General features: G+C 33.7%; 1 protein-coding gene across 1 annotated transcript; it reads left to right on the top strand.

Annotated features, from left to right (window-relative positions):
• Positions 1 to 28,208: 28,208 nt before the first annotated feature.
• LOC131805726 (uncharacterized) lies at positions 28,209 to 31,932 on the top strand. The gene is made up of 2 exons (XM_059129279.1): positions 28,209 to 29,614; positions 29,670 to 31,932. The coding sequence occupies exons 1-2, from the start codon at positions 28,209 to 28,211 to the stop codon at positions 31,930 to 31,932; spliced, it is 3,669 nt and encodes a 1,222-aa protein (XP_058985262.1).
• The last annotated feature ends 112,247 nt before the right edge of the window (positions 31,933 to 144,179 follow it).

Below are 144,179 nucleotides of genomic sequence, written 5' to 3' on the forward strand. Positions count from 1 at the left end.
TATTATTTGTGATCACTTTTTCAAGAGTAAAATATTGGACACTTTAAAATGGCCATAACTTCTTAAATATTGAGTTTTCGGCGTTTTTAGCTATTATTTGTGATCACTTTTTTAAGAGTGAATTATTGGACCTTTAAAATGGCCATAACTCCTTAAATATTGAGTTTTCGGCGTTTTTGGCTATTATTTGTGATCACTTTTTTAAGAGTGAATTTATAAAAACTTTAAAATGGCCATAACTCCTTAAATATTGAGTTTTCGGCGTTTTTGGCTATTATTTGTGATCACTTTTTGAAGCATGTATTAATAGACACTTTAAAATGGCCATAACTCCTTAAATATTGGGTTTTCGGCGTTTTTGGCTATTATTTGTGATCACTATTTCAAGAGTGAATTTATAAAAACTTTAAAATGGCCATAACTCCTTAAATATTGAGTTTTCGGCGTTTTTAGCTATTATTTGTGATCAATTTTTTAAGAGTGAATTTATAAAAACTTAAAAATGGCCATAACTCCTTAAATATTGAATTTTCGGCCTTTTTGGCTATTATTTGTGATCACTCTTTCAAGAGTGAATTATTGGACACTTTAAAATGGCCATAACTCCTTAAATATTGAGTTTTCGGCGTTTTTAGCTATTATTTCCGATCACTTTTTCAAGAGTGAATTTATAAAAACTTTAAAATGGCCATAACTCCTTAAATATTGAGTTTTCGGCGTTTTTAGCTATTATTTGTGATCATTTTTTTAAGAGTGAATTTATAAAAAATTTAAAATGGCCATAACTCCTTAAATATTGAGTTTTCGGCGTTTTTAGCTATTATTTGTGAGTGAATTTATAAAAACTTTAAAATGGCCATAACTCCTTATATATTGAGTTTTCGGCGTTTTTAACGACTGATTGTGATCACTTTTTGAAGCATGAATTATTGGATACTTTAAAATGGCCGCAACTCCTTAAATATTGAGTTTTCGGCGTTTTTAGCTATTATTTGTGATCACTTTTTTAAGAGTGAATTTATAAAAACTTTAAAATGGCCATAACTCCTTAAATATTGAGTTTTCGGCGTTTTTAGCCATTATTTGTTACCACTTTTTGAAGCATGAATTATTGGACACTTTAAAATGGCCATAACTCCTTAAATATTGAGTTTTCGGCGTTTTTAACGATTGACTGTGATCATTTTTTGCTATTATTTTAGCTATTTTTAGCTATTATTTGTGATCACTTTTCAAGAGTTAAATATTGGACACTTTAAAATGGCCATAACTTCTTAAATATTGAGCTTTCGGCGTTTTTAGCTATTATTTGTGATCACTTTTTTAAGAGTGAATTATTGGACACTTTAAAAATAAATATTGAGTTTTCGGCGTTTTTGGCTATTATTTGTGATCACTTCTTCAAAAGTGAATTTATAAAAACTTTAAAATGGCCATAACTCCTTAAATATTGAGTTTTCGGCGTTTTTGGCTATTATTTGTGATCACTTTTTTAAGAGTGAATTTATAAAAACTTTAAAATGGCCATAACTCCTTAAATATTGAGTTTTCGGCGTTTTTGGCTATTATTTGTGATCACTTTTTGAAGCATGTATTATTGGACACTTTAAAATGGCCATAACTCCTTAAATATTGGGTTTTCGGCGTTTTTGGCTATTATTTGTGATCACTATTTCAAGAGTGAATTTATAAAAACTTTAAAATGGCCATAACACCTTAAATATTGAGTTTTCGGGCGTTTTTGGCTATTATTTGTGATCACATTTTCAAGAGTGAATTTATAAAAACTTTAAAATGGCCATAACTCCTTAAATATTGACTTTTCGGCGTTTTTAGCTATTATTTGTGATCACTTTTTTAAGAGTGAATTTATAAAAACTTTAAAATGGACATAACTCCTTAAATATTGAGTTTTCGGCGTTTTTAGCTATTATTTGTGATCACTGTTTTAAGAGTGAATTTATAAAAACTTTAAAATGGCCATAACTCCTTAAATATTGAGTTTTCGACGTTTTTAGCTATTATTTGTGATTATTTTTTTAAGAGTGAATTTATAAAAACTTTAAAATGGCCATAACTCCTTAAATATTGAGTTTTCGGCGTTTTTGGCTATTATTTGTGATCACTTTTTGAAGCATGTATTATTGGACACTTTAAAATGGCCATAACTTCTTAAATATTGAGTTTTCGGCGTTTTTAGCTATTATTTGTGATCACTTTTTCAAGAGTGAATTTATAAAAACTTTAAAATGGCCATAACTCCTTAAATATTGAGTTTTCGGCGTTTTTGGCTATTATTTGTGATCACTTTTTCAAGAGTGAAATATTGGAAACTTTAAAATGGCCATAACTCCTTAAATATTGGGTTTTCGGCGTTTTTGGCTATTATTTGTGATCACTATTTCAAGAGTGAATTTATAAAAACTTTAAAATGGCCATAGCACCTTAAATATTGAGTTCTCGGGCGTTTTTGGCTATTATTTGCGATCACATTTTCAAGAGTGAATTTATAAAAACTTTAAAATGGCCATAACTCCTTAAATATTGAGTTTTCGGCGTTTTTAGCTATTATTTGTGATCACTTTTTTAAGAGTGAATTTATAAAAACTTTAAAATGGCCATAACTCCTTAAATATTGAGTTTTCGGCGTTTTTAGCTATTATTTGTGATCACTGTTTTAAGAGTGAATTTATAAAAACTTTAAAATGGCCATAACTCCTTAAATATTGAGTTTTCGGCGTTTTTAGCTATTATTTGTGATAATTTTTTTAAGAGTGAATTTATAAAAACTTTAAAATGGCCATAACTCCTTAAATATTGAGTTTTCGGCGTTTTTAGCTATTTTTTGTGATCACTGTTTTAAGAGTGAATTTATAAAGACTTTAAATGGCCATAACTCCTTAAATATTGAGTTTTCGGCGTTTTTAGCTATTATTTGTGATTATTTTTCTAAGAGTGAATTTATAAAAACTTTAAAATGGCCATAACTCCTTAAATATTGAGTTTTCGGCGTTTTTAGTTATTATTTGTGACCACTTTTTGAAGCATGAATTATTGGACACTTTAAAATGGCCATAACTCCTTAAATATTGAATTTTCGGCGTTTTTGGCTATTATTTGTGATCACCTTTTCAAGAGTGAATTTATAAAAACTTAAAAATGGCAATAACTCCTTAAATATTGAATTTTCGGCCTTTTTGGCTATTATTTGTGATCACTTTTTCAAGAGTGAATTATTGGACACTTTAAAATGGCCATAACTCCTTAAATATTGAGTTTTCGGCGTTTTTAGCTATTATTTGTGATCACTTTTTTAAGAGTGAATTTATAAAAACTTTAAAATGGCCATAACTCCTTAAATATTGAGTTTTTGGCGTTTTTAGCTATTATTTGTGACCACTTTTTGAAGCATGAATTATTGGACACTTTAAAATGGTCATAACTCCTTAAATATTGAGTTTTTGGCGTTATTGGCTATTATTTGTGATCACTTTTTCAAGAGTGAATTTATAAATACTTTAAAATGGCCATAACTCCTTAAATATTGAGTTTTCGGCGTTTTTGGCTATTATTTGTGATCACTTTTTCAAGAGTGAAATATTGGAAACTTTAAAATGGCCATAACTCTTTAAATATTGGGTTTTCGGCGTTTTTAGCTATTATTTGTGATCACTTTTTTAAGAGTAAATTTTTAAAAACTTTAAAATGGCCATAGCTCCTTAAATATTGAGTTTTCGGCGTTTTTAGCTATTATTTGTGATCACTTTTTCAAGAGTGAATTTATAAAAACTTTAAAATGGCCATAACTCCTTAAATATTGAGCTTTCGGCATTTTTGGCTATTATTTGTGATCACTTTTTCAAGAGTGAAATATTGGAAACTTTAAAATGGCCATAACTCTTTAAATATTGAGTTTTCGGCGTTTTTGGCTATTATTTGTGATCACTTTTTCAAGAGTGAAATATTGGAAACTTTAAAATGGCCATAACTCTTAAATATTGAGTTTTCGGCGTTTTTAGCTATTATTTGTGATCACTTTTTCAAGAGTGAATTAATAAAAAATTAAAAATGGCCATAACTCCTTAAATATTGAGTTTTCGGCGTATTTAGCGATTATTTTTATCACTTTTTGAAGCATGAATTATTGGACACTTTAAAATTGCCATAACTTCTTAAATATTGAGTTTTCGGCCTTTTTAGCTATTATTTGTGATCACTTTTTTATGAGTGAATTTATAAAAACTTTAAAATGGCCATAACTCCTTAAATATTGAGTTTTCTGCGTTTTTAGCTATTATTTGTGATCACTTTTTTAAGAGTGAATTAAAAAAAAACTTTAAAATGGCCATAACTCCTTAAATATTGAGTTTTCGGCGTTTTTGGCTATTATTTGTGATCACTTTTTCAAGAGTGAATTAATAAAAATTAAAAATGACCATAACTCCTTAAATATTGAGTATTCAGCGTTTTTAGCTATTATTTGTGATCACTTTTTCAAGAGTGAATTATTGGACACTTTAAAATGGCCATAACTCCTTAAATATTGAGTTTTCGGCGTTTTTAGCGATTATTTGTGATCACTTTTTGAATCATGAATTATTGGATACTTTGAAATGGCCTTAACTCCTTAAATATTGAGTTTTCGGCGTTTTTAGCTATTATTTGTGATCACTTTTTCAAGAGTGAAATATTGGAAACTTTAAAATGGCCATAACTCTTTAAATATTGAGTTTTCGGCGTTTTTAGCTATTATTTGTGATCACTTTTTCAAGAGTGAATTAATAAAAAATTAAAAATGGCCATAACTCCTTAAATATTGAGTTTTCGGCGTTTTTAGCGATTATTTTTATCACTTTTGAAGCATGAATTATTGGACACTTTAAAATGGCCATAACTTCTTAAATATTGAGTTTTCGGCCTTTTTAGCTATTATTTGTGATCACTTTTTTATGAGTGAATTTATAAAAACTTTAAAATGGCCATAACTCCTTAAATATTGAGTTTTCTGCGTTTTTAGCTATTATTTGTGATCACTTTTTTAAGAGTGAATTAAAAAAAACTTTAAAATGGCCATAACTCCTTAAATATTGAGTTTTCGGCGTTTTTGGCTATTATTTGTGATCACTTTTTCAAGAGTGAATTAATAAAAAATTAAAAATGACCATAACTCCTTAAATATTGAGTATTCAGCGTTTTTAGCTATTATTTGTGATCACTTTTTTAAGAGTTAATTTTTAAAAACTTTAAAATGGCCATAACTCCTTAAATATTGAGTTTTCGGCGTTTTTGGCTATTATTTGTGATCACTTTTTTAAGAGTGAATTTATAAAAACTTTAAAATGGCCATAACTCCTTAAATATTGAGTTTTTGGCGTTTTTAGCTATTATTTGTGACCACTTTTTGAAGCATGAATTATTGGACACTTTAAAATGGTCATAACTCCTTAAATATTGAGTTTTTGGCGTTATTGGCTATTATTTGTGATCACTTTTTCAAGAGTGAATTTATAAATACTTTAAAATGGCCATAACTCCTTAAATATTGAGTTTTCGGCGTTTTTGGCTATTATTTGTGATCACTTTTTCAAGAGTGAAATATTGGAAACTTTAAAATGGCCATAACTCTTTAAATATTGGGTTTTCGGCGTTTTTAGCTATTATTTGTGATCACTTTTTTAAGAGTAAATTTTTAAAAACTTTTAAAATGGCCATAGCTCCTTAAATATTGAGTTTTCGGCGTTTTTAGCTATTATTTGTGATCACTTTTTCAAGAGTGAATTTATAAAACTTTAAAATGGCCATAACTCCTTAAATATTGAGCTTTCGGCATTTTTGGCTATTATTTGTGATCACTTTTTCAAGAGTGAAATATTGGAAACTTTAAAATGGCCATAACTCTTTAAATATTGAGTTTTCGGCGTTTTTGGCTATTATTTGTGATCACTTTTTCAAGAGTGAAATATTGGAAACTTTAAAATGGCCATAACTCTTTAAATATTGAGTTTTCGGCGTTTTTAGCTATTATTTGTGATCACTTTTTCAAGAGTGAATTAATAAAAAATTAAAAATGGCCATAACTCCTTAAATATTGAGTTTTCGGCGTTTTTAGCGATCATTTTTTATCACTTTTTGAAGCATGAATTATTGGACACTTTAAAATTGCCATAACTTCTTAAATATTGAGTTTTCGGCCTTTTTAGCTATTATTTGTGATCACTTTTTTATGAGTGAATTTATAAAACTTTAAAATGGCCATAACTCCTTAAATATTGAGTTTTCTGCGTTTTTAGCTATTATTTGTGATCACTTTTTTAAGAGTGAATTAAAAAAAAACTTTAAAATGGCCATAACTCCTTAAATATTGAGTTTTCGGCGTTTTTTGGCTATTATTTGTGATCACTTTTTCAAGAGTGAATTAATAAAAAATTAAAAATGACCATATCTCCTTAAATATTGAGTATTCAGCGTTTTTAGCTATATTTGTGATCACTTTTTCAAGAGTGAATTATTGGACACTTTAAAATGGCCATAACTCCTTAAATATTGAGTTTTCGGCGTTTTTAGCGATTATTTGTGATCACTTTTTGAATCATGAATTATTGGATACTTTGAAATGGCCTTAACTCCTTAAATATTGAGTTTTCGGCGTTTTTAGCTATTATTTGTGATCACTTTTTCAAGAGTGAAATATTGGAAACTTTAAAATGGCCATAACTCTTTAAATATTGAGTTTTCGGCGTTTTTAGCTATTATTTGTGATCACTTTTTCAAGAGTGAATTAATAAAAAATTAAAAATGGCCATAACTCCTTAAATATTGAGTTTTCGGCGTTTTTAGCGATTATTTTTTATCACTTTTTGAAGCATGAATTATTGGACACTTTAAAATGGCCATAACTTCTTAAATATTGAGTTTTCGGCCTTTTTAGCTATTATTTGTGATCACTTTTTTATGAGTGAATTTATAAAAACTTTAAAATGGCCATAACTCCTTAAATATTGAGTTTTCTGCGTTTTTAGCTATTATTTGTGATCACTTTTTTAAGAGTGAATTAAAAAAAACTTTAAAATGGCCATAACTCCTTAAATATTGAGTTTTCGGCGTTTTTGGCTATTATTTGTGATCACTTTTTCAAGAGTGAATTAATAAAAAATTAAAAATGACCATAACTCCTTAAATATTGAGTATTCAGCGTTTTTAGCTATTATTTGTGATCACTTTTTTAAGAGTTAATTTTTAAAAACTTTAAAATGGCCATAACTCCTTAAATATTGAGTTTTCGGCGTTTTTGGCTATTATTTATGATCACTTTTTCAAGTTTTCGGCGTTTTTAGCTATTATTTGTGATCGCTTTTTCAAGAGTGAAATATTGGACACTTTAAAATGGCCATAACTTCTTAAATATTGAGTTTTCGGCGTTTTTAGCTATTATTTGTGATCACTTTTTTAAGAGTGAATTTATAAAAACTTTAAAATGGCCATAACTCCTTTAATATTGAGTTTTCGACGTTTTTATATATTATTTGTGATCACTTTTTCAAGAGTGAATTTATAAAAACTTTAAAATGGCCATAACTCCTTAAATATTGAGTTTTCGGCGTTTTTGACTATTATTTGTGATCACTTTTTCAAAAGTGAAATATTGGAAACTTTAAAATGGCCATAACTCCTTAAATATTGAGTTTTCGGCGTTTTTAGCTATTATTTGTGATCACTTTTTTAAGAGTGATTTTTTAAAAACTTTATAATGGCCATTACTCCTTAAATATTGAGTTTTCGACCTTTTTATCTATTATTTGTGATCACTTTTTCAAGAGTGAATTTATAAAAACTTTAAAATGGCCATAACTCCTTAACTATTGAGTTTTCGGCGTTTTTAGCTATTATTTGTGATCGATTTTTCAAGAGTGAAATATTCGACACTTTAAAATGGCCATAACTTCTTAAATATTGAGTTTTCGGCGTTTTTAGCTATTATTTGTGATCACTTTTTTAAGAGTGAATTTATAAAAACTTTAAAATGGCCATAACTCCTTAAATATTGAGTTTTCTGCGTTTTTAGTTATTATTTGTGATCACTTTTTTAAGAGTGAATTTTTAAAAACTTTATAATGGCCATTACTCCTTAAATATTGAGTTTTCGACGTTTTTATCTATTATTTGTGATCACTTTTTCAAGAGTGAATTTATAAAAACTTTAAAATGGCCATAACTCCTTAAATATTGAGTTTTCGGCGTTTTTTAGTTATTATTTGTGACCACTTTTTGAAGCATGAATTATTGGACACTTTAAAATGGCCATAACTCCTTAAATATTGAATTTTCGGCGTTTTTGGCTATTATTTGTGATCACCTTTTCAAGAGTGAATTTATAAAAACTTAAAAATGGCAATAACTCCTTAAATATTGAATTTTCGGCCTTTTTGGCTATTATTTGTGATCACTTTTTCAAGAGTGAATTATTGGACACTTTAAAATGGCCATAACTCCTTAAATATTGAGTTTTCGACCTTTTTATCTATTATTTGTGATCACTTTTTCAAGAGTGAATTTATAAAAACTTTAAAATGGCCATAACTCCTTAAATATTGAGTTTTCGGGCGTTTTTGGCTATTATGTGTGATCACTTTTTTAAGAGTGAATTTTTAAAAACTTTATAATGGCCATTACTCCTTAAATATTGAGTTTTCGACGTTTTTATCTATTATTTGTGATCACTTTTTCAAGAGTGAATTTATAAAAACTTTAAAATGGCCATAACTCCTTAAATATTGAGTTTTCGGCGTTTTTAGCTATTATTTGTGATCACTTTTTTAAGAGTGAATTTAAAAAAAAAAAACTTTAAAATTGCCATAACTCCTTTAATATTGAGTTTTCGACGTTTTTATCTATTATTTGTGATCTCTTTTTCAAGAGTGAATTTATAAAAACTTTAAAATGGCCATAACTCCTTAAATATTGATTTTTTCGGGCGTTTTTGGCTATTATGTGTGATCACTTTTTTAAGAGTGAATTTATAAAAACTTTAAAATGGCCATAACTCTTTAAATATTGAGTTTTCGGCGTTTTTGGCTATTATTTGTGATCACTTTTTCAAGAGTGAAATATTGGAAACTTTAAAATGCCATAACTCCTTAAATACTGAGTTTTCGGCGTTTTTAGCTATTATTTGTGATCACTTTTTTAAGAGTGAATTTAAAAAAAAAACTTTAAAATTGCCATAACTCCTTTAATATTGAGTTTTCGACGTTTTTATCTATTATTTGTGATCACTTTTTCAAGAGTGAATTTATAAAAACTTTAAAATGGCCATAACTCCTTAAATATTGATTTTTTCGGGCGTTTTTGGCTATTATGTGTGATCACTTTTTTAAGAGTGAATTTATAAAAACTTTAAAATGGCCATAACTCTTTAAATATTGAGTTTTCGGCGTTTTTGGCTATTATTTGTGATCACTTTTTCAAGAGTGAAATATTGGAAACTTTAAAATGCCATAACTCCTTAAATACTGAGTTTTCGGCGTTTTTAGCTATTATTTGTGATCACTTTTTTAAGAGTGAATTTAAAAAAAAAAACTTTAAAATTGCCATAACTCCTTTAATATTGAGTTTTCGACGTTTTTATCTATTATTTGTGATCACTTTTTCAAGAGTGAATTTATAAAAACTTTAAAATGGCCATAACTCCTTAAATATTGATTTTTCGGGCGTTTTTGGCTATTATGTGTGATCACTTTTTTAAGAGTGAATTTATAAAAACTTTAAAATGGCCATAACTCCTTAAATATTGAGTTTTCGGCGTTTTTGGCTATTATTTGTGATCACTTTTTCAAGAGTGAATTATTGGACACTTTAAAATGGCCATAACTCCTTAAATATTGAGTTTTCGGGGTTTTTAGCTATTATTTGTGATCACTTTTTCAACAGAGAAATAATAAAAAATTAAAAATGGCCATAACTCCTTAAATATTGAGTTTTCGGCGTTTTTAGCGATTATTTTTGATCACTTTTTGAAGCATGAATTGTTGGATGCTTTAAAATGGCCTTAACTCCTTAAATATTGAGTTTTCGGCGTTTTTAGCTATTATTTGTGATCACTTTTTCAAGAGTGAAATATTGGAAACTTTAAAATGGCCATAACTCTTTAAATATTGAGTTTTCGGCGTTTTTAGCTATTATTTGTGATCACTTTTTCAAGAGTGAATTAATAAAAAATTAAAAATGGCCATAACTCCTTAAATATTGAGTTTTTAGCGATTATTTTTGATCACTTTTTGAAGCATGAATTATTGGATGCTTTAAAATGGCCTTAACTCCTTAAATATTGAGTTTTCGGCGTTTTTAGCTATTATTTGTGATCACTTTTTCAAGAGTGAAATATTGGAAACTTTAAAATGGCCATAACTCTTTAAATATTGAGTTTTCGGCGTTTTTAGCTATTATTTGTGATCACTTTTTTATGAGTGAATTTATCAAAACTTTAAAATGGCCATAACTCCTTAAATATTGAGTTTTCGGCGTTTTTATATATTATTTGCGATCACTTTTTTAAGAGTGAATTAAAAAAACTTTAAAATGGCCATAACTCCTTAAATATTGAGTTTTCGGCGTTTTTGGCTATTATTTGTGATCACTTTTTTAAGAGTGAATTTATAAAAACTTTAAAATGGCCATAACTCCTTAAATATTGAGTTTTCGACGTTTTTATCTATTATTTGTGATCACTTTTTCAAGATTGAATTTATAAAAACTTTAAAATGGCCATAACTCCTTAACTATTGAGTTTTCGGCGTTTTTAGCTATAATTTGTGATCGCTTTTTCAAGAGTGAAATATTGGACACTTTAAAATGGCCATAACTCCTTAACTATTGAGTTTTCGGCGTTTTTAGCTATTATTTGTGATCGCTTTTTCAAGAGTGAAATATTGGACACTTTAAAATGGCCATAACTCCTTAAATATTGAGTTTTCGGCGTTTTTAGCTATTATTTGTGATCACTTTTTTAAGAGTGAATTTTTAAAAACTTTATAATGGCCATTACTCCTTAAATATTGAGTTTTCGACGTTTTTATCTATTATTTGTGATCACTTTTTCAAGAGTGAATTTATAAAAACTTTAAAATGGCCATAACTCCTTAACTATTGAGTTTTCGGCGTTTTTAGCTATTATTTGTGATCGCTTTTTCAAGAGTGAAATATTGGACACTTTAAAATGGCCATAACTTCTTAAATATTGAGTTTTCGGGGTTTTTAGCTATTATTTGTGATCACTTTTTTAAGAGTGAATTTATAAAAACTTTAAAATGGCCATAACTCCTTAAATATTGAGTTTTCGGTGTTTTTAGCTATTATTTGTGATCACTTTTTTAAGAGTGAATTAAAAAAAAAACTTTAAAATTGACATAACTCCTTTAATATTGATTTTTCGACGTTTTTATCTATTATTTGTGATCACTTTTTCAAGAGTGAATTTATAAAAACTTTAAAATGGCCATAACTCCTTAAATATTGAGTTTTCGGCGTTTTTGGCTATTATTTGTGATCACTTTTTCAAGAGTGAAATATTGGAAACTTTAAAATGGCCATAACTCCTTAAATATTGAATTTTCGGCGTTTTTGGCTATTATTTGTGATCACTTTTTCAAGAGTGAATTATTGGACACTTTAAAATGGCCATAACTCCTTAAATATTGAGTTTTCAGCGTTTTTAGCTATTATTTGTGATCACTTTTTTATGAGTGAATTAATAAAAAATTAAAAATGGCCATAACTCCTTAAATATTGAGTTTTCGGCGTTTTTAGCGATTATTTTTTTATCACTTTTTGAAGCATGAATTATTGGACACTTTAAAATGGCCATAACTTCTTAAATATTGAGTTTTCGGCGTTTTTAGCTATTATTTGTGATCACTTTTTCAAGAGTGAATTATTGGACACTTTAAAATGGCCATAACTCCTTAAATGTTGAGTTTTCGGCGTTTTTAGCTATTATTTGTGATCACTTTTTTAAGAGTGAATTTAAAAAAAAAAACTTTAAAATGGCCATAACTCCTTTAATATTGAGTTTTCGACGTTTTTATCTATTATTTGTGATCACTATTTCAAGAGTGAATTTATAAAAACTTTAAATTGGCCATAACTCCTTAAATATTGAGTTTTCGGCGTTTTTGGCTATTATTTGTGATCACTTTTTCAAGAGTGAAATATTGGAAACTTTAAAATGGCCATAACTCCTTAAATATTGAGTTTTCGGCGTTTTTGGCTATTATTTGTGATCACTTTTTCAAGAGTGAATTAATAAAAAATTAAAAATGGCCATAACTCACTTTTTCAAGAGTGAATTAATAAAAAATTAAAAATGGCCATAACTCCTTAAATATTGAGTTTTCGGCGTTTTTAGCGATTATTTTTGATCACTTTTTGAAGCATGAATTATTGGACACTTTAAAATGGCCATAACTTCTTAAATATTGAGTTTTCGGCGTTTTTAGCTATTATTTGTGATCATTTTTTTGTGAGTGAATTTATAAAAACTTTAAAATGGCCATAACTCCTTAAATATTGAGTTTTCGGCGTTTTTAGCTATTATTTGTGATCACTTTTTCAAGAGTGAATTTAAAAAAACTTTAAAATGGCCATAACTCCTTAAATATTGAGTTTTCGGCGTTTTTGGCTATTATTAGTGATCACTTTTTCAAGAGTGAATTTATAAAAACTTTAAAATGGCCATAACTCCTTAAATATTGAGTTTTCGGCGTTTTTGACTATTATTTGTGATCACTTTTTCAAGGGTGAAATATTGGAAAGTTTAAAATGGCCATAACTCCTTAAATATTGAGTTTTGGCGTTTTAGCTATTATTTGTGATCACTTTTTTAAGAGTGAATTTTTAAAAACTTTAAAATGGCCATAACTCCTTAAATATTGAGTTTTCGGAGTTTTTGGCTATTATTTGTGATCACTTTTTAAAGAGTGAATTATTGGAAACTTTAAAATGGCCATAACTCCTTAAATATTTAGTTTTCCGCGTTTTTAGCTATTATTTGTGGCCATAACTCCTTAAATATTGAGTTTTCGGCGTTTTTGGCTATTATTTGTGATCACTTTTTCAAGAGTGAAATATTGGAAACTTTAAAATGGCCATAACTCCTTTAATATTGAGTTTTCGGCGTTTTTAGTTATTATTTGTGATCACTTTTTTAAGAGTTAATTTTTAAAAACTTTAAAATGGCCATAACTCCTTAAATATTGAGTTTTCGGCGTTTTTGGCTATTATTTGTGATCACTTTTTCAAGAGTGAATTATTGGACAATTTAAAATGGCCTTAACTCCTTAAATATTGAGTTTTCGGCGTTTTTAGCTATTATTTGTGATCACTTTTTCAAGAGTGAATTAATAAAAAATTAAAAATGACCATAACTCCTTAAATATTGAGTTTTCGGCGTTTTTAGCGATTATTTTTGATCACTTTTTGAAGCATGAATTATTGGATACTTTAAAATGGCCTTAACTCCTTAAATATTGAGTTTTCGGCGTTTTTAGCTATTATTTGTGATCACTTTTTCAAGAGTGAATTAATAAAAAATTAAAAATGGCCATAACTCCTTAAATATTGAGTTTTCGGCGTCTTTAGCGATTATTTTTTATCACTTTTTGAAGCATGAATTATTGGACACTTTAAAATGGCCATAACTCCTTAAATATTGAGTTTTCGGCGTTTTTAGTTATTATTTGTGATCACTTTTTTAAGAGTGAATTTTTAAAAACTTTAAAATGGCCATAACTCCTTAAATATTGAGTTTTCGGCGTTTTTAGCTATTATTTGTGATCACTTTTTTAAGAGTGAATTATTGGACGCTTTAAAATGGCCATAACTCCTTAAATATTGAGTTTTCGGCGTTTTTAGCTACTATTTGTGATCACTTTTTCAAGAGTGAATTAATAAAAAATTAAAAATGGCCATAACTCCTTCAATATTGAGTTTTCGGCGTTTTTAGCTATTATTTGTGATCACTTTTTCAAGAGTGAATTAATAAAAAATTAAAAATGACCATAACTCCTTAAATATTGAGTTTTCGGCGTTTTTAGCGATTATTTTTGATCACTTTTTGAAGCATGAATTATTGGATACTTTAAAATGGCCTTAACTCCTTAAATATTGAGTTTTCGGCGTTTTTAGCTATTATTTGTGATCACTTTTTCAAGAGTGAATTAATAAAAAATTAAAAATGGCCATAACTCCTTAAATATTGAGTTTTCGGCGTCTTTAGCGATTATTTTTTATCACTTTTTGAAGCATGAATTATTGGACACTTTAAAATGGCCATAACTCCTTAAATATTGAGTTTTCGGCGTTTTTAGTTATTATTTGTGATCACTTTTTTAAGAGTGAATTTTTAAAAACTTTAAAATGGCCATAACTCCTTAAATATTGAGTTTTCGGCGTTTTTAGCTATTATTTGTGATCACTTTTTTAAGAGTGAATTATTGGACGCTTTAAAATGGCCATAACTCCTTAAATATTGAGTTTTCGGCGTTTTTAGCTACTATTTGTGATCACTTTTTCAAGAGTGAATTAATAAAAAATTAAAAATGGCCATAACTCCTTCAATATTGAGTTTTCGGCGTTTTTAGCGATTATTTTTGATCACTTTTTGAAGCATGAATTATTGGATACTTTAAAATGGCCTTAACTCCTTAAATATTGAGTTTTCGGCGTTTTTAGCTATTATTTGTGATCACTTTTTCAAGAGTGAAATATTGGAAACTTTAAAATGGCCATAACTTCTTAAATATTGAGTTTTCGGCGTTTTTAGCTATTATTTGTGATCACTTTTTTATGAGTGAATTTATAAAAACTTTAAAATGGCCATAACTCCTTAAATATTGAGTTTTCTGCGTTTTTAGCTATTATTTGTGATCACTTTTTTAAGAGTGAATTAAAAAAAACTTTAAAATGGCCATAACTCCTTAAATATTGAGTTTTCGGCGTTTTTGGCTATTATTTGTGATCACTTTTTCAAGAGTGAATTAATAAAAAATTAAAAATGACCATAACTCCTTAAATATTGAGTTTTCGGCGTTTTAAGCGATTATTTTTGATCACTTTTTGAAGCATGAATTATTGGATACTTTAAAATGGCCTTAACTCCTTAAATATTGAGTTTTCGGCGTTTTTAGCTATTATTTGTGATCACTTTTTCAAGAGTGTATTAATAAAAAATTAAAAATGACCATAACTCATTAAATATTGAGTTTTCGGCGTTTTTAGCGATTATTTTTGATCACTTTTTGAATCATGAATTATTGGATACTTTAAAATGGCCTTAACTCCTTAAATATTGAGTTTTCGGCGTTTTTAGCTATTATTTGTGATCACTTTTTCAAGAGTGAAATATTGGAAACTTTAAAATGGCCATAACTCTTTAAATATTGAGTTTTCGGCGTTTTTAGCTATTATTTGTGATCACTTTTTCAAGAGTGAATTAATAAAAAATTAAAAATGGCCATAACTCCTTAAATATTGAGTTTTCGGCGTTTTTTAGCTATTATTTGTGATCACTTTTTTAAGAGTGAATTAAAAAAAACTTTAAAATGGCCATAACTCCTTAAATATTGAGTTTTCGGCGTTTTTGGCTATTATTAGTGATCACTTTTTCAAGAGTGAAATATTGGAAAGTTTAAAATGGCCATAACTCCTTAAATATTGAGTTTTGGCGTTTTAGCTATTATTTGTGATCACTTTTTTAAGAGTGAATTTTTAAAAACTTTAAAATGGCCATAACTCCTTAAATATTGAGTTTTCGGAGTTTTTGGCTATTATTTGTGATCACTTTTTAAAGAGTGAATTATTGGAAACTTTAAAATGGCCATAACTCCTTAAATATTTAGTTTTCCGCGTTTTTAGCTATTATTTGTGATCACTTTTTGAAGCATGAATTATTGGATACTTTAAAATGGCCTTAACTCCTTAAATATTGAGTTTTCGGCGTTTTTAGCTATTATTTGTGATCACTTTTTCAAGAGTGAAATATTGGAAACTTTAAAATGGCCATTACTCTTTAAATCTTAAGTTTTCGGCGTTTTTAGCTATTATTTGTGATCACTTTTTCAAGAGTGAATTAATAAAAAATTAAAAATGGCCATAACTCCTTAAATATTGAGTTTTCGGCGTCTTTAGCGATTATTTTTTATCACTTTTTGAAGCATGAATTATTGGACACTTTAAAATGGCCATAACTCCTTAAATATTGAGTTTTCGGCGTTTTTAGTTATTATTTGTGATCACTTTTTTAAGAGTGAATTTTTAAAAACTTTAAAATGGCCATAACTCCTTAAATATTGAGTTTTCGGCGTTTTTAGCTATTATTTGTGATCACTTTTTTAAGAGTGAATTATTGGACGCTTTAAAATGGCCATAACTCCTTAAATATTGAGTTTTCGGCGTTTTTGGATATTATTTGTGATCACTTTTTCAAGAGTGAATTAATAAAAAATTAAAAATGGCCATAACTCCTTCAATATTGAGTTTTCGGCGTTTTTAGCTATTATTTGTGATCACTTTTTCAAGAGTGAATTAATAAAAAATTAAAAATGACCATAACTCCTTAAATATTGAGTTTTCGGCGTTTTTAGCGATTATTTTTGATCACTTTTTGAAGCATGAATTATTGGATACTTTAAAATGGCCTTAACTCCTTAAATATTGAGTTTTCGGCGTTTTTAGCTATTATTTGTGATCACTTTTTCAAGAGTGAATTAATAAAAAATTAAAAATGGCCATAACTCCTTAAATATTGAGTTTTCGGCGTCTTTAGCGATTATTTTTTATCACTTTTTGAAGCATGAATTATTGGACACTTTAAAATGGCCATAACTCCTTAAATATTGAGTTTTCGGCGTTTTTAGTTATTATTTGTGATCACTTTTTTAAGAGTGAATTTTTAAAAACTTTAAAATGGCCATAACTCCTTAAATATTGAGTTTTCGGCGTTTTTAGCTATTATTTGTGATCACTTTTTTAAGAGTGAATTATTGGACGCTTTAAAATGGCCATAACTCCTTAAATATTGAGTTTTCGGCGTTTTTAGCTACTATTTGTGATCACTTTTTCAAGAGTGAATTAATAAAAAATTAAAAATGGCCATAACTCCTTCAATATTGAGTTTTCGGCGTTTTTAGCGATTATTTTTGATCACTTTTTGAAGCATGAATTATTGGATAAAATGGCCTTAACTCCTTAAATATTGAGTTTTCGGCGTTTTTAGCTATTATTTGTGATCACTTTTTCAAGAGTGAAATATTGGAAACTTTAAAATGGCCATAACTTCTTAAATATTGAGTTTTCGGCGTTTTTAGCTATTATTTGTGATCACTTTTTTATGAGTGAATTTATAAAAACTTTAAAATGGCCATAACTCCTTAAATATTGAGTTTTCTGCGTTTTTAGCTATTATTTGTGATCACTTTTTTAAGAGTGAATTAAAAAAAACTTTAAAATGGCCATAACTCCTTAAATATTGAGTTTTCGGCGTTTTTGGCTATTATTTGTGATCACTTTTTCAAGAGTGAATTAATAAAAAATTAAAAATGACCATAACTCCTTAAATATTGAGTTTTCGGCGTTTTAAGCGATTATTTTTGATCACTTTTTGAAGCATGAATTATTGGATACTTTAAAATGGCCTTAACTCCTTAAATATTGAGTTTTCGGCGTTTTTAGCTATTATTTGTGATCACTTTTTCAAGAGTGTATTAATAAAAAATTAAAAATGACCATAACTCATTAAATATTGAGTTTTCGGCGTTTTTAGCGATTATTTTTGATCACTTTTTGAATCATGAATTATTGGATACTTTAAAATGGCCTTAACTCCTTAAATATTGAGTTTTCGGCGTTTTTAGCTATTATTTGTGATCACTTTTTCAAGAGTGAAATATTGGAAACTTTAAAATGGCCATAACTCTTTAAATATTGAGTTTTCGGCGTTTTTAGCTATTATTTGTGATCACTTTTTCAAGAGTGAATTAATAAAAAATTAAAAATGGCCATAACTCCTTAAATATTGAGTTTTCGGCGTTTTTAGCTATTATTTGTGATCACTTTTTTAAGAGTGAATTAAAAAAAACTTTAAAATGGCCATAACTCCTTAAATATTGAGTTTTCGGCGTTTTTGGCTATTATTAGTGATCACTTTTTCAAGAGTGAAATATTGGAAAGTTTAAAATGGCCATAACTCCTTAAATATTGAGTTTTGGCGTTTTAGCTATTATTTGTGATCACTTTTTTAAGAGTGAATTTTTAAAAACTTTAAAATGGCCATAACTCCTTAAATATTGAGTTTTCGGAGTTTTTGGCTATTATTTGTGATCACTTTTTAAAGAGTGAATTATTGGAAACTTTAAAATGGCCATAACTCCTTAAATATTTAGTTTTCCGCGTTTTTAGCTATTATTTGTGATCACTTTTTGAAGCATGAATTATTGGATACTTTAAAATGGCCTTAACTCCTTAAATATTGAGTTTTCGGCGTTTTTAGCTATTATTTGTGATCACTTTTTCAAGAGTGAAATATTGGAAACTTTAAAATGGCCATTACTCTTTAAATCTTAAGTTTTCGGCGTTTTTAGCTATTATTTGTGATCACTTTTTCAAGAGTGAATTAATAAAAAATTAAAAATGGCCATAACTCCTTAAATATTGAGTTTTCGGCGTCTTTAGCGATTATTTTTTATCACTTTTTGAAGCATGAATTATTGGACACTTTAAAATGGCCATAACTCCTTAAATATTGAGTTTTCGGCGTTTTTAGTTATTATTTGTGATCACTTTTTTAAGAGTGAATTTTTAAAAACTTTAAAATGGCCATAACTCCTTAAATATTGAGTTTTCGGCGTTTTTAGCTATTATTTGTGATCACTTTTTTAAGAGTGAATTATTGGACGCTTTAAAATGGCCATAACTCCTTAAATATTGAGTTTTCGGCGTTTTTGGATATTATTTGTGATCACTTTTTCAAGAGTGAAATATTGGAAAATTTAAAATGGCCATAACTCCTGAAATATGGAGTTTTCGGCGTTTTTGGCTATTATTTGTGATCACTTTTTCAAGAGTGAATTATTGGACACTTTAAAATGGCCATAACTCCTTAAATATTGAGTTTTCGGCGTTTTTAGCTACTATTTGTGATCACTTTTTCAAGAGTGAATTAATAAAAAATTAAAAATGGCCATAACTCCTTCAATATTGAGTGTTCGGCGTTTTTAGCGATTATTTTTGATCACTTTTTGAAGCATGAATTATTGGATACTTTAAAATGGCCTTAACTCCTTAAATATTGAGTTTTCGGCGTTTTTAGCTATTATTTGTGATCACTTTTTCAAGAGTGAAATATTGGAAACTTTAAAATGGCCATAACTTCTTAAATATTGAGTTTTCGGCGTTTTTAGCTATTATTTGTGATCACTTTTTTATGAGTGAATTTATAAAAACTTTAAAATGGCCATAACTCCTTAAATATTGAGTTTTCTGCGTTTTTAGCTATTATTTGTGATCACTTTTTTAAGAGTGAATTAAAAAAAACTTTAAAATGGCCATAACTCCTTAAATATTGAGTTTTCGGCGTTTTTAGCTATTATTTGTGATCACTTTTTCAAGAGTGAATTAATAAAAAATTAAAAATGGCCATAACTCCTTAAATATTGAGTTTTCGGCGTTTTTAGCGATTATTTTTGATCACTTTTTGAAGCATGAATTATTGGATACTTTAAAATGGCCATAGGTTCTTAAATATTGAGTTTTCGGCGTTTTTAGCTATTATTTGTGATCACTTTTTTATGAGTGAATTTATAAAAACTTTAAAATGGCCATAACTCCTTAAATATTGAGTTTTCGGCGTTTTTAGCTATTATTTGTGATCACTTTTTTAAGAGCGAATTTAAAAAAACTTTAAAATGGCCATAACTCCTTAAATATTGAGTTTTCGGCGTTGTTGGCTATTATTTGTGATCACTTTTTCAAGAGTGAATTAAAAAAAAAAAAAACTTTAAAATGGCCATAACTCGTTTAATATTGAGTTTTCGACGTTTTTATCTATTATTTGTGATCACTTTTTCAAGAGAGAATTTATAAAAACTTTAAAATGGCCATAACTCCTTAAATATTGATTTTTCGGGCGTTTTTGGCTATTATGTGTGATCACTTTTTTAAGAGTGAATTTATAAAAACTTTAAAATGGCCATAACTCCTTAAATATTGAGTTTTCGGCGTTTTTGGCTATTATTTGTGATCACTTTTTCAAGAGTGAAATATTGGAAACTTTAAAATAGCAATAACTCCTTAGATATTGAGTTTTCGGCGTTTTTAGTTATTATTTGTGATCACTTTTTTAAGAGTGAATTTTTAAAAACTTTAAAATTGCCATAACTCCTTAACTCCTGTTTTTGGCTATTATTTGTGATCACTTTTTCAAGGGTGAAATATTGGAAACTTTAAAATTGCCATAACTCCTTAAATATTGAGTTTTCGGCGTTTTTGGCTATTATTTGTGATCACTTTTTCAAGAGTGAAATATTGGAAACTTTAAAATGGCCACAACTCTTTCAATATTGAGTTTTCGGCGTTTTTAGCTATTATTTGTGATCACTTTTTTAAGAGTGAATTTTTAAAAACTTTAAAATGGCCATAACTCCTTATATTTTGAGTTTTCGGCGTTTTTAGCTATTATTTGTGATCATTTTTTTAAGAGTGAAATTATAAAAACTTTAAAGTGGCCATAACTCCTTAAATATTGAGTTTTCGACGTTTTTATCTATTATTTGTGATCATTTTTTCAAGAGTGAATTTAAAAAAACTTTAAAATGGCCATAACTCCTTAAATATTGAGTTTTCGGTGTTTTTAGCTATTATTTGTGCCCACTTTTTGAAGCATGAATTATTGGACACTTTAAAATGGTCATAACTCCTTAAATATTCAGTTTTCGGCGTTATTGGCTATTATGTGTGATCACTTTTTCAAGAGTGAATTTATAAAAACTTTAAAATGGCCATAACTCCTTAAATATTGAGTTTTCGGCGTTTTTGGCTATTATTTGTGATCACTTTTTAAGAGTGAATTTATAAAAATTTTAAAATGGCCATAACTCCTTAAATATTGAGTTTTCGGCGTTTTTAGCTATTATTTGTGATCACTTTTTCAAGAGTGAATTTTCGGACACTTTAAAATGGCCATAACTCCTTAAATTTTGAGTTTTCCGCGTTTTTAGCTATTATTTGTGATCATTTTTTTAAGAGTGAAATTATAAAAACTTTAAAATGGCCATAACTCCTTAAATATTGAGTTTTCGGCGTTTTTAGCTATTATTTGTGCCCACTTTTTGAAGCATGAATTATTGGACACTTTAAAATGGCCATAACTCCTTAAATATTGAGTTTTCGGCGTTTTTAGCTATTATTTGTGATCACTTTTTTAAGAGTGAATTAAAAAAAAACTTTAAAATGGCCATAACTCCTTAAATATTGAGTTTTCGGCGTTTTTGGCTATTATTTGTGATCACTTTTTCAAGAGTGAATTAATAAACAATTAAAAATGACCATAACTCCTTAAATATTGAGTTTTCGGCGTTTTTAGCGATTATTTTTGATCACTTTTTGAAGCATGAATTATTGGATACTTTAAAATGGCCTTAACTCCTTAAATATTGAGTTTTCGGCGTTTTTAGCTATTATTTGTGATCATTTTTTCAAGAGTGAATTAATAAAAAATTAAAAATGACCATAACTCCTTAAATATTGAGTTTTCGGCGTTTTTAGCTATTATTTGTGATCACTTTTTCAAGAGTGAATTATTGGATACTTTAAAATGGCCTTAACTCCTTAAATATTGAGTTTTCGGCGTTTTTAGCTATTATTTGTGATCACTTTTTCAAGAGTGAAATATTGGAAACTTTAAAATGGCCATAACTCTTTAAATCTTGAGTTTTCGGCGTTTTTAGCTATTATTTGTGATCACTTTTTCAAGAGTGAATTAATAAAAAATTAAAAATGGCCATAACTCCTTAAATATTGAGTTTTCGGCGTTTTTAGCGATTATTTTTTATCACTTTTTGAAGCATGAATTATTGGACACTTTAAAATGGCCATAGCTTTTTAAATATTGAGTTTTCGGCGTTTTTAGCTATTATTTGTGATCACTTTTTTATGAGTGAATTTATAAAAACTTTAAAATGGCCATAACTCCTTAAATATTGAGTTTTCGGCGTTTTTAGCTATTATTTGTGATCACTTTTTCAAGAGTGAATTAATAAAAAATTAAATATGGCCATAACTCCTTAAATATTGAGTTTTCGGCGTTTTTAGCGATTATTTTTTATCACTTTTTGAAGCATGAATTATTGGACACTTTAAAATGGCCATGACTTCTTAATTATTGAGTTTTCGGCGTTTTTAGCTATTATTTGTGATCACTTTTTTATGAGTGAATTTATAAAAGCTTTAAAATGGCCATAACTCCTTAAATATTGAGTTTTCGACGTTTTTAGCTATTATTTGTGATCACTTTTTTAAGAGTGAATTAAAAAGAACTTTAAAATGGCCATAACTCCTTAAATATTGAGTTTTCGTCGTTTTTGGCTATTATTTGTGATCACTTTTTCAAGAGTGAATTAATAAACAATTAAAAATGACCATAACTCCTTAAATATTGAGTTTTCGGCGTTTTTAGCGATTATTTTTGATCACTTTTTGAAGCATGAATTATTGGATACTTTAAAATGGCCTTAACTCCTTAAATATTGAGTTTTCGGCGTTTTTAGCTATTATTTGTGATCATTTTTTCAAGAGTGAATTAATAAAAAATTAAAAATGACCATAACTCCTTAAATATTGAGTTTTCGGCGTTTTTAGCGATTATTTTTTATCACTTTTTGAATCATGAATTATTGGATACTTTAAAATGGCCTTAACTCCTTAAATATTGAGTTTTCGGCGTTTTTAGCTATTATTTGTGATCACTTTTTCAAGAGTGAAATATTGGAAACTTTAAAATGGCCATAACTCTTTAAATCTTGAGTTTTCGGCGTTTTTAGCTATTATTTGTGATCACTTTTTCAAGAGTGAATTAATAAAAAATTAAATATGGCCATAACTCCTTAAATATTGAGTTTTCGGCGTTTTTAGCGATTATTTTTTATCACTTTTTGAAGCATGAATTATTGGACACTTTAAAATGGCCATGACTTCTTAATTATTGAGTTTTCGGCGTTTTTAGCTATTATTTGTGATCACTTTTTTATGAGTGAATTTATAAAAGCTTTAAAATGGCCATAACTCCTTAAATATTGAGTTTTCGGCGTTTTTAGCTATTATTTGTGATCACTTTTTTAAGAGTGAATTAAAAAAAAACTTTAAAATGGCCATAACTCCTTAAATATTGAGTTTTCGGCGTTTTTGGCTATTATTTGTGATCACTTTTTCAAGAGTGAATTAATAAACAATTAAAAATGACCATAACTCCTTAAATATTGAGTTTTCGGCGTTTTTAGCGATTATTTTTGATCACTTTTTGAAGCATGAATTATTGGATACTTTAAAATGGCCTTAACTCCTTAAATATTGAGTTTTCGGCGTTTTTAGCTATTATTTGTGATCATTTTTTCAAGAGTGAATTAATAAAAAATTAAAAATGACCATAACTCCTTAAATATTGAGTTTTCGGCGTTTTTAGCTATTATTTGTGATCACTTTTTCAAGAGTGAATTATTGGATACTTTAAAATGGCCTTAACTCCTTAAATATTGAGTTTTCGGCGTTTTTAGCTATTATTTGTGATCACTTTTTCAAGAGTGAAATATTGGAAACTTTAAAATGGCCATAACTCTTTAAATCTTGAGTTTTCGGCGTTTTTAGCTATTATTTGTGATCACTTTTTCAAGAGTGAATTAATAAAAAATTAAAAATGGCCATAACTCCTTAAATATTGAGTTTTCGGCGTTTTTAGCGATTATTTTTTATCACTTTTTGAAGCATGAATTATTGGACACTTTAAAATGGCCATAGCTTTTTAAATATTGAGTTTTCGGCGTTTTTAGCTATTATTTGTGATCACTTTTTTATGAGTGAATTTATAAAAACTTTAAAATGGCCATAACTCCTTAAATATTGAGTTTTCGGCGTTTTTAGCTATTATTTGTGATCACTTTTTCAAGAGTGAATTAATAAAAAATTAAATATGGCCATAACTCCTTAAATATTGAGTTTTCGGCGTTTTTAGCGATTATTTTTTATCACTTTTTGAAGCATGAATTATTGGACACTTTAAAATGGCCATGACTTCTTAATTATTGAGTTTTCGGCGTTTTTAGCTATTATTTGTGATCACTTTTTTATGAGTGAATTTATAAAAGCTTTAAAATGGCCATAACTCCTTAAATATTGAGTTTTCGGCGTTTTTAGCTATTATTTGTGATCACTTTTTTAAGAGTGAATTAAAAAAAACTTTAAAATGGCCATAACTCCTTAAATATTGAGTTTTCGGCGTTTTTGGCTATTATTTGTGATCACTTTTTCAAGAGTGAATTAATAAACAATTAAAAATGACCATAACTCCTTAAATATTGAGTTTTCGGCGTTTTTAGCGATTATTTTTGATCACTTTTTGAAGCATGAATTATTGGATACTTTAAAATGGCCTTAACTCCTTAAATATTGAGTTTTCGGCGTTTTTAGCTATTATTTGTGATCATTTTTTCAAGAGTGAATTAATAAAAAATTAAAAATGACCATAACTCCTTAAATATTGAGTTTTCGGCGTTTTTAGCGATTATTTTTTATCACTTTTGAATCATGAATTATTGGATACTTTAAAATGGCCTTAACTCCTTAAATATTGAGTTTTCGGCGTTTTTAGCTATTATTTGTGATCACTTTTTCAAGAGTGAATTATTGGATACTTTAAAATGGCCTTAACTCCTTAAATATTGAGTTTTCGGCGTTTTTAGCTATTATTTGTGATCACTTTTTCAAGAGTGAAATATTGGAAACTTTAAAATGGCCATAACTCTTTAAATCTTGAGTTTTCGGCGTTTTTAGCTATTATTTGTGATCACTTTTTCAAGAGTGAATTAATAAAAAATTAAATATGGCCATAACTCCTTAAATATTGAGTTTTCGGCGTTTTTAGCGATTATTTTTTATCACTTTTTGAAGCATGAATTATTGGACACTTTAAAATGGCCATGACTTCTTAATTATTGAGTTTTCGGCGTTTTTAGCTATTATTTGTGATCACTTTTTTATGAGTGATTTTATAAAAGCTTTAAAATGGCCATAACTCCTTAAATATTGAGTTTTCGGCGTTTTTAGCTATTATTTGTGATCACTTTTTTAAGAGTGAATTAAAAAAAACTTTAAAATGGCCATAACTCCTTAAATATTGAGTTTTCGGCGTTTTTGGCTATTATTTGTGATCACTTCTTCAAGAGTGAATTAATAAACAATTAAAAATGACCATAACTCCTTAAATATTGAGTTTTCGGCGTTTTTAGCGATTATTTTTGATCACTTTTTGAAGCATGAATTATTGGATACTTTAAAATGGCCTTAACTCCTTAAATATTGAGTTTTCGGCGTTTTTAGCTATTATTTGTGATCATTTTTTCAAGAGTGAATTAATAAAAAATTAAAAATGACCATAACTCCTTAAATATTGAGTTTTCGGCGTTTTTAGCGATTATTTTTTATCACTTTTTGAATCATGAATTATTGGATACTTTAAAATGGCCTTAACTCCTTAAATATTGAGTTTTCGGCGTTTTTAGCTATTATTTGTGATCACTTTTTCAAGAGTGAAATATTGGAAACTTTAAAATGGCCATAACTCTTTAAATCTTGAGTTTTCGGCGTTTTTAGCTATTATTTGTGATCACTTTTTCAAGAGTGAATTAATAAAAAATTAAAAATGGCCATAACTCCTTAAATATTGAGTTTTCGGCGTTTTTAGCGATTATTTTTTATCACTTTTTGAAGCATGAATTATTGGACACTTTAAAATGGCCATAGCTTTTTAAATATTGAGTTTTCGGCGTTTTTAGCTATTATTTGTGATCACTTTTTTATGAGTGAATTTATAAAAACTTTAAAATGGCCATAACTCCTTAAATATTGAGTTTTCGGCGTTTTTAGCTATTATTTGTGATCACTTTTTCAAGAGTGAATTTTCGGACACTTTAAAATGGCCATAACTCCTTAAATTTTGAGTTTTCCGCGTTTTTAGCTATTATTTGTGATCATTTTTTTAAGAGTGAAATTATAAAAACTTTAAAATGGCCATAACTCCTTAAATATTGAGTTTTCGGCGTTTTTAGCTATTATTTGTGCCCACTTTTTGAAGCATGAATTATTGGACACTTTAAAATGGCCATAACTCTTTAAATATTGAGTTTTCGGCGTTTTTAGCTATTATTTGTGATCACTTTTTCAAGAGTGAAATATTGGAAACTTTAAGATGGCCATAACTCCTTAAATCTTGAGTTTTCGGCGTTTCTAGCTATTATTTGTGATCACTTTTTCAAGAGTGAATTAATAAAAAATTAAATATGGCCATAACTCCTTAAATATTGAGTTTTCGGCGTTTTTAGCGATTATTTTTTATCACTTTTTGAAGCATGAATTATTGGACACTTTAAAATGGCCATGACTTCTTAATTATTGAGTTTTCGGCGTTTTTAGCTATTATTTGTGATCACTTTTTTATCAGTGAATTTATAAAAACTTTAAAATGGCCATAACTCCTTAAATATTGAGTTTTCGGCGTTTTTAGCTATTATTTGTGATCACTTTTTTAAGAGTGAATTAAAAAAACTTTAAAATGGCCATAACTCCTTAAATATTGAGTTTTCGGCGTTTTTGGCTATTATTTGTGATCACTTTTTTAAGAGTGCATTTATAAACAATTAAAAATGACCATAACTCCTTAAATATTGAGTTTTCGGCGTTTTTAGCGATTATTTTTTATCACTTTTTGAATCATGAATTATTGGATACTTTAAAATGGCCATAACTCCTTAAATATTGAGTTTTCGGCGTTTTTAGCTATTATTTGTGTTCACTTTTTCAAGAGTGAAATATTGGAAACTTTAAAATGGCCATAACTCTTTAAATCTTGAGTTTTCGGCGTTTTTAGCTATTATTTGTGATCACTTTTTCAAGAGTGAATTAATAAAAAATTAAAAATGGCCATAACTCCTTAAATATTGAGTTTTCGGCGTTTTTAGCGATTATTTTTTGTATCACTTTTTGAAGCATGAATTATTGGACACTAAAATGGCCATAGCTTCTTAAATATTGAGTTTTCGGCGTTTTTAGCTATTATTTGTGATCACTTTTTTATGAGTGAATTTATAAAAACTTTAAAATGGCCATAACTCCTTAAATATTGAGTTTTCGGCGTTGTTTGAAAGACTCAAACATGTGTGTGGAAATGGAATTGGTGTTTCACACGCTTATCTAAATATTATTTAGTTTTAGTTTACTTTATGCTAAGTACTTACATTCTTCTCAACATAGAATTTACTCTTCAGTTTAGTGATAATTTTGTATTGAACTATTTACGTACGACTATGTTTAATAGTTTTTGTAAATTATAATCTACCCAACGCTGTGTTTGCCTGCTGCATAAGATAATGAGCATGTAATAAAGATTTTATGACCCCCACAAGAGATATGCAGGCAAGACAATGTACGCAAGATGAGTCGCGTTGGTCTATCACCAATTCATATGTATTCTTGAATAGAAAGTAAGGGTTGCTAGATAGTGTGTAAGGTTATGAATTATTTTGTAAACTAGCACTTAAGATGGAATTATGAAAAAATAAATTCAGTGTCGAATCAAGCATCATACGAGCATTTTCATTCTCCTCCCAAACATTTGGTCCATCGAGCGCTCACTTTAGCGAAAGTGAAGGAACTAGCAAACATCAAAAATCGAATCAACAACAATCAAAAACTATTCAACATTAGGAACAAACAACTTTAACAACATCAACATCAAGTGTGGTAACAGCAGTTAAACAACTCACCAACCACAATATAACAATCTACAAAACTCAACAACAACATTGATCAACAATCGCAAACAAAAAAAAATATCTACAAAAAAAAAATTAATTAAACATCGATCAACTACAACAACATTTTTAAAAGGACTTATCAAAATGCCTAGTTGCCAAGAAATGTACTCTCAACAATACACAATCTTCAAAGTGTTAGATGCTATGTTGCAGACGGCGCGAGGTAGGAAATATCGCAGTAATACCATACCAGACATGCGTAAGAAGGTGCTAGAACAATGGGAAACATTCTGCAGAAATGATGAGGCACTCAAAAAAAGGGACGATAAGAATGAAAATGACCCGTATTATAAGGAGAAAGCGTATGAAATTGCACAAAAGATGAAAGAGGACATATGGAAGATTTTAAATGATGCAGAAGCAGAAGAATCCCACACCGTTAAAATAAGTCCACAACAAGGAGATTCAAGTCCACAAGAACATAGTTTAAATGCACCGCAGTTATCATTCAAATTAATGGAAATTGGTGAAGTGACAAATGAAAATCACAACAAACTAGCAAGATCATTAGAAAATCAATTTAATTCTAACGTAGCAGAATTAAATTCTATGATAAAACTGGTCGAAACCAAGAAAGACAAGATATATTTAACAAAACTGCTTGAGAGACTGGAAGTCCAGATGAACAGACTGCTCGACATTCGATCAGAAATGGCGAGAGAAGGTGCAGGAAATGACTTTACGGAAGATCAGTGGGAACAGTCCGGAGAAGATTTCAACAAAGCTCAGATGCAAATAACAGAATTGTTGACATCTTTAGAAGCGGCACAAAGAAAATCCGTAATGGTCGAAAAAATAAAAATTCCAGAGTTTAGTGGACGTCGTGAAGATTGGAACTCATTTTATGAATTATTCCGCACATTAGTGCACGAAGATAAAAATGACTCAGATCAAGAGAAGCTGTTTCGTCTACGGTCAGCTTTGAAGGGGGATGCACTGCAGATTATTCAAAACATGCCGTTAACCAGTTCAGCATATGAAGGGGCTTTGGAAGCATTACGTAAAAGGTACGACAATAAAAGGACTCTATTCACACATTATGTGGACAGCCTATTAGATGTGCCAAAAATTAATGGATCATCAGTGCACAGTATCAAGAAGTTATTGGATACAGCTATAGAGAGCATTGAGGGAATCAAATCCATGAATTTGAAACTGGGAGATGCATACCCAATTCTGGCACACATAATAGTGCGCAAATTGGATAAAGAGACTCTTTTACAATATGAACAGACAATACAAAAGTGTACGGAAATTCAAGATATCAACGACGTTCTAAAATTCTTGGAGCAAAGATATCAAACTTTGAATTCAGTTTGGTCTATAGATGATGGAGATAAGCAGAGATTCAAGCGACAATACAGTTTTGAAGTGGCAGCAACAAACAGCGAAGAAAATCAAATAAAATGCGGTTATTGCAAAAGTTTTGGGCACAAGATTCACCAATGTCAGCAGTATAAAACATTAACAGTGAAGGAGAGGGTTCACGAGTAAGCTAAACTCACTGATTTCGATTCGAATACCTCGATGGTTGCACGTATCCAGCTCAACTGAAGCACAACTGCATGGATTCGCGGATGCATCGGAAAAGGCTTATGCAGCCGTAGTTTATGTTAAAGTGAATGGAGTTGTTCAGCTAGTAGCAGCTAAAAGCAAAGTCAATCCCATTAAAAATAGGAAGACGTTACCAAAACTAGAGTTGTGTGCGGCGAATTTATTAGCGAAACTTATGACAAAGGTTATGAAAATTTTGTCAATAGAAGCAAATGTATTTATGTGGAGTGATTCGTCGATAGCGCTGTCATGGATACGTAATAGTTCTAGTAAAGATCGATTTATAAGGACAAGAGTGAAGGAGATTCAACAATGGGTACCAGCAGCCAAATGGCAATATGTAAAATCAAAGGAAAATCCGGCAGACATGGGATCCAGAGGGATATCAGCAGACAAGTTACCAGAGAATAATCTCTGGTGGAATGGTCCGTCGTGGTTAATGCGAGATGAAGAGAGCTGGGATACAAAGGAACCTGTGTATGTCAATGTGGCCGTCACAAATGCGAACAGCGGTCCCAACTATTTCAATCATATGGTAAAAGATTATTCATCGTTTACACGACTTAAGCGAGTGATAGCGTATGTGCTCAGATATATCGCAAAGCTACGCGGAAAAAACTTTCCAGATTACTTGACTGTGGAAGAATTACGAGCTGCAGAAATGTTTTTAATAAAAGGCCATCAACAACAAGAATTTCCAGAAATTGTCACGAGACTAAAAAATAATACGCCGATTGATCACAAACACAAGCTGGCTTCATTAAATCCCTTTTTAGACGAGAATGGCGTGTTGAGAGTTGGAGGTCGATTACAGTTAGCTTCGCTGGCGTATAATCGTAAACATCCCATAATACTCAATAAATCAGAGCTGAGTGATCTAATTATCAAGGACGCACATGTGAAAACGCTCCATGGTGGAAATCGGATAGTGGAACATTTGCTAAAAAGAAAATTTTGGATTATTGGGTTGAAAAACAACGTAAAACGGCTGAATCGGGGTTGCGTCAAATGTATACGATATAAACGAGAAAAACAATGCCAGCTAATGGGAATGTTACCAGAATATAGAGTTAATGTATCTGCACCGTTTACACATTGTGGTGTAGACTATGCAGGACCAATATACATGAAGTGTTCAAATGGCAGAGGCCAGAAAACATATAAAGGATACATTGCGGTATTTATTTGCATGACAACAAAGGCAATTCATTTGGAACCGGTTAGCAGTTTGACGTCAGAAGCATTTCTGGCGGCCCTAAAGCGCTTGTTTGCCAGAAGAGGTAAAAGTAGTCATATATATTCTGACAACGGCACAAATTTTGTTGGAACAGTTAAACATTTGGATAGAGATTTAAAGGCCGCCATGAAGGAGAATAACGCACTAGCACCTATATTAGCGACAGAAGGAGTGCAGTGGCATTTTATCCCCCCGGCAAGTCCCCACTTCGGAGGAATATGGGAAGCGGCTGTTAAATCAATGAAATATCATTTACGAAGAGTTATTGGTGAGAGTAAATTGACATTTGAAGAAATGTCTACGCTTTTATATCAGATCGAGGCCGTGTTAAATTCGAGGCCGCTTTATAACATGGATGATAATGCTGGCGAGGTGGAAGTCCTCACACCTGGACATTTTCTAATCGGAAGGCCCTTGATAAGCTATCCAGAAACGAGCGACGAACACAAGATTACAGCCCTAGATCGTTGGAAGCAAGTGCAGAAAATGAAAAATTGTTTTTGGAAGCAATGGAAATCAAACTATCTAGAAACACTCCAACAACGGTACAAGTGGAAAACCGAAAAGAAGAATATACAGAGGGGACAAGTGGTGATAGTTAAGAATGAGGAAACACATCCTGGACGATGGCCGTTAGGTAAAGTCGAAGATGTCCATCCAGGACCGGATGGGTTAGTAAGAGTCGCCACTTTAAAAACCCAAGCAGGGTTGATAAAGAGATCCGTGAACAAGTTGTGCCCATTAGAAGGCGTAAAAACTGATGAAAAACGTGACAGCTCCAATGGAAAGAGAACCGGCAATCTGGCAGGCTACTTAGTGCTTTTGCTTCTTGCTTTAACTCAAGTAAAACCTACGGTCGCTGACAGCTTAACCAATATCACGGAGCTGCAGGAGTCAACCGCACTATATTTGGACCAGGTTGGATCAGTGAATGTTGTAGCCTCGAAATGGAACATGATCATAGTTTTTAATATGCTTCCATTTTTGAATCCATGGAGAAATGCGAGACCGTGTTAAAAACGATGATGCCACTATGCGTAAAGTTGCAGATATTCGAGCCGCAGTGCGACAATATTCTAAGAACTATGGAGAGGCAGGTTCGGAGTCTACAAGACACTAACGAGTTCTTGTTCTCGAGCACTAGTAGGAGGCCCAAACGAGCGCCATTAGAGTTCATCGGGTCACTCCAGCACGTCCTATTCGGAACTATGGATGCGGAAGATCGGAAAAAAATAGAAGAAAGCTTGCAAAACTTATTGGAAAATCAATATAACCTGAAGTTTATGATGCAAAAACAAACCTCGGTCGTGGAATCTACGATTAATATTCTGCGCACTACTATGGAAGATGTAAATACCAACTTCAAGAAGATACAGGATCAGATGAACAACATAACGGCGGCTATGGAAGAGTCATACTTCGTTTATAGAGAGTCGATTCGGTTTTTCATGGTAACCAAAGATTTGGACGCAATAATTCGCGAGAACGAAAGAGTACAGTCGAGTATGATAAACCTGCTTATTGACATTAACCATGGGAAGCTCAATCCAGCCTTGATTACGCCGTTACAACTTCAGGAAGAAATGACCAAGATAAGAGAGCACATGCCTGAACACCTCAAATTTCCTGGAAAAAAGTATGATCAAATTAGAGCGGTATACAAACTTCTTACTGCTAAGGCAGCATTAATTGAGGACCGACTGATGGTTTCAGCTAATATTCCATTGTTCACGCAACACACGTCTCAGCTGCATCGGATCATCCCCCTACCTATTAGGCTGAACGGTGGGAAAGTTGTAGCACAGCCATCGGGACATTATCTGATATATAATTTCCACAGGGATGCCTACCATATAATGACGCAAGCTGAGTTAAACATGTGCCAGCTGTACATTGACGATGAATATGTTTGCGAAGGTAATTGGCCATGGGTCGACGCAAATGACCATTCGTGTGAGGTGTACTCTCTTAAGCCCCTAAATGCACCGAGATGCCAGTTCTCTGAGACAAAGATGGAATCGCTATGGACGAAGCTGCAAGCCAACAACCGCTGGTTGTTCAAAGTTTTTCAACCAACAACAGCTCACGTATCCTGCAGTCGAGATTCACAGCAAATAGTCCAGCTACCGAGTCAAGGCATCATTACGATGAAGCCAGGATGTACATTAAGGGTAAAAGGAGCAACAATTTCCACACCTTTCAATATTGCATCGAAGAAGGTCGTGGAAGACAAATCATCTTTCGTAGCAGACATAAACCGGCTGTCTAATTTCTCGGTCATGCCTTTAGGGCCGATGGTGGTAAATCACTCAGCAAGGCTAGCGGAAATAGAGTCTCAGTTGAAAACGATCGATGTCTCACAGCTTAATCTAAAAGGGTTGAATTTTCATCACATCTCCGGGCACTTATCTCTAATGGTCATGGTAGCCGCCTGCATAATAGCTCTAATATGTTCAATCAGAAGATGCATAAAACCGACAAGAGTAGCATCTATTCACTTTGCCCCCCCGCAGAATGTTTGAAAGACTCAAACATGTGTGTGGAAATGGAATTGGTGTTTCACACGCTTATCTAAATATTATTTAGTTTTAGTTTACTTTATGCTAAGTACTTACATTCTTCTCAACATAGAATTTACTCTTCAGTTTAGTGATAATTTTGTATTGAACTATTTACGTACGACTATGTTTAATAGTTTTTGTAAATTATAATCTACCCAACGCTGTGTTTGCCTGCTGCATAAGATAATGAGCATGTAATAAAGATTTTATGACCCCCACAAGAGATATGCAGGCAAGACAATGTACGCAAGATGAGTCGCGTTGGTCTATCACCAATTCATATGTATTCTTGAATAGAAAGTAAGGGTTGCTAGATAGTGTGTAAGGTTATGAATTATTTTGTAAACTAGCACTTAAGATGGAATTATGAAAAAATAAATTCAGTGTCGAATCAAGCATCATACGAGCATTTTCATTCTCCTCCCAAACAGGCGTTTTCAGCTATTATTTGTGATCACTTTTTTAAGAGTGAATTTAAAAAAAAACCATGACTCCTTAAATATTGATTTTTCGGGCGTTTTTCGCTATTATGTGTGATCACTTTTTTAAGAGTGAATTTAAAAAAAAAAACTTTAAAATGGCCATAACTCCTTTAATATTGAGTTTTCGACGTTTTTATCTATTATTTGTGATCACTTTTTTAAGAGTGAATTTATAAAAACTTTAAAATGGCCATAACTCCTTAAATATTGAGTTTTCGGCGTTTTTGGCTATTATTTGTGATCACTTTTTCAAGAGTGAAATATTGGAAACTTTAAAATAGCCATAACTCCGTAGATATTGAGTTTTCGGCGTTTTTAGTTATTATTTGTGATCACTTTTTTAAGAGTGAATTTATAAAAACTTTAAAATTGCCATAACTCCTTAAATATTGAGTTTTCGGCGTTTTTGGCTATTATTTGTGACTACTTTTTAAGAGTGAATTAATAAAAAATTAAAAATGGCCATAACTCCTTAAATATTGAGTTTTCGGCGTTTCTGGCTATTATTTGTGATCACTTTTTCTAGAGTGAATTATTGGACACTTTAAAATGGCCATAACTCCTTAAATATTGAGTTTTCGGCGTTTTTAGCTGTTATTTGTGATCACTTTTTCAAGAGTGAATTCATAAAAAATTAAAAATGGCCATAACTTCTTAAATATTGAGTTTTCGGCGTTTTTGACTATTATTTGTGATCACTTTTTCAAAAGTGTAATATTGGAAACTTTAAAATGGCCATAACTCCTTAAATATTGAGTTTTCAGCGTTTTTAGTTATTATTTGTGATCACTTTTTTAAGAGTGAATTTTTAAAAACTTTAAAATGGCCATAACTCCTTAAATATTGAGTTTTCGGCGTTTTTGGCTATTATTTGTGATCACTTTTTAAGAGTGAATTAATAAAAAATTAAAAATGGCCATAACTCCTTAAATATTGAGTTTTCGGCGTTTCTGGCTATTATTTGTGATCACTTTTTCTAGAGTGAATTATTGGACACTTTAAAATGGCCATAACTCCTTAAATATTGAGTTTTCGGCGTTTTTAGCTGTTATTTGTGATCACTTTTTCAAGAGTGAATTCATAAAAAATTAAAAATGGCCATAACTCCTTAAATATTGAGTTTTCGGCGTTTCTGGCTATTATTTGTGATCACTTTTTCTAGAGTGAATTATTGGACACTTTAAAATGGCCATAACTCCTTAAATATTGAGTTTTCGGCGTTTTTAGTTATTATTTGTGATCACTTTTTTAAGAGTGAAATTAAAAAAACTTTAAAATGGCCATAACTCCTTTAATATTGAGTTTTCAACGTTTTTATATATTATTTGTGATCACTTTTTCAAGAGTGAATTTATAAAAACTTTAAAATGGCCATAACTCCTTAACTATTGAGTTTTCGGCGTTTTTAGCTATTATTTGTGATCGCTTTTTCAAGAGTGAAATATTGGACACTTTAAATTGGACACTTCTTAAATATTGAGTTTTCGGCGTTTTTAGCTATTATTTGTGATCACTTTTTTAAGAGTGAATTTATAAAAACTTTAAAATGGCCATAACTCCTTAAATATTGAGTTTTCGGCGTTTTTAGCTATTATTTGTGATCACTTTTTCAAGAGTGAATTTATAAAAACTTTAAAATGGCCATAACTCCTTAAATATTGATTTTTCGGGCGTTTTTGGCTATTATGTGTGATCACTTTTTTAAGAGTGAATTTATAAAAACTTTAAAATAAAAAACTCCTTAAATATTGAGTTTTCGGCGTTTTTAGCGATTATTTTTGATCACTTTTTCAAGAGTGAAATATTGGAAACTTTAAAATGGCCATAACTCTTTAAATATTGAGTTTTCGACGTTTTTAGCTATTATTTGTGATCACTTTTTCAAGAGTGAATTAATAAAAAATTAAAAATGGCCATAACTCCTTAAATATTGAGTTTTCGGCGTTTTTAGCGATTATTTTTTATCACTTTTTGAAGCATGAATTATTGGACACTTTAAAATGGCCATAACTTCTTAAATATTGAGTTTTCGGCGTTTTTAGCTATTATTTGTGATCACTTTTTTATGAATGAATGTATAAAAACTTTAAAATGGCCATAACTCCTTAAATATTGAGTTTTCGGCGTTTTTAGCTATTATTTGTGATCACTTTTTTAAGAGTGAATTTATAAAAACTTTAAAATGGCCATAACTCCTTAAATATTGAGTTTTCCGCGTTTTTGGCTATTATTTGTGATCACTTTTTCAAGAGTGAAATATTGGAAACTTTAAAATGGCTATAACTCCTTAAATATTGAGTTTTCGGCGTTTTTGGCTATTATTTGTGATCACTTTTTCAAGAGTGAATTATTGGACACTTTAAAATAGCCATAACTCCTTAAATATTGAGTTTTCAGCGTTTTTAGCTATTATTTGTGATCACTTTTTCAAGAGAGAATTAATAAAAAATTAAAAATGGGCATAACTCCTTAAATATTGAGTTTTCGGCGTTTTTAGCTATTATTTGTGAGTGAATTTATAAAAACTTTAAAATGGCCATAACTCCTTAAATATTGAGTTTTCGGCGTTTTTAGCTATTATTTGTGACCACTTTTTGAAGCATGAATTATTGGACACTTTAAAATGGCCATAACTCCTTAAATATTGAGTTTTCGGCGTTTTTAGCTATTATTTGTGATCACTTTTTTAAGAGTGAATTTAAAAAAACTTTAAAATGGCCATAACTCCTTTAATATTGAGTTTTCGACGTTTTTATATATTATTTGCGATCACTTTTTCAAGAGTGAATTTATAAAAATTTTAAAATGACCATAACTCCTTAAATATTGAGTTTTCGGCGTTTTTGACTATTATTTGTGATCACTTTTTCAAAAGTTAAATATTGGAAACTTTAAAATGGCCCTAACTCCTTAAATATTGAGTTTTCGGCGTTTTTAGCTATTATTTGTGATCACTTTTTTAAGAGTGAATTTATAAAAACTTTAAAATGGCCATAACTCCTTAACTATTGAGTTTTCGGCGTTTTTAGCTATTATTTGTGATCACTTTTTCAAGAGTGAATTTATAAAAACTTTAAAATGGCCATAACTCCTTAACTATTGAGTTTTCGGCGTTTTTAGCTATTATTTGTGATCGCTTTTTCAAGAGTGAAATATTGGACACTTTAAAATGGCCATAACTTCTTAAATATTGAGTTTTCGGCGTTTTTAGCTATTATTTGTGATCACTTTTTTAAGAGTGAATTTATAAAAACTTTAAAATGGCCATAACTCCTTAAATATTGAGTTTTCGGCGTTTTTAGCTATTATTTGTGCCCACTTTTTGAAGCATGAATTATTGGACACTTTAAAATGGCCATAACTCCTTAAATATTGAGTTTTCGGCGTTTTTAGCTATTATTTGTGATCACTTTTTCAAGAGTGAAATATTGGACACTTTAAAATGGCCATAAATCCTTAAATATTGAGTTTTCGGCGTTTTTAACTATTATTTGTGATCACTTTTTTAAGAGTGAATTTAAAAAAACTTTTAAATGGTCACAACTCCTTAAATATTGAGTTTTCGGCGTTTTTAGCTATTATTTGTGCCCACTTTTTGAAGCATGAATTATTGGACACTTTAAAGTGGCCATAACTCCTTAAATATTGAGTTTTCGGCGTTTTTAGCTATTATTTGTGATCACTTTTTTAAGAGTGAATTTATAAAAACTTTAAAATGGCCATAACTCCTTAAATATTGAGTTTTCGGCGTTTTTAGCTATTATTTGTGATCACTTTTTCAAGAGTGAATTTTCGGACACTTTAAAATGGCCATAACTCCTTAAATATTGAGTTTTCGGCGTTTTTAGCTATTATTTGTGATCATTTTTTTAAGAGTGAATTTATAAAAACTTTAAAATGGCCATAACTCCTTAAATATTGAGTTTTCGGAGTTTTTAGCTATTATATGTGTTCACTTTTTTAAGAGTGAATTTATAAAAACTTTAAAATGGTCATAACTCCTTAAATATTGGGTTTTCGGCGTTTTTGGCTATTATTTGTGATCACTTTTTCAAGAGTGAATTTATAAAAACTTTAAAATGGCCATAACTCCTTAAATATTGAGTTTTCGGCGTTTTTGGCTATTATTTGTGATCACTTTTTCAAGAGTGAAATATTGGAAACTCTTTAAATATTGAGTTTTCGGCGTTTTTAGCTATTATTTGTGATCAATTTTTTAAGAGTGAATTTTTAAAAACTTTAAAATGGCCATAACTCCTTAAATATTGAGTTTTCGGCGTTTTTGGCTATTATTTGTGATCACTATTTCAAGAGTGAATTTATAAAAACTTTAAAATGGCCATAACTCCTTAAATATTGAGTTTTCGGCGTTTTTGGCTATTATTTGTGATCACTTTTTCAAGAGTGAAATATTGGAAACTCTTTAAATATTGAGTTTTCGGCGTTTTTAGCTATTATTTGTGATCACTTTTTCAAGAGTGAATTAATAAAAAATTAAAAATGGCCATAACTCCTTTAATATTGAGTGTTCGGCGTTTTTAGCGATTATTTTTGATCACTTTTTGAAACATGAATTATTGGATACTTTAAAATGGCCATAACTCCTTAGATATTGAGTTTTCGGCGTTTTTAGCTATTATTTGTGATCACTTTTTCAAGAGTGAAATATTGGACACTTTAAAGTGGCCATAACTTCTTAAATATTGAGTTTTCGCGTTTTTAGCTATTATTTGTGATCACTTTTTTAAGAGTGAATTAAAAAAAAAAAACTTTAAAATGGCCATAACTCCTTAAATATTGATTTTTCGGGCGTTTTTGGCTATTATGTGTGATCACTTTTTTACGAGTGAATTTATAAAAACTTTAAAATGGCCATAACTCCTTAAATATTGAGTTTTCGACGTTTTTAGCTATTATTTGTGATCATTTTTATAAGAGTGAATTTTTAAAATCTTTAAAATGGCCATAACTCCTTAAATATTGAGTTTTCGGCGTTTTTGGCTATTATTTGTGATCACTTTTTCAAGGGTGAAATATTGGAAACTTTAAAATGGCCATAACTTTTTTAAATATTGAGTTTTCGGCGTTTTTAGCTATTATTTGTGATCACTTTTTTAAGAGTGAATTAAAAAAAAAAAAACTTTAAAATGGCCATAACTCCTTAAATATTGATTTTTCGGGCGTTTTTGGCTATTATGTGTGATCACTTTTTTAAGAGTGAATTTATAAAAACTTTAAAATGGCCATAACTCCTTAAATATTGAGTTTTCGACGTTTTTAGCTATTATTTGTGATCATTTTTTTAAGAGTGAATTTATAAAAACTTTAAAATGGCCATAACTCCTTAAATATTGAGTTTTCGGCGTTTTTAGTTATTATTTGTGATCACTTTTTGAAGCATGTATTATTGGACACTTTAAAAAGGCCATAACTCCTTAAATATTGGATTTTCGGCGTTTTTGGCTATTATTTGTGATCACTTTTCAAGAGTGAATTTATAAAAACTATTATCTATTATTTGTGATCACTTTTTCAATATGAAATATTGGAAACTTTAAAATGGCCATAACTCCTTAAATATTGAGTTTTCGACGTTTTTATCTATTATTTGTGATCACTTTTTGAAGTGTGAATTTATAAAAACTTTAAAATGGCCATAACTTTTTAAATATTGAGTTTTCGGCGTTTTTGGCTATTATTTGTGATCACTTTTTCAAGAGTGAATTTATAAAAACTTTAAAATAGCCATAACTCCTTAAATATTGAGTTTTCGGCGTTTTTGACTATTATTTGTGATCACTTTTTCAAAAGTGTAACATTTGAAACTTTAAAATTGCCATAACTCCTTAAATATTGAGTTTTCGGCGTTTTTGGCTATTATTTGTGATCACATTTTCAAGAGTGAAATATTGGAAACTTTAAAAAGGCCATAACTTTTTAAATATTGAGTTTTCGGCGTTTTTAGCTATTATTTGTGATCACTTTTTTAAGAGTGAATGTATAAAAACTTTAAAATGGCCATTACTCCTTAAATATTGAGTTTTCGGCGTTTTTAGCTATTATTTGTGCCCACTTTTTGAAGCATGAATTATTGGACACTTTAAAGTGGCCATAACTCCTTAAATATTGAGTTTTCGGCGTTTTTGGCTGTTATTTGTGACACTTTTTTAAGAGTGAATTTATAAAAACTTTAAAATGGCCATAACTCCTTAAATATTGAGTTTTCGGCGTTTTTAGCTATTATTTGTGATCACTTTTTCAAGAGTGAATTTTCGGACACTTTAAAATGGACATAACTCCTTAAATATTGAGTTTTCCGCGTTTTTAGCTATTATTTGTGATCATTTTTTTAAGAGTGAATTTATAAAAAATTTAAAATGGCCATAACTCCTTAAATATTGAGTTTTCGGCGTTTTTAGCTATTATTTGTGCCCACTTTTTGAAGCATGAATTATTGGACACTTTAAAGTGGCCATAACTCCTTAAATATTGAGTTTTCGGCGTTTTTGGCTATTATTTGTGATCACTTTTTCAAGAGTGAATTAAAAAAAAAAAAAAAACTTTAAAATGGCCATAACTCCTTAAATATTGAGTTTTCGGCGTTTTTAGCTATTATTTGTGATCACTTTTTCAAGAGTGAATTTTCGGACACTTTAAAATGGCCATAACTCCTTAAATATTGAGTTTTCGGCGTTTTTAGCTATTATATGTGATCACTTTTTTAAGAGTGGATTTATAAAAACTTTAAAATGGTCATAACTCCTTAAATATTGGGTTTCCGGCGTTTTTGGCTATTATTTGTGATCACTTTTTCAAGAGTGAATTTATAAAAACTTTAAAATGGCCATAACTCCTTAAATATTGAGTTTTCGGCGTTTTTGGCTATTATTTGTGATCACTTTTTCAAGGGTGAAATATTGGAAGCTTTAAAGTGGCCATAACTCCTTAAATATTTGGAGTTTTCGACGTTTTTATCTATTATTTGTGATCACTTCTTCAAAAGTGAATTTATAAAAACTTTAAAATGGCCATAACTCCTTAAATATTGAGTTTTCGGCGTTTTTGGCTATTATTTGTGATCACTTTTTCAAGAGTGAAATATTGGAAACTCTTTAAATATTGAGTTTTCGGCGTTTTTAGCTATTATTTGTGATCAATTTTTTAAGAGTGAATTTTTAAAAACTTTAAAATGGCCATAACTCCTTAAATATTGAGTTTTCGGCGTTTTTGGCTATTATTTGTGATCACTTTTTCAAGAGTGAAATATTGGAAACTCTTTAAATATTGAGTTTTCGGCGTTTTTAGCTATTATTTGTGATCACTTTTTCAAGAGTGAATTAATAAAAAATTAAAAATGGCCATAACTCCTTTAATATTGAGTGTTCGGCGTTTTTAGCGATTATTTTTGATCACTTTTTGAAACATGAATTATTGGATACTTTAAAATGGCCATAACTCCTTAGATATTGAGTTTTCGGCGTTTTTAGCTATTATTTGTGATCACTTTTTCAAGAGTGAAATATTGGACACTTTAAAGTGGCCATAACTTCTTAAATATTGAGTTTTCGCGTTTTTAGCTATTATTAGTGATCACTTTTTTAAGAGTGAATTAAAAAAAAAAAAAACTTTAAAATGGCCATAACTCCTTAAATATTGATTTTTCGGGCGTTTTTGGCTATAATGTGTGATCACTTTTTTAAGAGTGAATTTATAAAAACTTTAAAATGGCCATAACTCCTTAAATATTGAGTTTTCGACGTTTTTAGCTATTATTTGTGATCATTTTTTTAAGAGTGAATTTATAAAAACTTTAAAATGGCCATAACTCCTTAAATATTGAGTTTTCGGCGTTTTTAGTTATTATTTGTGATCACTTTTATAAGAGTGAATTTTTAAAATCTTTAAAATGGCCATAACTCCTTAAATATTGAGTTTTCGGCGTTTTTGGCTATTATTTGTGATCACTTTTTCAAGAGTGAAATATTGGAAACTTTAAAATGGCCATAACTTTTTTAAATATTGAGTTTTCGGCGTTTTTAGCTATTATTTGTGATCACTTTTTTAAGAGTGAATTAAAAAAAAAAAAACTTTAAAATGGCCATAACTCCTTAAATATTGATTTTTCGGGCGTTTTTGGCTATTATGTGTGATCACTTTTTTAAGAGTGAATTTATAAAAACTTTAAAATGGCCATAACTCCTTAAATATTGAGTTTTCGACGTTTTTAGCTATTATTTGTGATCATTTTTTAAGAGTGAATTTATAAAAACTTTAAAATGGCCATAACTCCTTAAATATTGAGTTTTCGGCGTTTTTAGTTATTATTTGTGATCACTTTTTGAAGCATGTATTATTGGACACTTTAAAAAGGCCATAACTCCTTAAATATTGGGTTTTCGGCGTTTTTGGCTATTATTTGTGATCACTTTTTCAAGAGTGAATTTATAAAAACTATTATCTATTATTTGTGATCACTTTTTCAATATGAAATATTGGAAACTTTAAAATGGCCATAACTCCTTAAATATTGAGTTTTCGACGTTTTTATCTATTATTTGTGATCACTTTTTGAAGTGTGAATTTATAAAAACTTTAAAATGGCCATAACTTTTTAAATGTTGAGTTTTCGGCGTTTTTGTGAATTTCTAAAAACTATTATCTATTATTTGTTATCACTTTTTCAATATGAAATATTGGAAACTTTAAAATGGCCATAACTCCTTAAATATTGAGTTTTCGACGTTTTTATCTATTATTTGTGATCACTTTTTGAAGTGTGAATTTATAAAAACTTTAAAATGGCCATAACTTTTTAAATATTGAGTTTTCGGCGTTTTTGACTATTATTTGTGATCACTTTTTCAAGAGTGAATTTATAAAAACTTTAAAATGGCCATAACTCCTTAAGTATTGAGTTTTCGGCGTTTTTGACTATTATTTGTGATCACTTTTTCAAAAGTGTAACATTGGAAACTTTAAAATGGCCATAACTCCTTAAATATTGAGTTTTCGGCGTTTTTGGCTATTATTTGTGATCACTTTTTCAAGAGTGAAATATTGGAAACTTTAAAAAGGGCATAACTTTTTAAATATTGAGTTTTCGGCGTTTTTAGCTATTATTTGTGATCACTTTTTTAAGAGTGAATTATTGGACACTTTAAAATGGCCATAACTCCTTAAATATTGAGTTTTCGGCGTTTTTGGCTATTATTTGTGATCACTTCTTCAAAAGTGAATTTATAAAAACTTTAAAATGGCCATAACTCCTTAAATATTGAGTTTTCGGCGTTTTTGACTATTATTTGTGATCACTTTTTCAAAAGTGTAACATTGGAAACTTTAAAATGGCCATAACTCCTTAAATATTGAGTTTTCGACGTTTTTAGTTATTATTAGTGATCACTTTTATAAGAGTGAATTTTTAAAAACTTTAAAATGGCCATAACTCCTTAAATATTGAGTTTTCGGCGTTTTTGGCTATTATTTGTGATCACTTTTTCAAGAGTGAAATATTGGAAACTTTAAAATGGCCATAACTTTTTAAATATTGAGTTTTCGGCGTTTTTAGCTATTATTTGTGATCACTTTTTTAAGAGTGAATTATTGGACACTTTAAAATGGCCATAACTCCTTAAATATTGAGTTTTCGGCGTTTTTGGCTATTATTTGTGATCACTTCTTCAAAAGTGAATTTATAAAAACTTTAAAATGGCCATAACTCCTTAAATATTGAGTTTTCGGCGTTTTTGGCTATTATTTGTGATCACTTTTTGAAGCATGTATTATTGGACACTTTAAAAAGGCCATAACTCCTTAAATATTGGGTTTTCGGCGTTTTTGGCTATTATTTGTGATCACTTTTTCAAGAGTGAATTTATAAAAACTATTATCTATTATTTGTGATCACTTTTTCAATATGAAATATTGGAAACTTTAAAATGGCCATAACTCCTTAAATATTGAGTTTTCGGCGTTTTTAGCTATTATTTGTGATCACTTTTTGAAGTGTGAATTTATAAAAACTTTAAAATGGCCATAACTTTTTAAATATTGAGTTTTCGGCGTTTTTGGCTATTATTTGTGATCACTTTTTCAAGAGTGAATTTATAAAAACTTTAAAATGGCCATAACTCCTTAAATATTGAGTTTTCGGGGTTTTTGACTATTATTTGTGATCACTTTTTCAAAAGTGTAACATTGGAAACTTTAAAATGGCCATAACTCCTTAAATATTGAGTTTTCGGCGTTTTTAGCTATTATTTGTGATCACTTTTTCAAGAGTGAAATATTGGACACTTTAAAATGGCCATAACTTCTTAAATATTGAGTTTTCGGCGTTTTTAGCTATTATTTGTGATCACTTTTTTAAGAGTGAATTAATAAAAAATTAAAAATGGCCATAACTCCTTAAATATTGAGTGTTCGGCGTTTTTAGTTATTATTTGTGATCACTTTTATAAGAGTGAATTATTGGACACTTTAAAATTGCCATAACTCCTTAAATATTGAGTTTTCGGCGTTTTTAGCTATTATTTGTGATCACTTTTTCAAGAGTGAATTAATAAAAAATTAAAAATGGCCATAACTCCTTAAATATTGAGTGTTCGGCGTTTTTAGCGATTATTTTTGATCACTTTTTGAAGCATGAATTATTGGATACTTTAAAATGGCCTTAACTCCTTAAATATTGAGTTTTCGGCGTTTTTAGCTATTATTTGTGATCACTTTTTCAAGAGTGAAATATTGGACACTTTAAAATGGCCATAACTTCTTAAATATTGAGTTTTCGGCGTTTTTAGCTATTATTTGTGATCACTTTTTGAAGTGTGAATTTATAAAAACTTTAAAATGGCCATAACTTTTTAAATATTGAGTTTTCGGCGTTTTTGGCTATTATTTGTGATCACTTTTTCAAGAGTGAATTTATAAAAACTTTAAAATGGCCATAACTCCTTAAATATTGAGTTTTCGGCGTTTTTGGCTATTATTTGTGATCACTTCTTCAAAAGTGAATTTATAAAAACTTTAAAATGGCCATAACTCCTTAAATATTGAGTTTTCGGCGTTTTTGGCTATTATTTGTGATCACTTCTTCAAAAGTGAATTAAAAAAAAACGTTAAAATGGCCATAACTCCTTAAATATTGAGTTTTCGGCGTTTTTGGCTATTATTTGTGATCACTTTTTCAAGAGTGAATTATTGGACACTTTAAAATTGCCATAACTCCTTAAATATTGAGTTTTAGGCGTTTTTAGCTATTATTTGTGATCACTTTTTCAAGAGTGAATTAATAAAAAATTAAAAATGGCCATAACTCCTTAAATATTGAGTGTTCGGCGTTTTTAGCGATTATTTTTGATCACTTTTTGAAGCATGAATTATTGGATACTTTAAAATGGCCTTAACTCCTTAAATATTGAGTTTTCGGCGTTTTTAGCTATTATTTGTGATCACTTTTTCAAGAGTGAAATATTGGACACTTTAAAATGGCCATAACTCCTTAAATATTGAGTTTTCGGCGTTTTTAGCTATTATTTGTGATCACTTTTTATGAGTAAATTTATAAAAACTTTAAAATGGTCATAACTCCTTAAATATTGAGTTTTCGGCGTTTTTAACTATCATTTGTGATCACTTTTTTAAAAGTGAATTAAAAAAGCTTTAAAATGGCCATAACTCCTTAAATATTGAGTTTTCGGCGTTTTTGGCTATTATTTGTGATCACTTTTTCAAGAGTGAATTTATAAAAACTTTAAAATGGCCATAACTCCTTAAATATTGAGTTTTCGGCGTTTTTGGCTATTATTTGTGATCACTTTTTCAAGAGTGAATTTATAAAAACTTTAAAATGGCCATAACTCCTTAAATATTGAGTTTTCGGCGTTTTTGACTATTATATGTGATCACTTTTTCAAAAGTGAAATATTGGAAACTTTAAAATGGCCATAACTCCTTAAATATTTAGTTTTCCGCGTTTTTAGCTATTATTTGTGATCACTTTTTTAAGAGTGAATTTAAAAAAACTTTAAAATGGCTGTTGCGGAGCAGTGTAAATAAAACCAAAAAGAAAATAAAACACAAGAAATTAATATTAAAAAAAAAAAAAAATTGGCGGTTTTATTATGTTATTATATTAGTCGAATAACTAATATAATTTTACCTTTTTGTACAATTGGTGTTGCAGCGATGTTGTTAGGACGAAGATCCGTAAAACAAGTGCCGAAAAAGCAACGAGAAAGCCAAGATGTCTCAAGAGCCGCGCAAATTGACAGATAATACTCGTTAGAATTTGCCATCGCTAACTTTGAACGAAAGTTCAAAGTTGAATAAAATGGTATGATGGCAAATTATTAGAAATAATGACGAGTTGCATTTTAGGCTTAGATTTAATTGTAAATTAAACATTACCGCCGCCCTTGAAACATCTAGGTATGTTTAAACAATAATGCTTAGATCTAAAGATTAAAATACAAATACATGAAAGGTATAACCGTCAATTTTTTTGAGCATTCTTTATTCAGTTTATTTATTTTTTTTTTTTTTTTCATTTTTTTCAAAAACAAGTGATGGTCGATGAACCATCAAGGCAATAGAAGATTGCCTTCAACAAATTTTAGACCATGGGTCTCGATTTAGGCCGATCATCTCGGGCAACTTCACAGTGGGCAAGGACCGGATACCACCCAACCAAAGATAGTAAGTTGAGCCCAAGGGAACCCTGGGCTCGAATGGGTTTGAGATTTAATAACCTTCGGGTACACTCGATTTAGGCCGATCATCTCGGGCAACTTCACAGTGGGCAAGGACCGGATACCACCCAACCAAAGATAGTAAGTTGAGCCCAAGGGAACCCTGGGCTCGAATGGGTTTGAGATTTAATAACCTTCGGGTACACATCGGGACCAAGAATTAGTGCGATGTGATCGGACTTGTAGAATTCGGGATCTGCTAGTTGCATCCCAGCATAGTGGTCCTTTATTATGTCTGGAGCAGATTGCGCAGGAGTGACCACATGTCTCAAGGGCATGCTAAGTGCGGACACACGAAGCAGCTGCGTCTGGTCGTGAAAAGACTGTAAAGTCAGTTGGCAGAACAAATCCTGGCCAACGTTTAAGGAGCTGAGCTGGAGTTTACTAGTCTGCGTTGAGCAAATTCGACTATGTCCAGCACAAGGATCCAATAGCGCTCGAACTGGTACTTTTCGGTCCGGAAGAACAATTTGTACCACCATTGTAGGCCCCAGAGTCACAATGGGCTGTATGGACTGAACTATCGGACGGACGGCGCCCGAAGGGGCGAACGATATCGGATGAGAGCGAACAGACGGATGTTTAGCAGAGGCCTTTATTTTAGCGGACGAAATTGATTTGGACGAGGGCGACGAATTAAATGCACGAGACGTATAGTCTCTACTACCCGAAGGGCGGACTTTTCCATGTAATATTTGGTTGGAGTGAAGAAGTGTGTGGTGGTTACTGCCACACTTCTTGCATCGTCGAATACTGAAGCAATCTCTGAGAATGTGGGACCGAGTCAAGCAATTCGAACAGAAGTTATTCTGGACCACAAAACGAATCTTTTTCTCACAAGGAAGCTTGTGAAAATCAGGACAATCCTTCAAGAAATGCCTCTGCATGCACATTAGGCATTTCGGACCCTGAGGACGATTAGGTCCTGCCACTGGTCGATTACAACAAGGAATTATGGCCGTACTATTTGTAGGTTGTTCATCCATGGCGTGTGCAAGCTCCCGATGGGGAGACGCCGAAGGAATAGTCCAAGTTGAAGCAGAACGAGCTCGTGCAATCTCCTGATGAGGAGAAGCGGGTCCTACTTCTTCGATATTGGGCAGAAGTACCGGAAGGGTATCAACCGCCATTTGGGACGAAAATCCCGGATTGGACACAACAGTTGCCGTGCAATTCTCCTGATGAGGAGAGACAACCGATGCGGTGCTGGGGAGAGCCACAGTTGCTGTGCTATTCTCCCGATGAGGAGAAGCAACTATCTTCTTGTCAGCCGATGAGCTGGTTTGGCAGGCTTGAAGACCCGGAGCAGACTCCTGATTAGGAGCTTCAGTGATTTTTCTTATGTCAGAATCTTGTGATCCTAATGGAGCCACATTACTATCTTCAAACTCTCTTTCTTCATCTGACATAGGGATGTTGTCATCCACAATTGGGAGAGAAGCGGCCATCGTGCTTTAAAATTTAAAATGGCCATAACTCCTTAAATATTGAGTTTTCGGCGTTTTTGACTATTATATGTGATCACTTTTTCAAAAGTGAAATATTGGAAACTTTAAAATGGCCATAACTCCTTAAATATTTAGTTTTCCGCGTTTTTAGCTATTATTTGTGATCACTTTTTTAAGAGTGAATTTAAAAAAACTTTAAAATGGCTGTTGCGGAGCAGTGTAAATAAAACCAAAAAGAAAATAAAACACAAGAAATTAATATTTAAAAAAAAAAAAATTGGCGGTTTTATTATGTTATTATATTAGTCGAATAACTAATATAATTTTACCTTTTTGTACAATTGGTGTTGCAGCGATGTTGTTAGGACGAAGATCCGTAAAACAAGTGCCGAAAAAGCAACGAGAAAGCCAAGATGTCTCAAGAGCCGCGCAAATTGACAGATAATACTCGTTAGAATTTGCCATCGCTAACTTTGAACGAAAGTTCAAAGTTGAATAAAATGGTATGATGGCAAATTATTAGAAATAATGACGAGTTGCATTTTAGGCTTAGATTTAATTGTAAATTAAACATTACCGCCGCCCTTGAAACATCTAGGTATGTTTAAACAATAATGCTTAGATCTAAAGATTAAAATACAAATACATGAAAGGTATAACCGTCAATTTTTTGAGCATTCTTTATTCAGTTTATTTATTTTTTTTTTTTCATTTTTTTCAAAAACAAGTGATGGTCGATGAACCATCAAGGCAATAGAAGATTGCCTTCAACAAATTTTAGACCATGGGTCTCGATTTAGGCCGATCATCTCGGGCAACTTCACAGTGGGCAAGGACCGGATACCACCCAACCAAAGATAGTAAGTTGAGCCCAAGGGAACCCTGGGCTCGAATGGGTTTGAGATTTAATAACCTTCGGGTACACATCGGGACCAAGAATTAGTGCGATGTGATCGGACTTGTAGAATTCGGGATCTGCTAGTTGCATCCCAGCATAGTGGTCCTTTATTATGTCTGGAGCAGATTGCGCAGGAGTGACCACATATCTCAAGGGCATGCTAAGTGCGGACACACGAAGCAGCTGCGTCTGGTCGTGAAAAGACTGTAAAGTCAGTTGGCAGAACAAATCCTGGCCAACGTTTAAGGAGCTGAGCTGGAGTTTACTAGTCTGCGTTGAGCAAATTCGACTATGTCCAGCACAAGGATCCAATAGCGCTCGAACTGGTACTTTTCGGTCCGGAAGAACAATTTGTACCACCATTGTAGGCCCCAGAGTCACAATGGGCTGTATGGACTGAACTATCGGACGTACGGCGCCCGAAGGGGCGAACGATATCGGATGAGAGCGAACAGACGGATGTTTAGCAGAGGCCTTTATTTTAGCGGACGAAATTGATTTGGACGAGGGCGACGAATTAAATGCACGAGACGTATAGTCTCTACTACCCGAAGGGCGGACTTTTCCATGTAATATTTGGTTGGAGTGAAGAAGTGTGTGGTGGTTACTGCCACACTTCTTGCATCGTCGAATACTGAAGCAATCTCTGAGAATGTGGGACCGAGTCAAGCAATTCGAACAGAAGTTATTCTGGACCACAAAACGAATCTTTTTCTCACAAGGAAGCTTGTGAAAATCAGGACAATCCTTCAAGAAATGCCTCTGCATGCACATTAGGCATTTCGGACCCTGAGGACGATTAGGTCCTGCCACTGGTCGATTACAACAAGGAATTATGGCCGCACTATTTGTAGGTTGTTCATCCATGGCGTGTGCAAGCTCCCGATGGGGAGACGCCGAAGGAATAGTCCAAGTTGAAGCAGAACGAGCTCGTGCAATCTCCTGATGAGGAGAAGCGGGTCCTACTTCTTCGATATTGGGCAGAAGTACCGGAAGGGTATCAACCGCCATTTGGGACGAAAATCCCGGATTGGACACAACAGTTGCCGTGCAATTCTCCTGATGAGGAGAGACAACCGATGCGGCGCTGGGGAGAGCCACAGTTGCTGTGCTATTCTCCCGATGAGGAGAAGCAACTATCTTCTTGTCAGCCGATGAGCTGGTTTGGCAGGCTTGAAGACCCGGAGCAGACTCCTGATTAGGAGCTTCAGTGATTTTTCTTATGTCAGAATCTTGTGATCCTAATGGAGCCACATTACTATCTTCAAACTCTCTTTCTTCATCTGACATAGGGATGTTGTCATCCACAATTGGGAGAGAAGCGGCCATCGTGCTTTAAAATTTAAAATGGCCATAACTCCTTAAATATTGAGTTTTCGGCGTTTTTGACTATTATATGTGATCACTTTTTCAAAAGTGAAATATTGGAAACTTTAAAATGGCCATAACTCCTTAAATATTTAGTTTTCCGCGTTTTTAGCTATTATTTGTGATCACTTTTTTAAGAGTGAATTTAAAAAAACTTTAAAATGGCTGTTGCGGAGCAGTGTAAATAAAACCAAAAAGAAAATAAAACACAAGAAATTAATATTTAAAAAAAAAAAAATTGGCGGTTTTATTATGTTATTATATTAGTCGAATAACTAATATAATTTTACCTTTTTGTACAATTGGTGTTGCAGCGATGTTGTTAGGACGAAGATCCGTAAAACAAGTGCCGAAAAAGCAACGAGAAAGCCAAGATGTCTCAAGAGCCGCGCAAATTGACAGATAATACTCGTTAGAATTTGCCATCGCTAACTTTGAACGAAAGTTCAAAGTTGAATAAAATGGTATGATGGCAAATTATTAGAAATAATGACGAGTTGCATTTTAGGCTTAGATTTAATTGTAAATTAAACATTACCGCCGCCCTTGAAACATCTAGGTATGTTTAAACAATAATGCTTAGATCTAAAGATTAAAATACAAATACATGAAAGGTATAACCGTCAATTTTTTTGAGCATTCTTTATTCAGTTTATTTATTTTTTTTTTTTCATTTTTTTCAAAAACAAGTGATGGTCGATGAACCATCAAGGCAATAGAAGATTGCCTTCAACAAATTTTAGACCATGGGTCTCGATTTAGGCCGATCATCTCGGGCAACTTCACAGTGGGCAAGGACCGGATACCACCCAACCAAAGATAGTAAGTTGAGCCCAAGGGAACCCTGGGCTCGAATGGGTTTGAGATTTAATAACCTTCGGGTACACATCGGGACCAAGAATTAGTGCGATGTGATCGGACTTGTAGAATTCGGGATCTGCTAGTTGCATCCCAGCATAGTGGTCCTTTATTATGTCTGGAGCAGATTGCGCAGGAGTGACCACATGTCTCAAGGGCATGCTAAGTGCGGACACACGAAGCAGCTGCGTCTGGTCGTGAAAAGACTGTAAAGTCAGTTGGCAGAACAAATCCTGGCCAACGTTTAAGGAGCTGAGCTGGAGTTTACTAGTCTGCGTTGAGCAAATTCGACTATGTCCAGCACAAGGATCCAATAGCGCTCGAACTGGTACTTTTCGGTCCGGAAGAACAATTTGTACCACCATTGTAGGCCCCAGAGTCACAATGGGCTGTATGGACTGAACTATCGGACGGACGGCGCCCGAAGGGGCGAACGATATCGGATGAGAGCGAACAGACGGATGTTTAGCAGAGGCCTTTATTTTAGCGGACGAAATTGATTTGGACGAGGGCGACGAATTAAATGCACGAGACGTATAGTCTCTACTACCCGAAGGGCGGACTTTTCCATGTAATATTTGGTTGGAGTGAAGAAGTGTGTGGTGGTTACTGCCACACTTCTTGCATCGTCGAATACTGAAGCAATCTCTGAGAATGTGGGACCGAGTCAAGCAATTCGAACAGAAGTTATTCTGGACCACAAAACGAATCTTTTTCTCACAAGGAAGCTTGTGAAAATCAGGACAATCCTTCAAGAAATGCCTCTGCATGCACATTAGGCATTTCGGACCCTGAGGACGATTAGGTCCTGCCACTGGTCGATTACAACAAGGAATTATGGCCGTTCTATTTGTAGGTTGTTCATCCATGGCGTGTGCAAGCTCCCGATGGGGAGACGCCGAAGGAATAGTCCAAGTTGAAGCAGAACGAGCTCGTGCAATCTCCTGATGAGGAGAAGCGGGTCCTACTTCTTCGATATTGGGCAGAAGTACCGGAAGGGTATCAACCGCCATTTGGGACGAAAATCCCGGATTGGACACAACAGTTGCCGTGCAATTCTCCTGATGAGGAGAGACAACCGATGCGGCGCTGGGGAGAGCCACAGTTGCTGTGCTATTCTCCCGATGAGGAGAAGCAACTATCTTCTTGTCAGCCGATGAGCTGGTTTGGCAGGCTTGAAGACCCGGAGCAGACTCCTGATTAGGAGCTTCAGTGATTTTTCTTATGTCAGAATCTTGTGATCCTAATGGAGCCACATTACTATCTTCAAACTCTCTTTCCTCATCTGACATAGGGATGTTGTCATCCACAATTGGGAGAGAAGCGGCCATCGTGCTCAAATTTTCCATATCTGCGAAAAAATGGAGATGGCTCGGTAAAGAGAGAACAACTGTCTATTCATGATCGGTCAGAATGACAAGCTTAACTACGGGTCGTTTTACGATACCGTTTTCCGTTTTCACGTCCGCGACTCTAACATGACCGTCGATTCCCGGATAGACTTTAACGACGCGACCGAGTTTCCACGAAGTGGGAGGTAGTTGTTCATGTCGAAGAACTACTAAATCATCCGTTTGAATATCGCGTTGCGGAAATTTCCACTTATAGCGATGGTGGAGGCTCTTTAAATATTCATCTTTCCACCGAAGGCAGAATTGTTGAGAGAGCGCTTTCAGTTTTCGATACCGGTTCACGATATCCAAAGGAGATTCGTTTAAGATAGGCTCTGGGGGAGCAAGGATTGGAGACCCGACAAGAAAATGTCCAGGCGTAAGCGCCACCATATCATCAAGACTATCATTCATAGGACAGAGAGGACGAGAATTTAAACAAGCTTCTATTCTCGTTAGTATTGTCGAAAACTCTTCAAATGTAAATTTAAGATTTTTAGTAATTTTTCTAAAATGAGTTTTGAAGCTTTTGACAGCAGCTTCCCAGAGTCCACCCATATGTGGAGCTCCGGCAGGGTTAAACTTCCAGGAAAGCTCCTGGTATTGAAATTTACAACGAAGTTTATTACGGATGTCATTTAATGCAAGTTTGAATTCTCGTTCTAACTCTCGAGATGCACCAACGAAATTGGTACCATTATCCGAGAAGATAGTCTTGGGACATCCACGGCGTGAAATAAACCTATAAAAGGCTGCTAAAAATGTTTCCGTGGATAAATCAGAAGATGGTTCTAAATGAATTGCTTTCGTAGAAAAGCACACAAAAACGCAAACATAACCTTTTGTAATTTTGCAATATCTTCCTGTAAAGGATTTGATATCAAACGGTCCAGCGAAATCGATACCTGTAGTAGAAAAAGGTCTGGACAATATAGTTCTCTCCGGAGGAAGAGATGCCATGATTTGTGTACATGTACGTTTTTTCGCTAAAATGCATATTTTACAATGCCTTATGGTTTTTCTAATCAACGAAGTAGCACGAGGAATCCAATATTCCAGACGAAGAATGCGAAGCATTAATTGGTTTCCTCCGTGCATAGACTCTATGTGAATTTGTTCCAACAAAAGTTCTGCGAATCTACTATGGTATGGTAACAAAATTGGATGACGTTCAGAAGTGGAAAGAGTTGGACACTGTGCAAGGCGTCCATTTAAGCGCATTACCCCTGTTTCATCCAGAAATGGATTTAAGGATAAAATTGAACTCTTCGAATTGAGTGGCTTTTTGTGTAGTAACGCATAGTATTCCTCAGCATAAAATGATTTTTGAGCTAAAGCAGCCAGACGGAATTTGACTGCTTGGATTTCACAATTAGTGGGGGTGGAACCTTCAAACTGATATTTGCCACGATGAGCAGAATGGGTATTATAGAAAAACCTTAGAATACATGCAATGGCGCGAAGCGCCGTATCTATGGAAGAGAATCGATTTAAGATATCTTCATAGTCTTGTATAAAAGTTACATGACTTTTAACTGGGCGAAGTTCGACAACAGTATCAAGCGAAACGTTTTGAATATTCCAATTTGAACTATCAAGACCTAGCCATTGTGGCCCATGCCACCAAATTTTTGATGAAGCCAACTCCGAAAGAGAAAGCCCCCGACTGCCTAAGTCTGCAGGATTGTCCTCAGACCGAACGTGGAACCACTTATTTTGCCCAACATTCTCCTGAATACGACAGACCCTATTTGCTACGAAGGTAGACCATATCGATGGCGTTTTTTGAAGCCAAGAAAGCACAATTGTTGAATCTGTCCAGCAATAAATTTTGTTAAAAGAAATATCAATCTCGTTTAGAATGCCTTTTAGAAGTTCGGATGCCAGCACTGCACCGCATAATTCTAAACGAGGTAAAGAAATAGATTTGAGCGGAGCTACTTTTGTTTTACATGATAGAAGATTTGTGAAAATGGTGCCATTTGAATCTATAACACGAATGTAAGCTACCCCCGCGTATGCCTTTTCTGAGGCATCAGAAAAGACATGAAGTTCGACTTGGGAATTCGGAGAATATTGGACCCAACGAGGAATAGAAATCGAATTGACGTCAAGATAGGATTCAACGAATTTCTGCCATTCACGTTCCGTCGAAGACGGTAGCGAATCATCCCACCCAATGTTGTCGAGCCAGATACGTTGCATAATTATTTTTGCGACCACTATAACTGGTCCTAGCCATCCAACTGGATCAAATAATTTTGCGATAGTTGACAAAACTTCCCGTTTAGTATATTTGGACCGATGTTCCAGCGCGTTTACACTGAAATAAAAATGGTCCAGCTGTGCATTCCAACGAATACCCAGCGGTTTTGAACTGCTAGCTTCTACGAAAGTTAGAAGCTGAGCGTTGTAAAGATGATCTGAAGGAAGTGGTTGTAAAATACTGCGATCATTGGCTGTCCATTTACGTAATTCAAATTTTGCGGAAGATAGAGCACCAATTAGTTGGTCTCTAGATTTGTGCGCTGTCTCCAAATCGTGATAGCCGGTTAAGACGTCATCTACGTACATGCACTTCCGAAGGATATGTGCAGCTAATGGAAATTCATTTTCTGTGTCATCGGCCAATTGCAGTAAGGTCCGAATGGCAAGATATGGAGCACAATTTACTCCGAATGTTACGGTTTGAAGTTCAAAATCTTGAACCGGCTTGTTGGGAGAATCCCGAAAAACAATTCTTTGGAGGGGGGTGTGAGCAGGATCTACTCTAATTTGTCTGTACATTTGTGTTATGTCGCAGTTAAAAACAAATTTGAAAAGTCTCCATCTTAGAATAAGGAGGACTAAATCCAACTGAAGAGTTGGGCCGACATAAAGAATATCATTTAGACTATTCCCATTAGAAGTCTTGTTTGAGGCATTGAAAACCACACGCAATTTAGTTGTTTGTTTATCCGGATTAATAACCGGATGGTGAGGTAGGTAGCAAACCGTAGAGCTTGCTGACGAAGTCGAAACCAGTCTCATGTGGTCTAATTCTAAATATTCCCGGACCACCCCATCGTACATGGTTTTAATTTGTGGTTTTCTAATGAGGGAAGCCTCATTACGGAAAAATTGACGTAAACAATTGGTCCTGGAATGACCAAGCTGACCTGAGAATTCTGGTATAATGGGAAGTTTGACAATATATCTGCCATCTGAGTCCCGACACGTTGTATTTTTGTAATTTTCCTCACAAAACTTGTCCGAAGGAGACAGAATTGCGCGCTTTGGGGGTTCATCCAATTCCCAGAATCGAAGAAGTGTCTTGTTAAGATTATCTTCGGAATAATTTATTGTGGTAGTTAATACCGTTATGTTGGAAGAGGGAATTGGACCAGTAATGATCCAGCCAAAAACAGTATTTTGAGCCATTAATGACCCTAAAATGTTGGATTGAATTCCTCGAAGAAGAATTCTAGGATATAAATCAGCGCCTAGGAGTAGATCAACTGATCTAGATTCATAGAAATTTCTATCAGCCAAACGAATATTTGGCAAACGGGAAATTAAGTCACCACCAAGTGAAAAAGATGGTAAATTGCCAGAAATAGCGGGAACCACTAATGCTGACAATTCCATGAATATTGATGTATCGATAGGAGAACCTATGCATAACGAACACAATTTGCTTGATGTAGTGAATAAGGTTGGTTAATGCCAGAAATAGTAGCTTGTGTCGACGTAGTAGAAATACCAAGACGACGTTGTAAGTTTTCAGTAATGAAGGAAGCTTCAGAAGCTGGGTCAATTAAGGCACGAGCAGGGTATGTTATACCTTGATGAATTAAATGAACCATTGCTGTACCTAAAATAACATTTTTGTTGTGCGAAATATGATACACTTGCCTATTGGCAGAGTGCGATACACCTGACGAAGTCGAGGGAAGATTTGGATTCGCATTGCTAGATTGGGAAGAAGGTTGGTTTGAAATCGACCTCGGAGAAGTCGTTGATGGAACGGGAAATGCAGAATTGGACATCGCACGATGTAAAAGAGTGTGATGCCGCTTGTTGCATTTGCCGCAGTTATGTTTACTTACACATTTTTTGACCTCATGACCAATCGTAAGACAATTAATACAACAATTGAACCGTTTGAGTACTGAAAAGCGACCTTCTACTGATAATTTGTTGAATTCTGGACACAAACGCAAAGGATGAACAGATTTCGGACAAAGAACGCACACTCTACCTGAAGGACCATGAGAAGAATTAACAGAAGGAGCTGTCTTCGTAAAATGAGCTCGCACCTTCTTTTCAGATTTTCTAGAGGAATCTATGCCACGAATATCTCGGAGACACGTAAGGGTTTGAATCCGTTCCGTAAGGAAATGATCCAAATCCTTCCAAGATGACAATGCCGATTTGTTTTTGACCGTCTGTTCCCACAATGAGACGGTGTTTTTAGGTAATCTTTGTATGCATAAAAAGACTAATATGGGATCCCAATCGTTCGTAGAAACGTCGTAGATCGCCATAGCCGATATGCATCCATTGATTGCCCGCTGAAGATTTTTTAAACCCGAAGATGACTCATTGTCAAGAACCGGAAGATCAAAAAGTAATTTAAGTTGATTGTTAACTAATATACGGACATTGTCATATGCCTCCTTCAATGCTTGCCACGCTAAATCAAAACTTCTATGCGTCAAAGGGAACTTTGAAATAACATCTTTCGCTTCACCACTAGTTTTTTTCAACAAGTAACATAGTTTTTCAATATTACTAAGGCGGCTGTTGTTGATATAAACCGCCGAAAAAAAATCCCTGAATGTAGGCCACGAAAGAAAATCACCATTAAAAACATCAATATCGCAAGGCGGAAGATTTAAACTATGCATAACATTGTCATTTGAAGCGAAAACTTCCGTTTGGTGTGAAACACCTGACAACGAGAGAATATCATCAGGATGGGAGGCATCTCTTCTAGGAGTACTAGAAAAGTTGGAATTCATATTCGATGGAGGATTTGTTTGGGATAAATGATCAGAGTTTGAACGTAGAGATTGGATTGAAGAAGAATTGGAGGGCTTTTGCGAAGCACGAAGCTGATCCAATTTTCTATTGGTTGATGCAATTACGTTGACATATGCCTTAAATGCAGCATTATATTTACTTTGTGCTGATTCGAGGTCCGTTTCTTGGTCCTCGCCAGCAAGTTTGATTGACGTAAGGCATTTGTCATACGTATCTTTCACTTTATCCCAAAGCGACTTAGCTTCAGAAGATTGAACTTCAAGAATGTAAATATCTTCATCTTCATCTCGAAGAGCATTGAAGCTGCTTTCGAATTGAATGATAGCATCAGTTGATCTGATAAAATAATCAAGTGTAGAAAGTGACATCTTGTATAATCAAAAAAGTTTTACTGGATGAAAATCAAGTAAAATGGATACAAAATGTTTTTCAATTTTATAGAAACTTCAAAATTTCAAGTAAATGATTTTATTTGTTAGCGAATACTAACAATTGCAACACCAAAACAAAGAATATTACTTTTTAAGCGAAGCTTTAAAAAGAAAACAATTGATATAAATGAGAAAAAATATAAAATACTCTTTCTCGATGTAGTGAAAATCGTATATATTTTCACTGTGTATCGAATAATACACGTTGTTTTGTTTATATGTATCGAAGAATACTGCAAATTAAGTTATGTGTATTGAATAATACACGAGAAAATTATTTCCGAAAAGAAATAATTTAAAAACCAAGAAAAAATGACCAAAAATCGCAGAAAAATCTATAAAATTTTGATTTTTTCTTGAATTTATGACCAAATGTAGGGTGCACGGACTGTAAAATGCACGCTACAAACCAAAATCGCAATCAAGAATTAATAAAAAACAGAAATAAATGTTTAAAATATTCAAAAATTTAAATAAAATATCGTTTTAATATATATAATAACGAATATTATTAGGATTATATTCGAAACGACCGAATGTAGGGTGAATTCAATAACGATATAACTAATTTCCAACAGAGCCGTTAAAACTTTTAAGAAAAATTAAAATTTTTGAAAAAAAAAAATATTTTTTAATTTTGGCCCGAACAGACCTAATAAACAATTTTCACTTATTGTAATGAACACACCTATTACACGGTGTGGTGGTTACTGACTACCTAACACAAGTCAGTCAACCACAAGCACACAGCACTGATATGTGATCGTATTGTTGTTGTTATATTTACCACTAGTATGTTGTTATTGTTATTTGAATTCTCTTTTGTGTTGAAAAACACAAAAGCACAAATCACAACAACAAAGTAAATCACAGATCACTGCTATTTATTTGCACCACACTTTTTATTTCGTTTTACGCGTATATCGTAAATACGAGCGAATATGTGTAAATATGTTATGAGTGTAATATTCTTGAAGAGAATTATTACACACAATGAGAAACCGGCACTGTTGGAAATTACGAAAAAGCGAATTACCGACGGACGGACACTTAAGCAAATGAAACGAACGACCGTAGTTAAGCACTTTTTTGTTTTTGTATTGAATTGAATATATTTTTTAGAGAATATTTTTATTCAAACACTCGCGTTTATGCTTACTAAAAATGACGGTACGTACCTTTTAGTGATGAGTGGATGAATTTATTTAAATAAATGATGATGAGATGATTGGCGAGAGTTGATTTTTGGTTGGCTGTGTTGACGATGTCAAACCTTGAATAAGAAATGAACCAGATTAGTTGTTGTTGCTGGAAAGCCCGTATCTCGGTTCGAAGTGACCAAAATGTTGCGGAGCAGTGTAAATAAAACCAAAAAGAAAATAAAACACAAGAAATTAATATTTTAAAATAAAAAAATTGGCGGTTTTATTATATTATTATATTAGTCGAATAACTAATATAATTTTACCTTTTTGTACAATTGGTGTTGCAGCGATGTTGTTAGGACGAAGATCCGTAAAACAAGTGCCGAAAAAGCAACGAGAAAGCCAAGATGTCTCAAGAGCCGCGCAAATTGACAGATAATACTCGTTAGAATTTGCCATCGCTAACTTTGAACGAAAGTTCAAAGTTGAATAAAATGGTATGATGGCAAATTATTAGAAATAATGACGAGTTGCATTTTAGGCTTAGATTTAATTGTAAATTAAACAATGGCCATAACTCCTTAAATATTGAGTTTTCGGAGTTTTTGGCTATTATTTGTGATCACTTTTTTAAGAGTGAATTTAAAAAAAAACTTTAAAATGGCCATAACTCCTTTAATATTGAGTTTTCGACGTTTTTATCTATTATTTGTGATCACTTTTTCAAGAGTGAAATATTGGAAACTTTAAAATGGCCATAACTCCTTAAATATTGAGTTTTCGACGTTTTTATCTATTATTTGTGATCACTTTTTGAAGAGTGAATTTATAAAAACTTTAAAATGGCCATAACTCTTTAAATATTGAGTTTTCGGCGTTTTTAGCTATTATTTGTGATCACTTTTTCAAGAGTGAATTTATAAAAACTTTAAAATGGCCATAACTCCTTAAATATTGAGTTTTCGGCGTTTTTGACTATTATTAGTGATCACTTTTTCAAAAGTGTAATATTGGAAACTTTAAAATGGCCATAACTCCTTAAATATTGAGTTTTCGGCGTTTTTGGCTATTATTTCTGATCACTTTTCCAAGAGTGAATTTATAAAAACTTTAAAATGGCCATAACTCCTTAAATATTGAGTTTTCGGCGTTTTTAGCTATTATTTGTGATCACTTTTTCAAGAGTGAAATATTGGACACTTTAGAATGGCCATAACTTCTTAAATATTGAGTTTTCGGCGTTTTTAGCTATTATTTGTGATCACTTTTTTAAGAGTGAATTTATAAAAACTTTAAAATGGCCATAACTCCTTAAATGTTGAGTTTTCGGCGTTTTTAGCTATTATTTGTGATCACTTTTTTAAGAGTGAATTTAAAAAAAAAACTTTAAAATGGCCATAACTCCTTAAATATTGAGTTTTCGGCGTTTTTAGCTATTATTTGTGATCACTTTTTGAAGCATGAATTATTGGACACTTTAAAATGGCCATAACTTCTTAAATATTGAGTTTTCGGCGTTTTTAGCTATTATTTGTGATCACTTTTTTAAGAGTGAATTTATAAAAACTTTAAAATGGCCATAACTCCTTAAATATTGATTTTTCGGGCGTTTTTGGCTATTATGTGTGATCAATTTTTTAAGAGTGAATTTATAAAAACTTTAAAATGGCCATAACTCCTTAAATATTGAGTTTTCGACGTTTTTAGCTATTATTTGTAATCATTTTTTTAAGAGTGAATTTATAAAAACTTTAAAATGGCCATAACTCCTTAAATATTGAGTTTTCGGCGTTTTTAGTTATTATTTGTGATCACTTTTATAAGAGTGAATGTTTAAAAACTTTAAAATGGCCATAACTCCTTAAATATTGAGTTTTCGGCGTTTTTGGCTATTATTTGTGATCACTTTTTCAAGAGTGAAATATTGGAAACTTTAAAATGGCCATAACTTTTTAAATATTGAGTTTTCGGCGTTTTTAGCTATTATTTGTGATCACTTTTTTAAGAGTGAATTTAAAAAAATCTTTAAAATGGCCATAACTCCTTTAATATTGAGTTTTCGACGTTTTTATCTATTATTTGTGATCACTTTTTCAAGAGTGAAATATTGGAAACTTTAAAATGGCCATAACTCCTTAAATATTGAGTTTTCGACGTTTTTATCTATTATTTGTGATCACTTTTCCAAGAGTGAATTTATAAAAACTTTAAAATGGCCATAACTCCTTAAATATTGAGTTTTCGGCGTTTTTAGCTATTATTTGTGATCACTTTTTCAAGAGTGAAATATTGGACACTTTAGAATGGCCATAACTTCTTAAATATTGAGTTTTCGGCGTTTTTAGCTATTATTTGTGAGCACTTTTTTAAGAGTGAATTTATAAAAACTTTAAAATGGCCATAACTCCTTAAATATTGAGTTTTCGGCGTTTTTAGCTATTATTTGTGATCACTTTTTTAAGAGTGAATTTAAAAAAAAACTTTAAAATGGCCATAACTCCTTAAATATTGAGTTTTCGGCGTTTTTAGCTATTATTTGTGATCACTTTTTGAAGCATGAATTATTGGACACTTTAAAATGGCCATAACTTCTTAAATATTGAGTTTTCGGCGTTTTTAGCTATTATTTGTGATCACTTTTTTAAGAGTGAATTTATAAAAACTTTAAAATGGCCATAACTCCTTAAATATTGATTTTTCGGGCGTTTTTGGCTATTATGTGTGATCAATTTTTTAAGAGTGAATTTATAAAAACTTTAAAATGGCCATAACTCCTTAAATATTGAGTTTTCGACGTTTTTAGCTATTATTTGTGATCATTTTTTTAAGAGTGAATTTATAAAAACTTTAAAATGGCCATAACTCCTTAAATATTGAGTTTTCGGCGTTTTTAGTTATTATTTGTGATCACTTTTATAAGAGTGAATTTTTAAAAACTTTAAAATGGCCATAACTCCTTAAATATTGAGTTTTCGGCGTTTTTGGCTATTATTTGTGATCACTTTTTCAAGAGTGAAATATTGGAAACTTTAAAATGGCCATAACTTTTTAAATATTGAGTTTTCGGCGTTTTTAGCTATTATTTGTGATCACTTTTTTAAGAGTGAATTATTGGACACTTTAAAATGGCCATAACTCCTTAAATATTGAGTTTTCGGCGTTTTTGGCTATTATTTGTGATCACTTCTTCAAAAGTGAATTTATAAAAACTTTAAAATGGCCAAAACTCCTTAAATATTGAGTTTTCGGCGTTTTTGACTATTATTAGTGATCACTTTTTCAAAAGTGTAATATTGGAAACTTTAAAATGGCCATAACTCCTTAAATATTGAGTTTTCGGCGTTTTTGGCTATTATTTCTGATCACTTTTCCAAGAGTGAATTTATAAAAACTTTAAAATGGCCATAACTCCTTAAATATTGAGTTTTCGGCGTTTTTAGCTATTATTTGTGATCACTTTTTCAAGAGTGAAATATTGGACACTTTAGAATGGCCATAACTTCTTAAATATTGAGTTTTCGGCGTTTTTAGCTATTATTTGTGATCACTTTTTTAAGAGTGAATTTATAAAAACTTTAAAATGGCCATAACTCCTTAAATGTTGAGTTTTCGGCGTTTTTAGCTATTATTTGTGATCACTTTTTTAAGAGTGAATTTAAAAAAAAAACTTTAAAATGGCCATAACTCCTTAAATATTGAGTTTTCGGCGTTTTTAGCTATTATTTGTGATCACTTTTTGAAGCATGAATTATTGGACACTTTAAAATGGCCATAACTTCTTAAATATTGAGTTTTCGGCGTTTTTAGCTATTATTTGTGATCACTTTTTTAAGAGTGAATTTATAAAAACTTTAAAATGGCCATAACTCCTTAAATATTGATTTTTCGGGCGTTTTTGGCTATTATGTGTGATCAATTTTTTAAGAGTGAATTTATAAAAACTTTAAAATGGCCATAACTCCTTAAATATTGAGTTTTCGACGTTTTTAGCTATTATTTGTAATCATTTTTTTAAGAGTGAATTTATAAAAACTTTAAAATGGCCATAACTCCTTAAATATTGAGTTTTCGGCGTTTTTAGTTATTATTTGTGATCACTTTTATAAGAGTGAATTTTTAAAAACTTTAAAATGGCCATAACTCCTTAAATATTGAGTTTTCGGCGTTTTTGGCTATTATTTGTGATCACTTTTTCAAGAGTGAAATATTGGAAACTTTAAAATGGCCATAACTTTTTAAATATTGAGTTTTCGGCGTTTTTAGCTATTATTTGTGATCACTTTTTTAAGAGTGAATTTAAAAAAATCTTTAAAATGGCCATAACTCCTTTAATATTGAGTTTTCGACGTTTTTATCTATTATTTGTGATCACTTTTTCAAGAGTGAAATATTGGAAACTTTAAAATGGCCATAACTCCTTAAATATTGAGTTTTCGACGTTTTTATCTATTATTTGTGATCACTTTTCCAAGAGTGAATTTATAAAAACTTTAAAATGGCCATAACTCCTTAAATATTGAGTTTTCGGCGTTTTTAGCTATTATTTGTGATCACTTTTTCAAGAGTGAAATATTGGACACTTTAGAATGGCCATAACTTCTTAAATATTGAGTTTTCGGCGTTTTTAGCTATTATTTGTGAGCACTTTTTTAAGAGTGAATTTATAAAAACTTTAAAATGGCCATAACTCCTTAAATATTGAGTTTTCGGCGTTTTTAGCTATTATTTGTGATCACTTTTTTAAGAGTGAATTTAAAAAAAAACTTTAAAATGGCCATAACTCCTTAAATATTGAGTTTTCGGCGTTTTTAGCTATTATTTGTGATCACTTTTTGAAGCATGAATTATTGGACACTTTAAAATGGCCATAACTTCTTAAATATTGAGTTTTCGGCGTTTTTAGCTATTATTTGTGATCACTTTTTTAAGAGTGAATTTATAAAAACTTTAAAATGGCCATAACTCCTTAAATATTGATTTTTCGGGCGTTTTTGGCTATTATGTGTGATCAATTTTTTAAGAGTGAATTTATAAAAACTTTAAAATGGCCATAACTCCTTAAATATTGAGTTTTCGACGTTTTTAGCTATTATTTGTGATCATTTTTTTAAGAGTGAATTTATAAAAACTTTAAAATGGCCATAACTCCTTAAATATTGAGTTTTCGGCGTTTTTAGTTATTATTTGTGATCACTTTTATAAGAGTGAATTTTTAAAAACTTTAAAATGGCCATAACTCCTTAAATATTGAGTTTTCGGCGTTTTTGGCTATTATTTGTGATCACTTTTTCAAGAGTGAAATATTGGAAACTTTAAAATGGCCATAACTTTTTAAATATTGAGTTTTCGGCGTTTTTAGCTATTATTTGTGATCACTTTTTTAAGAGTGAATTATTGGACACTTTAAAATGGCCATAACTCCTTAAATATTGAGTTTTCGGCGTTTTTGGCTATTATTTGTGATCACTTCTTCAAAAGTGAATTTATAAAAACTTTAAAATGGCCAAAACTCCTTAAATATTGAGTTTTCGGCGTTTTTGGCTATTATTTGTGATCACTTTTTGAAGCATGTATTATTGGACACTTTAAAATGGCCATAACTCCTTAAATATTGGGTTTTCGGCGTTTTTGGCTATTATTTGTGATCACTATTTCATGAGTGAATTTATAAAAACTTTAAAATGGCCATAACTCCTTAAATATTGAGTTTTCGGCGTTTTTAGCTATTATTTGTGATCAATTTTTTAAGAGTGAATTTTTAAAAACTTTAAAATGGCCATAACTCCTTAATTATTGAGTTTTCGGCGTTTTTGGCTATTATTTGTGATCACTTTTTCAAGAGTGAAATATTGGAAACTTTAAAATGGCCATAACTTTTTAAATATTGAGTTTTCGGCGTTTTTAGCTATTATTTGTGATCACTTTTTTAAGAGTGAATTTTTAAAAACTTTAAAATGGCCATAACTCCTTAAATATTGAGTTTTCGGCGTTTTTGGCTATTATTTGTGATCACTTTTTCAAGAGTGAATTATTGGACACTTTAAAATGGTCATAACTCCTTAAATATTGAGTTTTCGGCGTTTTTAGCTATTATTTGTGATCACTTTTTCAAGAGTGAATTAATAAAAAATTAAAAATGGTCATAACTCCTTAAACATTGAGTGTTCGGCGTTTTAGCTATTATTTGTGATCACTTTTTTAAGAGTGAATTTATAAAAACTTTCAAATGGCCATAACTCCTTAAATATTGAGTTTTCGGCGTTTTTAACTATTATTTGTGATCACTTTTTTAAGAGTGAATTTAAAAAAACTTTAAAATGGCCATAACTCCCTAAATATTGAGTTTTCGGCGTTTTTGGCTATTATTTGTGATCACTTTTTCAAGAGTGAATTTATAAAAACTTTAAAATGGCCATAACTCCTTAAATATTGAGTTTTCGGCGTTTATAGCTATTATTTGTGATCACTTTTTTAAGAGTGAATTTTTAAAAACTTTAAAATGGCCATAACTCCTTAAATATTGAGTTTTCGGCGTTTTTGACTATTATTTGTGATCACTTTTTCAAGAGTGAATTATTGGACACTTTAAAACGGCCATAACTCCTTAAATATTGAGTTTTCGGCGTTTTTGGCCATTATTTGTGATCACTTTTTCAAGAGTGAATTTATAAAAACTTTAAAATGGCCATAACTCCTTAAATATTGAATTTTCGGAGTTTTTGGCTATTATTTGTGATCACTTTTTCAAGAGCGAAATATTGGAAACATTAAACTGGCCATAACTCCTTAAATATTTAGTTTTCCGCGTTTTTAGCTATTATTTGTGATCACTTTTTTAAGAGCGAATTTATAAAAACGTTAAAATGGCCATAACTCCTTAAATATTGAGTTTTCGGCGTTTTTAGTTATAATTTGTGATCACTTTTTTAAGAGTGAATTTTTAAAAACTTTAAAATGGCCATAACTCCTTAAATATTGAGTTTTCGGCGTTTTTGGCTATTATTTTGTGATCACTTTTTCAAGAGTGAAATATTGGAACCTTTAAACTGGCCATAACTCCTTAAATATTGAGTTTTCGGCGTTTTTCGCTATTATTTCTGATCACTTTTTCAAGAGTGAATTTATAAAAACTTTAAAATGGCCATAACTCCTTAAATATTGAATTTTCGGCGTTTTTGGCTATTATTTGTGATCACTTTTTTCAAAAGTGAAATATTGGAAACTTTAAAATGGCCATAACTCCTTAAATATTGAGTTTTCGGCGTTTTTAGCTATTATTTTTGATCATTTTTTTAAGAGTGAATTTTTAAAAACTTTAAAATGGCCATAACTCCTTAAATATTGAGTTTTCGGCGTTTTTGGCTATTATTTGTGATCACTTTTTTAAGAGTGAAATATTGGAAACTTTAAAATGGCCATAACTCCTTAAATATTGAGTTTTCGGCGTTTTTAGCTATTATTTGTGATCACTTTTTATACCCTACACCACATAGTGGTAAGGGTATTATGTCTTTGTGCATTTGTTTGTAACATGGAGAAGGAAACGAGATAGACCCATAGTTACTTTTGAGAACCTTCATAGAATCACTTTCTGAGTCGATTTATGCATGTCCGTCGGTCTGTCCGTCCGTCCGTCCGTCCGTCCGTCCGTCTGTCCATGTATTCTTGTGAACAAAATGCAGGTCGCATTTATTATCCGATTGAGATGAAATTTTCCAAACAATATTTTTTTGGCCCAAGGACAAACCCTATTGAAATTGGTGAGAATCGGATCAAATTTAGATATAGCTCCCATATATATCTTCATCCGATTTCGGGTTAAATGAGCACCAAATGTCCACTATCAGTCCAAATTACCTGAATTTTGGCACACCCAACCGGGTTCGGCCTAGAAGCAAGTATATCAAATTTGGAGAAAATCGGTTCAGATATAGCTATAGCTCCCATATATATCTTTCATCCGATTTGATCTTTAAGTCCCTCACATTCCTACTATGCACTCCACAACCGTGATATTTGGTACCAGGTATTAGGTGGAGCACAGAAATAGATGTTTTAAATTTTATCGAAATCGGTTCAGATTTGGATATAGCTCCCATATATATCTTCATCCGATTTCGGGTTAATTGACCACCAAATGGCCAATATCAGATATTCAAATGGCCCGAATTTTGGCACATGTGACCGAGATTAGCCTTAAAGTAAATACAACAAATTTGGAGAAAATCGGTTCAGATTTGGATATAGCTCCCATATATATCTTCATCCGATTTCGGGTTAATTGTGCTCCAAATGGCCGATATAAGCCCAAATGGACTGAATTTTAGTACATCGGACCAAATTCAGCCTAGAAGCAAGTATATCAAATTTAGTGAAAATCGGTTCAGATATAGATATAGCAAGCATATATATGTTTCATCCGATTTAGTGTTTTAGTCCCTTACATTCGTAATGTTCACTCCACAACCGTGATATTTGGTACCAGATATAAGGTACAGCCCAGAAATAGCTGTTTGTAATGTTATCGAAATCGGTTCAGATTTGGATATAGCTCCCATATATATCTTCATCCGATTTCGGGTTAATTGTGCATCAAATGGCCGATATAAGTCCAAATGGACTGAATTTTAGTACATCGGACCAAATTCAGCCTAGAAGCAAGTATATCAAATTTAGTGAAAATCGGTTCAAATACAGATATAGCAAGCATATATATGTTTCATCCGATTTAGTGTTTTAGTCCCTTACATTCGTAATGTTCACTCCACAACCGTGATATTTGGTACCAGGTATTAGATGGAGCACAGGAATGGCTGTTTTAAATTTTATCGAAATCGGTTCAGATTTGGATATAGCTCCCATATATATCTTCATCCGATTTCGGGTTATTGACCACCAAATGGCCGTAATAGCATCAATTTTGGCAAATCCGACCGAAACCAGCATAGAAGCAAGTACACCAATTTTAGTAAAAATCGGTTCAGATATAGCTATAGCTCCCATATATATGTTTCATCCGATTTCGTCTTTAAATCCCTCACATTCGTAATATGCACTCCACAGAAATGATATGTGGTACCAGTTATCAGATAAAGCCCAAAAATAGTTGATTTTAATTTTATTAAAATCTGTTCCGATTTGGATATGCCTCCCATATATATCTTCATCCGATTTCGTGTTAATTGTGCATCAAATGGCCAATATCAGCCCAAATGGCATGAATTTTGGCAAATCCGACCGAAACCAGAATATAAGCAAGTACACACATTTTAGTAAAAATCGGTTCAGATATAGATCTAGCTCCGTATATATGTTTCATCCGATTTGCTCTTTAAGTCCCTTACATTCGTAATATACTCTTCACAGGAATGATATTTGGTACCAGATATCAGATAAAGCCCAAAAATAGTCGATTTTGATTTTATAAAAATCTGTTCAGATTTGGATATAGTATAGCATAGCATACTCTTCACAGGAATGATATTTGGTACCAGATATCAGATAAAGCCCAAAAGTAGTCGCTTTTAATTTTCTCAAAATCTGTTCAGATTTGGATATAGCACCCATATGTATCTTCAATCGATTTCGAGTTAATTGTGCAACAAATGGCCAATATCAACCGAAATGGCATGAATTTTGGCATATCTGGCCAAATTCAGCCTAGAAGCAAGGACACCAATTTTAGTAAAAGTCGTTTCAGATATAGCTATAGCTCCCAAATATATCTTCATCCGATTTCGGATTAAATGTGCAGCAAATGGCTAATATTGGTACATCAAATTTAGTGAAAATCGGTCGGATACAGCTATAGCTCCTATATATACCTTTCATCCGATTTGTACTTTAAGTCCCTCAAATTCGAAAAATGTACGATACAAGAATAATATTTGGTATCAGATGCAGCCAAGAAATATCTTCTTTTTCCGTTTTACAAATATCAGTTCAGATTTGGATATACCTCTTATATATATATTCATCCAATTTCGTGTTGATTTCGCACCAAATGTCCAATATCAGCCCAAATGTCCTGGGTTTTGGCAAATCTGACCGAATTCAGCCTAGAATCAAATACATCAAACTTGGTGAAAATCGTTTCAGATATAGCTATAGTTCGTAAAATGCACGATGGAATTAGATAGATTTTGATTTTGTACCAAATATCTCATAGAGCTCTGAAATGCCCTGTATAAACCTTTTTACGAGAGCTCTACTAAATATGCATAGTGGTGTAGGGTATCATATAGTCGGCCCCGCCCGACTTTTGAGCTTTCCTTACTGGTTTAAGAGTGAATTTTTAAAAACTTTAAAATGGCCATAACTCCTTAAATATTGAGTTTTCGGCGTTTTTGGCTATTATTTGTGATCACTTTTTTTAAAGTGAAATATTGGAAACTTTAAAATGGCCATAACTCCTTAAATATTGAGTTTTCGGCGTTTTTAGCTATTATTTGTGATCACTTTTTCAAGAGTGAATTTATAAAAACATTAAAATGACCATAACTTCTTAAATATTGAGTTTTCGGCGTTTTTGGCTATTATTTGTGATCACTTTCTTAAGAGTGAAATATTGGAAACTTTAAAATGGCCATAACTCCTTAAATATTGAGTTTTCGGCGTTTTTAGCTATTATTTGTGATCACTTTTTTAAGAGTGAATTTTTAAAAACTTTAAAATGGCCATAACTCCTTAAATATTGAGTTTTCGTCGTTTTTGGCTATTATTTGTGATCACTTTTTGAAGCATATATTATTGGACACTTTAAAATGGCCATAACTCCTTAAATGTTGAGTTTTCGTAGTTTTTGGCTATTATTTGTGATCACTTTTTCAAGAGTGAAATATTGGAAACTTTAAAATGGCCATAACTCCTTAAATATTTAGTTTTCCGCGTTTTTAGCTATTATTTGTGATCACTTTTTTAAGAGCGAATTTATAAAAACTTTAAAATGGCCATAACTCCTTAAATATTGAGTTTTCGGCGTTTTTAGCTATTATTTGTGATCACTTTTTCTAGAGTGAATTTATGAAAACTTTAAAATGACCATAACTCCTTAAATATTGAGTTTTCGGCGTTTTTGGCTATTATTTGTGATCACTTTTTGTGAGTGAGTTTTTAAAAACTTTAAAATGGCCATAACTCCTTAAATATTGAGTTTTCGGAGTTTTTGGCTATTATTTGTGATCACTTTTTCAAGAGTGAAATATTGGAAACTTTAAAAAGGCCATAACTCCTTAAATATTTAGTTTCCCGCGTTTTTAGCTATTATTTGTGATCACTTTTTAAGAACGAATTTATAAAAACTTTAAAATGGCCATAACTCCTTAAATATTGAGTTTTCGGCGTTTTTAGTTATTATTTGTGATCACTTTTTCAAGAGTGAATTTTTAAAAACTTTAAAATGGCCATAACTCCTTAAATATTGAGTTTTCGGCGTTTTTGGCTATTATTTTGTGATCAGTTTTTCAAGAGTGAAATATTGGAACCTTTAAAATGGCCATAACTCCTTAAATATTGAGTTTTCGGCGTTTTTGGCTACTATTTCTGATCACTTTTTCAAGAGTGAATTTATAAAAACTTTAAAAAGGCCATAACTCCTAAAATATTTAGTTTTCGGCGTTTTTGGTTATTATTTGTGATCACTTTTTTCAAAAGTGAAATATTGGAAACTTTAAAATGGCCATAACTCCTTAGATATTGAGTTTTCGGCGTTTTTAGCTATTATTTGTGATCATTTTTTTAAGAGTGAATTTTTAAAAACTTTAAAATGGCCATAACTCCTTAAATATTGAGTTTTCGGCGTTTTTGGCTATTATTTGTGATCACTTTTTTAAGAGTGAAATATTGGAAATTTTAAAATGGCCATAACTCCTTAAATATTGAGTTTTCGGCGTTTTTAGCTATTATTTGTGATCACTTTTTGAAGCATGAATTATTGGACACTTTAAAATAGCAATAACTCCTTAAATATTGAGTTTTCGGCGTTTTTAGTTATTATTTGTGATCACTTTTTCAACTTTAAAATGACCATAACTCCTTAAATATTGAGTTTTCGGCGTTTTTATCTATTATTTGTGATCACTTTTTTAAGAGTGAATTTATAAAAACTTTAAAATGGCCCTAACTCCTTAAATATTGAGTTTTCGGCGTTTTTAGCTATTATTTGTGATCACTTTTTCAATAGTGAATAATTTTACACTTTAAATGGCCATAACTCCTTAAATATTGAGTCTTCGGCGTTTTTAGCAATTATTTGTAATCACTTTTTTAAGAGTGAATTTATAAAAACTTTAAAATGGCCATAACTCCTTAAATATTGAGTTTTCGGCGTGTTTAGCGATTATTTGTGATCACTTTTTTAAGAGTGAATTATTGGACACTTTAAATGGCCATAACTCCTTAAATATTGAGTTTTCGGCGTTTTTAGCTATTATTTGTGATCATGAATATTTGTGATCATGTATATTTGTGATCATGTATATTGGACACATATGATTTGAAGCATGTATTATTGGACACTTTAAAATGGCCATAACTCCTTAAATATTGAGTTTTCGGCGTTTTTAGCTATTATTTGAGATCACTTTTTGAACCATGAATCATTGGACACTTTAAAATGGCCATAAATCCTTAAATATTGAGTTTTCGGTGATCTAAGCTATTATTTGTGATCACTTTTTCAAGAGTGAATTAATAAAAACTTTAAAATGGCCATAACTCCCTAAATATTGAGTTTTTGGCGTTTTTAGCTATTATTTGTGATCATCTTTTGAAGCATGAATTATGGGACACTTTAAAATGGCCATAACTCCTAAAATATTGAGTTTTCGGCGTTTTTAGCTATTATTTGTGATCACTTTTTCAAGAGTGAATTAATAAAAGCTTTAAAATGGCCATTACTCCATAAATATTGAGTTTTCGGCGTTTTTAGCTTTTATTTGTGATCACTCTTTTAAGAGTGAATTTATAAAAACTTTAAAATGACCATAACTCCTTAAATAATGAGTTTTCTGCGTTTTTAGCGATTATTTGTGATCACTTTTTGAAGCATGAATTATTGGACACTTTAAAATGGCCATAACTCCTTAAATATTGAGTTTTCGGCGTTTTTAGCAATTATTTGTGATCACTTTTTGATGCATGAATTATTGGACACTTTAAAATGGCCATAACTCCTTAAATATTGAGTTTTCAGCGTTTTATCATTTCAGCTATTATTTGTGATCACTTTTTGAATCTTGATTTATTGGATACTTTAAAATGGCCATAACTTCTTAAATATTGAAATATTAAAGAGTGATTTTATAAGAACTTTTAAGAGGCCATAACTCCTTAAATATTGAGTTTTCGGCGTTTTTAGCTATTTTTGTACCCTCCACAAAAAATGGTATGGAGGGTATATTAACTTTGTCATTCCGTTTGTAACTCATCGAAATAATCATTTTAGACCCAACAAAGTATATATATTCTTGATCAGCGTGAAATTCTAAGACGATTTAGCCCTGTCCGTCCGTCTGTCCGTCTGTTGTAATCACGCTACAGTCTAAACGAATTAAGATAGGAAGCTAAAATTTTGCACAGATCTCTCTTTTGTCTGCAGGCAGGTCAAGTTCGAAGATTGGCTATATCGGTCCACGATATCGTATAGCCCCCATATAACGGTACCTCCCGATATTCGGTATTTTGAAGATTTTACCCACATTTTTGAACGGAATTGTCTGAAAATCCACACTAGGACTTCCTTGTGGGTACTTTATACCTCGGCAGAGAATTGTCCATATAAGTCCACGATATCGTATAGCCCCCATGTAACGGTACCCCCCGATATTCGGTATTTTGATGATTTTACCCACATTTTTCAACGGAATTGTCTGAAAATCCACACAAGGAGTTCTTTGCGGGTACTTTATACCTCGGCAGAGAATTATCTATATAGGTCCACAATATCGTATAGCCCCCATATAACGGTACCCCCCGATATTCGGTATTTTGATGATTTTACCCACATTTTTCAACGGAATTGTCTGAAAATCCACACAAGGAGTTCCTTGTGGGTACTTTATACCTCGGCAGAGAATTATCTATATAGGTCGACAATATCGCATAGCCCCCATATAACGGTACCCCCCGATATTCGGTATTTTGCTGATTTTACATACATTTTTCAACGGAATTGTCTGAAAATCCACACAAGGAGTTCCTTGTGGGTACTTTATACCTCGGCAGAGAATTATTTATATAGGTCCACAATATCGTATAGCCCCCATATAACGGTACCCCCCGATATTCGGTATTTTGAAGATTTTACCCACATTTTTGAACGGAATTGTCTGAAAATCCACACTAGGAGTTCCTTGTGGGTACTTTATACCTCGGCAGAGAATTATTTATATAGGTCCACAATATCGTATAGCCCCCATATAACGGTACCCCCCGATATTCGGTATTTTGCTGTTTTTACATACATTTTTCAACGGAATTGTCTGAAAATTCACACAAGGAGTTCCTTGTGGGTACTTTATACCTCGGCAGAGAATTATTTATATAGGTCCACAAAATCGTATAGCCCCCATATAACGGTACCCCCCGATATTCGGTATTTTGAAGATTTTACCCACATTTTTGAACGGAATTGTCTGAAAATCCACACAAAGAGTTCCTTGTGGGTACTTTATACCTCGGCAGAGAATTATCTATATAGGTCCACAATATCGTATAGCCCCATATAACGGTACCCCCCGATATTTGGTTTTTGATGATTTTACCCACATTTTTCAACGGAATTGTCTGAAAATCCACAAAAGGAGTCCCTTGTGGGCATTTTACCTCGTCAAAATCAAATTTTTAGAATTAGTTTAGATTTGTTCGAATTGGTCACCTTTGGCACGAATTATGACCCTTAAACGGCCAAGGAAACCGTAACACGCTGTTCGAATGTTGCTCTGCGGTATTTTGGTTCATTCCCAGCGAAGCGCTTACTTGAGGTGATCGACACTTTGGTATTTTCTAGCGCCAACCTTGCTTTCCAAAATACTCCAGATATAATAGTCCAAAGGATTGGTATCCTGAGGTTTTGGTGGCCATTGTGCGCTGGAAATGAAGCGAGGAACCTCATTTTGTAACTATTCTTGAGTGGCGCGTGCTGAGTGCGATGCTGCTGATTCCTGTTGGAATGTCCAAGGTCTGCGGCCAAAATGTTTGCGTGCTCAAGGCTTCAATACATCCACCAAAACATTTTCGGGATAATCCTCCAGTATATTTTGGCTTTAATCTGATGCCACGGTCGATTAATACGAGTGGAGATCGACCATCGGCTGTTATGGCGGCCCACATCATCACCATGACCGGGGCTTGAGTTCTGGTGGCCAAACGAAGGTGCACATTTTCAGCTGTCTTCTTTGGCAAGTAAACACTATCATTTAGTTTGTTTACAAACTGCTGGACAACGAATATTTTCTCATCGGAGAAAACCAAATTCGGTAGTTCAACACTTTTGGCCAAGCGAACAAACTCTTTAGCTCTTTTGAGTCTATTTTCTTTCTGTTGCGGTATAAGTCCTTGCACTTTTTGGAATTTCAATGGCTTTACCCCGAGCTCATTTTTCAATATTTGCCGAATGGAATATTGCGATATGTTCAGCTCACGAGCCACTTTTTGGCCACTGCGATGCGGGTTTCGATCAAGTCGCTTCTTTACTTTTCGAACCATTTCAGCTGATGTTGATGTTTTCTTCCGCCCACTTCCTTGACGTCAGGCTACGCTACCAGTATCACGGTAACGAGCGATGGTACAAGACACAAAAGATTTATTCACATTTAAATGCTGGAGTGTTCTAACGATTGCCACTTTTTATTTCCAAAGTTACGACTTTTTCACTTGTTAATGTATGTGTTTTATTTAAATTTTAAATATTGCGTTCTGCGATACGTTGAAACTGGCTGATATGATCTCATCCATAAGGTCGAGAAATTCCCTACTGTGTACGTCCAGTCTGTATTAGCCATTAGAATGTCCTGATCGTCATTTTGTTGAGTATTACTTGTACTTGTAGCTGGAGTGACAAGTGGTGCCAAGAGAAACCTAAACGGAGGTCGATTGAACACAATCGCTGGATATCGACGGCACATGGCTTGCGAACACACCAACTCTTGCCGCCGGCACTGCCCCGTAACGTGACTATGTTTTTACCCTACACCACCAAGGTGGTCAGGGTATTATGTGTATGTGCATTTGTTTGTAATAGGCAAAAGGAAACGAAAAACGAGTTACTTTTGATTATCTGCATAGAATCACATTCTGAGTCGATTTATGCATGTCCGTCTGTCTGTCCATCTATTTTTGTAAACAACGTACAGGTCGCATTTATTGTCCGATCCTGATGAAATATTGCACAAATCATTTGTTAGACACAAGGACGAACCCTATTGAAATTGGAGATAATCGATCAAAATTAGATATAGCTCCCATATATATCTTCTTCTGATTTGCCCTTTACTGCGCACCAATTTTGCACACACTACTAAATTAGGCCTGAAAATACGTGTGCCAAATTTGATCGAAATCGGTTTAGATATGGCTATAGCTTCCATATATACTGTCATCCGATTTATTATTTTTGTCCTCCGCGGCCGTAATACACCTTCGGTAACAACGATATTTGGGGAAATATATCAAATACAGCTCAGAAATACCTTTGCTAAATTTTTGTCGAGATCGATCCCAAATGGGATGGAATTTGACACTTACGACCAAATTGAGTTTAGAAACAAGTATGTCAAATTTGTTGAAAATCTGTTCAGATATAGCTATAGCTTCTATACATAATGTTCATTCGATTTGTTATATGTGTTCTCTACAGCCGTAATATGCACTCCGTAACAAAGACATTCGGGGAAATATATTAAATACAGCTCAGAAATATCTTTCCCAAATTTTTTAAAGATCGGTTCAGATTTGGGTATAGCTCTCATATATATCTTTATCCGATTTTAAGTTAATTGTGAAGCAAATGGGTAATACATGCTCGTATTGGAAAGGCACAAATGCCTCGTCAAATTTAGTAGAAATCGATTCAGGGGATATTATCCCTCTCATATATTAGTTCATTTGGACTTTAAATTCTCCATAAAAACTTTTATTTGTTATGTGAAGCTCTACTAAATATGCAAAATGGTATAGTGTATCATAATGACGGCCCCGCCCGACTTTAAGACTTTCTTTACTGGTTTTAACTTACCTCATACTTGAAAATCTTGGTTAATTATTTATGGGAATCACTCTGATCCGCTGCAACTCCATTAGACAGGGCATTTTAAGGGCGCCAGTCATTCGCCTCTTCGGTCAGGACATCATTGGCACTCGATCATTTACATCGAGATCCTCCCACCAGACCTGCTGACTGTTAGCGATCAAATATATCCATTAGGCGTTCTACTATCCACAACCTGAGGACGCATCTGTCAGCAACCAGCTATGCTCCCGGAAGTCGGAAATAAAAACGCCGAAAACTCAATATTTAAAGAGTTATTGTCATTTTAAAGTTTTTATAACTTCACTCTTGAAAAAGTGATCACAAATAATAGATAAAACGCCGAAAACTCAATATTTAAGGAGTTATGGCCATTTTAAAGTGTCCAATTTTTCACTCTTCAAAAAGTGATTACAAATAATAGCTAAAAACGCCGAAAACTCAATATTTAAGGAGTTATGGCCATTTCAATATATAAGGAGTTATGGTCATTTTAAAGTGTCCAATAATTCATGCTTCAAAAAGTGATCACAAATAATCGCTAAAAACGCCGAAAACTCAATATTTAAGGAGTTATTGGCCATTTTAAAGTTTTTATAAATTCACTATTAAAAAAGTGATCACAAATAATAGCTAAAACGCCGAAAACTCAATATTTATGGAGTTATGGCCATTTTAAAGTGTCCAATAATTCATGCCTCAAAAAGTGATCACAAATAATCACTAAAAACGCCGAAAACTCAATATTTAAGGAGTTATGGCAATTTTAAAATTTTATTATTATTCTGACCCCTAGAAGTTTTAAGTTCCCTTGTCATGCCCTAGCATCCATACATATGCATACAATGATTAATATGTGTGAATTTATGTATGTATTCAAAAGTGCCTGCAAAACACGCTTGCAGTTCTAAACATTGAACTTCAATACAATTCCTGAGTATTTATTCAATATGTAAATGAAAACCTTTAAATGTACTCGTATGGCTATGCACTGAACGGCAGAGAACGTAAGGGCAAGCCATTGGTAATTGTATGACTGCCTTTAGCCTTGCTCAACAGCGTGAAGCTGCCCCCGCTGCCACTTCCACCTTTTGTTACTTACGTTCATGGTTAAATCCTTTCAACTACATTTGCATGAAGACTCAATTTTACCCTTTTAATCTATTATCCTGATAACCCCTTTTACACTAACAGTATTATTGCATTGGCTTCTATGCACTTTTCGCTCTCTGTTTCTGTACTGTACGTACAGTTTGTGTTACGTTTCGCGGTTTGTTATTTCCCTATTCCCTTGACTATGGGGCGGTGGGGGATGCACATCAACATAAGCGCGCAAACACTAACACATGAAAATCGTCATACCTTTGTAAGCTACGCAATTCATTGGCATTGAAGTTTAACACATAAATACAGCATTACAACTATCGCTGCAATGTGGGGGCTATAATTAGATGTAAAGTATTTCTCGTACCACGGAACGAGATATGAGGGAGGTACATGCAGCTACTAGTTTGAGTATTCTATTTCTATAGCTATTGTCTCCAAAATTGTCAATCAGCCCTATCCAGATATTATTTTACCCATACGATTATTTCCAAAGACATACGATCTCTTCCAACGCTTATCCAATCACCCTCGTTGAGACACAACAACAAACAACATTTCATTGCATCTTCTAACGCATGGATGCGGGTGCAATATTCTGTGAATGTGTTCAACATTCACATTCCGCCATGTAGGGATGTGAGCGTTAAAGTTCTTAATAGCTGTTGCGGTCAATTTTAATTGATTTTCACATGGTCGAATTTAAATCATTTTGAATCTTTTCAGTGGTTTCTCCGATACAACAACCCAACGCCGCTTAATGTTCACCTTTCCATTTTCAACATCAAATATTGAAAGAGAGGGAGGGAGAAAGAGAAAGAGTGCGTACAATGCAACATGAAAGGTTAAAATTGCACACAAGTGGGAAATAAACGAACGTTTAGTAGACTATTTAACGCTCTTTAAGTGCAGGCATTGAATTACAAGGCAATCGTTGAACATTGAAGAGATTGGCGAGTATTAGAAATGCATGACCTTACATGGGAGTGGTCAAAATGCAAGTAGATGCTTTTAAGTTTTCTATGTTTGCAGGTATTCGATGGACAACTTAGAAAATCGGATTTTTGCTATTTTAGTATTTGCCAGTCATCATCTCAACTTTCTTTAGGCTGCCCTTATGGTAAAGGCCTTGGTGAGGGTGGTACCGGAAAGAGTGGAAAAATACTTTAGCACATCAACCAACCTTTTCGATATGTGGCGATACAGCGGGGCCACAAGGATTTAATCGATATATGTCTTCTTCATTTTGACAGATATTATTAAAGAGAATTTTTATACCCAACAACACTATGTGTTGAGGGTATTATACGTTTGATTTGGCCAAAAATTATGTAACACCATGAAATATTGGTTCCCACATAGGAAAGTATATATGAAGGGCTCACAGCTATACCGAACTAAGTCATAAAAACCTAATTCGAAGATATTTAGAGGTAAAGTAAATGCACTGGCATTAATTTCTGGAAGGAATATTTCAGTATACCAAAAGAAAATGTAAAAGTCTATATTCAAAATTAACTAATGATATTGATTTAAAATAAAAATAATTTAAATATATTACTAAAAAAATATTCAAAAACAAATAAAAAACTACTTTGGTTCATTATTGCTCTGAATAAAATTTCAAGGTTTCACAGTTAAAGCGAACCAAGTCAAAAAAACAAAATAAAGTGTTCGTTATATGACTAAATATAGTTAACTTTAGCGATTAATTTCCCACTAGTTTCGAAGTTTTATTTTAAGTCATGTCTCGGTTTGGCGGCTGGCAGCTGCGGGTGCTTCTATTGTAATTGACAATCATTGTGATTTTTAGGAAAATAAAATAAATTCATTATTTTTTTTAAAAATAAATTAATATTAATAAGGACAAAGGAAAATTAAAGGTTTCAACTATGGTAGAAGTAAGAGGGTAAATTCATGCAATTATATGTTTGCATTTTTATACCCTTCACCATAGTATGGAGGGTATATGACGTTTGTAATTCCGTTTGTAACACCTCGAAATATACATTTTAGAACCCATAATATATTCTTGATCAGCATAAAATTCTATGTCGATTTAGCGAGGTACGTCCGGCTGTCCGTCTGTGAAAATCACTCTAGCATCCGAACGAAATGAAGTAAGTTGATAAAAATTTACTCAAATGTGTATTATGTCTGCAGGACTTTTGGTATTGAAAGTGGGCCATGCAGGTCCTCGTCTTTCTATAGCCCCATATAACGGTACCTCCCGATATGCGGTACTATTACCGGAACTATTTCAAATTTAGTATTTGAAGTTCGTAATGAATACTACAGCCTATGACTGCAAATTGTCTGTGCAGGTCCACGTCTTCGTATGGCCCTAATATACAGCTACATTCGGTATTTTTAAGATTTTAACAGAATTTTTAATGGATTTTAATTTTTTGAAAATTGCCAAATTTGTACCAAATGGTGGAGGGTATTCAAAGTTCGGCCCGGTCGAACTTACAGCTTTTTTACTTGTTTTTTTTTTTTTTTTTTCAAAGTTATGTATATTTATAAATCCATTGTACATACAAATCAGAGATGGGAACCTGCTTTCTAGGCGGGGAAATTTGACAGAGTAAATTACACAAAATGCAGAGATGGATATGCTTATTTGAAATGACTTTACCTTCTTAATTTTACCATGGTTTCAAAAAATATTTACACATAAAAAATTCGTCATTTCCGTCTTCATCATTTTTGGGGCTGGCAAATATTCGTCATCTTCATTACTGGAAAGTCACTAGCACTGCTGTTATTACTATCCATTTATAGAAAACACTGATTTTTTTAATATTGCTGAAAACTGAACGACAATAAACACGTGCTCACTAATAGTACTGATTTAAAGTGAAACACACTGACTTGGTTCATTTTTGCTTTGAAAAAAGTCAAAAATGACAGTCGTTGACTTAGGTTTTTTACCGTCATCTTTTGAACGAAACACTTTTTGACATGGTGCTTTACAGGTAAACAGAGTTTCCATATACGGGGACATTGGCACTAATTTCGGCATATTTTATTTTTCATGACTTGGTTCGGTATAGCAGTGAGCCCTCCATATGGATCTTCCTATCTCACCAAGCTGAGTCGATCTAGCTATGTCCGTTCGTACGTCCGTTTGTCCATGTTAATTTTTAATCACGGTACAGGTCACAACTGTGTCCAGATTCTCACAAAATTTAAAATAGAGGTGAGGTTAGGGTGAGAATATAACCCTATAGTTTATGGAGATGATCGCGCAATATTTAGGGGTTGAAATGAAAATTTTCTTGATTTTGCACTTGCTCTATAGGCCGCAATTATGAACCCATATACGTGGAAATTTATATGGAGTTAGAGTTCAGAGCGGGACAGAAGCTAACCAATTTCGATGGTAATCGGACAATATGTACTGGATAAACTAAGCAATAACTTTTATGTCAAAAAATTACGAAAATTTCCACTACACCACGAATATTTTTAACCCCGGCCAAGTTACAAATTAATTAAAAGGTCAATTCTGAACATTAAAGAGATGCTAATAGCCAATATATCGGATATACAGGGTAAGATAAAAAAACTACAACAAAGTCAAACGCCATAACTTTTACATTTTTTTTTAATTTTATTGAAAGAAATCAAAAAATGTCGGAAATAGCAAATTCTAGAATAAGTTGAAAATTATTCGAATTGGTCATTTTTGGCACGAATTATGGCCTTTAAACACCTAATGAAACCGTCACAAAGTTCCCGAATTTTGCTCTGCGGTATTTTGGTCCATTCCCGGCGAAGCGCTTGCCTGAGGTGATCGACACTTTGTTATTTTTTAGTGCAAACCTTACTTCCCAAAATTATCTAGACACAATAGTCCAACGGAATGGTATCCGGAAATTTTGGTGGCCATTGTGCGCTGGAAATTAAGCAAGAAACCTCATTTTTTAACCATTCTTGGGTGGCGCGTGCTGGTTGCGATTGTGCTGAGTTCTGTTGGAGTGTCCAAGGTCTTCGGAATATTTTAGCGATAATATTCGGCATTTATTCAGGTGCAACGGTCGATTAATACGAGCGGAGAGCGACCATCGGCTGTTATGACATCACCATCTCCATCACGGCCAAGCGAAGCATTCAAGTCGCTTCTTTACTTTTCGAACCATTTCTGCTGATGTTGCTGTTTTCTTCCGTCCACTTTTTTGACGTCGGGCTACGCTACCAGTATCACGGTAACGAGCGATTGTACGAGACACAAAAGATTTATTCGCATTTAAATGCTGGAGTTCTCTGACGATAGCAACTTGTGGTTTTCCAGACAAATATAAGGAAATCACACTGCCACGCTAGAATTACATCACGATTACCTTTTTTTTTTTTGAAAATTCTGACCAAAATGCTGTCACTCGAATAAGTTTAACAGCTGTCGGACGAGTGGATTGGAAATGGCAGCAGTCTGAAGTTGGTTTCGGTTTTTTTCATCTCACCAGTATATCCTTGATCAGCATATAATAGCTTATGACAAAAGTTGCCTGTGCAGGTCCAAGTTGTCGTATAGCTCTAATATAACGGCCACATTCGGTATTTCTAAGATTTTAACAGGTCTTTTGCGGATTTTTTTGAAAATCGTTCCAAATGGTGGATTGTATTCAAAGTTCGGTCCTGTAAAACTTACAGCTTTTTTACTTCTTTGTCATAGGCTGTAGTACCCATTACGAACTATAAATACGAAATTTGGAACAATTTCGGAAAAATGTCGTTAAAATCTAAAAACTAAAAAGCTTTCTATGGGGGCTATTCGATATAATGGACCTATATAGAAAATTCTCTTCCAGGGAGTAAAGTACACAGAACGAACACCTTGTGTAGAATTTCTGATAATTTCATTAAAAAATTTGGCTAAAATCATCAAAATGCTGTATATAGGGAGGTACCTTTATATGGGGGCTATACGATATAGTGGACCGACATTGCCCATCTTCGAACTTAACGTGCCTGTAGACGAAAGACGGATCGGTGCACAATTTTAGCTTCCTATCTTAATTCATTTTGATTACAACAGACAGCCAGGCTGTCAGGCGGACAGGGTTATATCATCTTAGAATTTTACTCTGATCAAGAAAATGTATATTTTGTTAGGTCCAAAATAATTATTTCGATGAGTTATGAATGGAATGATGAACTTAATATACCCTCCATACTATGTATGGTATAATAAATTAAAAATGCATCTTGTATATTTACCAATATTTTATTTACGCAGCTAGTCTGATATTAACGCCGTTCGTCCTGATATTTAATAACAATCACACTGCCCTGATATTTCACAAAAATTAACTTATGCTTACATTTTCAAAGAAAAAAATCTACAACACATTCATACAAGTATACATAAGTATACAATTTAGCCTTATTTGGTTAGCAAAAGTGAATAATAAACATAAAATTTGTGGCATGCACGTCACCCAAAAGAAAACAGTTTGGCGAACAATTACAATTGCTAAGGAGCGAGATTGGAAGACTAGAATGCATGTATGTGGGTGTTTTATAAAAATTCTTAGCTCAAAATCTTGTCAATTTAAGTCACTAAACTATTGCGACCTACATAATTTACACACACACGAAAAAATACAAGTAGAGTCCTTAACGTGTTCCTGGTATTGTGGCCTTATACAGACATCCCGACATGCTTAACATTCCTAGCCCAGTTGTATACCGGATATATTACATATGCATGTGGTTTAGTTGGATTTTTCTTTCCAAAGTATGTGGGCCACAGATACACATACCAGCCACCAAGCAACCAACACCCACATACTTAGTTTATGTATAAGTGTTACCCAAACAAAAATTATATTTGGTATAAGGATTTAGAGTTTTGTGTAAAAGTTCGTTTTGTGTAATTAAGGGATTTTTTGGGGATAACTAAGTCGGAGCATGCTGCTACACATGAAAGTGTTGGCAATGTGACTTAACTTGTGTAACTTGGCTAAACGACATGTTGGCTTGACATAAACTTTAAACGTGTAATGTCATTTAAAGGCAAGTAAATATATTGACGAGAAAATTGGTACTCTTTTAGCAGCTATTGGTTGCTGTGGTATCGAATCGATATAAAGCTCGAAGAGTTGAGACCGCCGTCTATAATTTCTTATAACAGTTTGCCCTTTTAATACGATGCATATTTTCTGAAGAAATTCAAGAAAAAGTATGGAGCTGGGCCAGTCTTCAACTTCACAAGTTAAAAAATCTTGAAACAAAGGATCTCCTTATTTTTGTAGGGTACAAAGAGGCTCAAAATAGTGCGATAGGTACCAGTAATTGCTACAGCTTTGGAATTTTGCAACATGGTTGTCCTCATAAAAAGAGTTTTTTTTTTTTGGAAATGCGTATTTCAGAAGTATTAACAATAACAAAAAAAGCTAGAATTTTGATTTTTTCCAAAAGGGTCACTCTATAGGATCGGATAGGATATATGACGGAATGCTAGCTAATGATGCAAAAAATTAAAAGGAGAAGAAATGAAAAAGAAAATAAGAAGAAATGTTTGCTTCATGGGTAAGAAAAGTGTTAAAGTTCGCACCTTTAATGTTGTTCTAGAGCAATCAGCTAGAGTTGGTATACAAGGTTCCGATCATATCTGAATTATTGATACATCAAGTATACGAAAGTACTACAGGGACGCATATGGCTATTGATATAGAATCATAAAATTTTGGATGAGGGTAAGTCTTGCTACACGAGGATGAAATGAGCCTAGATTTTAATACCCTCCACCATACATAGTATGGAGGATATATTAAGTTCGTCATTCCGTATGTTACTCATCGAAATAATAATTTTAGATGTAACAAAGTATATATATTCTTGATCAGCGTAAAATTTTAACACGATTTAGCTCTGTCCGTCCGTTCGTCTGACCGTATGTTGCAATCACGCTAGGGTCAATACGAATTAAGATAGGAAGCTAAAAATTTTCGCAGATCAGTTTTTTTTTCTGCAGACATGTTAAATTCGAAAATTGGCTATATCGGTCCACAATAAGATGTAGCCCCAATATAACGGAACCCCTAGATATTCGGTTTTTTGACGATCAGCACAAATAGTTCCTTCTGAGTACTTTGCCCCCTGGAAGAGAATTGTCTATCTAGGTTCACCATACAATGGTACCTCCCGATATTTGGTAATTTGACGATTGTGGCCAAATTTTCCAGTGGAGTTGTCTGAAAATCATCTGAAGGCACAAGTAATTCCTTCTGAGTACATTGCCCCCTGGAAAAAAACTGTTTATAGAGGTCCCCGATATCGTAAAGCCAACGTACAGGGTGAGATGAAAAAACTGCAACCAACTTCAGACTGCTGTCATTTCTAAGCCACTCGTCCGACAGCTGTTAAAATTATTCCAAAGACCGCTCATTATATTGTTTACAAGCATATAAAAGCATTTTGGTGAGAATTTTCCAGAAAAAAAAGTTATTCATGATGGAATTCAAGCGTGACATTGTGATTTCTTTATATTTGGCTGGAAAACCACATGTGGCTATCGTTAGAGCACTCCAACATTTAAATGTGAATAAGTCTTTTGTGTCACGTACCATCGCTCGTTACGGTGATACTGGTAGTGTAGCCCGAGGTCAAGGAAGTGGACGGAAAAAACAGCAACGTCAGCAGAAATGGTTTGAAAAATAAAGAAGCGACTTGATCGAAACCCGCGTCGCAGTGGACGAAAAATGGCTCGTGAGCGGAAAATATAGCAATATTCTGAAAATATTGAAAAATGAGCAATTGAAATTCCAAAATGCGCAAGAACTAACACTGCAACAGAAAGAAAATAGACTCAAAAGACCTAAAGAGTTGCTTCGCTTGGCCGAAAGTGGTGAACTGCCGAATTTGGTATTCTTCGATGAGAAAACATTCGTTGTCCAGCAGTTTGTAAACGAAAAAAATGATCGTGCTTACTTTCCACCACCTACTTGGCCACCAGAACTCAAGAGTCGGTCATGGGGATGGTGTGGGCAGCCATAACAGCCGATGGTCGCTCACCGCTCGTGTCATCAGAATAAATGCCGAATATTATCGCGAAAATATTCTGGAGGGTGTATTAAAGCCTTGGGCATGCAAACATTTTGGCCACGGACCTTGGAAATTCCAACAAGTTTCAGCACCATCGCACTCAGCACGCGCCACCCAAGAATGGTAACAAAATGAGGTTCCTCGCTTCATTTCCAGCCCACAATGTCTACCAAAATCTCCGGATACCACAATGACGACCAAAATTTCTGGAGTATTTTGGAAAGCAAGGTTGACACTAATAAATACCAAAGTGTTGATCACCTCAAGCAAGCGCTTCGCAGGAAATGGGCCAAAATACCGCAGAGCAACATTCGGACAGCGTGTGACGGTTTCATTGGCTGTTTAAAGGCCATAATTCGTGCCAAGGTGACCAATTCGAACAAATCTAAACTTATTCTAAAATTTGATGCTATTTCCGACATGTTTTGCCTTCATTCAATAAAATTTAAAAAATTATGGTGTTTGACTTTGTTGCAGTTTCATCTCACCCCATATTGGCATTTTTTTACAAATAGAGTGACAAATTTAATAAACCCCCATACTGTGGTGGAGGCTATAAAAATAGTCGTACTTGTTGGTACACCCTGGGTTGAAAATTTTCCTCTCAAAATTTATATTGTATTTAGTGGGTCCAAATCTTCTCCGTTAGATCGATCATCCGCGAATACTTCACTTTGTATAGAGTAATATATATGTAGTACTTTGCTAGGTATCGCAAAGTCGCTGTTCATCTGTATACTTAAAATAGCTCTTCACTACTTCGTCATTGCCATTTGGAATAAAAACTCTTCGCATTTTAAAATTATAAACACACACACACAGTGAATAAACTTCTTTGATCCATTGAAGTTGTCTCGCAACAATCTACACACTAGTTACCCCAACCCCAGGGACCCACGGACGCCGACTTGGCATAACTTTTCCGGACATTCGTTGGTGACACTTTTCAGTGCAAAAAAAGGGACCGAGAAAACGGACGAGTGTCTACCATTGCTCAAACACTTTAGCCAACCGACACTTGGGTTTCGTTTATTTTCATTTCATTCTCTATCTTGTTATGGGCGAGCAAAGACATTTTGCAAAAAGTAGGGGAAGTTTCGTTTTACATCCTTTTCTACGTTTTGGTGGGCCACCCAGTGTAAATACACTCGAGAAACGAAAGGATACAAACTATTCTGCTCGTGTGAATAAATACATACATATAAGCAGCATATAAGTCCGCAACAATTTTTTATGTGCAGACAAATAGACCAGAGGAACTACAAAAATATATAATACACCGCCACTCCCAGCAGCCAAACGAAACGAAAGTGAGAAATGGACAAACACACACACACACATACACCAACTCACACTTTGAAATCCTTTGTGACTTTTGAATTGAAATGACTTTTGCGAGTGCGGTTACAGTAGCATGGATAATGGCTGAGTTTACGTTTGAAATTATTTCAACTTAAATTACTTAATTTTCTGTATAACCTCATAATGCTTTGAAAATCTAAATATAAAACAATGTCAAATAATAACAATAAAACTAACGTTTTAAAAGAATTTCCCACCAGCAAAGTAATGCCAATGGCATAAAATGGTCACAACAACGGGCAAACGTACTTTTCGACCTACCAACCGAGATTACAAAGCCCAACAAACACAATGACATTTATAACAATAAAATTACGTAGGACACAATGTGCTTAGGTAAATCTTTTATGGGATTATTTCACAGTATGTGAGATTCCAGGAAATACATACACGTTTTTGTGTATGTGTGATATATAGAGGCATGTATCTACGTATATAATTTGAAAAATATATGTCTTAATTAAAATAAAAAGGTACTCAACACGACAACTTTACATTCTTTAGTTGAAGGGCAAATGGATAGCTTTGAGAAAATATTTTATTGAAAACATATTAAATGCGAAATCATGCTAAACATTCTAAATTGTTGGCGGTAAATAAAAAGTATGAACTGCGTTCAGAGAAATAAAAGCCATACAATTAAAGTGGCAAAAAACTTAATTATTTTGATTTAAAGTTGCCTTGATTTTTCAGAAAAACAAGTAAAAAAGCTGTAAGTTCACCCGGGCCGATCTTTAAATACCCATTCACCATTTGGAATGATTTTGGCAATTTTCAAAAAAATACCGTTAAAAATTATGTCAAAATCTTAAAAATGCCGAATGTACCCGTTATATAAGGGTCGACGACGTGGACGTGGACTTGCATAGGCAACTTTTGTCATAAACCATTACAGTAATCAAATGCGAAACTTTAAAACAAATCGGTGAACAATGTAGCTAACATCATCAAAATACCGAATATAGGGAGTTAACGTTATGTGGGGGGCTATACGAAGACGTGGCCCTGCACAGACAATTTTATGTCATAGGCTTTAGTATTCGTTATGAACTTCAAATGCGAAATTTGAAACAATTCCGGTAAATAATGTCGCTAAAATCATCAAAATACCGAAAAAAGGGACAGACGGATAGGCGGGCAGACGGACGGACATCGCTAAATCGACATAGAATTTTATGCTGATCAAGAATATATATATTTTGTGTGATCTAGAATATATATTTCGAGGTGTTACAAATTGAATGACAAACTTTATATACCCTCCATGCTATGGTGGAGGGTATAGAACGGTCAAAATTTGGCGGGCTCCCTATAACACCATGCATATTTAGTAGAGGACTTTCTGAGCTGTATTTGATATCTTTCCCGAGTAGCGTTGTTATGAAGTTCATATTATGACTATGGGGGTCTAAAATAACAAATCGAATGAACAATTTATAGGTAGGGCTATAGCTAAATCTTAACCGATTTTCACCAAATTCTACACACTTACTTCAAAGCTCAATTTTGTTACATGTGCCAAACTCCATTCTATCTGGACTACGCCTTGGGTCAATCAAATGACCTCTGTAAAATTGTATCCAAATCGGACTTTAATGTGATCTGCATTTTATTCACAAAAGTATATGAGCAGACAGACGGACGGACATGTATAAATCAACTCAGAATGTAATTCTATACAGAAACCTACCAATTTGGGCGGCCATCGGACAATATTTAGCGGGTAAAATAGCCCCTTGCTCTTATGTAAGAAAATACGAAAATTTTCCATTAAACTGGTACAATATCTATGTAAAAGAAATAGATCTGCTTATAAGTCGAGATCCGCTGGACGGACTTTCACAGTTCTCATCAATTTGGAATGGTCTCTTGCCAGAAAAGGATAAAATCTAAGAAAAACGGTTAAAAATATGCCAATAAAAATGTGAATATTTTTTCAATATTTCATACTTTTTATCACATGCGATTTTTTTTAATTTGACTTACAATTTACAAGTTTCTCTAAACCCCTAACACTGTGTGTTGAAGGTATTATATACAGGTCGCAGTTATCGTCCGATCCTCACGAAATTTTGCATGGGGGCAGCGTTAGGGTCAGAATTAAGGCCTTCTGTTATGGAGATGTAAATTTAGGTGTTTAAATGGACCAAAAAAAAAAAAAAAAAAACATTTTCCTGATTTTGCAGTCGCTCTACATGAGTTTGGGACAGGTAAGAAGTTGAGCATTTTCTAAAATGGACCAAGAATTTTGTGAATTTTTTTCGAATGCATAACACCTCGGCGTAAGGGTAACATCTGGACAGGGCTCTATGCCAATTATTTCAAAATCGAAATCTTCCAAAATGATTTTGGACATAAGGGGGCTTCTGACATAATGTAGTGTTGTAGGGATATGATACCCTGCTACACTACATTACGTCGGACTATAGCCATTGCATACTTGTTTAAATATTGGAATGTGCTAAGTTTAAAGATAATATCACATACATTTCACATTTAATAAAAGTTGAAATTATTCAAAATGTGGATTTTTTATTAGGAAGGTACAAGAAGGACTGGTCCGATATTGCATATCTTCTAACTTGATTTATGTTTGTTCGAAAGAAATTGAATATTCTCTAGAGAATACGACTTGGAATGGCCCGAAAAGGGTTTGGTTCAAAGTGGCATAGGATTTAAAATCATTACTTTGATGAGGCAGATTTAGACATATCAAATGATATATTCCCTTTTTATACGAGTTGCTCATCTTTACATTCGAATATAATTTGCCTCATTTCCACTCTCTCAAAATAAAATCACTTCCCTCAAATTTAGAGACTACATCAAAACTTAATCTTCCAAATATAAATCTTTTGAATACTTCTTTTAATAGAATCATATATTCGAAACTGGTGGAACTAGACAAAAGTTTGTAAGATATATGTAAAATGTATCAAAAATGTCTATTTCGTCATCAGAATGCTAAGATATGTCCTGGAACTACATTATTATACAATACACCACTTAGTGGTAAGGGTACTATGTATTTGTGCATTTGTTTGTAACATGGTGAAGGAAATGAGATAGACCCATAGTTATTTTAAAGGATCTCCATAGAACCACTTTCTGAGTCGATTAATGCATGTCAGTCCGTCTACCCATGTATTTCTCCGAACAAAATGCAGGTTGCATTTATTAACCGTTTGAGATGAAGTTTTCCAAATATTATTTGTTTAGCCCAACAACGAATTCAGATGTAGGTCTATATGTAATATCAGCCCAAATTGAATAGATTATTTCATATTTAACAGAATTTTTCCATTTGGTGAATCTCGGTCCGGTATATCTATTGCTCCAATATATATTTTTATACCCTCCACCAAAAAAGGTATGGAGGGTATATTAAGTTCGTCATTCCGTTTGTAACTCATCGAAATAATCATTTTAGCATTTAGCATTTAGCATTTTACCTCCTCAAAAAGAATTGTCTATATAGGACCACCATATCGTATATCCCCCATATAACTGTAACTCCCGATATTCGGTATTTTGATGATGTTAGCCACGCTTTTCAATGGAATTGTCTTAAAATCAACACAAGTAGTTCCTTGTGAGTACTTAGCCCCCTGAGAGACAATTGTCTATACAGGTCCACGATATCGTGTATCCCCCATATAACGGTACCTCCCGATATTCGATATTTTGATGATTTTAGCCACATTTTCCAATCGTATTGTCTGAAAATCCACACACGGAGTTCTTTGTGAGCACTTTACACCTGTCTATATAGGTCCACAATATCGTATATCCCCCATATAACGGTACTCCCCTATATTCGGTATTTTGATGATTTTAGCCACATTTTCCAATGGAATTATCTGAAAATCCATACAAGGTGTTCCTTGTGAGTACTTTACACGCAGACATAGATTTGTCTTTATAGGTCCACAATATCGTATATCCCCCCATATATCGGCACCTTCCTATATTAGATATTTTAACGATTTTAAAATAATTTTTATTGGATTTTATTTTTTTTGAAAATTTTCTAATTCGTTCCAAATGGTGGAGGGTATTCAAAGTTCGGCCCGGCCGAACTTACTGCTTTTTTACTTGTTTCAATATAATCTTATCGAAGTCATATCATGCACTGTACAGCAAAGTTATTTCGTACTAGAGGTAAAAAAGTCAAATTTTAAATTTTGTCAAATTTGCTGAAAATCTATATGAGATATAGGTCCCAAAATGTGACTTCTCTAAGGCCATGATACACATTCAAATAAGGTTTATAGTTGGTATGATCTACAGTACATAAATCCCCAATATAAACTTTTTTCTTACGGGTAGAGCTCCCGTAACAAAAATACGCATGTTTTGTTTTTAATACATTCCTGAGCCATAAATATTTGCCGATCTTTAACTAATTCAATACAACCGTTTTTGGTTAACAACTAAATTTATACAAATAATAAGTTTACATTATCAACATTGCGACCATAAGGGTGACTTAACGGCTAAGACTAACATTGGACGGACAGACAGTGCTTAATCGTCCCAGACCCACTTTAATAATAATTCTGGTATGTTACCCAATTTTAGGCACAAATAAACTTATACTAACCCCTCCCCCCCACAAAGTTGGGGTATAAAATTGAAGCCAGTAGATCTAAAACATTTTATTAAATTTGTCTATTTAATATACACTATAGTTTTTTTATTATTTGCCTTTTTTGTGTGTCATCTCTGCACGGAAAAAAAGTCAACGAAATGTTATCACCCTTATTACGACCATCATCATCTTCCACAGCCGCCATCAACTTTATACTAAATTAATTTAACACAAAAGATAAACAATCTTAGTGCCTCATTCAGTTCAATTCGGTTTGGTTCAGCCAGCCGACCATTCGTTTATTCATCCAAAGGTCCCAACATCTGTCTCTCCGTCCATTTGTCGCGCAACCAAACAAATGAGCACCGACGTCGTCTATTCATCTATCCATTCATCCACCCACAACACTCCATTGCGCGCTATTCATTCATTCAATGACAGTTGAATGCCGGTCCGTCTGTACGTTCTATCTACTATCTCTCCATCTAATGTCTCTTCGTGCGAAACAGGAGTGCTGAATGTTTTTGGGGTGCATTGCTCCTTTGTTGGGGGAAATTCGAGTAAGTGAACGGAACGGTCGTCGTTGTATTGACTAAAATTAATGATACGCAAATCCGGCATGAAAAACAGATTTTTTTTATCCTTGCACTTAAAAAGCCTTACAAATGATGAAGTGATGACAGCCAGGAAGTAAATTGAAATGAAAAAGGACAAGCAATTTGAAATGTGGTTTTATTGTGGGCACACAAGGCTGGGAGATGTGTGAAGTGGGGTTTAAAGCTAGCGCTAGGTCTTTCTCGTGTTTCATAAGTCCACTGCTTGTAGTAAAAGAATAACAACTTTAATTAAATCTCACTCACTCTGGATATAATAAGAACAAAAAATATTGAGTAATGACAAGTTTTCTGATAATAAATTTTCATTTTATACGACACTTTATTATTCAATTTTTTGGAGCGAGAATCAAACTTAGTATAATGTAGTATTTGATTGTTTTGAAAATTTGGAATTATTGAACCGATTATTATACAATGGACCCACATCCAATTTTTCTTTCCGAAACTGTTCCAACATCTTCATATGTAAACCCGAGAAACAAACAGTGACCTCAACATCAAATTTCGGAATCTTAGCTGTATCCCTTTATCTTAACCAATTTTTTTAACATTTAGTTCGCATATCCAAAACAATCTAAATCTCTCCATCCTAGACACCAGCCGTAACTCACATTTAGTAATTTTCGTACAATTATAGCACACATTTCGAAAACCAGCTCCAAACCTCAATTCTAGATACCAATAGAGACCGCAATATCAAATTTCAAGATTTCAGACCTATCCCTTCTCCAAATTGAAAATTGAGTACTATTGAGTACTTTTAGTACAATTATATCCAAACCCACCCCCATATCTCAATTCTAGATACCAACAAAGTCCTCAAAATTAATTTTGATAATCCCTCCACCCAATACCATATTAAGTACCATTCAGTACTTTTCGTACAATTATAGTAGACATTTCCGAAACCACCTCTATATGTCCTGGCTATAAATGAACAGGGACCCTAATACCAAATTTTATATTTCAAGCACTAGCTGTTACCCTAATACCAAATTTTAAGAAATATAGTACTATTTAGTACTTTTCGTGCACTTGTAGTACACATGTCCAAAACCACAAACAGGAACCCCAATACCAACATTAAAAAATAACCAGACTCCAACTGTGATCCAAATTTAGTACAATTATAGTAAATATTTTCAAACACACCTCTATATTTGATTCTAGATACCAACAGAGACCTCAAAAGCAAATTTCAGGAATTCAGCTCTACTCCTTCACCCAATACCAAATTTGGTACAATTTTGTTCTTTTTGTACAAATATAAGACGCATTTCCGAAACCACTTCTATGTGCCCAGGCTACACATGAACAGGGACCCTATCCTAAGAGACTGCTCACCCTATACCAAATTATAACAAACTAGCTGGCCCGGTCCGCGTTGCCGGCCCGTAGTTTTTGTCTATTATGCATATTTTCCCAAGCATAATTATTCACAGATATGACTGATATAAGTGTTCACGTACTGGTCGATTAAAAGTGTTTTGAAATACCTGTGCCCATTTTTAAGCCGTGGGCTTTCATATTTAAACCGAGGGCTTCAAATGTGTGGATGTACAAATCTATTAAAAAGTATATATTAATCGTATCCCCATGTAAGGGATTAAATTAATTTTTAGTGTGGTAAAAATCGTAGCAAAATTTTCCAGTCAAATGAGCAGTAATTTGGAATTTGCTGTATTTTCTACACCTCATAACTGAGGGCCGAACGATTTAAGAATAGCCAAAGTTAATTACTTTTTTAAACCCAGTAACACCTTACATTGTGCATTAGAGTCCTCATAAGTCCCACTAACTATGTCTGTCTGTTTTTCCGCCAAAAGGTGAACTTTAGGGGGTACTATTACATGGAGAAAATTCTAAAATTTTGTAGATATCTTGAAATTTTTGTGTAAGATTTTCACCCCGCAAATACACATTTTTAGCCAAATTCTTAGAAATATGGTAAAATCAGGAGGTACCTTTATATGGGCACTACTCCGACCTACATTGAAAACTTTCTTCTACCTCTTATAATCCAAGATGACAAATAGAGGCCAAATCAAAAACATAGCGGAACAGCATAGCATGTCAAACTGAAAAATTCGAGTGATTTAAATAAGTAAAAATAGTTTTATCCACCTCATAAATGAGGACAGAATGATTTCAGAATAGTCAAATATAATTACTATTTTACACCCATTACCGTAAGATGGGAATTAATTTTATTTGCCATTTAAATTGTAAGTTGGAGACCCCATAAAGACCATATTTTTCATCATAGTATAATTCAGTGACGACTCAACAAATATTTGGTCCCGTGCTACTTTCTTATATTTGTAATTTGTTCATGTTTTCACAAATTATTTCATATAGATCTACATCCCAAATCTACGTTCCCAACCAATATTCTCTTGGGGGTTACAAATTCAATAGAATACAATATTTTCTTTTCTGACCACACATTAGATGTGAAAGTGGACTTGGGGATACTCCAATATAGGGACTTTACTTAAATAAATTCCTATGTGGCACTCTGTATGATGGTTCCCCACCCCAGGGTAATATAAGTACAATTTTTTAGCCAAATCAATTGATGAATGTGGTCAAGACAAATATGGGCCTTATTCTAAAAATTTCAAATTTTATGCGGAGAGGTTCTCCACCCCCTTAGAAACAAAGATGCCAAATGAGGGCCAAACAAAGAAAAAAGTGGCCAAGTCCGCAAAAATATCTTAAATCATACGGAGGTTATATAAATATGGGTTAAATAGGGTTGTACCCTTATCCGAGAATTATGATCGATATCATGACCTGCAAAGCGATTTAAGGTATCTTGAATGTTTGGAAAGGATAGAAATCCTTTTCTTACTAAAAGTCCCATTCGCTCTACTATTTTGCACCCTTTGTATTTAGTATTTTACTGATTGCACTCCCAAAGAATTTTGCATTTTGAGCTCTCATTGGACGGATTATTGTCACATGAAAGAAGTAGGTCCAGGCTGTGAAATGAGCCCCATTAGGTTTTTTGGTAATTTTTGTTTGTTTAAATGTGTTCGCATCTTCCAGCTGAAAAACGGTGTAGGCCCTGGAGTTGAAAGGTAGATGTCAGTTTACATAGTATTTCGCACTTATTTCATTTTTTTGGTAAAAATTATATATATTGAAAAATTATTCTTTATTTTGTTCACAAAAAATTCCATTGAATTCAATATGATAATACAAAGTGAAAAAATCGTCAACTTGTTCGCTGATTTTTTACAGCAAATGTTTAAAGATCCTTGTAAAGTTTGTCAATAGAATGTACAATTATTTTTAAATTCGATTCCATTGATTTTTTTAGATTTTTTCCCGATTTGAGAATTTTTGCAATGAGATCTCTTTTTTGTGATTTTTTAGCGATTTTGAAAAAGTAATTATCTTTTAACTTTGGTGTGAAAGCGTTAAATTATTTCGATATTCCATTTCGCCACCACATAATTCGGCACTACACTTCCATGTAACCCGCCATCAATATCAGTTCTCAAGAAATCAAGTCAATTTAAATTAATATTCGATTTCAAAAATAAAATATAAAAAACACTACAAATGTACATTAGAAAAAAGTAAGTCAAAATGGAAAAAAATCATGCAAAATAAAACATTACTATTGTACATTTCAAAAGTCAAAATGAAAATGTTAATATATCTCATTTTTACGCGATTTTTTTGGATATTATCCTTTTCGGAGAGGAGACAATTCCGAATTTGTGTGAATCGTTAAAATCAGTCCAGCGGTTCTTTAGTTATAAGCGTAGTAACTAACACAACTTTCTTTTATATATATAGATACTGTAATATTCAGTACGTTTCGTGCACTTGTAGTACACATGTCCAAAGCCACCACCAGGGACTCCACTACCAACATTTCAAATTGCCAGGCTCCAACTGTGATCCCAATTTAGTACTTTTAGTACAATTATAGTACATATTACTAAAGCTCAATTTTAGATACCAACGGTGAAATTTTTTTAGAATTTCGTAATACCCTTTAGTTTGTCTTTCCTTATTACAGATTTTCTCAAATACTATTTACTCATACTATTTTGACGTAATTTTTAGTACGTATGTATTTTCAAATCCCCCTATGTATCACCAACCGCACAAATGTTTACCAAAAGCTTATGATGAAGATATTTAGTCTTCCATCTAATCCCAAATTTAGTACTTTTTAGTACGCATTTCCAAACCCACCTCTAAATTTCAACCCTATACATTTACAGTAATCCTAATGTCATATTTCAGATTTCAAGCCGTATCCGCTCAGGCAATACCAAATTAAGTAAAATTTACCATTTTCGTACAATTGCATAAATCATTTTCTTTATCTTAGCCCTACCCACCAAAAGAGACCTCAATACCAACCAAACCCAGCCTTATCTCACCCTACCCACCAACTTTGAGGCACATGAAAATTTTAAGATTCTAGCTTCAGACGTTTCATCTTTTTATTGTTTTATATTTTTTTACTATTTATATGACGAGTTGTTGACATACGATTTTAGAAGAAGCGGCCCGATATGTGCCATTTTTTTATAATTCTGGTGTTTATATCGAACTCGATCTTGACAGACAGTCGGGCGGACACTATTTGATTGACTCTTAAATGTCCTGAACCGGGCTTTGTCTAAAGAGATATGGGGCTCATTTTGTATGAACAAACTTGGTCAAAATCCGGCTTTAGTAACTAAATTTCCAATTAGAATATTCGGATATGATGCTGTAAATATCTCCCGATGTAGAATAGTAAATACATATATGTATTCCATATGTATGATAGAATTCGGCATAAAATTAAACAAGCAAGCAAAGGCTATAATCGTGCGGGGCCGACCATGTGATACCCTACAACACTGCAATATTTTAGAAGCCCTCTTACGTCCAAATCTATTTTGGAAAAAAATCTGTGTTTGGTTCATTTGAACCCCTAAATATTTTGCGATCATCTCAAATTCAAAAAAATGCAATAGGCCCCTCTGTATCTCAAATTTAGACTCATCTATATGATTTGCTTGTATACGATATGCTGCTATATTCGTACTTAAATAAAGCCAGAAGTTCGCCTTTTGTTTATTTCGGATATCGTCTGTAAGTAATGTTAGTATTTTTTCACACAAAAGTAGTGGTCCATTCTACCCGCTGTCCTAAGCTCTAACTTCATGTGAGATTTCGTGTCCTTTGGTTTTTACTTGTGACCTTTATAACGGCTGAAAAATCAGGAAAATTTTTAGTTGTTGGCCAATTTCAACCCCTAATATATTGGGACATCTTTGAAAAAATACGCCTAGCCCTACTGAGCCTAACCCTACCCTTGTGAAAATTTTCGTGAGGATCGGACGATAATTGCAATCTGTATATAATAACCCCAACCTGTGTTGTAAGGTGAAAAAATATAATATCTTTTTTTGTAATATTTATATTTCAAATTAAAAAATCGCTTGCGATAAAAATATGAAATAATAAAAAAATGTCACAAAATATTACAAAATCTATATTAACATAATTATTGATACCTTTTTATGCGATTTTTTTAGATTTTATTCCTTTATGTCAAGAGGACATTCTGAATTGACAAAATTTGTCAAAATCGGTCCAGATATTCTTAAGACATAAGCATTCTAACTAGCATCCCCTTCCTTTGTATATACACATTGCATATATTTCGCTATATATAACCGATATATTTACTATCGGCATCTACGTAACGGTTCGTCTATTTGTGATTTCGCCGGGATTAAAAATATTCGCGGTTTAATGGAAAATTTGACTTTTATTTAACACAAATGTTGTGGCCTATTTCAACCACTAAATATTACCCGATGACCAAAATTGGAAGGCTTCTGCTCTGCCCTAAGCTCTAGCCGCATGCTAACTTCCACGTCGATTGGTCTATAATTGCGACCTGTAGAGCAACTGCAAAATTAGGATTTTTTCAGTTTTTGGTCCATTTCAACCCCTAAATAATATGCGATTATCTCCAAAAGAAATAGGGTTGTATTCTTGCTCTATTCCCACCTCCGTTCTAAATTTCATGAAGATCGGGCCATAATTGCGACCTGTAGAGTGATTACAAATTAACATGGACAGACGGACGGACGGACGAACGGACATACATAGCTAGATCGACTCAGCTCGGCGAGCTAGGAAGATCCATATATACTTTCCTATGTGGGAAACCAATATTTCGTGGTGTTACGTAATTTTTGGCCCAATCAAACTTATAATACCCCAACACATAGTGTTGTAGGGTATAAATATCCACAAACAAAATAATAATCGGTTCAGCAATATTTTGTATAACATTTTATTTGCGAACAAATAAAAAAGCAGCTTAGTTTGGCCGGGCCTAAGTTTTAATACCCTCCACCATTTGGAAGGAACTAGAAATTTAGAAAAAAAATAATTCGTAGAAAAATACAGTTTAATATAAACCCATTATTTGGGAGCTACACAAAGACGTATCCGATTCCGAACTTCGAATGTCGAATAAATGGAGGTACTGTCATATGTGGGCTATACGAAGTCCTGGACCTGCATAAATATTTTTTGTCATAGATTTTAGTTCCAATTAAGATTTTTAAATACGAAATTTAAAACAATTCCGTTAAATAATGTCGCTAAAACCGTTATATGGTGCTATATGAAAATGTGGACCAATATGGCCCATTTACGAACTTAATTCGTTCAAAAAATGCGTAATTACAACAGACAAACAGACGGACATCGCTGTATCGACTTTTATGCTGATCCAGATTATATATACTTTGGAGAGTCGAACATGAGTATTTCGAGAAGTTACAAACGAAATGACATGATATTCGATTCGACTCAAACTGACATGTTCTCAAAAATGAAAGCCGATTTCATGATGCACTTAGGCATCAAAAGTCCAGAATTCGGAGAGGAGTTCATCCCCAATTAGAACTCTCCATGCATTAAATTTTGTGAGGCGCTGAAACTACATTCTCCTCGGTTGTATCCATTTTAATACTCATTGAAAAGTTTTTGTAGTGAAAACATTTTCAATTCAAGTCATAAATGGACCTATAAATTTAACCAATTTATGATAACAGATGGACAAACATACCAACACACATTGCTATATCAACTCAGCTCCTCGATCTGATTTGGGCAATATTTCAAGAATTTCTCGATCAAAACGAGCTTGATTTACCCCTTCCACAGGAAAATCTAAATGTATTTATTCACGAGATTGTTTTCAAATCGAGTTTAAAGATATATACCACTAATTCACGTAATGTACCTTGAGACCATACATTTAAATTTTTTTATAGCCTATAGAGTATTATGTCTTTGTGCATTTGTTTGTAACAGGCAAAAGGAAACCAGATAGACCCATCACATTCTGAGTCGATTTATGCATGTCCGTCTGTCTGTCCGTCCGTTCGCCTGTCTGTCCATGTATATTTGTGAACAAAGTACAGTTCGCATTTATTACCCGATCCAAATGACATTTTGCACAAATCATTTGTTTGGCCCAAAGACGAATTGAAATTGGAGATAATCGGTAAAAAGTTATACCTAAAACTCCCATATATATCTTCGCCCGAATATTGTGGAATTTTGCACAGACAACCAAATTAGGCCTGATATGCTAAATTTGATCGAAGACGGTTCGGATATAGCTATAGCTCCAATATATAATATCCAATAATATGCACTCTGTAACAACAATATTTGGGGAAATATATCAAATACAGCTTAGAAATACCTTTGCTAAATTTTATCGAGATCGGTTCGGATTTGGATATATCTCCCATATATAACTTAGTCCGATTTACATTTTATTGTGCACCAAACGTCTCATATTTGCCCAAATGGGATGAAATTTGGCACTTATGACCGAATTGAGTGTAGAAGCTACTATGTCAAATTTGATGAAGATCGGTTCAGATATAGCTATAGCTCCCATATATATTGTTCATCCGATTTGATATATTTGTTACACATAGCCGTAATATGCACTAGGTAACAACGATATTCAGGGAAATATATGAAATACAGCTCAGAAATGTCTTTGCCAAATTTTATCAAGATAGATTCAGATTTGAATATAGCTTAGTCTATTGAACTTTAAATTATCTCCCATATATAACCTCGCCTTATTTACCTTTTATTGTGCACCAAACGTCTCATATTTGCCCAAATGGGATGAAATTTGGCACTTATGACCGAATTGAGTGTAGAAGCTACTATGTCAAATTTGATGAAGATCGGTTCAGATATAGCTATAGCTCCGATATATATTGTTCATCCGATTTGATATATTTGTTACACATAGCCGTAATATGCACTCCGTAAAAAACAATATTCAAGGAAATATATGAAATACAGCTCAAAAATGTCTTTGCCAAATTTTATCAAGATAGGTTCAGATTTGGATATAGCTCCCATATATAACTTCGTCCGATTTACTAGCCCCCATTTATATCTTTATCTGATTTCAAATTAATTTTGCACCAATTGGACAATACAAGTCCGAATTTAAAAGATACAAATGCTTCGGCGTATTTCGTCTTTTGAACTTTAAATTATAATTCATAGCGTATATAATTGAATTCTCCCATGAAAACTTTTAATTGTTATGTGGAGCTCTACTAAATTAGCAAAGTGGTGTAGGGTATCATACAGTCGGCCCCGACCGACTTTAAGACTTTCTTTACTGATTTTGAATTAAATTGTGACCGCAAAGTTGATGATTTAGTACATTTTTAACAAATATAAATCTTTATGTCTTTCATTGGGTTTGATTAAAATCCATCGTCCTTTAGGCATCTGTAATTATCAATGCTCTTCGACGCTATTTTCATGTTTTTACAGGCGTTACATACCAAAGTGGTGCGATTATTATGTTTAGATTTTTGCATTGCTCTTTTTTCCTGGAAATATAATTTCCTTTGTTGTTGTGAATCTTGAGAGCACATCTATTCACCGCACAAAGAACCCATGAAAAAAGGAGTCCCTTTTCAACACCAAATTGAGCCAAATAACAACTAGGAGATACCACAAAACGACCAGCCCGACTAAATGGAATCACATCATCTGCCGTTCGTTCAGGCTTTCATTTTTAATGAGGATAGGTAAGAACTCCGAGACTGGCTGAGTAAATGAACGAATGAATAGATGAATGGCGTGATTGCTGGCTGGCTGGTTGATTCTTTTAAGCAGCATCATAACTGTCATAATAAAGTATGTAAGAAGTAACGCCGGAGCCATTGCACTTTGACGGCAAAACCTTTTCAAGCCATCCCAAACTGCTTTAATTGGTTAATGGAGTTGGCTGAATGGCAGAGATATTTTTTTTTGTCGGCGGTTCTTGGTCATTATAATTTTTTACATCTAATGGATTTTGGTTATGAAATTTGTTTTTTTTTGCATTTTGACGACAAATTGATTGGAACGAGGTTTTGTATTAAAATGTTAAAGATATTTGAAAATAATTTTTAAGTACGAATTTATGGGAAGTAGCCAATGACTTTACGTATAACAAGTTGGAAAGTATAAGTCGGTGTGTCCCATATATCTATATAAGAGCTCGATTATAATTAAAATTGGTACAAAATCTCCTATACGGCCTTGCTACATTTGATTGAAATCGGTTCAGATTTATAATTCCCAATTATATTTCCCTCTAATTTGATATGATTGGTGAACCAACCCCAACAACAACAAATGCTGCCCACTTTAGTTTTCAGAGGAAAGGGTGCAATACAACCCCTTTTGAAGAGTATATGCAGCCACTCCATCAAAGGCAGGTGGAATAGATTTATTACACCATCTTTAGTGGGCTGATCCCAAAACCATCGTTGGTCTGACATCGTGACCACTTTGTATATTTCAAACTGCAATCCCACTGCTTTGTACCGGATTGACTCGAAGGAACAAACCTTCGACCAGGGGGCGTCAACCCAGAAATACATGTTTGTCCATTTTTCTGATGTGGGAGCAACATTACCCGAAGTGTTTGCTACGTATTCTCTTGGTTCGAGTCGAGATCGAGACCAACACCGGACAATGGTTCTGTACTGTATGCCATAATCGCATCCAACACAGATCGGTCTCGGTGAGATGCAACGAATGCATGAAGTGGGTGCAATTTCCGGTATTATTCCGGCTTAAACCAGATACAGGAGTATAGCGATAGGGACTACATTGCTTCCTGCTGCTCCAATGTAGACCACAGTGAGTCATCATATGAGAAAAATAATAGTTCCACGTTTTGCACAGAGAAAGAGGACGCACCCACCACAAGAAGGCTGTGGAAGTCACAGCTCACCGGTCATATCCATCGTATCCTAGGTCTGACAAATGTCGTAACCTGGCTAACATTCATATCTTTAGGCTCAGACTTTATAGACTCTGACCATGGGAAAGCCAATTGTCAAGAATTCAGAGAATTACCAATCGCCGATTCAGAAAAATGACCATCCCATCTGATGTCCAGCTAGCAGATAGGTGTTTCCGGGACATCATCAAAGCTGCAGCCGCTCGCTAAATTCTTGCTGGTCGAATATCTGAAATTTCCCAGAAGAGGCTTCGTCGTTCTAACCCTAATAATTACTCCGGAGGTAAACAGCTTTTTTGCCGAGCATGAGCAAAAAAATTGGCTAGAACATCTGAAGCATTGCAACATCAGTATCGGATCGAGTAAATTGTGAGCAGCGGTTAAGTCGCTCTCGAAGGATGATCGGACATTTGTCTCATTTATTGGCATAGAAGTGACAGATCCGCAGATGTACGCGTGTTATTTCAACCTACAATTAATAGAGCAATCCGAGAGTGATAGGAATAAGATAAGGATCCTACACCGTGTACGATCTCGCCCACCCGAGGAATTACCACGATTTACGTTGGAAGATGTTGCACAAGTCATCCTGATCGCTTGGTCCTGATGGAATTTCTATGGTGATGTTGAAGCAACTGTATGAACCAGGAGTTGAGTATCTCACCAAACTACTTATCCTAATACTTCCCCATGCCTGGAAAATGGTCAGGATGGTCCAACTACTGATACCAGGAAGGATTTCAGCAAAAGAGATTCATACAATCCGATATCACTTTTGATTCCGACTATCAACTACCCAAGGTCTTAGAGGTCATAGTATCTTTAAGTCGTCAGCGCCTACCACAGATATCTGCGACAAAATCATGAGAAGCAACAAGGTTTTCAAGTATTTGGGCGGTAGCACTTGGGGAGATGATAAGGAAACAGAGTGATAGACCGGTCTGTGGTTAGCTATGAGGTTCCGTTGTGGTTCGACAACGTTAGTCCTACGCAGTGGAAAATTATTCAGTCCTGCCAAAACGCCGCCCTGAATGCCATGCTAAGATACCATCCCCCTCCCATCGTAGTTGAAGAGCGAGAGTTGTTCCGATATATTATTATATATATTACAAGCCCATCGGACCTATTTCGTTGCCCCACGACTGAAATAACCTAGTGTCGTTGTGAACCCAACCCGTCACATATCGTCCTTCTTATCGGAGGAAACCAATTTCGGCAGTTTACCATTTTCGCCCAAGCTCTTACTCTTTAGCTCTTTTGAGTCTATTTTCTTTCTGTTGTGGTGTAAGTTCTTGCACTTTTTGGAATTTGCCCAATGGAATATTGCGATATGTTCAGCTCACGAGCCATTTTTCGGCCACTGCGACGCGGTTTTCGATCAAATCGCTTGTTTACTTTTCGAACCATTTCTGCTGATGTTGCTGTTTTCTTCCGCCCACTTCCTTGACGTCGGGCTGCTCTACCAATATCACGATAACGAGCGATGGTACGAGACACAAAGGATTTATTCACATTTAAATGCTGGAGTGCTCTAACGATAGCCACTTGTGGTTTTCCAGTCAAATATAAAGAAATCACACTATCACGCTTAAATTCCATCACGAATAACTTTTCTTCTGGAAATTTTTCACCAAAATGCTTTTGTAGACTTGTAAACAATATAATGAGCTGTCACTGGAAAAATTTTAACATTTGTCCGACGAGTTGCTTGGAAATAACAGCAGTGTGAAATTGGTTGCAGTTTTTTCATCCCACCCTGTATTAGTTTCCTCTGGATAACTGCTCTCAAGCCAAAGGTTAATAGGAATTATGATAAACTTCACATAAATTATTTGCTTATGTAATACTTTCCGCATTACGTCTATGCAATCTGAATTCAAGATAATTTTAAAGCACTTTTTTGAATTCACGTTGAAGAAAATTACAAGTTTAAATATCCCTTTTCCCAAATGCAATCTAACACATAATTGTTTTACCAAAAACAGTAGAAAATAAAAGAAAACAACAATTAAATTATTTGTCTTCATCTTTATTCTGGTTCGTTCAACAAAGCAGACGCTTTGCTGGTAACAATTTGCAGTGAATTTCCCAAAGACGACATTTAGCCCCTAGCCAATTGCGTCCAAAAGTTTGTGTGCAAGGAAGGCACACACAATTTCACAATTGCGTTTACTTGGAGAACTTGGGCACGCGTTGGAATTCATTTCATGCTTACGCCATCAAACATAAATATTTACTCGTCGTAATGGTTAGCATGGATGGCTGCCGGTGGATGGATCGCGAATGTTGCAATTGCATTCTTTAGTTTCATTCTCCCCGGTATTTTCGGTTAAAGTGCTAGATTTCTGAATATGAATATTATGCTGGCAGGCAGGCACGCAAGCAGGCAAAGACCTCCCAGCTAAACACACAGACACAAAGCAACAGTAGAGCGCGCGCACACACACACACACTTAAACGCAGCGTAGTAACTGCATTGAAATTTGGTAACAGTTTGGGGCCATATTTTCCCAGGACATTTAATTCCTTAACAAATTTGTAACATTATTGCATTACTTAATTGTTCAAGTGTCGTTTGTCGTTATTACGTTGCCGTGTTGTCGTCGTCGTTATCGTTATTGTTTGAGTGCAACCAGTTATACAGGCAGGCAGGCAGAACGAGAGAGAACACCAGCGGCAAGCCAGTGATTCCCAAATGGTTTGCTGGTAACAAATGTTTATTCTGCGCCATGACAAGCGTTAATTAACCCAATGGGAGCATGTGATAATTTTCTTTCGTTTATTATGTTTAATGAGAAATATTCTATGAAATTTCGAAATGTAAATGCGCTGAGAAAGCACAGGAGTATAATTATTATTCTATTGAAACATTGTGGATGATCCATCAAAACTGAATCAATATATTGCAATATGAAAAGCTGTCTTCCGGGTAGCCTAAAACTCTTTAGTCCTAGAAAAAGAATATACCTCAAAATTACATGTTACAACAAATTCAACAAAGAAAAATAAAAATGTATTGAATTCACCGGGTCCGCACTATTAATAATACCCTACACCATGAGGTAAAGAAAATTCAAAGATTCTCCTCTTTAATTAAAAAACTTCAAAAACAAAGATTCAAATAGTTTCGTTGGAAATGTGTGAAAACAAAAATTCGCGAAGTTCCTTCCTATGGCAGGGTTAGATAAAACAACTGCAATGAAGTCAAACGCCAAAATTTTATTGAATAAAGGCAAAAAATATCGGAAATAGCATCAAATTTTAGAATAAGTTTAGATTTGTTGGTCACTTTTGCCACGAATTATGGCCTTCAAACGGCCAACGAAACCGTGACACGCTGCCCGAATGTTGCTCTGCGGTATTTTGGCCCATTCGGTGCCGGTGAAGCGCTTGCTTAAGATGATCGACACTTTGGTATCTTTTAGTGCCCAGCTTTCTTTCCAAAATGCTCCAGACACAAAGGTCCAATGGATTGGTATCCGAAGGTTTTGGTGGCCATTGTGCGCGGGAAATGAAGCGAGGAACCTCATTATACTTTCGCGATAATATTCGGCATTTATTCTGATGCCACGGTCAATTAATACTAGCGGAGAGCGACTATCGGCTGTTATGGCGGCCTCATCATCACCATGGCCGGCGCTTGAGTTCTGGTGGCCAACCGAAGGTTCACATTTTCAGCTGACCTCTTTGGCAAGTAAACACGATAATTTTATTTGTTTGCAAACTGAAGGACAACGAATGTTTTCTCAGCGGAGAAAACCAAATTCGGCAGTTCACAATTTTCGGGCAAGCAAAGCAACTCTTTAGCTCTTTTGAGTCTATTTTCTTTCTGTTGCGGTATCAGTTCTTGCACTTTTTGAAATTTCAATGGCATTACCTCGAGCTCATTTTTCAATATTTGCCGAATAGAATATTGCGATAAGTTCAACTCACGAGCCATTTTTCGGCCACTGCGACGCGAGTTTCGTTCAAGTCGCTTCTTTATTTTTTGAACCATTTCCGCTGATGTTGCTGTTTTCTTCCGTCCACTTCCTTGACGTCGGGCTACACTACCAGTATCACGGTAACGAGCGATGGTATGACACACAAAAGATTTATTTACATTTAAATGTTGGAGTGCTCTAACGATAGCCACTTGTACTTTTCCAGCCAAATATAAAGAAATCACTCTATCACGCTTGAATTCCATCGCGAATAACTTTTTTTCTGGAAACTACTCTCTAAAATACTTTTGTACGCTTGTAAACAATATAATGAGCTGTAACTGGAATAATTTTAAAAGCTGTCGGACGAGCGGCTTGGCATCGAGAGCAGTCTGAAATTGGTTGCAGTTTTTTCATCGACCTAGTAGTTGATCAGAATAGAAGCTAATACCTGAGAGCTGACTGAGATAGGGAGCTGTGGCTGGCTGTGAGCGGGACCTGTATATATGAGCGGGAGCTGGTTGCTAGCAGGGAGCTGAATATGAGTAGAGAGTTGGTTACGAGCAGGGAGCTAGCTGTAAGCTGAGTATAAGTAATATGATATGGCTGGCTGTGGGTGGAAGCCGACTATAGGCAGGACGCTGGATAATGCGACTCGCCGGAGTTATCTTAGAGCGGGAGACGAACATAGCGCAGGAGTAAGTAAGTTCGGCCGGGACTGACTTTTAATACTCCCCACCATTGGGCAAAGAAACAAATTTATATAAAAGTATCTGGATTTAAACGTGTTCCACTTGAAACTACAAATAACTGTTTGGATAATGCAGTTTAACTTTTCGAAAAACCAAAAAGGGGGGGAATCTGTTATATGGAGGTCATTCCAAAAAGGAAACCTATAGAGAAAATCTTATACTACAAGGATTGTTATCTAAAATAAATACCAATTTTGAAAAAAAATTTTGTGGGTAAATGTGACTAGGATTATCAAAATACCGAATATTGGTGGGTACCGTTATATGTGCTCTAAAGGAAAACGTTGACCTAGATATTATATGTTCCGTCGCCAGAGCTAGGAAAAAATAATGTGGACTGTATCGTGATTTCAATCGACAGACAGACGGATATTGTTGAATCGACTCAGAATTTTATGGTGATCATGAATATATGTACTTAATGGGGTCTACGACGTATAGTTAGGGATGTTACAAACGGTTAATATACCCTCCTTTTCAATGTGGGGGTATAAGAAACAAGTAAAAAAGCTTCGGCCGGGACGGACTTTGAATACCCTCCTCCATTTGGTACAAATATGGGAATTACAAAAATAAATAAAATCCGATAAAAATTCTGTTAAAATCTTAAAAATACCAAATGTAGCCGTATATTAGGTTCTATACGACCACGTGGACCTGCACGGACAACTTTTGTCAAAAGCCATTAGAATATTTAAATGCGAAACTTGAAGAAAAATCTGTTTATAATGTCGCTAAAATCATCAAAATACCGAATATCGGGAGGTACCAATTTTCAGTACCATAAGTCCTGCAGACATAACATACATTTGAGTAAAATTTATTAATCTACTTCAATTCGTTCGGAAGTTAGAGTGATTTCCACAGACGAACGGACCTCGCTAAATCGAGATAGAATTTTATGCTGATCAAGAATATATATACTTTGTGGGGTCTAAAATGTATATTTCGAGGTGTTACAAACGGAATGCCAAACCTTGTATACCATCCATACTATGGTGGGGGGTATAAATACAACAAATTATTGGGAGCAACGAAAAGCTTCATTTGAATTTATCTCTGTACATTAATGTGGGAGTTATAGCAAATAGTGGAGCAATCCAGAAAATCGTTATCATAAATATCAAGTTACACTTGATTTGGTTCAAAATTGAGGTCAAAAATTCCGGAAGTCATGAAGGAACGATAAATGGGAGCTATATCGAAACGTGGGCCGATATGTCGCATTTTGAATACAAACATACTATGGGCTATATAAATGTCTTAGCAAAATTTCAAAGCGACAGAATGCTTGACTTGAATTGATCTCCGGTTTTGGGCAGAGCTGGAACGAGTTTTGCGCATAGTCGAAGACATTGTATTAAAGTGTTGTCCATATCATTATCTTGCACAATTTCACCATAAAAACATTAATAATCTCGAAACGGGGAAATCATTTACAATAGCCGTCGAACAAACTTTATTTTCGGAAAATTATGTTTCAATGGCCACCAAACACGTTGAGGATGAAAAGTCTTTCCTACATGGACGACCCCTGAAGCTAACCTTACGAAAACTACGACGCAATATCGTTTTCCACTTCCAAATACTGACAAGGGATGTACAAACATGGATTTTCTTCAAAACTTTGGGCTAGAACAGTGTTATTCTCAATTGTTCTTGCCCGAATTTCTCCTCGAAAATCTCTAACGCGACTCGACAATCAAGAACCTCCGATAAATATTCCTCCTCAAGGAGGGGCAATATTTTCAAAAAAAAAAAACAAGTAAGCAAAGGCTACAGTCGAGCGGGGCCGACCGTTGAATACCCTACAACACTACAATAAACGATACAGTTTATATAGGCGAGATACTCGAAAGAATTCCACAAGATATTATGACAAATAATAAAAGAAAACCATCAGGTTTCGTTCTCTAATTTTCGAATAATAGCAACTTAAACTCATTTCCTATTTATTGGTAGGTGTTGCACTTAAATGGTCTTCCTAGATCTGGAACCAATATTTCCCAAAGACCTATAATCTCTCAGAAGTAGCAAAAGATTAACATTTATTATTGGTTTTTGACTGAAACGCATCTATATGAGATACAGACATTTGACTATATTCTTCAACGAAATCAGCGTTAATGAAATAGTCAGAAGTGAGTCTTTCCTGTATTTGTGAATTCTCCAAAAAGTCTCTGGAATGGACATTTTCGTATTTTGTCTACAAAAGTTGGCTAACTCCTTCACACATTGAATATTTTTGGATGGCCATCCAAAACTGCTTGGATTTTGCAATGTCCGGTAATCCCCATTCAAATTTGCGTGAGGATCGGGCGATAATTACGACCTGCTGACAATTTTGCAGTTTTTTGGTCCATTTCAACCCCTAAATATAGGGCGATCATCATCATCAAAAAGAGTAGGCTTCTATTCTGACCCTCATCTTATCCCCATGCAAAATTTCGTAAGGATCGGGCCATAAATGCGATCTGTGTATGATATCCTAACTACTTAGTTTTGTTAGGTGTAGAAATATTAACAAATGTTTAATTCAAAATGAAAATATGCCAAAAATATGACAAAATTGAAAAAATATGAGAAAATATTACAAAATCAATATTTTCATCCTTAGGGAGATATTTTTATGCGATTTTTTAGAAGTTTTTTCTTTCCTGCCAAGAGGCCAATCTGAATTAATGAGAACTGTCGAAATCAGTTCAGCCATTCTCGACATATATGAGATATTTCAACATATCTTCTTTGATAGACATATATATCGCACATATTTTGCTATATATTCGATTTGTTGGATCTTAACATCAATGTAAATATCAGAAGTAACCTTTTCATGGCTTTGTGATTTCACCGGGATTTAAAATATTCGCGGTTTAATGAAAAATTTTGAATTTTTTCAACAAAAAAGATATGGTCTATTTTACCCGCTAAATATTATCCGATGACCACCCAAATTGGTTGGCTTCTTCTCCGCCCTAAACTCTAGCTACATGCGAAATTCCGCGTCGATTGGTCTATAATTGCGACCTGTATAGCTACTGCAAAATCCGACATTTTTTCAGTATTTGGTCCATTTCAACCCCTAAACAATTGGCGATCATCTCCAAAGGAAATAGGGTTCTATTCTGACATTAACCCGACCTACATTTTAAATTTCGTGAAGATCGGGCCATAATTGCGACCTGTAGAGTGATTACAAATTAACATGGACAGACGGACGGACGGACATACATAGCTAGATCGACTCAGCTCGGCGAGCTAGAAAGATCCATATATACTTTCCTATATGGGAAACCAATATTTCGAGGTGTTACATAAATTCTGGCCCAATCAAACTTATAATACCCCCAACACATAGTGTTGTAGGGTATAAAAAAAATCGTATTTTCAGTCGAATCGGCAACATTTTGCATATTTTTAAGTAGCTGCATTTTTTAACTTCTTAAAATGTCATTGTAAATACTTTTCCTCATTTCAGCTATATAAATTCTAACAAGTAACAAAATTTTTCGTAAAATATTCACTTCAGAAGCTTTAAACTATGTCTTCACTTAACAGATGGATAATCTCACATTCCTTTGAGCGCAGTAACAACTTTATTGGACGCTTTAAAAGTCCCCTCCATCATAACTAATCCATTCAATTACTTTCTTTGTTAGTCAAACATAAAGTTTCTTTAGAATTTGTGCACATATGGGACTTTTATTCTTATCCTTTAACAAATACCAAAAGAGAAGCCCAACGAAGTTCTGCAAACACAAACAAACAAATACACTACACACATACACGCACACAAACTAGTGGCCAACAATGTTCTCAATTAATAAAAGTTTGAAGAAGAAATTTTTATTAGCACCCAAGAAATTCCCATTTGGCATTATCGTTGCCTGCAACACTGGTGAATATTTTTTTGGCACTTTTTCACATGAAATACAAATAATACAGGGAAAACTTTCACTCAATAGCATTCAATTCCATATTAGATATGGGGATCCCCTCAGCATGTCTCTTCCGAATAAACAAGATACCTACTGGTGTTTTTGGGACACAAACAAGATCAAAACTTTCCTTTCTCTCACTTTCTCGGGCTTTGTTCGTGCGAAATAAGAGAAACTTTTGCTTATCTCAAAACAGTTGCACCACAAGGACTTTGGGGACTTCTTATTTTTTGAGAGCTACTGACTACGAAATGGAACTACGGACAAAAGGGAATTGGCAACAATAATTGTGGAGCATGAACACAACCAACGCCAACACCACCACCACCACCATCGTCACCATCACAAAATGGCAACAGCCACAAGACAAGTTCTTAGTTTAGTCCTTTGCTTCTTTTTCAATTCACAGACAACTTCTGCATTTCGCACTTGGCTAACAACAAAAGACCTCCTTTCAACGGCAAATTCTGTACAGTTTCAGTTGTGGAAGGAATCTGGTAGCAGCAACTAATCGAGACAAGAGAAGAATCTTAACAAAAGTAAGAGCCAGCAACAAAAAACCCCAGCAACATCATAAATATTGCACAACATAAAATTTCATAACTACCGCTGACAAAGGGACATTCGAACGATACAGTGTTCGAACGAGATAGCAAAGCTTAATAATGGCTAAAGATGGACAGTGGGTAAATAACTGGCGCATTGGGTAACCATAGGGAAATTCAAAGGTGTTTTCATCCAAATTCTGTGTACGATACCAAATTTCGCTGAAAATTTCTGTTAAAACAAGTTAAAACGTATCTGTCAGTTTTGGCTTCAGATGTATACCCTCAGTCCATGTTCGTTTATTATATCCTCCACCATAGTATGGAGGGTATATTAAGTTTGTCATTCCGTTTGTAAAACCTCGAAATATACATTTTAGACCCCACAAAGTATATATATTCTTGATCCGCATAAAATTCTATGCCGATTTATCAATGTCCGTCCGTCTGTCCGTCTATCTGTCTGTCCGTCTGTGGAAATCACTCTAGTTTCCGAACGAAATGTAGTAGGTTGATAAAATTTTACTCAAATGTGTACTATGTCGGCAGGACTTTTGGTATTGAAAATGGGCCAAGTAGGTCCATTTCTTCGTATAGCCCCCCTATAATGGTACCTCCCGATATTCGGTATTCTGATGATTTTAGCGACATTATTTACCGGATTTGTTTCAAATTTCGCATTTGAAGTTGGTAATGGATACTACAGCCTATGACAAAAAATTGTCTGTGCAGGTCCACGTTTTACAACGCCCCTGGTTCCTCCCTATATTCAGAATTTTGATGGTTTTAGCTACATTATAAACAGGTTTTTTTTTAAGTTTCGCATTTGAATATTGTAATAGCTTGTGACAAAAGTTGTCTATGCAGGTCCACGTCGTCGTACAGACCCTAATATACGGCAACATTCGGTATTTTTAAGATTTTAAGAGTGTTTTTAACGGACTTTATTTTTTTTTTTTTTGAAAATTGCCAAATCTGTGCCAAATGGTGGAGGGTATTCAAAGATCGGCCCGGCCGAACTTTCAGCTTTTTTACTTGTTTACTTGTTTAAATATATTTTGACTTGCGTTATGGTTATTCAAACTGATGACCCTTTATGGAAGAGATTCCATGGACCAATGTTGTTCATATAGTATTGGCCTAAGTCTGCTATAAATGTGCCAGATTTGGGCTATATCGAACACTTTATAGGAATTCAAGCATGATAGTGTGATTTCTTTATATTTTGCTGGAAAACCACAAGTGGCTATCCTTAGAGCACTCCAGCATTTAAATGTGAATAAATCTGATATGTCTCGTACCATCGCTCGTTACCGTGACACTGGTAGCGTAGCCCGATGTGAAGAAAACAGCAACATCAGCAGAGATGGCTCGAAAACTAAAAAAGCGACTTGATCGAAACCCGCGTCGCAGTGGCCGAAAAATGGCCCTACAACTAGATTCCAATAGACATAGAATCACAGCCTTTATATGCACTTCGTACAAATGATATTCGGTACTAGATGTCAGATACAGCCAAGAAAGAGTCTTGACAAATTTTAACGAAATTGGTTCAGATTTGGAAATTGCTGCCATCGGATTTCGAACATCACCAAATGTGTAATATTAGCCCAAATAGGATGAATTTTGCAGAGACAACCTAATTTAACCCAGAAGCAAGCATGCCAAATTTGAAAATCTGTTAGGATGTAGCTATAGCTCCTATACATCCCTTTCATCCGATTTAATATCTAAGTCCCCCAAAACCTAGTATACACTCCTAATCAATGATAATTGGTACAGGACTGTGGAGAATATATCTACAAATATCTATGCCAACTTTAAAAAAAAATTGGTCTAGATTTAGATATATCCGCCATATATATTTATCTTTAATGTAAAGAAGATATTACATCAAGAACGTTAAGTTTGTTCCACTTAATTTGTTTCATTCGATTTCATATTTAAGAATTCAGAGAGTCATAGCATGCACTCCATAGCGATGAAATTTGGTAGGAGAGGTAATATACAACATAAATTTACATCAGTCAGGTTTAGTGGAAATCAATTAAGATTAAGATAGGAAACAGCTCTAAAGTCGTAACTAGTGCTAAAATTTCCAATGTAAACGTTTATTCGTTAGAGGTTGCTGTATTTAATTTTTATAGTTGTTGCTGTAATTAATATTTTATTCTGGCCAAATGTTGTTTCAGATCTATAGAATGTTTACTGTAACTTATAGTGACTAGGCCCACTCACCTATAGCCTCTGTTTTCTGAGAGTGAGATCACTTATATACCGTTGTCCGTTACATAATTTTGTAACCCGATTTAATCTATTTCAATGTCTATCCATGTTTCCATTCTAAATGGGTGGTGAATTTTGATTTAATGTTTTGAGAGAGTAGACATTTATCCATTTACTCCAGATGTGGATAGTCATCGTTATATGGAGCTATAGGAAAAAGTGAAGCAAAATATACAAAATTCTGTTACAGGGGAAAGAAGTCATTACGAACTCTAAATACCACATTTAAAGATATTCCGTTAAAAACTGTGGTCCAAAATTTTATGTATAGACAATGTGCTATTGTAGGCAATGATCTGCCACTTGAGATAGAAATTATATTGAAATCTATGTGTTGAATTTTAAACAATTACGTTAGAAAGCCCACCAAAATACGGAATATGGGGATGTACAATTGTATTATGGGGTTCGTTCTTATAGCCCATCTTCTACCTTGATCTATATGCAGGCAAAGACATATCTATGCAACAACTTTGCTTCTTATTCCATGCCTCTTGCACTTTAGAGTCATTACAACGACGACGGATATGATCGACTTTGAATTTTACGCTGATCAAAAATATGTATGTAATGTCAATGAGTTCTAAATGAAATGACAAACTTAATGTACCCTCCATATCCTATAAATCCAAGGATGAAAGAAAATTTCAGACTGTAACTCAAAAATCTGTTATAGCTTAAATTAACAATTTTTAACAGTTCCTTCAATTCTAAAGCTATATATAAGTTTATTAGAAGTTTCCAAATTAGAAATTAAAAATGTATCTTTTATATTATCTATGGAATAATGTTAAAGGATATATCACACTATTTTGTCTACGCTTTACTTTATATAAAACTCCACAAAAAATGGTTGTTGGTTTACAACAATACAAATATGTGTTGTTGCTGGTCATGGAAGGGTGGTAACAAAGTAAAATCTTAGAGTATTTAATTAACCAGCATTACAATTACAAATTCACTTTTATTCAAACAACAAGAGCTAGAGGATATACGAAAAGGGATCAAAAAGATAAAAGTGCAGTTATGAGGGATATAAAAGCAGATAAGTATATAAGAGTCCCAAACGTACTAAAGGAAACAAAGAGAATGTCCTATGTTGGTTAATAAATTTAACAAAAAGAAAAAAAAAAAAAAACAGTATGGAAAAGTCAAAAGACGGTCGGGCCGACTAAATGATACCCTACACCACACATATTTAGTAGAGCTCCCGTAATTAAACAATTTATTTGAAGTGGATCACCACACCTATCAACATTTGGCTTTAGAACAGTTATAATTTGGTTTCGGAGGGAACTAATATATGGGAGGCATATCCAATTCTGAATCGATTTTCAAAGACATTTTTATTTTTTATACCAAATAACATTGCTATTAAAAAATATATATCGGAGCCGAATTGCACAAAATAGAAACGTACGTCCTCAATTTCGGCTGATATTAGCCATTATTTGCACAATAAATTTGAAATCGGATTAAGGATAATAAAATTTGACAAAGGTATTTCCGAGCTCTGTAAGATATCTAGTACCAAATATCATTGTTGTCGAATGCATATTACGAATGTGATGGACTTATACCTACATTTGTATCTTAACCGATTTTCTACGAATTCGATGTACTTCCTTCTAGAATGAATTCGGTCGGATCTATCTAAAGTGAGGGCTTTTGGGGAGATATTGGACATTTGGTGCACATTTAACCCGAAATCGGGAGCCCGAAATATGGGAGCTATATCCCAAACTGAACTGATATTGATAAAATTTGGCAGAGGTACCAAATATCATTGTTGTCGAATGGATATTACGATTGTGAGGGACTAAAACACCAAATCGGATGAAACTTATAGCTAAATCTGAATCGATCTTTTTCTTATTCGATGTATTTACTTCTAGACTAAATTCGGTTGGGAGTGCCAAAATTCAGGTCATTTGAACTTATATTAGCCATTTGGTGCACAATTAATTCGAAATCGGTTAAAGATATATGGGAGCTATATCTAAATCTGGTCCGATTATCACCAATTTCCATAGGGTTCGTCCTTAAGCCAAACAAATATTGTTTGGAAAATTTCATCTCAATCAATCAAGCAACAAATGCGACCTGCATTTTGTTCACAACAAAATATGGACGGCGGACGGACTGACATACATAAATCGACTCAGAAAGTGATTCTATAAAGATCCTCAAAAGTAACTATGGGTCTATCTCACTTCCTTCTCCATGTTACAAAGAAATGCACAAATACATGATAACCTTACCACTGTGTGGTGTAAGGTATAATTAAGTGGAGGTCTATGTTTGCTGTCTCCAATAGCTAACATCAAATATCACCATTTTGGAGTGTATTTTACGGGAAAAATAACAAAAATCGGATTAGAAATATATATGGGAGATACGGCTTTATCTGAACCGATTTTCAACAAATTTGACACACTTCTTTCAGGTTAAATTGGGTCGCATGAGCCAAAATCGATTTGATTTTGTCTAATATTAAACATTTGGTGAACCATAAACTATATACAAATCTGATCTGACCATGATAACATTTGGCGAAACATTTCTGAACTATTTTTGATATTTTTTCCTGAATATCTTTGTTGTGGAGTTTATAATATGGCTGTGAGGGACAAAACTAATTTTTGGGAACTGTAGCCGTATCTGAACGGATGTTCACCAAATACAAAGTACTTGCTTCTAGGCTCCTATAATACATTTGGTGCACAATTGGACAAAGATATATATGGGAGCTGCATCTATATTTTGACCGATTATCTTCAGTTTCAATAGGGTTCGTCCTCGGATTAAACAAATGATTTGTGATTTTATGGGATAGCGGACCCTGTATGTAGAGACTCAGACGGGCTTTACAGATGTCTTGATGGGAATAATATTATGGCCATATAATAATATTCCTATATATGAGATGAAAAAAACTGCAACCAATTTCAGACTGCTGTCATTTCTAAGCCACTCGTCCGACAGCTGTTAAAATTATTCCAGCGACAGCTTATTTATTGATTGCAAGCGTACAAAAACATTTGAGAATTTTCCGGAAAAAGGTATTCGTGATGAAATTCAAGCGTGTCAGTGTGATTTCTTTATATTTGGTTTAAAACCAAAGTGGCTATCGTTAGAGCCATCCAGCATTTAAATGTGAATAAATCTTTTGTGTCTCGTACCATCGCTCGTTATCGTGGTTCGAAAAATAAAGACGCGACTTGATCGAAAACCGCGTTGCAGTGGGCGAAAAATGGTTCGTGAGCTGAATATATCGCAATATTCCATTCTGCAAATATTGAGAAATTGAAATTCCGAAAAGTGCAAGAACTTACACCATAACGGAAAGAAAATAGACTCAAAAGAGCTAAAGAGTTGCTTCGCTTGGCCGAAAGGGGTGAACTGCAGAATTCGGTTTTCTTCGATGAGAAAACATTCGTTGACCAGCAGTTTGTAAACAATCAAAATGATCGTTTTAACTTGCCAAAGAGGTCAGCTGAAAATGTGCACCTTCTGTAGATCTAAAGCGCCGACCATGGTAATGGTATGGGCTGTCATAACGATGGTCGCTCTCTCGCAAAAATATTCTGAAGGGTGTATTAAAGCCTTGAGCACGCAAACATTTTAGATGCAGTCCAGCAGGACTCAGCACCGTCGCACAGAGCACGCGTCACCCATGAATGGTTTAAAAATTAGATTTCTCGCTTCATTTCCAGCGCACAATCGCCACCAAAATCTCCGGATACCAATCCGTTGGACTGTTGTATTTTGGAGAGCAATGTACGCACTAAAAATACCAAAATTTCGATCACCTCAAGCAAGCGCTTCCCCGGGAATGGGCCAAAATACGGCAGAGCGACATTCATGCCATAATTCGTGCCAAAGGTGACCAATTCGAACAAATCTAAACTTATTCCAAGAATTGATGCTATTTCCGACATTTTTAGCTTTCATTCAATAAAATGTTGCAGTTTTTTTTATCTCACCCTGTAGGAATCACAAGCTACTAATTTGCAGAAAATTATATTCATAAATATTACTAAAACCGCCAAAACCCCTACATAACCCATTTTCAATACTTAAAACTATACGGATCTAAATTGCATCCTAAAAAAAAATTATCAATCTACCTATTTATGATTTCCATAAACGGACGGACAGACATGGCTAAATCTGCATAGAATCTTATGCTGGTCGAGAACATATATACTTTATTTTGTCTATTTTGCTTATTTCGAGGAGTTACAAAAGGAATGACAAAATGAATACACCTATGTATGGTGGAGTGTATAAAAACGTTAGATAGCCGATCCTGTATGTGAGACTTAGACGGGCTATACAGATGGAATAATATTATGGTCATATAATAATCGTTTTGGGCGTATACATACGTGTATACAACATTTTAATATATGTAAGAGTTCCGAACTTTATACTTAATTTAGAAAAACAAACTCAATCCAATGCATATATATAAACATCCCAAAAAAAAAAAAAAAACATAACAAAAACACATCTTGAAAATAAATATTAAAAAAAACCTTCACACCTTTCATTTGGTTTTTTGTTATTACTTTGTGAACAACATCATATGTCACTGCTGTTGCTGTTGTTGATGGCCGATGGTTCAGATTTCTTGTCTAAGTGTTATCCTTTCGTTTATTGTTTCATATTTTTGCAGTGATTCATTCATTCATTCATTGTCCCATTCATAAGAAGCTCTTTATTTTTGTGTTGGGTCCTTAGAAGACCATACCGAAATATATTTTAAAACCACAATTGTTTTTTTTTTTTTTTTTTTTTTTTTTTTGTGGAATATTTCGCTTTTGTTAAAAATATCTTGAGATATGACATGTGTATGCTTTCGGTATTTTGCTTTTGTCTTAAGAATGAGTTCTTAAGAAAAGATTTGTTTTTTTTTTTTTTTTCTATAAAACAATGCCGAGATAAGTTGTCATAGTAACAACTCTTTTGGGAATTTTTTTTTTGCATTTGTCGATGTGTGTGTGTGTGCTCGTCAATGTCACCATTACTGCAATCTCATGAAGATCAGAATGAACAATAAAACCCACAAGCGTATGTAGAAGACAGTGGTCTTCGAGAGGAAATGTTGAGATACTATGTCACTAAAAAATAGATTTCCTCACATTAAAACGTTTGAGACTATATTGGTTATTTTTCCCATTTTCCTGAAAATGCTCATTTTCTTAGCTGACTTATTTGATTCGAGAGATACAAATGCCACAGTCAAATATAGTGGAAATCGATTCAGATACCTCTCATAATTAGTTCCCTCTAATTCAAAATTTTAACCATAGTTGGTATGATCTAGTTCCCGTAAATATAAACTCAGTAAAAACTAGTAAAGAAAGTCCTAAAGTCGGGCGGGGCCGACTTTATGATACCATACACCACTTTGCCAATTTAGTAGAGCTCCACATAACAATTAAAAGTTTTTATGGGAGAATTCAATGATACACCCTATGATTATAATTATAATTTAAAATTCAAAGGACTAAATATGCCGAAGCATTTGTATCTTTTAAATTCGGACTTGTATTGCCCATTTGGTGCAAAATTAATTTGAAATCATATATATGGGAGCTATATCCAAATTTGAACCGATTTCGATAAAATTTGGTGCACAATATTAGATGTTTGGTGCACAATAAAAGGTAAATCGGACGAAGTTATATACGGGAGCTATATCCAAATCTGAACCGATCTCGATAAAATTTAGCAAAGGTATTTCTGAGCTGCATTTGATATATTTCCCCAAATATTGTTGTTACAGAGTGCATATTACGGCTGTGGGTAACAAATACAACAAACCGGATTAACAATATATATGGGAGCTATATCTGAACTGATCTTCACCAAATTTGGCATACTAACTTCTAGTCTCAATTTGGTCGTATGTGCCAAATTCCATGCCTTTTGGCAAATATTAGACGTTTGGTGCACAATAAAAGGTAAATTGGCATACTTATTTTCAGGCCTAATTTGGTTGTATGTGCAAGATTCCATATTATTCGGGCTGATATTACACGTTTGGTGCACAATAAAACGCAAATTGGACGAAGATATATATGGGACCTATATCTAAATTTTTACCGATTATCTCCAATTTCAATAGGGTTCTTCCTTGGGCCAAACAAATGTTGTTTGGAAAATTTCATCTCAATCGGATAATAAATGCGATCTGCATTTTGTTCACAAGAGTATATGGGCAGACGGACGGACGGACAGACGGACTGACATGCATAAATCAACTCAGAAACTGATTCTATGCAGATCATCAAAAGGAAATATGGGTCTATCTCGTTTCCTTTTGCCTGTTACAAACAAATGCACAAAGACATAATACCCTGACCACCTTGTGGTGTAGGGTATAAAAACGTATAGTTGTTACGGGTAGCTCCACTAAATAAGCATAGTTGTGTAGGGTGTCATTTAGGCGGCCCTGTCCGACTTTTGACTTTTCTTTACTTTTTATACCCTCCACCTTAGTATGGAGGGTATATCAAATTTGTCATTCCGTTTGTAACACCTAGAAATATACGTTTTAGACCCCACAAAGTATATATATTCTTGATCAGCATAAAATTCTATGTCGATCGTCCGCCTGTGGAAATCTCACTAGCTTCCGAACGAATTAAAGTATGTTGATACAATTTTATTTATATATGTATTTGGTCTCCCGAACATTTGGTATTGAAAATGGGCTAACTGTTCCTCCTTATATTTGGCATATTGATAATTTTTGTGAAATTGTTCTCCATAATTATTTCAAATTTAGTATTTAAAGTTCGCTATGGGTACTACAGCCTATAACAAAAAGAAACAAATAAGCAAAAGCTATAGTCGCGCGGGGCCGACTATGTGATACCCTACAACACCATAATATATTGGAAAACCTCCTTAGGTCCATATACATTTTAGTCGATTATTTGATATAATGCTGTACTGTCCTGCACATACGTTTCCTTTGATTTTTAACTGGGGCTATTTCCTTATTTTTACAATTTATGTCCTAAACCCTAACTTAATGCAAAATTCAGTGTCGATTAGTTTTTAATTGTGACCTGTAAAACCTATCCAAGATCAGGGAAGTTTTAATTTTTGGTCCATTTGATAACCTAAATATATATCTTGAAAAACAATAGGCTTAAGTTCTAACTCTAATTTTATCCACATGCTAAATTTCTTGAGAATCGGATCATAATTTCGTCTTGAATATAATAATCCAAAAACATAGTGTTATAATGTGAAAAAGTATTACCAAACATGAAGTTTAATATTGTAAGTCAAATATGAAAAAATCGCATGCGATAAAAAATATGAAAAAATAAAAAAATATATTCACTCTTTTATAGACATATTTTCACCCGGTTTTCTTATATTTCATCCTTTTCTGACCAGAAGCCAATCGGCATTTTTGAGTCGTTCTTGAGTTATAAGCGGTCTAACTAAAATCCCCTTCATTATATAAGCGATTGTAGATATTTTGCTTTATATGTGATATCTTAGATATGAGCGACAATGTAACGGTCAGAAGTGACATTTTCGTGCATTTGTGATTTCGCCATAATTAAAAATATTCGCGGTTTAGTTGAATTTTTTTTTTATTTTTTACATAAAAGTTATGTTCTCTTTTACTCTCTAAATATGGTGAGATGACCAAACAAAATGGTAGGCTTCGGACCAGTCCTGAACGCGTCGATTGCTCTATAATTGCCACCTTTAGAGCAACTGCAAAATCAGGAAATTTTTCTATTTTTGTTCCCCCTAAATATTATGCGATCATCTCCGAAAACAATAGAGTTCTATTCTGACCCTAACCCCACCTCCATTTTCAATTTCGTGAGGATCGGACAATAATTGCAACCTGTAGAGTGATTACAAATTAACATGGACAGACGGACGGATGAAGGTCCATATATACTTTCCTATGTGGGAAATAAATATTTCGAGGTGTTACATAATGTTTGGCCCAATCACATTTATAATACCCCCAACACAAAGTGTTGTAGGGTATAAAAATTGAGTATGCAAGTCCCGCGAGTATGCAGGTACTTCCCTACATTCGGTATTTTGATGATTTTAACAATATTATTCACCGAATATGTTTCAAATTTCACATTTGAAGTTCCTAATGGATACTACCTACAGATCCAGGTCTTCGCATATATTTGTTATTTTGATGACTTTAAATACATCATTCGCCGAATATGTTTTCGATTCCGTATTTAAAGTTCATAATGGGTACTACAGCCTAAAAAAAACAGTATGCAGGTACACGTCTATGTAAATCCCTCCTTTTACGAAACCATCGGATTTTTTTTTCAAATTTCGTATTTGTACTGCTTAATGCGTACCACAGCCTACGCCTATGCAGGCCAAGGTCTTCATGTAGCCCCCAAAATAACGGTAACTACATATATTCGTTATTTTTGAGATATTAAGAGAATTTTTGAGGGATTATATTTGTATACCCTTCACTACATAGTGGTAAGGGTATGATGTCTTTGTGCATTTGTTTGTAACATGGCTTCAAAGAATCACTTTCTGAGTCAATTTATGCATGTCAGTCCGTCTGTCCATGTAATTTTGTGAACGAAATGCATTTATTATCCGATTGAGATGAAATTTTCCAATTCAGTCTAGAAGCAAGTACATCAAATTTGATTAAAATCTGTTTAGATATAGCTATAGCTCCCATATATATGTTTCATCCGATTTGGTATTAAAGTCCTTGACATTCGTAATATGCACTCCACAAGAATGATATTTGGTACCAGATAACGTATGATGCTCAAAAATACCTGTGTCAAATTTTATCGAGATCGGATCCGATTTGATTATAGCTCCCATATATACCTTTATCTGATTTCAGGTTAATTTTGCACCAAATGGCTAATATCAGCCGAAATTAACTGAATACTGGCAGTAATGACTAAATTCATTTAAGAAGCAATTAATTCAAATTTGGACAAAATCGGTTCAGATATAGCTATAGCTCCTATATATATGTTTCATCCGATTTGGGGTTTCAAGTCCCTCATATGCTTAATATGAACTAAACAAGAATGATATTTGGTACCAGATACAGCCCAAACATCTGCAAAATGTTGTCAAGGTCGGTTCAAATTTGAATATAGCTCTCACAGATACCTTTATCCGATTTCAGGTTTATTGTGCACCGAATGGCTAATATCAGCCCAAAAGAACTAAATTTTGGCACATTCGACCGAATTCAGTCTAGAAACAAGTACATCAAATTTTATGAGAATCCCTTCAGATATAGCTATAGCTCCCATATATATGTTTCATCAGCTTTGGTATAGCTCCCATATATATGTTTCACCATAGTATGGAGGGTATATAAAATTTGTTATTCCGTTTGTAACACCTCGAAATATATGTTTTAGTCCCACAAAGTATATATGTTCTTGATCAGCATAAAATTCTAAATAAATGCCCGTCCGTCCGTCCATCCGACTATCCGTGTGTGGAAATCACTCTAGCTTCCGAACGAATTGAAGTAAGTTAATCAAAATTTACTCAAATGTGTATTATGTCTGCAGGACTTTTGGTATCAAAAATGGACCATATATCGGGAGGTATATATAGCTAGTCTTCGTATAGTCCCGATATAACGGTACTTACCAAAATGCGGTATTTTTATGATTTTAGCGACATTATTTCCCGGAATTGTTTCAAATTTGGTATTTGAAGTTGGGAATGGATACTACAGCATAAGACAGAAAATGGGTCATGTAGGTCCACATCTTCGTATAGCCCCAATATAACGGTACACCCCGATATTCGGTATTTTGATGATTTTGGCGACATTATTTACCAGAACTATTTCAAATTTGAAGTTCGTAATGAATACTGCAGCCTATGACGGAAAATTGTCTGAGCAGGTCCACGTCTTCGTATAGCCCCCGAATATCGGGGGTATTCGGTATTTTGATGATTTTAGCGACATTACCGGAATTATTCCAAATTTGTTATTTGAAGTTCGTAAAGAACAATGAATTGTTTCAAATTTGGTATTTGAAGTTTGTAATTAATACTACAGCATTAGACAGAAAATGGGTCATGTAGGTCCACATCTTCGTATAGCCCCAATATAACGGTACCCCCGATATTCGGTATTTTGATGATTTTAGCGACACTATTTACCGGAATTGTTTCGAATTTAATATTTGAAGTTCGTAATGGATATTACAGCCTAAAACTGAAAATGAGCCATTTCTTCTTATGGCCCCCATTTAACGATACCTCCCTGTATTCGGTATTTTGATGATTTTAGCGACATTATTTACCGGAATTTTTTCAAATTTTGTATTTGAATTTCGTAATGGATACTAAAGCCTACGTCAGAAAAATGTCTGTGCAGGTCCACGCTTTATAACCCCCATGGTACCTCCCTATATTCGGTATTTTGATAATTTTACCTACATTAAAAACATATTTTTTTAAGTTTCGCATTTGAATATTGTAATAGCTTATGACAAAAGTTGCCTATGCAAGTCCACGTCGTCGTTAAGATCCTAATATACGGCTACTTTCGGTATTTTTAAGATTTTAACAGGATTCTAAATGGTTTTTATTTTCCTGAATATTGCCAAATTTGTACCAAATGGTAGAGGTATTCAAAGTTCGACCCATCCGAATTTACTGCCTCTTGTAAATTTGTTTTCAGTTTTAGAGCTTTTTTTAAGGTAGGTATAAAAAGAAATATACTGAAATACCCCACCTATTGACTACAATTATTCCAATGTTCCCAGTTTGGACCACCTCGAATTTTCCATAATTGTAAGCAATCAATATACCAGACAAAAAAAACTAATTACGTGCTTCTAAGAATTTCTTCCAAAGAAAGGTCAGGTCTAAGACCGTTTCACGCTAAAACACATTTTGGTCGTATCAAATAATGTATTCCCCTTTAGCCAGTGTTTTACGGCTAAAAAAAGATCAATACAACTACTTCCAAATTATCCTTAATGACCTTGCAGGCACAGACACCACTGTCTGCAGGCTAGGCTCATATAACAGTGACATTTGAGACAAAATATTTCAACACTTTGAAAAGTAATCTCCCTTTTGGGTGTACCTTGATCTTAATTGCTGCAAAGGAATGAAAAGATTCGCAGTGGCTTAGAAATTGTTCAGTGCCACTATCACTACTGGGACAGTGGCCGACAGAAAGAATAGACAAACCCACGACCATCAATGCAGTGAAAATGGCACCAGGAACTATGTTGAACTAGAAACCCCTTTCAGCCTTGGCATAACTTAAAATGGAAAAAGTTCCTCTATCATAGACTTTGATGCAACTTATGTTGTTGCTGTTGTTTTTTTTTTTTTCACTGTTATAGTTCTAATTCTTCAGCCACTGCTGATACTTGCCTGACTGCCTGCCTGATTGTTGATGTTTTGAAAAATGCTTTTGTTTATTGGTTCTTCAATTTACACCTCCAAGGACTTAAACTTGGCCAAAACAACTCACAACATAATACAAGCGAGGACACACAAACGATGGCAGGCTGTGTGACACAACAAGGCAACAACAACAAAAGCCCAAGCGAAGACAAAACAAAATAACAAAAGGCAAAAGTTTTACTGAGAATCCATCCTTTTTGTGATGCCACACCAACACTCGCAACGGCTGGCACTATCCATAGCCATGGTCATTGACGATCTACAAGCCAATGAACAAGACAAGACACAATCTGTGAAGAAAAAGAAAAATAAATTCTTTTGTGCATTCTTAACTATAAAGAATAAAATCCTTTATAGCCTACGGCAAGTGATGATGTACAACAATCCGGACAAAAATAACAGAACGTAAAAATATTTACAGTTGATGTTGATGCAGTTGTTATTGCTGTTGTTGTTGTCTTTGAATCGAAGGTGGTAATAATGGTCATAATATTTTTGCAATGTTCATCTTAATGATCTACCGAAAGAAGAAAAACTTGAGCGGCTTTAAGTTATGTTTCGCGGTGATTTTCTTTTCTCGGTATTCCAACTGATTTATACCCTCTGATTTTGTCCATATATTTAATAGAACCTCTTTTGAGGACCGTACCATATGTGTTATATTCCACTATCTTGACACTAAATCTTGTATTGGTAGAAATATTGGGACGTGTCAAGCCTAAGAGAATCAGATGATAATTCAAAATTTTATGAGTGCAATTGTTATTCAAAATTTTGACCTGTTGGGGGGAGTTGCCTGGACGAGTTATCCTTTCTTCGTATAAGATTTTGAGTTATTAGAAATATTAGGATGAATATTTAGAGACAATCGGGCTCCTATGTTCTATTTTATAAATCCTGTGATTATTTAAAATGTTAGATATTAGTAGGGAAGGTACTAGTAGGAGTGGCCGATACTGTCAAATTCCGCACTGATGTAAATGTTAGGATATTTTTTTACTCTCCCATTGAAATTTGAAAAACTACAAGAACTTACACCGCTACAGAGAGAAAATAGACTCAAAAGAGCTAAGGAGTTGCTTCGCTTAGCCGAAATTGGTGAAATGCCGAATTTGGTTTTCTCCGATGAGAAAACAACAAACAAAATGTTCGTGTTTACTTGCCAAAGTGATCAGCTGAACTAAAGCCTTGGACACGCAAACATTTTAGCCGCAGACCTGGAATATTTCAACAGGGCTCAACACCATCACACTCAGACGCGTCACCCAAGAATGGTTACAAAATGAGGTTCCTCGCTTCATTTTCAGCGCACAATGGCCACCAAAATCTCCGGATACCAATTCGTTGGACTTTTGTGTTTGGTGCAAGGGAAGCAAGAGAAAACAAGTTAGGCACTAAAAAATACCAAAGTTTCGATCTCCTCAAGCAAGCGCTTTGCCGGAAATGGGTCAAAATTCATTGACCGTTTGAAGGCCATAATTCATGCCAAAGGTGGCCAATTCGAACAAATCTAAACTTGTTTTGCTATTTTCGACATTGTTTGCTTTCATTCAATAAAATTAAAAAAAATGTAAAAATTATGGCGTTTGAATTTGTTGCAGTTTTTTTTAACTCTCTTATACTTAATAAGTATAAGATTCTAAGTCGATTTAGCCATGTCTGTTCGTCAGGCTGTTTGTCCGTCTGTGGAAATCACTCAAGCTTCCAAACAATAACCCACAAAGTATATATATTCATGATCAGCATAAAATTCAGTCGATTTAACGATGTCCATCTGCCTGTGTGTCGGTTAAAATTACGATACACCCAACATTAGTATTGTTTATAGGAAGGTTGGTATTGATGAGATGTATTGGTCCATATTTTCGTATAGCTCCCCTAATAAAGCTGCCTCCTTATATTCAGTATGTTGGTGGTTTAACTCACATTTTTTACTGATGTCTCTACAAATTGATATTTATAGTTCGTAATGGGCTCCAGCTTCGGTCCAGAACATTGACTATCTAGGTCAACGATTTCTTATAGCTCCCATACAACGGTACCTCCCGATATTCGGTATTTTGATGATTCTAGCCACATTTTTTAGAGAATTGCCACAAATTAGGATTTAAGAGTTTGTAGTGGGTTCTACCTCCGCTGGCAAAACATTGTCTGTCTAGGTCACGTTTTCTCGTAGCGCCCATATAACAATACCCTGATATTCGGTAATTTTAGCTCAATTTGTCAACGGAATTGTTCCAAATTTGATATTAAAAGTTAGTAGCGGGTTCTACTTTTGGTGGCAGAACTTTTGATGAATACGTGCACCTGTTACAACAGCACCCATTATAACGGTACATTGGGTAATTCGGTATTTTGACGATTTAAGTTACATTTACTAACGGAATTATCTACAATGTTGCATATGTAGCTCGTAACAGGTTTTAGCTATGAGATAAGAAGAACATTTTAAATATGCGTCCACATTCTCCTATAGTTCTCATTAACGATACCTACCGATATACACTATTTGTTTGTAACATTGAGAAAGAAGCGTTATAGACCCATAGTTACTTTTGAGGATCTTCATAGGATTACTTTCTGAATAGATTTATTCATATCAGTCATCCGTCCGTCCAGCAAAATGCATGTCGCATTTATTATCCGATTGAGATAAAATTTTCCAAACAATATTTGTTTAGCCCAAGGACGAACTCTGTTGAAATGGGTGATAATCGGATCAGATTTAGATATAGCTCCCATACATCTACAACCGATTTCGGGTTAGTTGTGCACCAAATGTCCAATATAAGTCCAAATGACCTGTATTTCGGTACCTCCCACCGAAGAAGCAAGTAAATCAAATTTGGTTCAGATATAGCTATAGCTTCCATGTATATGTTCCATCTGATTTGGGGTTTTAAGTCCCTCACATGGGTAATATGCACTCCAGAAGAATGATATTTGGTACCGGATATTAGATACTGCTCGAAAAAAACCTCTATCAAATTTTATCCAGATCGGTTCCAGATTAGGGTATAGCTCCCATATATTTATTTATCCGATATCAGGTTTATTGTGCACCAAATGACTAATACGAGCCCAATTGAACTGAATTTTGTCAATTATGACAGAATTTTTCCTATAAACCAGTACTTTAAATTTGGTGCAAATTGGTTCAGATATAGCTACAGCTCCCATGTATGTGTTTTATCCGATTTGGTGTTTAAGTCCCTCACATATTTCATATTTGGTACCAGATATCTTTTAAAACTCGGAAATACCTTTGCCAAATTTTAATTTTCTTAATGACTACATGCTCACGTTGTCAAAAATTTCATCTTAATTTTCCATCACCCTTTGTTTGAATATCAGAACTATCGAATCCCGCTTAAATTATAGAAACCAACTATGGGAATGAAATTATTGGGCAATCTTAGTTCTGAGTCAATTAAAAGAGAAAATGGGAATATTATTTGAACGAATTAAGCGATGTGGCTTTTTTTAAAGTTCGCTGTGGATTGACGTTTCTAGAATTAAGCGTTTTTAAACCATTTTGGCCAAACTAGCAACACTTTTAGAAATGTATCAGAAATTGGACAACTATTTAATTCCCACCTCATTTTTATACCCTACAACACTATGTGTTGGGGGTATTATAAGTTTGATTGGGCCAAAAATTATGTAACACCTCGAAATTTTGATTTCCCACATAGGAAAGTATATATGGATCTTCCTATCTCGCCGAGTTGAGTCGATCTAGCTATGTATGTCCGTCCGTCCGTCTGTCCGTCTGTCCATGTTAATTTGTAATCACTCTACAGATCGCAATTATAGACCGATCTTCACGAAATTTAGAATGGAGGTGGGGCTAGGGTCAGAATAGAACCCTATAGACCAATCGACGCGGAACTTCGCATGTAGCTAGAGTTTAGGGCGGGGTAGAAGCCTACCAATTTGGGTGGTCATCGGATAATATTTAGCGGGTAAAATATACCATATCTTTTGTGTTGAAAAAATTCAAAATTTTTCATTAAACCGCGAATATTTTAAATCCCGGCGAAATCACCAAGCCATGACAAGGTTGCTTCTGACCTTTACATTGATGTTAACATCCAACAAAACGGATATATAGCAAAATATGTGCGATATATATGTTTATCAAAGAAGATATGCTTGAAAAATCTCTTATATGTCGAGAACGGCTGAACTGATTTCGACAGTTCTCATTAATTCAGAATGGCCTCTTGGCAGGAAAGAAAAAACGTCTAAAAAAATCGCATAAAAATATCTCTCTAAAGATGAAAATATGGATTTTGTAAAATTTTCTCATATTTTTTCAATTTTGTCATATTTTTGGCATATTTTCATTTTGAATTAAACATTTGGTAATATTTCTACAGCTAACAAAACTAAGTAGTTAGGATATCAGGATATCATATACAGATCGCATTTATGGTCCGATCCTAACGAAATTTTGCATGGGGATCAGATGAGGGTCAGAATAGAAGCCTACTCTTTTTGGAGATGATCGCCATATATTTAGGAGTTGAAATGGACCAAAAAACTGCAAAATTGTCGGCAGGTCATAATTATCGCCCGATCCTCACGCACATTTGAATGGGGGTTACCGCACATTGCAAAAGCCAAGCAGTTTCGGATGGCCATCCAAAAATATTCAATGTGTGAAATAGTTTGCCAACTTTTGTAGACAAAATGCGAAAATGTCCATTCCAGTGACTTTTTGGAGAATTCACAAATACAGGAAAGACGCACTACTGACTATTTCGTTAACGCTGATTTCGTTCAGTCAAAAACCAATAACAAATATTAATCTTTTGCCACTTCTGAGAGATTATAGGTCTTTGGGAAATATTGGTTCCATATATAGGAAGACCATTTACGTGCAACATCTACCAATAAATTGGAAATGAGCAAATTAATTTAAGTTGCTATTATTCCAAAATTAGAGAACGAAACCTGATGGTTTTCTTTTATTATTTGTCACAATATCTTGCGGAATACTTTCAAGTATCTGGCCTATATAAACTGTATCGTTTATTATAGTGTTGTAGGGTATTCAACGGTCGGCCCCGCTCGACTGTAGCCTTTGCTTACTTGTTATACATACATATTTTATACTTAACCCTCAAAGTAGGTTCAATTATGAAATGTTCTCGAGCCGTTCAATATGTCTGCCTGTTGTGTCCACTCTTCAACAAAGTATGTAAACGACTTTATTTCGTCGATTTCTAAAATAATCTGTATTTATTTCTTGACATCTTTTAACTTATTTTACATTTTGTTATTTATTATTTTCTAGCATTCCCTGCAGATGCAATATTTAAAGAAAAGGAGTGGCATCTATTAAAAAATTCAAGCAAGGCCAAAAGGAAGAAAATAAAACCCACACACAATTTCAAGGTAGAAGGGAAAGAACTCAGAGGCTCCTTGGAATGTCTGCAGTTACTTAGAAGTAACAACAGTAACAACAACCAAATAAAATCCACCACAATGGCCGGCCACCATACTAACTGTCATGACGACCACGGGAAATTTTATCACGTTCATTTACAGTTTAAGTTCACAAATTGTCCTGGGCAAGTAGGGAATATTTCTGATATCGCTGCTATGTTCATCGCACCAAAGTGATGGAACAACAGCAACAACATACATAAATTGTGTGTCATTGCATTGTGTGCGGATTTGTTCCTACTTTTATCCTATTCCTTGGAAATATGTATTCTTTTCGTTTCGCTCTACCCAGGACTTGAGTTTTCTTTTGTTGTGCCCATCTTTCTTTTTTCACGTTTCACCAGAATAGAATTTTCATAATATTTCCACTTAGCTGTGCAACATGACGGACTAACACTAACGGAATGCCAGCCATGACTACTAGAATCACGCTTTTGTCATCCAAGTCCTTGATGAAGGATGTAATAGACAGTTTGATGTCAAGTTTTTGAAAGCCTTCAATAGAAGTAGCAGCTGTGCAGTTGGTGCTTTTGCTCATTGATAGGAGGTGTTAACAATTCAGTGGTTTTAAAATATTGCGGAAAAAATAGATATAATAATGGCTTTGTGTTGGCATAAAAAAGAGGAGAAGAGGAAAAAGGACGAATAGTAAAATTACAAAAGATGTAGATTTAAAATTTAATCATGATTCGACAAAGATTTTTTAACATTAACAAATGTCTTATATATGTAGGTATTGAAAATGACCATATAGGCCCACGCTTTGGTATGGCCACCATATAACTGTACCGACAGATTTAAGGTTTGTAACGACACGATTACCGCCGTTGCTGGGATATGCTCGCGATGGCCAAGGAGCGTCACAGAAATTTGTATATTTCAGTGACTTGAGTGAGGAGAATGGCTAAATTTTATTTTGGTAGAGATATATACTCAGCTTTATTCTTCCTTATTATTCAAATCTATTATTTCATAGTTTTTAGTTTTTACACTCGTCCGGCGGCGTGTTCTGGAATGGTCCTGGGAAGTAATGGGGAGGCAGCGAAGATTCGGGGTTTCTGGCTTCCAGCGGCTTGGGAAACTCGCTGGTACAAATATGGGGTTCTATGTTGGGCTTTGGAACCGTGGGTTCGCGGTTTCCGCGGTTTTATTGTCCTTCCTTTCAAGAGTTGTTTTCTTCAACTCACTCTTCTGCGGAGCAACCTGGGGGCTTTTAAGAATTGGAACCCTGTCTCTGAGTGGCGTAGGGAAACTCACTCTTATTGCACAATGGTCGAGAGTATTACCTGGTGTCCTCCTTGGGTCTCGTATCACGGTGTTATCAATTCACGCACTCGTGTTACCGGTCTTCACTCGACTGATCCCCACTCACAGTGGGCCACTCCATTCATAGGGATCTCCTTTGTGTAAACACGTTGTTTACTCCTTCGCGGCGCTCGGCAATGAGGCATGTTGTTGATATCTATTTCTTAGCGATCCGTTAGCGTAAACAAGTTGTTTACGTCTTAGTGGCGCTTAATGGTGCCCTAAGTTGTTGCTAACTTTTTACGCGCGGTCTCTTTGCATGAACAAGTTGTTTGTACCTTAGCGGTGCTTCAAATGGCTCACCCTACGCATGTTGTTGCTAAGAAGTTGTTGACAATTTTGGCTACTGATAATTGTTGTGGCAATGATCCTCGCCAACAACAATAAAACCTTAGGGGCCGACAGAAGTTATGGAAAACAATGTATGTTTCGAGATATTCATGTACTCAATTCAAAATATTTTAAGAAAACAATTCATGCTAATAATAATAATTATTTATGTTGATGCCCAGCATCGGGATGTGGAGCCGAAAACAAGTTCCGACTTCCGGCGTTACAGGTTCTTTAGGTGTTTTGAACCAAAATTTTAACCCGAATATGCTGTAAATTGGCAGCATGGTTTCCCATCATGTAAGAAACATCCTTGCATAGAACTGTCAATGTAGGTCTAGTTTGTGGTATAGTCTTCGTATAACCATATCTCCCTATGTTCTGTATTCTGGTGATTTCTGTCACACTTTTCACCATAAATGTTTCAAATCTGGAATTCAATGTTCCATGACAGAAAATTGCTCATACAGGTCCAGGACTTGGTATAGCCCCCATATAATGGTTCACCGGAATCGTATTAAATTTGGTATTTTAAGTTCGTAATGTATGCTACAACCTGTCACCGAAAATTGCAGGACATAATGGGCCTTCATATAGCTGATACATAACGGTATTTTGATGATTTTAGCGACATTATTCACCGGAATTGTTTCAAGTTTCCTATTTGAATATGGCAATAGTCTATGACAAAAAATTCATACACAGGTACACGTCTTCGTATAGACTCCAATATAACGGTAACTCCCTATATTCGGAATTATTGTGATTTTCACAGTATTTTTATACCCTACAACACTATGTGTTGGGGGTATTATAAGTTTGATTGGGCCAAAAATGATGTAACACCTCAAAGTAATGGTTTCCGCCATAGAAAACTAAATACGAATCTTCCTACCTCGCCGAGCTGAGTCGATCTAGATATATATGTCCGTCTGTCAACGTAAATTTGTAATCACGATACAGGTCGTAATTGTGGAGGTAGGGTTATGGTCAGAATTGAACCCTATTGTTTTTGGAGATGATCGCACAATATTTAGGGGTTGAAATTTACCAACAACAGAAAATTTTCCTGATTTTGCAGTTGCTCTAAAGGCCACAGGGCTGGGCAGAAGCTAACCAATTTCGATGGTAATTGGGCAATATTTAGCGGGTAAAATAAACCATAACTTTTATGTCTGAAAATTTCCACGAATAGTTTTAATCTCAAGTATTTAATCACAAATACATTAAAAGGTCGCTACTGACCATTAAAGTGTTGCTAATAGCCAAGATATCGGATATATAGCAAATTAGTTATTCTGATTACAAGTCAAGAGCCGCGGGACAGATTTTCACAATTTTCATCAATTCGGAATGGCCTCTTGCCAAAAGAGGAAAATATCTAAGAAAATCGCGTAAAATAAAAAAAATAATATTTTTTGTAACATTTTTTCAGGTTTTGGCATATTTTTTATCGCATGCGATTTTTTAATTTGACTAACAGTTTTGAATTGTACATTTTATAAAGTTTTTCTACACCCTGAAACACTTTGTGTATTATTTACAGGTCGCAATTATCGTGCGATGCTTTCGGAATTTTGAATGGGGTTAGGGTCAATATTAAACCCTATTGTACATTCAGGGGTTCAAATGGACAAAAAAATCAAATTTTCCTGATTTTGCAGTCGCTCTACCGGTCGACACGGATGAAAGTTAAGTATAGAGAAGAAGTCCAGCATTTTCGATAACCATTACATTTAGCTGTAAATTTGACTAAAACTTTTGTGTGAAATTGTTGTGAATACCTAACAACACGAAGGAGTGCGTAAATATTCTGGAAGTGCCCAGGTCAAGAAGCTAAGCAGGGCTCTTCGACATCATATCAAAAACTAAATGTTCTAAAAAGGTTTTTGGACATAAGGGGCCTTTCAACATATTGTAGTGTTGTAGTATATCACATGGTCGGCCCCGCACGACAGTAGCCTTTACTTACTTGTTCGATGTAATTTTGATTAAAAATTGAATTTTGTTTACAATGAAAGAAATTATTTGTTTGGCCCAAGAACGACTTAAATTGGAGTTGGTGAGAATCGGTTCAAGTTTAAATATAGCTCCTTATATCTCTTTGTCGATTTTCATTTTATTGTGTGCCAAATGTGCAATATTCGTCCAAATGGAATGGATTTTGGTACATTCACTCTAATTCATCCAGAAAGCATGTACTTAAAAGTTGGTGAGCTACAGCTTACATATATATGTTTCAACCTATTTGGGGTTTTATGTTCCTCACATGGGCTACCAAAAAATAAACAGGTACCAGATAACTTATGGCGCTCAAAAATACCTATGCCAAATTGTATCGAGATCGGATCAGATTTGGATAAAGCTCCCATATATATATTTATCCGATTTGATGTTTATTGTGTACCAAATGGTTTAAATCAGCCTAAGTGCGGTGGACCTTTGCACATACAACCGAATTCAGTCTAGAAGCAAATACTTGGAAGTTGGTGATTTTGTGGTTGCAAAATGGTCAGGCTTAATCCCTTTATTGTTGTTTTTAGAAAAACAACGTTTGTTTATTAGTGGAGAACGATGGTAATGTTTATCAGGGGGTAAGGCAGGGAATACTTTGGTTTCAAAAAGAGCCACCAATCCTCATCAGTTCCCTTGTTTTTTTGTCTGGGATATTCTTCCTAGAAGTTATTTTAAAAATAACTCCTATGACAAAAAACTTTTTTACCCAAGAGACGAGATCGTAAGCTCAATAGAAGAGGAACCAAAGAATTAAATAAAACTAAAATTCTTTTGGAAAATCTTCTAAATCTTACAACCGCACTTATAAACATTTACATCTTTCTCACTTGTTATGCTTTCGTTTTACATGAACGAAGTAGTATAACCAAGTAATTTGGTTTTGTCTGTTACAACAAAAACTCCTTCGTCGACCATACCTTGTCTATTAATAGAACAGTGTTGGCTTGCTTGTTAGAGATACCATAGTATTTTGTTGTTGCAAAGTGGTCAGTCTTAATCCCTTCATTGTTGTTTTTATAAAAATATATATGTTTCATCCGATCTGAGGTTTATGTCCCTCACATTTGTAATATGCGCTCCACAACAATGATATTTGGCACCAGATATCATATGCAACTCAGAAATATATCTACCAAAGTTTACCGAAATCAATTCAGATTTGGATATAGCATCCATATATATCTTCATTCAATTTGACTGTACCAAATATGTAATATCAGCCCATATTGAATGGGTTTTTGCACACTCTGAAAGCAAATACGACATCCGTTGAAACTCGGTTTCCATATATCTAGTGCCTTTATATATATATATATATATATATATATATATATATATATATATATATATATATATATTCATACCCTCCGCAATACATAGAATGGAGTTCGTCATTCCGTTCTTAACTCATCGAAATAATGATTTTACACCTAACAAATTCTTGATATATTCTTCATCGGCGTAAAATTCTAAGACGATTTAGATCTGTCCGTCTGTTGTAATAACGCTAGAGTCAAAGCTATTTGATATAGGAAGCTACAATTTTGCACAGATCAGTCTTATGTCTGCAGTCAGGCCGAGTTAAAATATCGGTCCACGATATCGTATAGCCTCCATATAACGGTAGCTTCCGATATTCGGTATTTTGATAATTTTAGCCAAATGTTTCAATGGAATTGTATGAACATACGCACTAGGAATTCCATCTGACCACTTTGCCCCTTGGAAGGGAATTGTCTATACAGGTCGCCGAAGTCGTGTTTGGGGACATTTTTGACCGGATTTCAAATTTCGTATTTAAAGTTCGTAATGGGTACTACAGCTTGGAGACATGCAGGTCCACGTCTTCGTATAGCCCCATATATCGATACCTCCTGATGTTTGGTATTTTGATGATTTTAAGAACATTATTCACCGGAATTGTTTTAAATTTCGTATTTAAAGATCGTAATGGGTATTACAATCCATGACGGTGAATTGTCTATGTAGGTTCAGGTTTTCATATAGCTGCACCTCCCTTTATTCGGTATTTTGTTGATATTAGCGACATCATTAAACTGACTTGTTTCAAATTTCGTATTTAAAGTTCATAATGGTTACAAGCCGATGACTTATGCATATAGCCCCATATAACGGGTTTCCTTTGTACGGTATTTTTAGACGGAAACTCTTTAAATTCCTTCAAAATGGTGGTGATGGTTTTCACTATCTCTACTACATGTGCATAGTGGTGTAGGGTATCATATAGTTAGCCCTGCCCTAATTTTGACCTTTATTAACTGGTCTTTTTTGGGAACATTGATGCAAATATATTTATATGCAGTAGAAAAAAGGATTCTATTTTTTGATTACTTATAATAAAACGGGACGAGGAATATTCTCGTTTTTGGAATATTTTCGAATATTTCCTTCCTGGCTTTTGGGTACGAATTAGATTTTTCTTTGGAGACCTATTATAAATAATTCTGTTCAAAGGGCGTTCTTAACCACATTATAAAACAAGTAAGCAAAGGCTAAGGTCGTGCGGGGCCGACCATGTGATACCCTACAACACTACAATTGGTTCGAAATCCCCTTATATCCAAGTCCATTTTGGAATATTTAGTTTTTGAAATAATATTAAAAATAATGCCCCTGTCCTTCACTCTCTATTGATGCAAAATTCCGTGTCGATTAGTTTTCAATTGTGGTCTAAATTTTTTATTTTTTTATTCCATTTGAACACCTCAATGTACATCTTGAGAACAATAGGCTTCAATTCTGACCCTAACCCTACCGCCATACAAAATTTCATGATGATCGGGCGACATGCATTGGGACATGCATATAATACCCTCAAAACGTAGTGTTGCGGAGTGTAAAAATTTAAAAAATTAAAAATTGGAAGTCAAATTGAAAAAATCGCATGCGATAAGAAATATGACAAAAAATTGAAAAAAAAAAAATGGAACAAAAGATATTAACTTTTTTCTTGCTATATTTTTCCGCGAATTTCCTAGATTTTACCCGTTTTTGGCAAGAGACCATTCCGAATTGATGGGAATTGTGAAAATCGGCCCAGCGGTTCTTGACTTATAAGCAGAATAAATAAAATTTATTATTTTGCATATATATTGTACCTATCTTGCTATATATCCAATTTCTTGACTATCGGTATCACTTTAATGGTCAGAAGTGAGCTTTTAATGTATTTGTGATAGGGCTGGGATTAAAAATATTCGCGGTTTAGTGGAAATGTTCTTATTTCCTTACATAAAAGTTAGGGTCTATTTTACCCGCTAAATATTGTCCGATGGCCGCCCAAATTGGTAGGCTTCTGCCCAGTCCTAAACTCTAACTCCATGTAAATTTCCGCGTCGATAGGTTCATAATTGTGGCTTATAGACCATAACCCCACCTCCATTATCAATTTCGTGAGGATCGGCCGAAATTACGACCTGTATCTTGATTACAAATTAACATGGACAGACGGACGGACATACATAGCTAGATCGACTCAGCTCGGCGAGATAGGAAGATCCATATATACTTTCCTATGTGGGAAACCAATATTTCGTGGTGTTACATAATTTTTGGCCCAATCACACTTATAATACACCAAGGGTATAAAAAGACCGCTTTGTCGACTAGCTTAAAGGCTAAAATTTTCCACCAAAATAGTTCCCGTCAACAGATTCCAAGAACTTAATCTGAAAATTTTCAAAAATGTGAAAGAGGGGGAACTTGCCACTCTATTTAGGTTTACTTTGCGATGTAAACATTCAAAATGCAGAAATGTGTGCCTCCTACTTTTAGCTCTGCTTTCATAACATGCTAAATTTTCCCTGTAATCATTAAAAAAATTGAAGATTTGCGCACGTGGCTGAATTCAATCAGTATTTGCCGAACATAAGCCCTCATAAAAAAATATATTTTTAAACTACGGCTAAAAGTGTATTTTCTCAAGAGAACTGATAACACTTCAGATATTTTTCAGACAAAAAAATATATTGATGTAAAAAAACTTCCTGCAACAAATTCCATTAAACTATTCAAATATTATACATTAACATTTATTCTAATTACAATTATAACTTTCTTCTTTTTCGTCTTCGTCTTGATTCGATCTGTTTCAAATAGTTAAGAAACTAACTGGCAGTTTGTGCAAAAGAATTTCCAAACGAAGAACAAAACTTATTAAAATTGTCAATTATACAGCAAATCAATGAAACTTTGTCATTTCTGCTGGCAATTGGTATGTGGGCATTGTGGGGCGGGGGGTTTGGCAAACAAAACGAAGGAAGCTAAGAAAGTGATACTGTCATCGACATGAAACTCAGGCCATGTCTTAACATTTCGTTGCAATGATAGACAGACATACAAGTGAAATTATTGGCTCGCTTTATGACAATTCCAATAACAAAGCTATATATGGTTGAGGAAGATGATTATTCGGATTTTATATTTGCTTAACAATACTTTTATTACTCCTAGCTAAAAGGGCATTCTTTGTACAGTTATGTAGTATGCATAAGTTTGTGTGTATGTGTGCAATTTTTCATAGAAGACAAATACCATCAAAGAAATTGATGTAAAATAATTATTCACAAGTTGCAGTCAAATAAAAAGTTATGCCTTGGAGATGATAAAATTTACTTAAGCTCAACTTGAGAACCAGAAAATGTAATTTATATTTTCCAATCGAAAACCAAATTAAAGGGAAATCTCCCCAGAAAATGTAGCGAAATCAACTAATTTATTCGAAGATCAGCGATCTATCGTGTTCAACTTGAAAAAATATAAAGAGGATGAAGTGAATAATGTGTCCATATAAAGAGGGGATGAAGAAGTAACTGTGAACTGATCGGCTACAACACTGTGAATGAAAATATTATTTACGAATATATGTTGGTTAAAAGAAAAACAAATTTAAAACAAGTAAGCAAAGGCTACAGTTGAGCGGGGCCGACCGTTGAATACCCTACAACACTATAATGAACGATACTGTTTATATAGGCGAGATACTCGAAAGAATTCCACAAGATATTGTGACAAATAATAAAGGAAAACCATCATGTTTCGTTCTCTAATTTTCGAATAATAGCAACTTAAACTAATTTGCCCATTTCCAATTTATTGGTAGATGTTGCACGTAAATGGTCTTCCTAGATCTGGAACCAATATTTCCCAAACACCTATAATCTCTCAGAAGTGGCAAAAGATTAACATTTATTATTGGTTTTTGACTGAAACGCATCTATATGAGATACAGACATTTGACTATATTCTTCAACGAAATCAGCGTTAACGAAATAGTCAGAAGTGCGTCTTTCCTGTATTTGTGAATTCTCCAAAAAGTCACTGGAATGGACATTTTCGTATTTTGTTGGCAAACTCCTTCACACATTGAATATTTTTGGATGGCCATCCAAAACTGATTGGCTTGTTTAATGTCCGGTAACCCCCATTCAAATGTGCATGAGGATCGGGCGATACTTACGACCTGCTGACAATTTTACAGTTTTTTGGTCCATTTCAACCCCTAAATATATGGCGATCATCTCCAAAAAGAGTAGGCTACTATTCTGACCATCATCTTATCCCCATGCTAAATTTCGTAAGGATCGGGCCATAAATGCGATCTGTATATGATATCCTGATATCCTAACTACTTAGTTTTGTTAGCTGTAGAAATATTACCAAATGTTTAATTCAAAATGAAAATATAATATGACAAAATTGAAAAAATATGAGGAAATGTTACAAAATCAATATTTTCACCTTTAGAGAGATATTTTTATGCGATTCTTTTGACGTTTTTTCTTTCCTGCCAAGAGGCCATTTTGAATTAATGAGAACTGTCGAAATCAGTTCAGCCGTTTTCTACATATAAGAGATCTTTCAAACATATCTTCTTTGATAGACATATATATCGCATATATTTGCTATATATTCGATTTTTTGGATCTTAACATCAATGTAAAGATCAGAAGTAACCTTGTCAAGGCTTTGTGATTTCGCCGGGATTTAAAATATTCGCGGTTTAATGAACAATTTTGAATTTTTTCAACAAAAAAGATATGGTCTATTTTACCCGCTAAATATTATCCGATGACCACCCAAATTGGTAGGCTTCTTCCGGCCTGTATAGCTACTGCAAAATCCGACATTTTTTCATGGCGATTGTGAAGATCGGGCCATAATTGCGACCTGTAGAGTGATTACAAATTAACATGGACAAACGGACAGACGGACGGACATACATAGCTAGATCGACTCAGCTCGGCGAGATAGGAAGATCCATATATACTTTCCTATGTGGGAAATCAATATTTCGTGGTGTTACATAATTTTTGGCCCAATCAAACTTATAATACCCCCAAAACATAGTGTTGTAGGTAATAAAAAAAAATATATATTTAACTACTTTAATGCGTAAATAAACAAAACCATTAGAAAAGCTGTAACATGACATGCATCCACGAAGAGTTTGTCCTTCGGATTTATCTATTTCATAGCAAATACCAAGCGTGCAGGACACATTCTGAATTTCATTGGAATCGGTCATATATATCGTGTTTGGTGCTTAACATGTATGAAATCGGCCGAAATATATATGTTAGTTATACCCAAACCTCAACCGATTTCAATATAATTTTGGAAATTTTTTCTGGTGCCAGACTTCGTCTCTCTCGCTTTGTCCTTCGCTATAATCAAATCTGAGCGAATTTGATTATAATTTGTCAAATTTATTTTTGTGCCAAATTTAGTCACTCATATCAAATTTCATTGGAATCGGAAATACGTGTCGTGTTTTGTGCATCAAACATGTGAAATCGGCGGAGCTATATCCAAATCTGAACTGATTTTAATATAATTTGACTAATTTATTTTCTAATCAAAATCCAGTCACACATTCCCGATTTCATTGGAATCGAACATACATATCATGTTTGGTGCATCAAATAAACGAAATTGGTTAAAAATATATATGGGAGCTATATCCAAATTTGAACCGATTTTAATATAATTTGACAAATGTATATTCATTTTAATTTCCGTTACATATTCCAAATTTCATTGAAATTAGAGATACATAGCGTGTTTGGTGCATCAAATACATGAAATCGGTCGAAAATATATGTGGGAGCTATATCCAAATCTGAACCGATTTCAATATAATTTGACAAATTTATTTTTGCTCCCAATTCCGTTACTTATTTTAAATTTCATTAAAATTGGACATACATATCGTGTTTGGTGCACCAAATAAATTATATCGTGTTTGGCGAAATCGGCCGAAAATGTATATGGGAGCTATATCCAAATCTGAACCGATTTCAATATAATTTGGGAAATCAATTTTTTAGATAAAATCCATCACACGTTTCAAATTTCATTGAAATTGGGGATACATAGCGTGTTTGGTGCATCAAATGCTTGAAATCGGCTGAAAATATATATGGTAGCTATATCCAAATCTGAACCGATTTCAATATAATTTAACAAATTTATTTTCCGATCAAATCCCGTCACACATTCCAAATTTCATTGGAATCGAACATTCATATCGTGTTTGAGGCATCAAATGAACGAAATCGATCGAAAATGTATATGGGAGCTACATCCAAATATAAACCGATTTCAATATAATTGGGCAAATTTATTTTTGTTCCAAATTCCGTTACGCATTCCAAATTTGGTGATATGTGATTTTTAGGGGGATATACGATACTGTGGACCTATATAGACCAATCTATTTCTGGGGGTTAAGTACTCACAAAGAACTCCTTGTGTAGAATTTCAGACAATTCTATTGAAAAATGTGGCTAAAATCATCAATATACCGAATATCAGGGGGTTCTGTTATATGTGGGCTATACGATATCGTGGACCTATATATACATTATTCTCTTCCATGCGGTAAAGTACTCACGAGGAAATGCTTGTGTGGAATTTCAGACAATTCCATTGAAAAATGCGGCTAAAATCATCAAAATACCGAATATTAGGGGTACCGTTATATAGGAGCTATGTGAAGACCTGGACCTGCAAAGACAATTTTCTGTCACAGGCAGTAGTATCCATTAGGAAGTTCAAATACGAAATTTCAAACAATTTCCGTTTTTTGTTGATTTTAGCTACATTATTCACCGGATCGTCGTATTCCATAAATATATGGACAATATAACGGCTATATTCGTATTTTTTTAATATTTTAACAGAATTTTTAACGGATTTAATTTTATTTTGATTTGGACATTCAAAGTTCGGCCCGGCAAAAATTATTGCTTTTTTTACTTGTTTAACATTACCCTTTCGAAGTCATATTATGCACCCTATAGTTATTTGGTAAGAGAGGTATTAATGCTTCCGTCAAATTAGGTGGATTTGGATTCAGAATGCGATATACCCTCCATATATTAGTTTTCTCTGCTTCTAAATAATAACGGCTCTATGATCAAAAAAGGATCATAATTTTTACGATTCACTTCACATTTATTTCCAATATTAAAGTTTATTTTTAACAGGTAGCTCTAGCATATCAACGTGATGTAGGTTATCACAAAGACGGCCCTCCCGACTTTTGACCCCTTCTTTTTGGCTTAATATATAATTTTGCTCCTCATTACTTAAAGTCATACAATTCCTGATGTTAATTAATGTTTTGGGGAATATATTCCAAGTAAGTGTTTCATACTTGGCATGTGTGTCATTTGCATTTCAAAATTGTGTATACTTCTGAAAAAATAACATCCAAGCAAATTCCAAAAATTTAAAGAAAAATTATTCACGTGTGTTTTTTTTGTGCCTTTCTCGTTTATTTCAAAGCAAGACTGCTTACCCTGAATATGTAATAACATATGTCATATGCCCAGAAGCCAAATATTTCTTATGTCTTATTAAAAAATCTGCCTACAGAATTTCCTTTTTAAAATTCCACAATCTTGGGTTTCCAGATGGCAAAGATTCTTGTTGCTTTTTGTAATGAAGACTGCAAAGAATGTAGACAAAAATGTCGGTATGTTATTTAACAAATATGTACATATATTAGTTTTTCTTTTTATTCAAACAACAAATGAAATTCCTTTAATGAGAGTAACATTAAAATATTATTATGAGAGATGTGCGCGGAAATTTTATTACTTTGAAAACACCCTCTGAGTCTGATTCGCATTAACTACAACAATGCCCACATGTACATTCATGCTGTGAGGCCTTGTTACTTTATAAACGACCACACAAAATCGTGTATTTATGTTTACATTATGAAAACCAAAAAGCAAATGAATTTTACAAATAGTTAGTACAATGGCGAACGAACAAAATGTGCCAACAACAGTTTCCTAATTTCTCTTCACTGCATAGTTTATTTGTCCTTACCACAACATTTTAAACATTTAAAGGCCCACGTGATAAAATGAAGCGAAAACTTACTTCACTTACTTAACCAACCCAACCTTATGTTGAACAACATACACCATAAACAGCAATACATTTAGCTCCATACCTAGGTAATGACAAGCCGGGTACAGACGAGAAACCCAAATTCAGAATAAATTAGATCTCAAAAACAGCTAAGCAATTGGAAGGGATACAGAGTAATGGAATGATTGGTTTTGGGATG

The sequence above is a fragment of the Musca domestica genome, unplaced genomic scaffold, assembly GCF_030504385.1.
Source record: "Musca domestica strain aabys unplaced genomic scaffold, Musca_domestica.polishedcontigs.V.1.1 6, whole genome shotgun sequence".
Taxonomy (NCBI): domain Eukaryota; kingdom Metazoa; phylum Arthropoda; class Insecta; order Diptera; family Muscidae; genus Musca; species Musca domestica.

Excerpts from the sequence above, each read along its gene's own strand:
- LOC131805726 (XM_059129279.1), top strand. The coding sequence starts at position 28,209 with ATGCCTAGTTGCCAAGAAATGTACTCTCAACAATACACAATCTTCAAA. Across the intron at positions 29,615-29,669 it reads GTGAAGGAGAGGGTTCACGA|CTCAACTGAAGCACAACTGC; the intron begins GTAAGCTAAACT and ends GCACGTATCCAG.